At 42.6% G+C, this 132,105-nt stretch overlaps 2 protein-coding genes across 5 annotated transcripts; one reads left to right on the top strand and one right to left on the bottom strand.

Annotated features, from left to right (window-relative positions):
* Positions 1-11,716: 11,716 nt before the first annotated feature.
* On the bottom strand, positions 11,717-65,651 carry LARP4 (La ribonucleoprotein 4). 4 transcript variants are annotated; one of them, XM_056855889.1, is made up of 17 exons: positions 65,593-65,651; positions 59,160-59,265; positions 56,917-57,064; positions 47,438-47,590; positions 45,387-45,462; positions 44,423-44,559; positions 43,629-43,732; positions 42,405-42,515; positions 40,560-40,613; positions 39,202-39,411; positions 37,837-37,940; positions 16,408-16,632; positions 16,006-16,054; positions 15,295-15,453; positions 13,682-13,800; positions 12,345-12,510; positions 11,717-12,123 (listed from the first exon to the last, which is right to left on the bottom strand). In XM_056855889.1, the coding sequence occupies exons 2-17, from the start codon at positions 59,238-59,240 to the stop codon at positions 11,782-11,784; spliced, it is 2,238 nt and encodes a 745-aa protein (XP_056711867.1). In that variant the 5' UTR covers positions 59,241-59,265; positions 65,593-65,651; the 3' UTR covers positions 11,717-11,781. The 4 variants fall into 4 exon arrangements, with proteins under 4 accessions (XP_056711867.1, XP_056711875.1, XP_056711882.1 ...); XM_056855897.1 differs by having other exon boundaries at positions 56,917-57,061; XM_056855904.1 differs by lacking the exon at positions 59,160-59,265 and having other exon boundaries at positions 65,593-65,645.
* Positions 65,652-65,921: 270 nt separating this feature from the next.
* Positions 65,922-124,955, top strand: FAM186A (family with sequence similarity 186 member A). Its single transcript, XM_056848954.1, has 9 exons — positions 65,922-66,096; positions 109,114-109,268; positions 109,829-110,060; positions 112,560-112,736; positions 114,438-115,094; positions 116,466-117,533; positions 117,777-118,005; positions 122,588-122,780; positions 124,758-124,955. Exons 1-9 carry the CDS (start codon positions 65,922-65,924, stop codon positions 124,953-124,955), a joined length of 3,084 nt encoding a protein of 1,027 aa, XP_056704932.1.
* Positions 124,956-132,105: the final 7,150 nt, after the last annotated feature.

The following is a 132,105-nucleotide window of genomic DNA, read 5'->3' as shown; positions in this document are numbered from 1 at the left end:
TTAAGGATATAAAGCTGAAACAATCAGTTGAAACACAAATACACAAAGGTTGAAATACAGGTAGAGAAGCAAGACATTTGAAAAGAAAGAGCAGACCAAAGTTTTGAGTTTTTGGAAATTCAAAATAGAGAATCCAATCTAAGATTTCATGGGCTGGAGGAAGGCTTTGACAGAGACAACCTAGAAGGAAGTTTCAGAGAATTAATTCAAGATTTTATGAAAGTGCAAGGTGACTATCCAGAAATTAACTATACAGAATTAATTCAGCATGTGCCATGATATCCCTAACTTCCTTAGGGATATTTTAGTTAAATTTTTATAGAAAAAGATGAGAGACACAATCTTGACACACCAGAGACAAAATCTGTTGAAAAACAGATTCAGCTCTCCCCAGACCTACCAGCAACTGTTTTAAAGAAAAGAGTTTAAGTTTCTAAAACAGACTCCTAAGAAATGAGATGAGATACTGTTGGTTGTTCTCTTCTATGCTGGAAGTTTTTCTCCTTGTAGGCAAGAGAATAGCAAATAGAGACTAAGCTGATCCGCTGGCGAACAAACTATTAGCACGAGAAAGGTCAAAATGTAAGAGTAGAGAAGGTAAAGGACATCCTACAGAACAAGGAGAAAGAAGAGGAAAAGCTACAGAATCCAATCTCGGAAGAAGCCAAGAAGTTTGCTGATCAAAAAGAACAGTTGGAGAAGGAAGAGGACAAATTGGAGGGAGCAGCTCCATATTAAGCCTTAGATTCAGAATGGAGAAATTAAATATCATTTCACTTAATGTCAGCGGTTTGAATGCAGTGACCAAGCGTAATAAGACCTTCCATGCATTAGAGAAATTAGGCACAAACATTATTTGCCTTCAAGAAACACACATAAAGAAAAACATATGAACATATCTTAATGAAAAAAGAAGCTTGGACAATTATATTTATCCTTGGCAAAGGAAGAAAAAGAGGGGCGGCAATTTATATGAAAAATCCACAAATACAGATATGGGAGGAAGTAAAGGACACAGAGGGAAGGTTTTTGATTTTAAAGATACAGGCATTTGAGGGGAAAGTGTATACCATTACAGTAATTTATGCCCTGAACAATGCTATGAACATATCTTAATGAAAAAGAAGCTTGGACAATTATGTTTATCCTTGGCAAAGGAAGAAAAAGAGGGGCGGCAATTTATGTGAAAAATCCACAAATACAGATATGGGAGGAAGTAAAGGACACAGATGGCAGGTTTTTGATTTTAAAGATACAGGCATTTGAGGGGAAAGTGTATACCATTACAGTAATTTATGCCCTGAACAATGCTACAGAAAAAAAATTGAGCATTTGTTTCAGATGATCTTAGATTTTCAACAAAGCGAAATAATAATCCTATTTCATGAAAAATTGGAACTATTTTTATCAAAATTTAATAATAATAGGTAGAAAAGTTAATGGTAGTTGATGATAAAATTAATTAGGCAACGAAATCTATATCCATACTCATAAGCTAAGAAAGCAATCTTGATTTCTTAACCATGCAAAGTATGTATGGTACTGTAATAGATTTTCTCTTGTTTTTATGATTTGTATTGCCAATTTTCCCTTTATTTCTGTATTCTCTCCCTTTTTTATGAAATGAAAATCAATTTTTAAAAAAGAGAAATAATGATCCTAGGGAATATTAATGAGGTATTGGACCCCAAGTTGTATAGATTTAAAAAACATAAAGGAGGCAAGCTACCAAAGAATGTCTTCAATTATTTGAAATTGCTGCACCTGATAAGACCTTTGGAGAAGCAAGCACCAGAAGACCAAATACTATACCTTCTTTTCGGATAGACAAAATTCTTATTCAAGGATTGATGAGTTAGATATCCAAGAAGTTAATGAACAACTAGAAAGGCATTGAAATTTTTCCAAAAACATTTGCCAATCATAAGGCAGTGGAAGTGACATGGTCATTTGGGAGACAAGGGATTAGAAGATGGAGAATTAATGATAATCTGTTACAAGAGAAGATAGTAAAAAATGTTGGAAAGAACTAATTCTTCACTATAAACAACACTCATGATATCACCAGTGCCCAAATTTTGGGATGCCAGCAAAGCCTTTATGAGGGGCAGATTAATTGTGATAAACACTAGCAAGAGGAAAGAAAGACAAGAAAAACAAAAAGAATTAATAGAGAAGATTAAAAACCTTGAGCAGCTCCATCAAAAAACACACAGGAAAAACATCTTGAAGGAAATGAAAAAGCAGAAAAATATTCTAGACCTATTAGACATGACAAATGAGTTGAAAGTGACTTGACTGCACTTAACACACACACACAAGACACACGGAGGAAATACAAAACAAGATCAAATTTGCAAAGCAGAAGTTCTTTGAGCATGCTAACGACCAGGCAGATATCTTGCATATTGTTTGAGGAAAGAAACAGAGAAAAAGTCAATAATTTGAATCAAGAAAAAACAATAAAACAAGTTATATGGAAAAGGATATAAAAGAAGAATTTCACGCCATCTTTTCTGAATTGTATCAAAGTAAGTCAGCAACAAAAGATGGAATGGAAGACTACGTTAAGATCAAAAGGAGTCTTAACAGAGGAAATGGAGGTATTACTCAAAGTATTTTGATACAAGAAATTACGCAAGTTATTGCATACTTGAAACTAGATAGGGCACTAGGACCAGATGGACTCACAGCAAAGTATTACCGTATAAATGTTTTGAAGAAGAAATAGCTTTGAATCTTCTGAAAGTAATTAATGATATTACCAGAGAAGGAAAGGCTCCAGCATCTTGGCAGGAAGCATATATTTCACTGATATTCAAGGAAGGGTTCAAGAAAAATGGGACCTGTATTACTTATATGCTATGCAAGGCTTGTTTGAACAGCAAGAAAACCGGTCTTTCTTTTTTTAGGATCTAGTATTACATAATCTAGTTATTAGAGAGGATGACTATGTGTAGACATTGACCATTAACACATGGCCGATTTGTCTTGCGATTTCCCCCCCCCCCCCCAATGTAGTGATTTTCCTGGGTCCACACACACGCCATCTCCGGTCTGCACGTCAGATTCACTTCCAGCGCGATTTACCTGCGTGTTTTCCAAACCTCGTCTTATTGCGAAAGTGAATTCTCATTTGCGATCATTCTGGCTGTTTGGTCATGCATAAGCTTCCTGGTCGATATCCCATCATGCCGGCACACCCATCCCATCAGTTGTTGTTTTTTTGGCCCTTCCCTCTGCCCCTCCCAACTTTTGTTGCCGGAAATGAGTGGCCGCCGTTGCCGCCTACCTTTCTCCACAATGCAGCCCTTTTCTCAGTACCCTCATCATGTGTTTTTTGTTGCGATGCTGGTATACCAGTTAACCGGTTCCATGACTAGCTGCCCGACTGTCGGGTCTATCCCTTCCCGTTTCTGTGGTGCCCTCTTCTCCCGACGTTACCATTCAATTAAAGTATTTTATTTACACCAAGCGTTTGAGGTAGGATGGGGGTTGCGTGTCGCTCCTGTATGGTGTAAAGTGGGGACAAGGGGGGGGGGCTTGATCTGCACATTTATCGATCACCATGTTGCTCATTCTCTGGGAAGTTGCCTGCCCGAAGGGCGCCATTTCCTTGCTTTCTTTAAAGGGGGCTTTGGGAGTCAGTCCTCCCCTGTGCGGGGGAAACCAGCAGGGGGGAAAATTACGGATCCTGTCGATTGGTTTGTTGGCATACCGGCATACCAGACTGCCCCCTCCCCCCAAAAAAAATTAGGAAGAAACCAACCACATACAGTCACATGGTGGTGATGTAAATTATGGTGCAACCCACAACCACTCCCTCCATATCCCACATTATCCCCAGGTACCAAATGCATGGGAGCCTCAGGTGGCGCACATAGTGTGGGATGGGAAACGCCATGCATTTAATTTCGAGATCACAGAATAAAATGGTGTGAGATGGGAGAGAGATAAACCAGTGACATCTTGCCCATGCATTAATGGCCATTGTTATATATAAGATACAAGATAAAGGTATAACATAAATACTATGATTACATGGTCAGTATAATAAGGCTGTTAATATATTAGTTTCTGCATGTTAGCTGAATTTATAATGAAATTAAATGTTTCAAGTGCACCCTGGCAAAGTATGTAAGGTTATATTGTAGTGTATTGTAAGTGGTTGTGTTGTATTATGTTGTGAATGTGATATGGTATATATTATTGGTTTATTGTGTATTATTGGTTTATTGTGTAACAAATAGTGTGAGAAAATAAAAACTTCTTATAAAAAAAAGCATCCCAAGGATTTCTTGCTGTACCTTTAATGTAACTCAATGGCCTCAGAATTCAAATTGAACCTCAGCAGCTGAATTATGTAATAAAACCCAAGAGACCCACTGAACTATTCATAACACATAGTTTCATGCTCAGTACAGTGAATACCCTTGATGCAGCAAGATAGAAAAAGTCATCAAGCTCCCAAGAAATCCATATTGGATATGGGGTCACCACTGAAGAGCAGTGCAAAGTATCAATGACAGCTAAGAACTGGATGCAAATACTTATTTTGGTTGAAATTTAGTGTTTACCTGTAACAGGAAGAATTCCAGATTTTTTGAAAATATGGGGTCCTCAAAAAAATTCAGCCTAATTTATCCAAGGGTTGAAAGTATTTAAGAAGTTGGTTGGTGAAGGAGAGAGATCCCCTTTAGTTTCACCATGTTATTGGGTTTTCATGTGTATGCACTACTAGATAGTATCAAACTTAAATTACCTATACGTTCATTGTTTGCCATCCTCTGTTCTTACTGTCACAGGTTCTATTGGACTAAGTTGGACTCTGAAAGGGCCCTACATTAATACATAACACTTATTGTTGAAATGACATCCACTAGCACTCCAATCTAGTATCTTGCAAATCAATTCTTCTCATTTTTTACATTGCCTTGTGACCCAGATCTTGTTTTACTTCCTGATAACCATGCAGTTTCCCCTGCTGTACTTCCATACCATACTCCTAACCTTCTCAGTGAGCCCTTCCCCTAAACCTGACACTCATCCATGTTGCTATTGCCTCATGATCCACTCACCAAGTTTTGGCAACATCCTTGTGATTACCTATTTTCTGCCATCAGGCAGCCCATTCCTGAGGCGTAGGGCTGCGCTGGTGACTGGAGGCAGCGCAGCTGCTCTGCCTCCGAAGGTTTTACCACCCACCCCCACTCTGAGGCTGAAACCATCCCTTTCCCTCAAAAACCCATGCAACTGCGGAAAGTGGATGTTCCTGGGCAAAAAGGCCTTAGGAGGCCACCTAAATGTGGCTCCTCGCCTGGCCCTGCACGGGAACACCCCCAGGGCGGCACATAGAAGTGCGCCATCTGGATGCCGGCACGAGGCTGTGCCAACCTCCCTGAGTGGTGCTGCTGTGGCACCCGGAGAATGACACCCGGGTCCCCCCGCCGGCATCCATGCCACCCTGGGTGGTGTAAGTGGCACAAACACCGGCACAGCCCCTTCCTGGCCTCCTAAGGACTTTCATCCTTTAGGATCAGGAATGGGATGTAAGTCTTCCCCAACTTTGAATTACTTTTCTTTAACCTCCAACTCAGTACAATCTCATGTACAAAAGGTGACCTACTTAAGGAAATCTGGCCCCTACTAAATTTTGCCCAGCACACAGCTATCCAATTTTAAGTGTGTGTTAAGTGCTGTCAAGTCGCTTCCGACTCATGGCGACCCTATGAATGAAAGTCCTCCAAAATGTCCTATCTTTGAAAGCTTTGCTTAGATCTTGCAAACTGAAGGCTGTGGCTTCCTTTATTGAGTCCATCCATCTCTTGTTGGGTCTTCCTCTTTTCCTGCTGCCCTCAACTTTTCCTAGCATGACTGTCTTTTCCAGTGACTCTTGTCGTCTCATTACGTGACCAAAATACGCCTCAGGGTCAGTTCAGGCTTGATTTGATCTATAACCCACTCATTTGTTTTTTTGGCAGTCCACAGAATCCGTAACTCTCCTCCAACACCACATTTCAAAGGAGTCTATTTTCTTCCTATCAGCTTTCTTCACTGTCCAGCTTTCACACCCATACATAGTAATAGGGAATACGATGGCATGAATTAATCTAGTCTTGGTGGCCAGAGTCACATCCTTACACTTCAAAATCTTTTCCAGCTCCTTCATGGCTGCCCTTCCCAGTCTCAATCTCCTTCTGATTTCTTGGCTGCAGTCTCCCTTTTGGTTGATGGTGGAGCCAAGGAATAGAAAGTCTTGAACAATTTCAATTTCCTCATTGTCAACCCTAAAGTTGTGTAATTCTCCTGTAGTCATTACTTTTGTTTTCTTGATGTGCAGCTGTAGTCCTGCTTTGGGACTTTCTCTTTTTACTTTCAGCAGTAGTCGTTTCAAATCTTCTCTATTTTCTGCCAATAATGTGTCATCAGCATATCTCAAATTATTAATGTACCTCCCTCCAATTTTCACTCCACCTTCATCTAAATCTAATCCAGCTTTCCTAATTATATGTTCTGCATATAGATTGAAGAGATAGGGAGATAAAATACATCCTTGTCTGACACCTTTGCCAATTGGAAACCATTCCGTTTCTCCATATTCTGTTCTGTGGCTCTTGTCCAGAGTAGATTGCCCATCAAAACGATCAGATGTAGTGGCATACCCATTTCTCTTAAAACCAGCCATAGCTTTTCATGATCCACACAGTCAAAAGCTTTGCTTAAATCCAATTTTAAGACCAATCCTTAAATAGCAGTTCGAATAGCAGGAAAAGGATGGGCAAGTCTGGTCCTTCATCTACTGCTATATTCCAGTGATACCCCATGTGGTGCCCGGGTGTGCCATGGTGCCCATCCAGTGTTTTTAGGAAGTGGGTGGGGCCAGGTAGAGCTTTTCCCAGCAAGGCCTCTGATTGGCTGTGGAGATTTGTTAAAATGTTGCTTTGGCAGCAGCTGCCAGCAGCTACACCACAGCACAAGGGTCTACACTATGTTAATAAAGTTAAGCTGTGGCAATCATTTTGTGGCTGATTCCGCCTCCTGTATCAGCCATTCTGTGGCTACTATTTTGTTGCTGAGCCCACCATGCTGTCAGAATTCCAAATGTGCCCATAAGCTCAAAAAGGTTTGAGACCCCTGCTATATTCCTCATTTGCATCAACTTTTCTGATAAAGTACAGAACCAACATCTACATTCAGAACCTGTCTTCTTCTTTTAAATACATGTTCAGGCTTAAACATGTATGTCCAGGATGTACTTCTCACCCATCCTCCCATTTTAATCAATAGGTGTAAACAGGTCTGTGTCTGCCAACCCATTTAGCATCTGGACAAAAGGCTGTGTGTCTTTTAAGGTAGATTTTATTATTTCCTTCTAACAGTTATTTCAATTTCCCATAGCACCTTGGCAATGTCAAAAAAAACAAATACAAATACATGTATAATTTTAACAATTAAGCATAAACCTACTTTGCACTATTTTGTTGTTTTAGACATCTTTGACAACAGGAGTAAACCAAACTGACAATGAAGCCAGATATTTGTTATGTTTTCAAATGAGCCCCATCACTTCAAAAAGTGAGACTCTAAATGTCACAGGGAAGTCAAAACTTTCGCAGAATAGCTTGACTTATAAAACAGAAGTCATTTGTGCACTAATCATGTATGTTTGAGAGGGAAGTTTTATACATGACTGAATCTCCATAAAAATAAACATCTCTAGCTATTAAATATAAAATTGTTAAAATTGATACAGGTTAGTCTGAAGACTGTTTTTTTCAGATGCAAGCCATATGATTAGCTCCCACGCCAAATCCTTCTAAATATACATTAATACGCTAATTTGATCTCTTCCCAAGTCTGTGCAGAAGACCCTTTAAAACCCAACCAACATCCAAAAAAAGAAAAAGAAAAATCAAATGTACCATCCTAAAGGAAGCCCACCCTATGTCATATTTATACACACACAAATAAAGAGCATGGTAGACCTTTAAAGATTAATGGCAACAATCATGTTTTAGAAGGAAATATCAACATTTAAAGAAAAAACCAGTTGCATATTTGTTGTAATCAACAATTTACAAAAGTTTAAGCGCCCCCCACCCTGAAGTGCATTTGTTGCATCTTGTCTGTATACAATTTTGCATCTTACAAATTTATAATCTGTACACATGTAGCAGATATTTTAAGCCCGTGTGAATATTCACTTGGGTAACAGTAAAAAGAGTGGATATATTCAGACATTTAGTTGATATTGACGAAGTAGTAAGGCCATAGCTATTTAAACTACAGTAAAGCATTCAGTCATTTAATTGCTACTGATTTACCCCACTTTCAGATTTGTTTTCTTCTGGTCATTTAAGATAGATCTATTTTAACCTACTGCTTTACATTCTGCCATGCTAACTTTAGAGAAAGAAAACAAGCAGGAACGTAAGACTCATGCAAATCAACCATTTCCACTTGATCTCTTCCACACCAAACATACAGTAATGTGGCCCAGAGTTATTTACCAATACCAAGAATGGGGGGGGGGGAAACTCACATTTATAGCTAACGATGAAAATATCTCTCAAAATCACCATCAAATGACAAAGGAAACAAAGTTATTTGTGGTCTTTGCCTTCTTGGCTGTTTTCTAAAAAAATTAAAACATCCAAGTATAAAAGACAAGCATCTCAGGTGATGACTTTGTTAAGGAGAAAATAACCAGGGCCTGGTCAGTTAACAGTGATGTAATATGGATAAACACAATCAGCAGCTCCATCCCTACTGATCCAACATTTAGAATGAAATGTTGGTTTTGGTTAAGTTTACCAGTACAAGCTATACTGGTATATATTTTTACATTCATCCAATGCTGTTTGTAGCAGATGACAATGATTTACAGATAGTCAAGTGTCTCGGTCCATCAACCCTAAGAATGAAGACTTGCCCATTAACACTTATAATGCACAGCTATGCAGAAAGCCGGTGCCATCACATTCTCACAATTAGACAGTGGAATTGCTCCAGCACTGAATTTAGTTCCCAAAATTTTATTCTCCCTTGTTTTCAGAGTGAACCTAGAAGAGAGACCAATGGAAACACAAGGCATTGTGTGAGAATAAGAGCAACAGCCAGCCCTGATATGTTTCTAATGGTACAATGATTGCAGGGAGAGTTATGAGCAAAGACACTGTTTTCTTTATAGCAATTGTATTTACTTGGTTATATTCCCTCTAAACCAAGTTTAGACATCCATGGTAACAGACAATTGAGGAGGAAGAGGGGGGAATAGGATGCTATGCTAGTTAAGCAGACAATTATCAAATACTTGAATTATAGTGAGCCCCCTAGGCAAGTAATTTCACACTGGAAAAAGCTGTTTACACACTTATACACATACATTGCACAAGAACCATTACCTGCTGTGAAAAATGCAGGCATACACATACACATATCCAGGATGTATAATGCATCCCTTCCAAATGTCAAGTGTTTGGCTCACAAAAAAGGCCTGTGAGTTGTATTTGTTTTAACATCCAATAAAGTAAAAGGTATATTTTAAATTTTTCTGACTGAAAATTCCACGCAAACATGGACACATACACAGGGTACACTTGCATTGCCAAGTCACATTTTCACTAATTTCTTCCCCAAAAACTGCATTCTTTCTGAACTGCAACCAAATTTCTCTTTCAGAATTCCAGACATCTATTATAATTCAAAGACATCATTCACTTGCAATGGCACAGTGCATGTCTACCCTAAGTATATCTGCAGCTGTTCAGTATGTTTTGCACCCCAAGTGCAATAATTAAGATTGATGATCCTTAAAAACATTTTCAAATAGTCTTCTTATATTTTGCAGAGTTCTTAACACTTTAAATATTTTTTACCTTTTGGGGGTTATGTCCATTATAAGTAAGCCAAAAAAGTGTGTGTGTTAACCGATATGATCAATGATTTGTGTAATGTTAAAGATTACCAAACCCAGTACAGGTATTTTAAAATTAATAATGATTAATAAGGTGTAAAAAAGAATACTAACTGCATAAGTACACATACACTTCTCAAATCAAAAAAGTGATTGCCAAGCCGAATAATAAGTTAGAGCAATGACAAATCTGACTATACATATACATATATATATAGTCAGATATATCTATATATATAATTTCCTTAAAAAATAGATACGAGTGTTCTCAAAGCCATAGATAGAGAATGCCTACTGAGTAAGAAATTGCCAAGGATTATCTGGCTAAGAAATCAGAAGATGAACATTTTCACAGTTATTTATCTGCCACTGACATTTTAAAGTCATCACTAGCATATACAAATAAGATGTTTGGTGGTATCTCGCGCAGTGGAGTTATCCAGTGTTCACAATTAACTACTTTAGATTTGTATACTTGCTATTAACTGAGGAAATAGACATACTGTTGCAAGCCACTTTGCCCATACACTTTAATACAGAACCTTGAACCCTAGCATGTGAATTTTGGCAGATTAACATGCTGATCTTCTCCTATTCCGTCTCTTACCAACTAGTTACCAGTTTGTAAACCAGATTGCTTGTTAGACAATAATGTTGTTAATCTCAATAACACAAAAGCTATGTAAAAGTCTTCTCCAATGTTCTCCAAAGTAACCTAACCATTTTCACAGTTATCAATTCCAGTAATTAGGGAAACCTACAAGTTACTAAATTTGCTGTTTGAAAAAAATCTCCCCGCTAAAGAAAACCTGATTTCCAGTATAGTATGAAGTGCCTTTGAGCAAAAAGAGCTTTTTCAGTACGCCAATGCAAGCCACTCTGCAGAGGTCAGTCTAGGTTTGATAAACTCAGGCCTCAAGTAGATTTGCCACACTTCTATAGCGTATTCAAGAGTTAAAAGTCCAGGTTCATTAAATGTGGTACCAAGAGAATATTTACTGTGCAGTTTTCACCTTTCCTTATCAGACCTGCATCAGTACTGGAACATTCATTCCAGCTAGATGTGCATAATTCTGTCATAAAGTTGAGGGAAAACACTAAAGCATTGGGGGTGGGGGAGACAATTCAGCCCCTAATTAGAAAAAAAGCAAGATCAAATTAAAACCTTGCTCGCTATTTCTGTTTACTAATCTTGCCGTCTGTATACTCAAAAGTAAAATCATATAGTTTTTAAAAGTCGACCAAAATTAGTAAGAGCAAAGACTACATTTCCAAACACAAAATACTACAGTAGTACATTCAGTTATTATCAGTGACTAAATCATGACAAAACAAGTATGTGGCTACACTCATTCACGCTGACCAAGCATGTCAGTTTCGGGGCTGATTTGTAATGCAAGGCCATTATGGCATACACATCATCCTACAAGCCATTCATTAAATAGATTTTTAAAAGTAATTTATAACTTTTACAGAAACACTTCCCCCCCCCCAAAAATATTATTTTGCCCCTCTTTCTACATTTGAGGAAAATGCTAACGTGTGTATTTGTTCCTCATTTTCAACAAACTAATTCATATCCCCAGAATCTATTTCAGGCAGGAATCCTGCTGCAAATTAAACACAAAAAAATTACAAAAATTATAATCTTTATCACATATTTATATTGATTCAATTCATCCAGCATTTTATATCAGTTAGAGATGAATATTGGGACCCCTTCAAGCTCTCTCTCTCTTTCTCTCACTGCAAACTCTGTGCTCTTGAATCTAGTGTCCACTTTTCCCATATTTCTTTTCTCACAGCTGACCAGTTTTGCCTCCATTGCTCTTTAGTCCATAGTTCTGATTAAATAAAAAGTTTGATCAGTTTTCCTTTGGTGATCGTGGTGGCACATATTGTTCCTTGCCGACACGCCGAGGTGCTCCCTGAGGAGAAGACCTACGTCCACACTGACGTCTCTGTTCCCTGATTTTTCCTGCAGCTCCCTTTGGAGGCCCAGTGCCTCTGAAGACAGCAAAGTCTTTCACCCGCCCTTCAGGTTTTTCACAGGCCTTCTCTCCTGCCTTTTCATGGGTGCCATTATCTTCTGCTTTGGCAGGGGAAGCAACATTGGTACGCAGCTCCCTAAGTGGCTGAACAGGAACAGGAGCTGGCTCTTTTGGGGGTTTCTGGCAGACTTCAGCATAACTGAGCTTGCGGGGTTCCTTTGGGTGCCAAAAGAGAATTATTTTAATGCACAGACACACAAAATAAGAACACTATTCTACAGATTAGCCTTGCACAGAATAGCCCTGTTCTCTTAACTACCCACCTAGGAAACCACATAAATTCCAAGTGAACCCCTATGCTTCCAAGTCCTCCCATAGCACTACTTGGAAGCTAGTATACTTAAAACGTCACATAATCTTTGAAAGGAGAAACCCACCTGTACTGTCACAGTAGGCATTGTGTTTGCATTGGTTATGGATAAAGTGGCATTTGTCCTGGGTGGCTTTACCGCACTGATGGGAGATACAGATGAGGGTGGAGAAGTCTGGCTTGCAGCCTCTTTCTGCAAATGGACTTCTAGCTTGTTATCTGGATGAGTGGCACTAGTAAACACAATGAGAATTTGGTATTACATCCTACTGGGAAAACAGATGAACTTTTTCACAAGTTCCAAAAACAATTATTTTATTGTCAGGCCCTAGTTATTATGAGTAAAGCTGTTGCAATATTTGTCTCCATAAGTCTGAGACCTTAAAGATAACAATCCATGTATGCAGCCCAGTTCCTCCCATATAATCTACTTGCTCTTGGGTTCAGGGTAGGGTTGCCAGTTCTGAGTTGAAAAATACCTGGAGATTTTGGGGGTGGAGCCTAAGGAGGGTGGGGTTTGGGAAGGAGAGGGACTTCTGTGGGGCATAATGCCATAGAGTCCACCTTTCAAAGCAGCCATTTTCTCCAGGTTAACTGATCTTTGTCACCTGGAGATCAGTTGTAATCCCAGCAGGTTACAGCCTGAAGGTTGGCTGCCCTAGTTCAGGAGCACATGTGGTGTACCAGGCAGATACAACAAGAGGCTTGATCAAATTTGAGGATTCTGATTAAAACACTACTATGGCTTTATCCCAAAGGAAATAAACCATGCTGTTACCAGACACGTGAACAGACAACAGCATCTGCAAGTACTTCTTACAAAAAGCACTCCCTTCAGCCAAGGGAGATGAGGTAAGGCACTCTTAGGTCTTCGGGAGCGAGGAACCCATTGGCTCCAGTCTCAGCTCTGGCCATTCCTCATCTACTTCTTGCAGGGAGGCTTGCAGGCTAAAAGGCTCTCTGCTGTTTAAAGCCCCTGCTTGGCTCCTCTCGAACGACCCTTAGGCTGGTAAGAATGGTGAGGACTCTGCCTCCTCGTGGGGTTGCTTCTCTGGAGCAACCATAGGTGCTGCCTTCCCCTGTGTGAGGCAGGAGGAAAACTGAAGAGAGAGGGGCAATTACGGGTAGGAAAGGAAGTGAAAGTTGATCCTGCCTACCCTGACTACAGGAAGGGGAATCACCTGTCTCTCCAGATGCCCTCCTCCTCAGAGTGAGAATTTCTAACGTCTATTACCAATTCTAGTTGGTGTGTTGTCTTTTAACTGGTTATCAGCATGTTCTGTTTTAAATTTGCTATTTCACTGATTTTTTGTTTTTACTGACTGTACTTTGCTCTTCTTTTGCAATACAACGGCCAGTTCCAAGAGGTACTTGAAACCAGAAGCCCCCACCTCCCTCAATTACCTTAATCCAGGAACATCAATCCTACAAAGAGAACTGGCGCTCATGGCAGGTTGAACAGGGTTTTGGCCCTGCTCTTCCTGAGTAGATGCTGGACAACTATTGGTCAACTCTTTGTTTTCCTAAAGAGAATAAAACACAAAACCCAAAGTTATACAACAAGACAGACTTTAAACTATGGCTTCCACAAGTCACTAAAGACACAGGAGAGGCATTTTAGTAGGGAAGTTCTAATCAACAGGAGTACGTGAAGATGGATTACACTGTGTCGCCACAAGCTTATAAAAACAGCCGTAACACAACTGCTCTGACTCAATGCAGAAGTATAACTGCTGCATTAAGGTTATCCCATTCTGACTTTGGTCAAAGAACTCCCCACCTGGGCATTCAGGAGTCCAAGTTCCCTATTAGAATACTGTACCCATGTAATTCGCCTTGAGTCCAAGTGAGAAAGGTGGATTACACAGGAGGACTATAAATAATGTAAATTAAAAAGTAAATAAAAATAAATAAAGCAATTAGGAGCATCGTGTGTCTCACTGCTGGTCCCAGATCAGGGGTTCTGGCCAATTCTTCCTTCTATTGTAGCTCATACACAGACTGGTATGTTCAATCTGTTTAGCTAGACTGAATGCTAACCCCTCTATGGTTATGCAAGACAGAATTTTGAATATACTGTACTCAGACAGAACCTGTCCTTGCTCTTCTGGCTCTATTGATTCATTAGCTCATGCCCTTTTGGAATGCTACTTTCATGAGGAACTTAGATCCCGTTATATCTCTCCCCTTTTAACATATAAATCTAATGCCTCTGTGTCTGACATAATGCCTTTTTTATTAAGCGACAGGGATCCCAAGGCTACATTGTCAGTGGCAAGATTTATTTCAGTCCTCATATCCCTCAAACATTAGATTTAAAATTATGCTGCTCAAGATCAATGAATCAAGGAGCTTCTAAGGGATAAAGGAAAGAAAAGGTATGTTCAATCCCTCACCCCGTACCTTCCTTACTACAGGCTTTACTGAAAAGGGCCCAAGATGCTGCTGCACTCCCCACCATATGGACAGAAGGGCTCGATTGTGCTATATATTTAAGTCATGTCATTGTATATAAAATACAGCACAACTGGCTAACTTTCTCAAAAGGCTTCTGACCACCCTTCCTTTTTGCTTTGGTTAGTTTACTCTACAACAGTTGAATTAGGCACCATCTGGAGTTTTAAGGCTTTTAATTGGGGTTTTACTGTTTAATTTTAGACATTATTATTAATTTTATTGTTGATATTTTGATGTATTTTAAATGATGTTTAACCCTGAGCCTGGGCTTCGCCAGGGCGGGCTATAAATCGTAGAATAAATAAATAAAATAAAAATAAATAAAACAGAAAGATGGTTCTTTTAACTATCTTATTTTGATCATCTGAATGCCCAAGAACAGAAGTGAAATGCATATATAGTTGCTCATTTTGGAGCTAAGTCCCCCATCACAGGTTTCAGATTGTGGAAGCTTCAAGAGACCTACACATTTCTGTCCTGCATAATACTATTTTTTAAAGACATAACTCTTAATTTTGCAGCAGTCTAGAAAGCAAAAGGCAAACACTCATAGTACATACCTTTTCTTTGCTTATTCCTTTAACAATAACTGACATCCTACTCTCCAAAACTGGGTCCTCTTGAGTTTTTACCATGCTACCAGGCAAGGGAGGGAAATTTGAGGCTAGCAAGTCAAACTTTGGTGTCAAAGTCTTGGTTTCAATTGAAGGCTGGGGTCGCTAGAAGAGAAGAGATAACATACTTTACAGAAACAATATACACCTTGCTCCTATGAATCCATAAGCTTCCCCTTGATACACAGACTGGTCAATTTCCTTTTCTTCTTTCATGCAGCAAGCCACACAAATGCAGCATAATGTTAAAATAAATAAATGCTATCAAAATTAATACAATTAGGCTCCAGTAGACTTTAACTGGATCTACAGTATGGTCAACAGAACTCCACTCACATCTTCCCACTTCTGCTGCCCCCTCAGATCAGAGGACCCCTTCAAGCAGTGCTGCTTGCAGTAGGAGGCGGGAATTGGCAAAAATGGTGCCATCACCTTTCACCAGCAAAAAACCCAAGTTCTGGATTCAAATCAATTAACTTTATCCATAACACAAAAACAACATCAGTAGCAGGAAACAAAAAAAAAATTCAGTAGGCCAGCACAAAGGGTTGACGTCCCAAGGCATTGTCTTGGGAAACAATAGATCCTTCTTTGGACCAAATACCATGAGTCCAATGAGTCCAATTACTCCTTGCAGTAAAACCATGAGATACTCACTGAAAGTCTGTCATCGTCTCGTCTCCTCCGACCTCTGAAAACAGTCCTCCTGCAAAGCAGCAAAGTGGCGCTTCAGTGAGCATTCAACATATTGCTATGCTGCCTGATTTTATTGCTGTGATTAAATGTCTACTTCTTATCTTCTTCCAGATTTTTTATCAGGCTTTGCCATGCTTTAGAGAAGAGCTGTAAGCTCAGTGCTAGTGCTCATGCTTGGCATGCAAAGTCTCTAGGTTGAATCCCTGGCATCTCTAGCAAAAAAGGAACTAGAGGCAGCAAGGCTGGGAAGGACTTCTGCCAGACACCCCAAAAGACTGATGCCAGCCAGAGTAGACAATACCAGGCAAGAAAGATCAAATCATATAACTCAAGGTAAGGGCTGTGAGGGCCTGAATCCCTTACCTGCCTCTGCCATAGTCTCCATTTTGCTCTATCTGAGAGATGGGAGAATCCTTCGATAAATAGCTTTGCTCTTGAAGTCCCGATAGTGTATTTGCTTGCCGTTCTGTCTGAAAGTTCCTTGAGGTGGTTCTGTGCAGCTGTCCATCCCCTGACACCACACTGACAGCAGATGTTGCTTCTGCAGCGTGTTCAGAGCTACTTGACAACCGAAAAGGAGGCTTCATGCTGGATATATGAAAAAACATAAGTTTCTATCATCAATATTAAAAAAGCAGAAAAAATGCAAAAGCTTCTAATTATGCTCACATAGTATTACCTGGCAATACTGAAAGATGGTTTGAGCAGGATGTACCTTATAGGAAGGGGGTAGGAATGATATGGTGGTGATTATCTACAACTTTCATGGGTAGTTTTTGGCAATATTATATTTTGCAATATTCTGTAGTTTTTGGCAGATGCACTGGCAGAAGACCATGTGCTCCTTGGTGAATTTAGACAAAGTATTTATTGGCACAAATGAGTTTGTTGCATGTACTAATAAAAACTTTGTCAAAGCAGCTCAAAGTAAGTTTGAAACCAAAGTGTTGTGATTAACTTATTCTGCATCAACAGGAAAAGTTTCAGCTCTCTATTTATTACATATGATGTTGGTTCACAAAAGTCCTCATGTCTTTTGTAGACCAGTGGTTCCTCGAGACCCCTGGAGTTATTGCAAAGACACTGGTACCGTGTTTCCCCGAAAATAAGACATACCCATAAAATAAGCCGTAGCAGCATTTCTAAGCATTTGCTTAACATAAGCCATACCCCGAAAATAAGGCACCCCGGGGCTGGTGTGGAGAAGACCAGGAGGAGCCCAGCTGAGCAGATGCAGTCTCCCGCGGCTGCTTCAAAGGCCTGGCAACCACGCGCCCGGGGCTGGGGTGGAAAAGACCAGGAGGAGCCCAGCTCAGCAGAGGCGGTCTCCCGCAGCTGCTTCAAAGGCTCTGCAACCAGCGCGCCCGGGCCTCTGGGGGCGGGGAAGACAGGAGGAGCCCAGCTGAGCAGATGCAGTCTCCCGCGGCCACTTCAAAGGCCCGGCAACCAGCGCGCCTGGGCCTCTGGGGGCGGGACCGGAAGGGGGTGGTAAGGGGAGAACGGGAGCCGAGAGGGAGGACAGTTCTGATTCCCTCAGAATAAGACATCCCCTGAAAATAAGCCATAGTGTGTCTTCTTGAGGAAAAATAAATATAAGACAGTGTCTTATTTTCGGGGAAACACGGTACTATAACTGCCATCATGTGGGGGTCCTCATTATTTTTTGGTGTTAAAAAGGGATCCTTTGCAAAAAGATTGAGAACCACTATCTTAGGCCAACTACAAAGAGAACAGTGAATGCTTTAAGACCTACATCTCCTGTTGACAAATTATTGGTTGAAGAAAAATGTGGGGACCAACTCTGCTTCCACACTGAGATGATATTCCATGTAGCTTTCATTGCTGCTGTGAATGCACAGACATTTGCAGTAGCAATGGACTACCCAAATGGCAGCTTTCCCTGCTTGCATAAGCCCCCTCTGGTTGTAACTTCACTCCTTCCATGCTAGTAAAGGACTTTCTGGCCTTCCTCCCCCAACACACACACACACACACACACACTAGTAATAGCTACACTGATATCTATATAGTAATAGTGGTGTGGCCCACATCTGCAGATACCTGAATTGGCAGATCAGGCCCACACCAATGCTAAACAGAATTTTCTTCAAACTTGGAGAATTCCCCCAAACTTGAGGAAATCCCCCAATTGGCCCCAAGTGTCTGCTGGGAGTGGACACCGGGAGAGATTCTGGGTCTGGCTGCGGAGGGGAGCACTGCACCAAGGACTGGGGGGAGCAGCCAAGGGCCCTGCTGAAGATGAGAGGAAGCAGACAGGCAAGCACCATGCCTACAATGGGGCCCCAGGCAAGCAGAGTGTCGACGATGGGGGGAGGCGAGCAGAGAGCCAACAATGAGAGGGAGAAGGTGAGATGGGAGCAGAGAGCTGACGATGGAGGAGGGAAGGTAACAGAGTCGACATTAGGGGGAGGTGGGTGAGCAGAGAACCAAAATAAAAGATAGGATAGAAAGTAGATAAAGCTTTAGGGAGGAGAAGAAAAGGTGAAAATTTGGTTGGCTGGTTCTTAAAATTAAGAAAAGGCGGAGTGGCGTATAAAGACGCCTTATGTAAATTCGCATTTTAATAAGATGAATACTGGCAGTATGTAAGCTATTTTACTTATGGATTGTGTCCTTATTTATATTCTGGTCTATGACTGTTTTAAATAAACTTGACAGGTGAAAACGGAAAGGGGGGAGATGGGGAAACAAAAAGAGTGAGTGAGTGGGAAGAGAGGCAGAGAGTGATGGGGATGAGGAGGCAGAAAGAGAGTGATGGGGGCAGAAAGAGAGTCATGTGGTTGGGGAGGCAGAAATAGAGAATGCTGGGGTGTGGGGCAGAGAGTGATAGGCATGGGGGAGAGAATAAAAGAAGGGGAGACGGGATGGAGAGTGAGACAGAGAAGTAGGGGAGTGGGGAGGAAACAAAGGTGGGGGAATGGGATGGCCAATCCCACAAGTTTCTTTCAGGTCCCCACTTGCAGAATTATAAAAATCTATTCCAACAATGTATGTCCTTGAATTTCGCAGATGCACACTTTCATTGTATCTCTACAACAAAAACAGTTATAGACCTTTCTTAAAAATTAAAGCTAGGGATTCTGAGGAAATAATAAATTGTACCATTAAACTGTTTTTTGTTATTATGCTATAGCCGTCCAGCCTGACAATATGACTGGGAAAATGCAGGGGCAAAGCCTGAGGGAATGCAAATGTGCTTATGTGGACCTTGGGAAATGCACAATTTAGGACATCTGGGGATGATGGTGGGCTGAAAGGACGCATTCGGCAATGCTATGGACATCTGAGATAGAATGCTGGTATAGAAGAGACCTTAATCTTATCACCTTTTTCAACATGACAGACTTTAGAGACAGGTGAGCTTGTGCAGATTTTAAACTACAGGCTTTGATTACAACAAGAACGGAAAAGATAAAGCTGGCTTTGTGCCAAGAACGCTCAGCCACCCCTTTTATACATTGATTCTCTTTTTTCTATAACTTTCTCTCATTTATAACTGCTTTGATACTTTTTGCTCTATTATCAAGTGATCCCTTCCTCTGATTAATTAGAACTTGGCTGTAAGCTTTGTGACTTGAAATGCTGCCAGGGGTTTCTGTGTAAAAATTACAAGCAGTTGGATGGCTAAAGGCTTTGCTAAGGATTATAAACTGTTAAAGGTCACAAAACACAACAGTGGCAGAAGATCTATTAGCTAACTAGCCAGAAGAAATATTGGAAAAATAATTTTGAAAACAGCAGGGACAATATCAGACATTGGACTATCGCCATTTTGATTTTCAAAACACAACTAGGGACAAAGAGGAGGAAAATTTATTTTCAGAAGATTCATTAAGCCCAATTAACTAAAATCAACATCTGGACTGTGTTCAAACACTCTCTACACTTTGAACTGTAGAACATTTGGGTCTGAATGGTTGGAGGGTGTGTATTTCACATAATCTTTGGGTTGGAAACATCCACCCCACCCCTTTACATCAACTTTACAAACAGGCCATTTTCCCTTCGGCTTTCTGTTTTTCTTTCCTTTTGTTTTTTTTCCCTTCCATTTTTTGCCTGTCTGATACAGTTTTATTTGGGATTATACTAGATTTTTCTTAACAAGATATTTGGATTTATAATTATAAGAGGATTCACTTCAGAGAAACCTTAAGAAAAACAACTAGTTTCAATATAAGTGACGTAATCACAAGGCTTGGCTGGACGACAACTGAAGCTGAAACTAAAACTCATTTAAATTGGATTAATGTGCTATTTGGTGGACAGATAAGTACAAAACATCTTTTTAAAATCAAAGTTTCCCTTTTCCTTCTCAACAATACTTTTTGACACTCTTTTGATATATTTTATTTTTTTCTGTGCCAAATAAGAAAACAAATAAAGAACATATTTTATACATTAATTCTGAATAATAACCATATTACAATAATATTTTAAAGTTTAGTTATAGTGTTCACTAGTGAAATAACAGACAACCATTATTGGTAAATAGATACTAACCTTTTTACTAGTATTTTTAATAAACTTTTGTATTTTTCTTCGCTCTCTGTTAACTTTTGGTATCTTGGTTCTTTATATATGTATCCTCCTGACAATAATTCAATGTAGATATTGTTGAAATTTTAAGTGGAAGATGGATGGGATGGGTGGGATGAATAGATGGATGGATAGAAAGATGGAGAGAGTGATGGAGAGAGAGATGGAGAGAGAGATGGAGAGATGGAGAGAGAGATGGAGAGAGAGAGAGAGATAAAAAAAATCTTGGAATTTAATTATAAATTATGTTTGTATGTATAGCTGACTAAACAGATGGTGCTCGCTTATAACATTGAAAAGTAGGTTTATGAAAGAGTATATGGCAAAATTGTATAAAATAATCAAACAAAGGAAAAAGAACAGTAAAACTATAATGGCAAACTATATTGGCAGGGACACACCAAAAAGACAGGAAAAGAAATCTGGAAGATGAACAAGATTACCAGAGGGACTGGACAAACTCTCAGAAACATTGACTAAACATACTCAAGTACTTGCTTTTTTATATATAATTTTTATTGCTTTTTTATAATTAAACAAAAAAAGATAAACAAAAATAAAATCATAATACAATACAAACAAAAAAAATACAAAATCACACAGAGAGCACTATTACATCCAGTACAAATACAATATATGTTATCCTTCATAAAGTATATAGTGCCCAAATCTCCACCACCCACCTTTGTGCCCTCCACCCTTGGACTCCCGGAGTGGTGTTATGACAGTATTTAAAAATCTATTATTATAATCATTAAAATCACATTAATCTATAATTCATTAACTATAGCTGTAAAGTCCATTTTTGCCAATTTATCCCAAAATGCAGCGGCCTTTAGCCATATTTTTTTATATTCATCCATATCTTTACCATGTAAAGAATCTGTAAGTTTGGCCATCCGCAAATACATCCATAGCTTTTCTCTCCAATCTTTAATTGAAGGTTTATTTGTTTCCAGTTCTTAGCAATTGTAATTCTAGCTGCAGTAAAATTATATTGGCATATGACTCTATCACCTTTATCTAAATTCTTTTTAGGAATACCCAATAGACAAAAGGCAGGATCTTTTTTTATTTTTGAGTTAATCAAATTATTAGTTTCCTTTAAAACTAATCTCCAAAATCTCTTAATTTTTTTACAACTCCACCAAACATGCATAAATGTACCTATATTCGTTCCGCACTTCCAGCAAAGACCCTCATCCTCTTTTTTCATTTTGCTTAATAATACAGGAGTTATATACCATCTATAAAACATTTTATATAAATTTTCTCTTATTTCATTGGAAATGGTAAATTTAAATTGCTTCTTCCACAAATTTTCCCATACTTCCAGATCTATATTATAACCTAAATATCTCATCCATTACACCATCACTGGTTTAATCCTTTCCTGTTCCAAATTCATTTCTATCAATAATTTATACATCCTTCCTATCAATCCTTTATTCCCCTTAATTAATATAATTTCAAATTTGGATTTGGTATAATTAAACCCCGTTCTGTTATCTTTATTAAATATATCTCTTACTTTATAATACAAAAACCAATCTTTAATTTGAAGCTCTTCTCTAGTTTTTAACATCCAAATCCTATCCTTACATTCTATCATTTCTCTCTATATATTAGTATCCAGATTTAAATGGACTCCCCTTTTCACAAAAGCTTCTATAGGATTAATCCAACCAGGAGTTTTATTTTCCAAGAAACCTTTATATTTCTTCCATATTTGTAATAAACTACTCCTAATAATATGGGAACTGAAATCTTTATTTACTTTCTCCTTTTCATACTATAAATATGCGTGCCACCCAAATAGTAAATTAAATCCCTCTAATTCCAATAATTTTGGATTCTCTAATAGAATCCAGTTTTTTATCCAGGTGAAACAAGCTGCCTGGTAATACATTCTCAAATCTGGTAATCCCAACCCTCCTGTTTCTTTCAATTCCACTAAATTATTGTATGCTATTCTATGTCTTTCTTTGCCCCAGAGAAAATTTAAAATATCTTTCTTCCAATTTTAAATATCTGTGCACCTTTCAGTATTGGTAAATTTTGAAACAAGAAAAGCATCTTAGGTAATAGCATCATTTTAATTACTGAAATTCGTCCCCACAATGATAATGGTATTTTTTCCCAACTTTTTAAATCTTTTACTATTTGTTGCCATTGATTCACATAATTATTCTGAAATAAATTAAGATTTATTATGTGATATCCATATACCTAAATATTTAATTTTATGTTCGATACTAAATCCTGTCTTTTTAGTCAATTTTTGTTGTTGTGAAAGAGTCATATTTTTAACCAATATCTTAGTTTTATTTTTATTAATTTTAAAACCTGAAAGCTGTCCATAAACCTCCATAATCTTATTCCATCTGTCAATTTGCTCAATCGGATCAGTCAAAAAACATACAAGATCATCTGCATATGCTTTAACTTTATAATGATTTCTCCCCAGTCTTACCCCAATTACTTCCTCAGTTTGCCTAATATTTGTTAATAAAAATTCTAATACCAAAATAAACAACAAAGGAGAAAGAGGACATCCTTGTCTCGTTCCCTTCTGGATTTCAATCTGTGGTGACACTATTCCATTTATTAACAAATTAGCAGTTTGGTATGTATATACGCTTTTTATGGCAGTTTTAAAGTTCTTCCCAAAATCCATAAATTGTAATATCTTAATCATAAACTGCCAATTCACATTATCAAACGCTTTTTCCGCATCCAGAAATACCATAGCTAACGGAGTTGTGTCTTGTTCTTCATATTCTAAAAGGTCTACTACCACTCTTACATTCTGACTAATCAATCTTCCTGGTAAAAAATCTGCTTGATCTTCATGTATTATTTGATTTAATACCCTTTTCAATCTAGCTGCTAAAATTGCAACAAATAATTTATAGTCATTATTCAATAATGAAATCGGTCTGTAATTTTTAACTTCCGATGTATCAGTATTCGCTTTCGGTATTAATACTATATTTGCTCGTTTCCAAGTTTCACAAACAAGAATTTATCACATCTAATAAATAAGGGCTTAACTGATCTTTAAATACTTTATAATAAAAAGCAGTAAATCCATCGGGCCCAGGTGATTTATTTATTTTGCTTTTACCTATTACCTCTTGTAATTCTTCCCTAGTTATTGGAGAATCCAGTAATTCCTTGTTATTTTGAGTTATTTTTCCCCAATTTGATTGGGTAAGATATGCATCCATATCGATTTCCGACACCAAATTCTTTCGATATAAATTTGTATAATAATCCACAAATGTTTCTATTATCTCCTCCTTATCTCTTGTAATCTTACCCTTCCTTTTAATTTGAGATATCGGTACTTTTTTCTCTTTGTGTTTGAGTTGCCATGCTAACATTTTACCCGGCTTGTTAGAATGTTCAAAAAATCTTTGTTTGTTAAAAATAATTTTCTGTTCAATTTCATCCAATATTAAAAATTCATATTGATGCTGCCATTTTCTAATCTTATCAAGCTGTTCCCGTTTAGCTGTTTTATCCTGAAGCTTTCTAAGTTGTCGTTCTCCTTGCCTTATTTCATCCAAAATATTTTTTTCTTTACCTCCCTTTCCTTAAACCATCTTGTATTTTGTTGAATTAATACTCCCCTAATCACCACCTTACTGGCATCCCAAACAATATCTTCCCGAACACCCTTACCTATATTTTCGTTAAAATAATTCTGTATGTCCACCTTTAATTTTTCCACTATTTTACTATTTTTTAACAGAAATTCATTTACTATCCAAGGTTTATATCTTCTATCCCCTATTTTAATTTTTACTGTTAGCGCATTATGATCTGATAGTACCTTAGGTAAAATCTCTGGATTCTCTGATTTGTTTGTCAACCCTTTCGAAAGCCATAGCATATCTATCCTGGAGTGTGTAAGATGTGTTGGAGAAAAATAGGAATATCCCTTCTTATTACCATTCCTCAGTCTCCAGACATCAAACATATCCCATTGATCTGTGAGAGCATTAAAAATTCCAGGTAGTTTACCTTCACTTTTTGCTTTTTTCCAGACCTGTCTAACTTAGGTACCATTACCCCATTCAAGTCCCCCATCCATATCATTTTTTCTGTAGCATATTCAGCTAATATTATTGCTAAATTATCATAAAACATTTTTTGATTAGTATTAGGTGCATATATTCCAACCAATAATATCTTCTGTGACCCACTAGTTATTTCCACCAGCAACAATCTTCCTTCCTCGTCTTGGTAAATGATTTTCGGGTCTAATAAAGGTAAATACATAACTATTCCATTAGTTTTTTTCTTTTCATTACATGACGTAAAACGTTTACCCAACCGTGGATATTCCAGTCTAACTATATCCTTCAGAACAATATGCGTTTCCTGTAAACAAATAATGTTAGCTTTAGACTTTTGCAAATGATGAAATATTTTCTTCCTTTTGTTAGGAGAATTCAACCCATTTATGTTCCACGATAAAACCTGTAGCATATCAAAAATCAGTTAGCCAAATGTCAAATCTATATCCTATAAAGCCAAATGTCATCTATATCCCATAGCCTACCCCCTCCCCCCCATATTTCCCCCCACTTCTAATTTGTTTCTGTTCACCCTTCCTTGTCATCTGACAGGGATTCTTCTGCTGGTTCTATTGGTAGGTCTCCACCACCAGTTGCCTCAGATGCCTTTTCTTCTTCCGTAGATTCTTTAGCAGGCAGTCGTCTAGTTGGTTTAGCTGGTTTAAAAAGCTCTGCATCGTATCTTCGCAAGAACTGTTCAGCCTTGTTGGTATCTGTGAACTTGAACCTTTTAGCCTTAAAGGTGAAAGAAATGCCTTGCGGAAATTCCCATCTGAATTGTATTCCATTTAATCTTAAGCGTTCCACAATCTCCATAAAATCCTTCCTTTTTCTCAACAATCTTGCAGGAATTTCTTTCAGTAATCTCAGAGGTTCGTCCTCAACTTTAAGTGGTAACTTATAATGACTGATGAGAATAAGATCACGGTGACTTCTTGAAAAAAGCTGAAGTAAACAGTCCCTTGGTACTTTATTTTTAGTTGCATATGCAGAATTAATTCTGTAAGCCGTCACAATCATCCCTTCCACAACTTCTTTGTCTTCCTGTAGAAATTCTGCCAAAAGTCCTTTCAAATACCCCCGCAAATCTCTTCCTTCAATTTTTTCTCTCAGCCTGCGTATGCGAAGGGAAGATTCCTTGATCTTAAGTTCAAGCATTGCCATTTGGTCTTCTTGCTTCTCGTCTCTCTCTCGCGAGGCCTCTAATGACATCTCCAAGGTGTCTACCTTTTTCTTGATCTCTTTAGTCTCCTGTGTAGTTTTGGAGAGTTTAACTTCCACCTTATCTTGTCTAACAGTCAGGGATGTAATTGTGTCTTGCAAAGCAGCTATTGCAACTGAATTCTGAGAAGTTGGGGCAGTATTTTGACTCAGTTCCTGCTTCATTTATGTGACATCTTGATGGGTCTTAGTTAGCAATTCAAAGACAGAATTAAGTGTCACTTCAGGTTTAGTTTTAGGAACCATCTTTGCAGTTAATGATATGGTTAGCAGTGGTGACATTGTTGTAGATACAGAAGATCTTCGTGGGGGAAGCTGAACCTGTAACTTTGTTTCTTTGAGAAACTCTCTGGCATGCTTCTCCTTTTCTCCCATTGACCTTGAGGACTAAACAGAATCCAACTTGTAATCCACAAAAAGGGAGAAGGGGGGGAGGCAGAGTACTTGTTTTAGTTCATCAGCTTAAAAAAAAGTTAGTTCAGATAAGTCAATCAGTTTGGAGAAAACACATTCACTATGACATATCAGATGTTATATTCCATGTCTGTGTAGTTGTTTTCTTACTCTTTTTCTTATTCTTTTAAGAGTCTTCCAATACTGAAAGTAATTTTTAAGCTGCGTCAGTCCACTGGCAAAAAGCCAAAAGTCACTGAGAGCGTCTTAATGAAGTTATAGATAAATCAAAGTTGTCTTCTTTAGTATCAACTCTGCCAAACACCCCAGTTTTATCTGTAAAGACTTTTTTTTCAAAGTAAAACACTTGCTTTTAAAATCAGAGTCCTCCACCGCGTCTCTCCAGCTTTTCCTTTGAAGATGGCGCTGGCTCTTCGGCAGCACCCGTCAGAGCAACTACCGCCGATTTCTCGGCAGCTATCGCTCAAATGACGGGGCAGCCACTGGCTCCCAAATCAGCATCCCCTCTTTCTCCGAGGGGTGCTGCTTGCCGGTGTTTTTGAGGGCAGATTTATTGCCCTCAGGCAGCTTTCAGCTGGAGCGCGCTCTCCGCGCTACCAGCGGGGGGGGGGGCGCCGTCTGACCCGGGAGTCCTCAAGTACTTGCTAACCAAATAAAAGCATCGGGGGGGGAAAGGATGCTAGATAAAATAAAACAGCTTATACAACAACAACCTTTATTGCTCACTGACAGTCTTAAACATTTACATTGTATAGGAAAACAGTTTTACAAAAACAGCATGATCCCTTAAAGCTTGGTATAAAGTAGAACAATTTATCGAGACAAAGATAAAATAAAACAAGCGAAAGTGAGTACACAAGAAAGAATAAAGAAAGCAGAAGAGGCATCACAAGAAAGAATTATATTTAAAAAGATACAAGAGAATACAAAGAAATTGAGAAGATTAAAGACAGACAGAAAGATTTAGAATTTCATCTAAAAGAACAGGACTCCTGGTCGGAAAAGGGCCGAAAAAAGGTTTGAAACTCTGGAGGTACGAAGCAGAATCATCTGCAATTTAGAGGAGTTGAAGAAGATTTTGGCAAAGTTAACTAACAGCCCACTCATTCCTAAACTCTGAGGCTAAAAGAGCTCAGGAGGCATGCAAGTTGCCGCGGCAGCACCTATGCCACTTGGGCAGCCAAGTCTGGCACGGATGCCGGAGTTGGGATGCTTACGCCAGCCTCTATGGACTGCTGTGGCAGCGTGGTCCGGAGATGCCGGTCCAGCCTCCTGCCAGCTGCCCAACTGCTTGTGCCGTTGTCTTGGGGTGTGTGTGGAGCTGCCAGTAGGCAGCTTCCTAACCTCTTCCAGCCTGGGAATGACCCCCTACGCCTCAGTGGTGCTGAGCCAGTTTTTTGCTTTTCTCTATGGGGCTCCCCCCCATTTATTTATTTTTTAACATTTTGAAAGCCCTTTTTCCTGCTGGCAGCAGCTTCAAACCTCTTTGGAGGCACCTCAGCCACACCGTGCTCGGGTGCCGCTGGGCTCAGGAATGGGCTGTTAGAAGATTGCTTGTGTACGTTTATACAAGAGTATCTGAAAATTCAAGGAGACTTTCCAGATATTGATCAGATATTTATAATATATTCATGGTTTGCTTTGAAAAATAGATTGCCAAAAGACATAGTGGTCAGATTTATATCTAAGAAAACGCAAGACGCAATATTGAACAAGCAAACAGAAACTCCATTTAAAGTGGGAGGGGGAAAAGTGCAGATCTTTCTAGACCTACCTGCTAGCTTGTTAAAGAAGAGGAAGGACTTTGATTTTTTAAAGACAAATCTTACTGAAGAAAGAAATAAAGTACCATTGGCAAGTCCCTTTCGCCTTGGAAGTTGCATTACCCAAAGGTAAAAGAATAATTTACCACATTAGAACTAGCAAAGAGATTAGCAAAAGAACTAGCACTTGTGAATTTGCCCAAAAAATCCAAGAAGGAATCTGAAAAGAAATCTCCAATAAGTTCAACAGAAAACTCACCAAAGATAAGAAGGAAAAACAAGGAATACCTGACAAAGAAGATAATCTGGGCCAAGCAGCAGCACTAGAGTAAAATTGATAAAATGAAGATAGTCTCGATAACTATCAACGGTTTGAACTCTCCCTCTAAATAAACAAAAACATTTAACTTCCTACAAAAACAAAAGGCAGATATATTATGTATCCAAAAAACTCACATAAAGAAAAAAATTCTGAACAACAAGAAATTGGGCAAGTGTATGGGGCTTCAGCAGATAAGAAAAAAGGAGAAGAATTTAACATAAACAAACCACAATTAAATGTATTAGAAGAGTTCAAAGATACTGAAGGAAGATTCATAATACTGAAAATTAAATTACCAGAAAGCAAGACTTATACATTAGCAACAATTTATGGTCCAAATAATGCAAAGGACAAATTTTATGAATTTTTTCCCAAACAATACTGGACTTCCAAGGAGAAATTATGATTTTGGGAGACATGGAGTGATGCAACCAAGAAAGGATAGGTCCAAAAAGGAAGGAAAATGTGGAAAACTCCCTAGGAATGTGTTCAGTTATATGGAGACGCTACAGCTGGATGATGCTTGGAGAATTAAAAACCCGAAGGTTAGAATACTTTATTCTCAGATAGCCACCAAACATATTCAAGGATTGATATGTGCTGAATATCAAAGACTTTAGTTCTTAACCTAGAGAGAGTGAAGATACTCTCGAACACATTTGCAGATCATAATCCACTGGAAGTAATATGGAAACAAAGAACAGGTAGAAGAAGGTGGAGATTGAACAATAATTTATTATTACAGGATGATATAGTAAAAAAATCCAAAAACATCTAGAAGAATTTTTTAGATTAAACAATACGACAGATATTCCCATAGCAACTATTTGGAAACCAGTACAGTAAGGCATACGTAACAACGAATGTAATAGCTATAGCTTAAAAAAAATTATTGAAGCAAGTTTAGAAAATAACGGACAGAATTAAGATATTGGAAGATCCACATAAACATCATCTCGATAAAGCAACTTTAAAGGAAAGGAGATTGAAAAGCTAAGACTTCAACTAGATTTGTATGAAACTGAGGAATTACGGAAGAAATTAAAATTTGCTAAACAAAAGTATTTTGAACAAGTGAATAAACCTGGGAGATATCTAGCACATTGTTAAGGAAAGAGTCTGAAGAATGATAGGAGTGAAGAAAGGAGACCAAATTACTCATCTAGAAGAAGAGATTCAGGAGCACTTCATCCTTTCCCCCCCGAAATTGTACAAAAGCGACTCAACGTATGAAGGAATAGAGGAATACATAAAAGGGATACAAATGGAGAAATTTACATTGGAACACAGGGACATACTGAATCAAACTATTACTGTCCAAGAGATATCACGAGTAATACAGAAAATGAAAAAAGACCAGGCCCAGATGGAAGAAAATCATCTTGGAAGAAAATCTAATATTACCTTGGCAGAAAGTTATTAATGAAAAGAAAGTTATTAATGAAAAAAACAAAGAGAAAATATTGCCACCATCATGGCAAGAAGCAAATATAACACTGATACATAAAGAGGGTAATGATCCAACACTACCACTATAGGATTGTGGTAGTGTTGGATCATTACCCTCTTTATGTATCAGTGTTATATTTGCTTCTTGCCATGATGGTGGCAAAATTTTCTCTTTGTTTTTTTCAAATTTTCAAATTTTAGAACATCTAAAATGTGGTTCAAGAGTCATGAATTGGATACAAGGAATTTATACAAAACAACATACGAAGATTTTAATAAATGGAAGTTTAACGGAAAGATTTCAAACTGGAAAAGGAACACATCAAAGGTGCCCTTTATTGCTGCTTCTATTTATTCTTCCCTTAGAGACTTTCCGTGCAATCCTGAAGGGGGACTGAACCTCCATAGGAGCCGGCGCCCCAGGTGGTACGTTGGTGTACCTCCAGTGCAGGAGCCTGGGTCGGCATGAATGAGGGCATTCCAGAGGTCAAGGCAGTCATTAGTCAGCTTCTTGAGAGCTTTTGGGCTGGGAACGCCCACTTTTCCTGGTGTAAAGTTAAGCCAGCTTAATCTGTGGTGTAGCCCATAGAGCACTATTACAGGGGTTTGACAGTTTCCCTGGCTTCGGCACAGCAATGCTCCCAGGGCCCAGGCGGCTGAGAATGCCGACCAAGTGGCCAGCCGATAGGCTGGGGGCAGAAGGGGGCCAAGCCCTCACAACGCACCTGATAGCGGAGTACCAACCCTCTCATAAACACCAATCCTGCCGCAGAGACCTTCCAGCAGGTAAGGTGCATGTGGCTTGGGATGCTGACCAACAGCCCCCAGCCGTGGGGATTTAGCATGAGCAGATAGGCAAGGCACTCATGGTGGCAGGGAGAGCACTGTGCACAACAGGGCTGGCACTCTGCGCAAAAGCCCACCTAGGAGAGCAAAGTCCACACACTCTGTGGCTGAACTTTCCCACTCAAGTTTCATTTCAGGTACGACAGATGTACAGGCAGGAACTGACGGGGTGCCCGCACCATTTCAGGTAAGGTGGGCAGTGCTCCCCCAAACTACCTTCTCACTCCCTTTCCCTCGACTAGGGTTGGCAGCCCTCAGGGGCCAGGCAGCTCTTGTGCTCATCAGTGACAGGCAGTTGCAAGGGTCCTGGAGCCCACTACGAATACGAAGCCTTTATTGGCATTAGTTATACAACAGCTATATAAATATGATAAAAACAATTTAGAATCATCTCCATAAAATTGACACTAAAACAGGTTTAAATACATTACAGTTACCGTATTTTTCGCTCCATAAGACGCACTTTTTTCCTTCTCAAAAGTGAGGGGAAATGTGGGTGCGTCTTATAGAGCGAATGTGCGCACAGAGCCGGCTGGGCGCGCTGGGAGGCAGCCGGGGAAAGCTGCCTCGCGCCGTTCCAGCGCGCCCAGCCGGCTCTGTGCGCCCGCCCAGCCCGCTCTGTGCGCTTGCTCGCCTCCCAGCTGGGAAGCGGGGGGGGGGGGCTTGGCGCGCCCGCCCGCCTCCTCCCTGCCCGCTCTGAGCGCTTGGCGCGCCTCTCCCGCCCGGCTCCTCCCAGCTCGCTCTGAGCTCTTGGAGCGCCCGCCCGCCTCCTCCCCACCCGCTCTGAGCGCTTGGCGCGCCCCCGCTCCCTGCCCGCGTTTTTAGAGGAGGAAAACAAGATTTTTTCTTGTTTTCCTCCTCTAAAAACTAGGTGCGTCTTATGGAGCGGTGCGTCCTATGGAGCGAAAAATACGGTACTCACTTCACAGCCCTAAAATTACGCCATGAGTTGCACAAGCTTTCATGCACTTTCACGCTCTCTCTGGAGCCCACTGTTATCTTGGTCAAACGGAGGTGGGGGGGAGAATTAAAAATTTTAAATGGGGGGGGGGCTTTTCAGAAGTATTAGTAACCAGTAACATTGTAAGTACTATTTTACCCCATATGCTGTATTTGATTTAATAACTTGATTTAACAATTTGGTCTTCTAGTAATGTTTGATTTTAAAATGATGTTGGTAAGTATTATATAGAAAATTTATGACTTATTATCAGATTGATGTTAGGATTACTGAGATCTATTCATGCTTCCACAGATATACAATGTTATGTTACTGTGTACTGCATAGAACACTGCCTGCTAGCTCTCATTTTTTGTCTGTTAAACTATGGCCATTATTTATTTATTTACTGTACTTCTAGCCTGCCCTCAATCCCGGCAAGCCGGGCTTAGGGCGGTAACAATGAATGATATAGTAAAAACAATAAAACCATATACATCTATACCTAAGCTATTAAAGCCATAATTCATATTATAGCATTAATAATAAAACCAGAAATACAATCAGTTGGCACTAGTTCAGCCATGATTGCCACTGAGAGGCTTAGTTAAACAGTCAATACCCCCCACATAACTAAAAGATAGAAGTGGGGGGAGAGTATGGAGGCCAGCGCAGATGACAACCTGCGGCTTCCCTCAATTGTAGGCCTGGTGGAACAGCACCGTCTTGTAGGTCCTGCGGATATCCTTAAGGTCCCACAGGGCCCTGATGTCACTAGGGAGTGCATTCCACCAGGCCAAGGCCAGGGCCGTAAACCACCACCAAGTTATTTTTCATCGAGCATAATGCTCTTTGGGGGTATACCAGGAGAGGCAGTCCTGAAGGTACGAAGGTGTAAGACCGTGTAAGGCTTTAAAGGTCAAAACCAGCACCTTGAACCTGTCATAGCACTGGCTGTATATGTTCCCGTAGCGGCGTCCCCGTAAGAAGCCTTGCTGCGGCTTCTGTATCACCTGGAGTTTCCTGATCAGTCTCGAGGTCAGCCCTATGTAGAGCTAATTACAGTAATTCAGTATAGAGGTGACCATTGCATGGATCACTGTTGCTAGATTGGGGTGGGAGAGATAAGAGCTCCGTCCCATGGCCAGGGCGGAAACCCAACTAGTATGGGTCCTGGGCTGATGTGTCATCCAGAAAACACTCCAGCTGTTCAACCACTACTCTCTCTCAACTACCTTACCCAGGTATGAATGATTCGATACCAGGCAGTTGATAACAAACACAAAACAAAAAAGGGTTCTTTTCCTAGGTACAGAGTAAGAACAAGGGCAAGATAAGCCCTTGAGAGAAAAAGTCTGAGAACATTAAAAGATGTTCTGCCTGCAAATGTTGGACCTGTTTTCTCTAACACACAATACTGACCCTGCTGCACTGAAACTCAATTCCACACTTTCCAACAGCAGCAACTGAAGGCTTAAGCACCTGATATACAAAGAAATATTACCCAAAGAGTCCTATTCAAAGAGATGTTCCAACTTGGTTAATGCTACAGAATTCTCAAAAGTTTAATTACTACTGCTTGGTTTATAGCAAAATTGTGAAAAGGATTATCTCCCTAAATAGATGTTTGTGGATAATGTTTCACACTATTTCAACACTGGTGTAAATGAATTTCTGAACTGCCATCAAGTTGCTTAATTTGGTAGGGCACTGAAACCAAGTTTAAAATGGCTATTACATAATTACTAAATAATGTTATACAAGCAGACTGCTCAAGATATACACCAGATCTGCATACTTCTGAACCACTGCATTATATCCTGGTATGAGACAGATGAGGAATCTAACATCCTTTAATCATTCCCCCCAGAAAACACCAACCACACTACACCAAATGAAAGAAGGCAAACAAATTCTTGGTTTAAATGCTTAAGCCTCAGTAGACTCACAGGACTCAGCCAGCATTTTAGACATCAAGGTGAAAAACAAACATAAATGGAAAGTCTCGTAATTCCAATTCAGTTAAAATTAAAGCTATTCTTGCCAGGTGCCTCTGTTGCTAAATGTACAGCTTCAAAGTTCATCCTCTGTTAATCATACTGACTTGTGGCCATGAACTTTAGCCTCATCAAATATGTACAGAGGCAGTTGTCATAGAATCTCACAAAAGCAATTATTATGTTAAACTAGTATACATTCGTTTTCAGTAAGTATGAGTTACTCCCATATACAGGAGTTTTTTTTTTTATGAATACCTAGTTACACATCTTTACAGCTATACTAGGACAGAGCCCAATCTGGTGAATGAATGATAGAGGGAGACAAGTGGGAACCCACAACAACGTTCCCCCTCCCCTACGATTTCCTCTTTCGCTTTCCTGAAAGCCCACATAGACTCTCCCCTTTTTCAGCTTCCTTCTCTCCCTCTACAGTTGCCAAACTCCAGGTGGGGCCTGGAGACCTCCTGGAATCACAACGAATCTCCCAGCTACAGAGATTAGTGCCCCCATCAGGGTTGCCAGCTCCAGATTGGGAAATTCCTGGAGTTTTGGGGGTGGAGCACTGGGAAGGTGAGGTTTGGGGAAGGAAGTGACCTCAGCAGGGTATTATGCCATAGAGTCCATCCTCCAAAGCAACCATTTTCTCCAGGGAAACCCTCTAAAGCAGCCATTTTCTCCAGATTATCTTTGTCATGTGGACAGCAGTTGTAATTCTAGGTGATCTCCAGTCCCACCTCAAGGTTGGCAACCCTAGTTCCCCCTGGAGAAAATGACTGCTTTGGAGGGTGGAGTCTATGGCATTATACCCTTCTGAGGTTCCTCTCCTCCTCAAACCCCACTTTCCCTAGGCTCTACCCCCAAATCTTTAAGAATTTCCCAACCTGGAGTTGGCAACCCTATCTCCTTTCCACCAAGCAGCCATTCTATCTGTATCAGCCCCTCGGTTTTAAACTTCCTCCTCCTTGCAGCCTCTACCTAGGATAACTGTGCCCAGTTGTGCAGTGCTGGCCACTGGGCCAGGCCCACTTGCATGATGGGGAACCCTCAAGGATTTGTGGGGTGGTACCTCATTTTCCCCTGTATCCCCCCTCCAATTATTTCCTCTTTTCCTCTTCCTGGCAACCCCCATATTTTCTCCCCTTCCCCTGCCTCATTCTTTCCTTCTCAGCTATTCACCAAACTACCTTTTAACTGCCTCCCATCTGACTATATTTATTATTTATTTACTTCATTTATACCCCACCTTTCTCCATAGTAGGGACTACAGAGCGTATTCTCCTTTCCTCCTTTTTATCCGCAAAACAACCCTTTGTGGTAGGTTAGGCTGAAAGTATATGACTGGTCCAAATCACCCAGTGAACTTCCACAGTAAGATGGGGATTTAAATCTGGGTCTTGCAGACCCTGCTCTGAAGCTCTAACCACTACACTACACTGGCTTTCATTGGGTGGCTGCTGTTGAACCGTAGCAAGCAGCCAGACCTAACTGAGTCATGAAAGTTGGGTGGTATCAAGTCACCCATAGGGAACTGGAGATCTCCCAGAATTACAATATAACTCCAGACAACAGAGATCTGTCCCCCCAGGAGAAAATGGCTGCTTTGGAGGATGGACTCTGTGGCTTTATATTCAGCTGAGGCCTCTCCCCTTCCCAAACCCTGCCCTCCTCAGACTCCACCACAAAATCTCCAGGAATTTCCCAACCTGCAGCTGGCCACATTAAGTCAGACCTGGCCCCAATGAGTACAAAATAGGCCTGGAAAGGACCCTGTCTTCTCCTCCTGCCTTTTTGCTCACAGAAACCTAGCCTAGAATACTGCTGTTGCCTAGCAATGACCACTGAGGGAATCCGTTGCTTAAAGCTACAGGCACTCCTTTGATCATTTTCAGGTTTTGTATACCCTCCAATATTTCACATTTTTCTGATTTGTCCATTTGTAGAAATATCTGTCTTGCCCGTTCACAGCTCTAGTCACTGGATTTAAGTATCCTCAGATTTGGCCGACTTCGCTGTTAGTATATAGATGTCATGTGCCTGTTAGTGGCTAGTTGGGAATAAACTAGTAATTTATTTTTATTGCTATACAGCACAGATTATGTTAGTGCTTCCCATATTCCTTTTAAGCACAGCATGCCCAAAGATACATCTTCTCTGTTTCAAGTGACTACCTGGAATCAATACAAATGAAAATTGTCTTAACAAAATTGAGCTGTAATGCCCTCATAACTGGAACTTTTCCTGTGAAGTGTTTTTGGATTCAAAATAGCAACAGTTCTATTTCTTTCTGAGTGAAACTTTTAAATTTGATGCTGGATGTATTTAGACTGTTCTGATTATTCCTTTTTATGCCAATAAAGGTGATGATTGATTGATTGATATTTCTTTTTCAAAACATTAACACTGAGACCAGCACATTTTGCACTGATAGAAGATTAAAAGCTCTTTGTAGAGGCCAATCCATATTATTTATTTAAAGTATTTCTCTAACACTTTTCCATCCAATTTGGGGTCCCCGTGTTAGGTATTAGCTTGCTTGCTATGACTTTCACCTGCACACCAGCTGCCGTACAGCAGAATGAATATCCTTTTAGCTCTTGGATGTCACTTTGGATTACAAGAGAACATTTCATTTGATAGCACGACTGGTTTCGAGGTACCTTAATGCAGGAGTTTGTTTTTAAAAAATCAGAGCATAAGATGATGGCAAATGAATCCATTTTATATTAGTTCCTAGGCAGGGCGCCAATGCAAATAATTAGGAAACGTGCCAAGATACTTTATATTCTTAATTATTCAACATTTTAGGCATCCTATAAAATTCAAACATACAACTATGAAATGGACCTCTACTGCCTGAGAAGCTTATTCCACCAATAACTGAATGTGACATATGAGACAAGGAAGTATAGCTGTCTAGCAGTGCCCCAAAAGCACAGCTCAGGGTACAGAGCTTACACAGTAGAGCTGGATCACTTACATTTTTATGCAGCACTGGAACAGCAGCACTATAATGGCTGCCGTTACCTTAGCACTGTGGGTAGGTTTGCTTCTAGCTAAGGAGTTTGGATATAATGCCCATTTGCCAGTAATATCAGAATATTATTATCCAACCAGTGGTGAACTGCAATATTGGGGGAGGAGGGAGGAAATGCTAACCTCCTCACAGACGCCATCACTGGCTCTGGAGGTGGCACAGCTTCTGGCCTCTGGACCTGGTGCGTTTCTATGGCTCACCCATCACCACCACCCCTGGGCCCACCATGGCTCCCGGCCTTAGTTCGGCTCCCTGTCCCTCCACCAAACTCCGCCAACAATGGAGGAGGTATGTGCATTGTCTGCGCATGTGTAAATAACTCTTCTTTTTGGGGGATTTCAACCCCAACTGACTGCTTACAGATTTTTCTGTGAAACTGGGGTGTCCCCCAAGTTTGCAGAAGTATTTGTTTTATGTCAGTGCAGCTCCAATCCATGGATTTAAGTAGCCACAGATGAAGCCACACTTGACTGTTAGAACATAAAGTCCACTAACTTGACTGTTAGAAGATACAGTCCACAAAAAACATAAAATCAGGTACTAATGCTGGCAGTTAATTATACACTTGTTTAAATTAACACAGGTTTGGATTGCATGGAGCTGTAGCCCCTAAATTAAGTTGTGCTTGAAAGATACAGTAAAGGAGAGTACAAGCTGTTTTCTATGGAATGTGGAAGCTCCTCTCTAGGAATTAGCTTCAGGGGTTGGGGACTATAGATGCTACCTAAAGTTGTATCCCAAATTTCTCTGAACAGCTAAGTCTTTAGAAGGAGGGGAACAGTTCACTGACCAGATTTTGTGAAAATATTGATAATCTTTAAGAGCAAGATTTGATTCCAGTAGTACCTTAGAGAACAACAAGATTTTCTAGGGTATGAGCTTTCAAAAATCAAAGCATCCTAACTCCTTTTCTTTGCAGTACCCCTCCCACCTTCAGACTGGGATAAAAACGCTATGGGATCTCCATTCCTACTTGTATACCCCATGAATCTTGTTGTCTCTAAGGTGCTTCTGGACTTGAATCTAGCTGTTCTATTGCAGTCCAACACGGCTACCCTCTGAAACGATAATCTTTAAGGCGCTGCAGACATGCAGTTGTGGTGGCCTAAGCCTTCAAAATGCTTTCAGGAATTCCCAAGAATATGTTGCCAAATTTCTTACCGGTTTCTATGGAATGGACGTCCTATACTCAAAGCAGCAGCATTTGCCTTATATGATCCTGGCGAACTGAAGCCATTCACAAATGCACCATTAGGAAAGGGAGCCTGCAGTGGTCACAAAGTGTATCAGAAAACAGTAAGAGCAACCACCCTACTGAAAACAAAGATCAAACACTTGGAATTGTTAGATTAACATATATGCAAGCTCAACACCATGAAAGTATGGAGTTGGAAGCAGAAAAGCATAATTTTTCCTGTTGTCAGAATATTAACCTGTACTGGACAACACTATACAGCTGGAAGCATCTTTCTGATGGAGGTGGACGTTGAGACGGGACCTTCCAGCTCCAGGTGAGAAATGTATAACCAGCCTCAGGAGCTTCACCTCAGAGCAATACTTCCAAAAAAGTCTGGATTTCTTCACAAGTTTCAAAAAACCAATGCAGCTAAAGCAGGGGTGGGGAACCTTTTTCCTGCCAAGGGCCATTTGCACATTTATAACATCATTCGGGGGCCATTCCAGGTGTAGATCTCCTGGTGGGGGGAGAGAGGCTAGGGTTGCCAGGTCTCCAGCCACCAACTGGAGGTTGGCAAACCCAGGGGAGGCCATGCAGGCCATGGTGGGGGGGAGGAGAAGATTTTCACCAATTCCTTCCTCCCATTGCAAGTCAGCCCCCCCCTTCACCCCTACCCCTCTTCTCAGGTGTCAAAAGACCTCTGGGGGGCACAATTTCAGGGACAGAGCAAGCTGAAGCCACAAGGGGCAGGGGCCTTTTCTGTGAGTACCACTTTGCTCATGCTAAATAGGATCCAAGATGCAAACATGTATCAGTGGTCTGGAACTTAAAGACTGCATGCAGATGCTTGGAACAAAGTTGGTATCTCATTTCCCCAGTCTCAAGAAGCATGCAGCAGAATGGTCAAAACACCACCGCCCATTCATTCTATATTACTGGCTGGATGAAGCACAAATTTAGTATTTTATTGCTGTTCCCATACAGGAGATGTAGCCTTGAAAGCCACTTAGTAATAGTAAATATTCATTCTTTGAAACAAAGCAAACCCAAGATAATATTAGCTCTTGTAGGTTATCCGGGCTGTGTAACCGTGGTCTTGGAATTTTCTTTCCTGACGTTTCGCCAGCAGCTGTGGCAGGCATCTTCAGAGTAGTAACACTGAAGGACAGTGTCTCTCAGTGTCAAGTGTGTAGGAAGAGTCAGAGAGGGGTTGGGTTTGAGCTGAGTACTGTCCTGCAGACGTAATGTGCTAATCATTGTCTTGTAAGTATCAAGAACCAATGAACTCTGACCGTGAAAGCCTTCGACAATACCAAGATAATATATTTGAGACAGAAGCAACAACTTACCAAAGGTGTTTCAAAGTAAGGTGCAGGGTTTGGAGACCACGACTGAGGCACAATGCTGTAGATGGAGTACTGCTGAGGACTATATACAGGCTGCACAAACACTGGTGAGGCAAACTGTGCTTGCGTTTGAACAGGCTGAGCATAAACACTGGAATCCAGTACCCGGTAACCATTCTTTGCAAAAAATGTGTTGATGGCTTTTATCCTGGCCTGCAAGAGAAAGCTCAGTTCCAAACTATGCTACATTCACTATGCAAGCTAATATGTGTGTGTGTGTTGGGGAGAGAGTTTGTTTCCACTACAAACTATTACTAGAAAGGAAAATGGGGAAGTTTTGCTACTTATTCTTCATACAACCCCTCCCCATCGGGTTTGCCTGCAGAATATGCTTTGGTACCAATTTGGTACCAATGAGCTTTGGGGTAGATGATAATTCTATTTAAAAGGTAGCTTCATACAAATTTATAATTATTGTGCTGCTGTGGCAGAGTCCTGAAGCTCATTAAGTCCACCCACAGACACATCCAAAACAATCTCGTACTGCAGGCAAATCAAAATCCCAATGCAAGTCTTTCTCCCAGTGTATACTGCATTGAACAATTAAAAAGCAAATTCAATTTGTGACGACTGGGCTATATCCAACAATGTAATTCTGCAGATCTAAGATTACTACCTCCCACTCAACTCCCAGTCCATGGGGGCCTCCTGAGATTTTGTTCCTGGGGTCAGCAGATCCTTAGGAACACCAAAGGGGATAAAGTGGGAGTCTGCAGTGAGAAGGGAGACCCAGCAGAAAACATCACCCCTCTACTGAAAATGTATAAGCTATTAGGTCTTCAGAAAGGGGGGCTGGCTTCAATACTTCTGCAACCACAGCTGGATTCTTCACCAGCTCATTTGACAACACATCACAGATGAAATTATATTTGAACTAGCAACCTACGGGGAAAATTCTCAGCATCACTGTTACTTGGAACAACTGGGACACCAAAACAGACATTACATTTCTGATCCCTAAAACTGCTTGAAATCTGGAATATCGCACAGGTCCCCCTTGTTTTCTCCCATCCTTGTTCCAAAGTGTGATACTGCAACTGCATCTGTGCTTACTGTAGTTAAGACTGACCAGGGAAGCCTCTAAGCTATATTTTGTCATCTGCACCATCAAAGGAGGTGGTGGAGAATTCATATGAAAAAGAGGAGACAATCAGCACATGAGCCCGTGACAAGGAGCTCCTAACAAGTTTCCAGTTTAAACAGTTGAGACATCAGGACATGACATCAACATTTGTGTTAAGATTACAGCTGAACCTCGTTATTTAATGCTAGCACATCCTTTAAAGTCTGAGAATACTTACCATTATTGGCTTGCCCTGAAAGGTTTTAACTTCTTCACGTAAGTATTTAAATGCCTGCACACATACATTAAAAAAAATTAACTGAGATCCATTTTGACAGAACTGCACTTCAAAGACATTAACAGAACAGAGAGAACAATTAATCTAAATTCATGTTGCACTACTACATTTTTAGGAAGAAATCTGGGCTCTATTTTACTTTAGAAATAGTTAGAGCCTTGACATATAAAGTGCTGCTGTAAGACAGACCCATTCTGTCAAAGCCCATGACAAAAGGGGCTGGTGGTAATTTTTAAAGAGAGATGCACCTTCCTTTTGTTCAATTTTCTGAATGACAGTGCAACTCCAGTTGCTGCCCATTGTGCTGTTACACAGAAAAACTGTAGCATTAACTGTACCAGCAACTGCCACAGGTTAGGCTACAACGTTTAAATGGTAGGCAGTATTTCCAGTCTAAAACAGGCAGTTTCTAACAAAATAGTCCCCGTAAAATTAAAATTTGAGACATTTCACTTTCAAGACTATAACAGCAGTATGTACTACAACAAAGGGATCAACTGTCAAGCTAAAAAAACCTCAAGAGCTAACACTTTTTCTTCAACCTGCTGGGTCAGCTGGACTGAACACTCCCACACCACAGAAGTCAACTAGATGGGTAAAACTACCACCTAGGGAGAACATGCCTGAAAAAGGAAACAGCAAAGGTACTTCCTACATATCTGCTCTTGATTCACATTGAGTGTTTGCCTCTTTTGCTGTGCAACCTGCCCCCTCCTTCCAGAAGAGCTATCATTTCCCATGTTTTAGATTCAAGTCCAGTAGTATCTTAGAGATCAATAACATGTACAGGGTATAGGGTTGCAAAAGCCAAAGCTCCCTTCATCAGAGCTTTGACTCTCAAAAGTTTATACTCTGAAAATCTTGTTGTTCTCTAAGGTGCTACTGGACTCAAATCTAGTTCTACTGCAGACCAACAAGGCTACCCTCTGAAAGTATTATCTGTATGTGTTTGACCACACCCAACTTTCTGGCTGTATGTATAAATTCTGTTTTTTCATGTTCCCTGTAAGGGACAGGTACTCAAGACTGCTTTAGCACCTTCAGCCCTTGGGGACATGGCAAGGCTATGTTTGTAAAAAAGTAAAGGGAGTCCGTTGTGCAAGCACCAAGTCATTACTGGCCCATGGGGTGATGTCACATCACAACGGTTACTAGGCAGACTATGTTTATAAGGTGGTTTGCCATTGCCTTCCCCAGCCATCTACACTTTACCCCCAGCAAACTGGGTATTCATTTTATCGGCCTCAGAAGGATGGAAGGCTGAGTCAATCTTGAGCCGACTACCTGAAATCGACTTCCATGAGGATCAAACTCAGGTTGTGAACAGAGCTTTGACTGCAGTACTACAGCTTACCACTCTGCGCTATAGGGCTCCTACTATGTTTGTAAGATACAATAAATACAGCTCTGCTTGTAAGAACTTAGGCAGTCATACAATAGATGTTATACAAATGTACTGGCTCCAAAAGTACCACTGCACAAACAGAAGGCTCTTCATAACCACCTTCCCCCCCTTCATTCCTTTGCAGACACTGATTTCCATGGATTGCCTTTCACAACATAGTCCTTCACATTGCATCCCAGTCTGTTCCCAAGGTTCCTTCAGGACTCAGGAGCAGCTTTCCAAGGTGGTGTGAAGGGCTGCAAAACAGAGTGGAGGGGAGAACCATGCTGCTCATAGAACCTCACCTACAGTTATTTTAGATCCTATCCTATGAGGTCCTGAAAATAAACAGCATAAAATGAAAGCACTGTAAAATGCAGAACACCATATTATACTCTTACCTGCTGTGCATCAGTATCTGACTGGAATGTAATGTACCAGCTGTTGTTATGAGCAAACTCACAACTTATCACTTTGGGGCAGCTTTCATTTTTAAACAGTGCCTTCACTTCCTGGAGCAAAAATATGAAGACTATTTTAGTGAACAATTGCTGTAAATAAACCAGGAATCCAAACCCTAAATTTCCAATCACCTCTGACATTTTCTATCAATACAAATGCCTCCCATTTTAATATTTGGGTCCAAAACAAGAGAGAATGAGTGCATGAGTTTATACACACATTACTGTGAGTACATTTATCATTATTTTTACATTTAATCTCTTTTCCTGTAGGAAAGCTGAATTAGACACATCCATTTCCTATGTTCGTGATAGCAGATCATTTATCTCCCAACTCAGTAAATAACAGTCCAGTTGAGAAACTTCACATTACTTCCAAATGAGATAATACTAGCATATTTTATCTTACATCAGTGCCACTATGTGATAAACTAAACCAAACTATCCTCCTGGAAAGCAGAGAAAGATTGCTCCAAGATAATTCCATATTCACAGCTAACAAGGTATTACCAAAATGCCATCTTAACAACTAGCCAAATTAGCTTATCATTTCTTTGTAAAAAAAACCATTGTATGAATAATTCCTTAAATACATGATGGGGATAGATTCTTTTTTTAAATGTGAAAATATCATTGCTAAATATGTTTATGTCTCCTTGGATGAAACTGGATTATTAAGACAAACAAAAGGTATGCAAACAACTATAATACACATAACAGCTTAGATCTTAACCATGTTTTCTTCTGGCAAGGCGCATTTCACTAGTGGAAAATGGAGAGGTAATTCTCACCAATTCCCCTTTTCCAATGTATTTCCCACTGCCCTCCTCTCATCATTCTGGAGGTCTGACCCCCATAACCACAAGAAGTTGAAGTAGAAAGACTGTTAAGTGTGGTTCTATGAATGCCACTCTGCTCACACTACTATGTGATGTAGGACATATATGTGTCTTGAATGAATTAAAAACTGGTGCGGCCAGCTCTCCAAAAGCCTCTATTCAATTGATACATTAACACTAACACAATAATGTTACCATCACATTTTAAAACATAGCTTTAATTCTGATACATGATCAATCATTTCATATCTTGATGATTTTCATGCAACATAAGGATCCTCTTCAAGTGACCAAATTTACAGCAAGCTTCAGGATGCGTCTTTACCTCTATGGGTGTTGTTTCAGGAATCTCACGGAGAATCACTATGCATCTTTTGTGGTTTGGCCTAACTTTTTCTCCTCGTTCATCTACTTGGACCATAGGAGAAGCTAATTTTTTTTTAAATGCAAAGGATAATGTTTTAGTTGCTGGGAATAGATACAATACTAAGACGAACAACACACAACACATCCCTTCTGACCAATTCTGTTTAACTTCTACTCATTCTCATGTTAACCTCTCTAGTTCTGGTAAAACAGATTAAATGAGTGGCAACTGTAACCAACAAAGGTATTGCTCCAGACACACCCACTGGTGTGTAATTTCTAAAACACATCTATTGCAGAAGTGAATGGGTGTCCCATTTCAATAAGAAAGAGCTCAAAATGGACAAGTCTGCTTAAGAAATGGAACAAATCAAGTTGAAACCCAACATAGCACCTAATTTCGTTTCAAGGGCACAGAGGACTTAAAAAAAAATTCTAAGATGTTTTACCAAATTATTCTGATATGGGCATGCATTCATTGTTTCAAGGTACAAAATAGCAAAATAATGTAAAAAAAACTCTACTAGTAAAAAAGGGATATTTTTCAATACCCTAATCTGAGGGAAAGCAGTTAAAACACTAATGCAGATTTAATGTCAAGTTTATATGGTTCATTTGACTAAACAAGAAACTACTTTCTGTACGATCAAGAGCTTCAGAACTATACAAAGGTTTGATTCACATAAAACAGAGATGACGACTACACACTAAAGCAATTACATCTGTATAGCTACTGAAAAGATTTAGACGCACATCTCAGTACTTCCACAATAAGATTCACATTGGTTGTCAGTTTCTTAATTCCTTCCATGTTGGCGATTGTCCATATTGGAATAAATTGATCACTGTCCATTTGAGACATCAAGTAAAGATCCTTGGATAGATTCTCACTAGGAGTAAACGAACAAAAGCAACTCAGAGAACTTTCAGACTATAAAGAACATTCTCAAGCAATTATACACTTGAAGAAATTCTACACATGGTGAAACCAATAGTATTATGAGAAGCAGCAATTTCACACACTTTTAGGACTGTACCCTAAATATTAAGAATCACGTGTTTTGTTATTTTGACTGTGCTACAGCATATTGAACTTCCTGGGGCCAAGCACAGAGATTGGATACAGCACAAGGACATCATGAGGACCATACATCCATTGCTGATCTTCCTTACTTTCCCTTCCTTCTGGCATGTATTTCTGACCCCAGCCAGACAAATTTATACTTGGGATTGCAGGATGATACCCACATGGGTTGGGAGGCAAAATTGCTTCCTTTTTTCATCACTAGAGTTCTACTCCTGCAAAAGGCAGGCGGGAGCGGTTATTTCCCCCCTCCTCGTCCCCGGGGCAGCCTCCCTACCTTTTTGGCTCTCTCTCCATGCAGGTCCCACAAACCCAGGAATAAGCTTCCCTAGGGTCAGAAATGGCTGCTAGGAGACTGAAATATTGGAAATTATGAGCACCTCCTATTGCCAGATCACAGGATACATCCCTATGATACCAGTTTCCTTCTGAAGTCGTGACAGAGCCAGGAAACAGAGTGCCAATCCACTTCTATCACCATTTGTCGGTATCAGAAATTAGTGGAATACATTTTGTGCTAGACTTTTGGATTGAACATGATCCCTTACACAAAACCCTTACAGCAAGTTGAGCAGCTATATAAAAACAAAACAGATGTTGCTCAAGGTGCCAAATGAATAAGCAGTACTATACCGTGAGAAGCAGAACTCTAGTTGTTTCTTCAAACATTCTTTCAGGTCTTCTGGAGAAATTATAGGGCTGCCTTCACCTGAGAAAGATAATCATGTTTCTATTACCAATACATTCAAAATATGACTACAACTGAGCCGACCACTTCCTCCCCAATCAACACAGTAATACACAAGTTTGATAAGATCATGGAGCACGATGAAATAGACTTCTAGATTGCTTTACCAATAAATAATTTGTTATCAGTTTAGAACTCCTCCAAATCTGACAAATACAGATTTCAAAGCTTATTCCAGGCTTGCAAATAATGTTGATAATTCATAGTCCAACTGCCCTCATATATCAATGTAAATCCTTTTATACATACCAAAAACCTGGAAAGAGAGAAAATAACCCACTCTCTTCTGATTTACAGAATTGCTGGTAATGGGGGGGGGGGGGACTCTTCCTTGATGTTTACAAGCCTGACATAAAATGAGTTTATTTCATACTGAATATTACACCTAAAAGGCATGCCTCATTATCCGCAAGAAAGGAAAACTGTATATCATGATAATCATATAGTGCATTCATGAACAGGGCCAACACACACAAAGTGGCATGGGTGAGCTAGTTCCATTCCTACTGCATGTAGAAACAACACCTATGCACAGTCAAGCTGTATACACATAGCCCCATGCCCATGATGGGGGGCACAATTACTCTGCATCACAGGAAGAAAGCCTACATGTGAATTCAGCAAACATGCATAGGATGGGAAGCTGCTGCTGTCTCTCCTCATGTGGGCCTTGACCATGGATATGCTGAGTGTATACCATATTAGTGGCAAGGGGCTGAAGAGAAGATTGGATTGTCCAACGATAACAGTGAACCTAAGACAACCAACTCACAGCTCAGACTATGAACCAGAAAAGTAACAAAATTACTAACATTGTACCCTACAGAGAGGGGATATAGTGATCCTGGAAAAGCTCTGCTAAAGTGGTGGGTTTTAAGGTGGCACTGAAAAAGGAGGTGGAAATATATAAGGACTATGAGGCTCAAAGGAGCCCCGTGGCGCAGAGTGGTAAGCTGCAGTATTGCAGTCCAAACTCTGCTCATGACCTGAGTTCAATCCCAACGGAAGTTGGTTTCAGGTAGCCGGCTCAAGGTCGACTCAGCCTTCCATCCTTCCGAGGTCGGTAACATGAGTACCCAGTTTGCTGGGGGTAAAGGGAAGATGACTGGGGAAGGCACTGGCAAACCACCCCGCAAACAAAGTCTGCCTAGTAAACGTCGGGATGTGACGTCACCCCATGGGTCAGGAATGACCCGGTGCTTGCACAGGGGACCTTTACCTTTATGAGGCTCAAAGGAAGGTAGCTATTAGCATACAATAGTATGCAGTACATGAATAGTTTGAATGTAAGGGCCCACTTATACTTTCAGATCCTTTTTAAAATAATGAAAACAAAGGGGCAAGTCTTGGCATACTATTTCTCCTCTCTAATTTTACAGATGCAGCTCCCCCCTCCCTCGAAAGAAAAAGTAGAGAAAGCAACCTAAGAAAGTCAGCAAGGTCACCATCACAGGGACATACAATATTGTAGGACACTAATCAGGAAATTAACCACAATTCACGTCCATTTAGAAAATCTCCCTTAGAACCTTAGATACTTAGTGCTTCCTTTCTAGGTTCCCTAAGACATTGTTTCACTGTTAACTGTGCTTTGATCACACTTTCAAAATGTATGCCTGTGTGCTATCTCCAAGCTGCTCTTTATCAGTTCTACTGGACATGCAAGGAAAAGGCTTACTGCTGGACCCTAGAAGCATGTATGTGAAAGGAAACCAGCTTTTAGTAGTTTTCTTGATAATTCCCAAAATAATGAGCTTGGTTTTTAAAAAGACTTTAATAAATAAATAGCTGGAATTGGAATGGGGGAAGATAAGATGTGAAATGCGGGACTTATAGACCTAAAGGATAAAGCGTAACTTGAACATCCAGCACAAACATGTACATTGCCTCCGGAATTTTTAATACTGAAGCTGTCACAGTGTAGGCTAGATCTCACCAGGAACTTCATAGAGTTGGTAGCCAAGATCCTCTGGTGCCAAGACCATTCCATTAGCTACGGATTCCTCAACATTGGAACTGTTTGATGGTTCACAAGATGAATACATTGCTTCATACTGCTTAGAACCATCGTCTGCAACTTCAGTATTACCTAGCACAAATGTAATCAACAAAAAACAGGTTGCAAACACTGAAAAGGTATATCCTTTCATACTAACAAGCAATGCCTCATTATGCTGACTGTAACCAAGTAAAGTATGACAAGGCTGTTTGTTTACCCATTATGTCTCTCTCCATCCACCCAGTTCAGTTATCTTAAGTTTGGATTTACAACAGCGGTTATAACCACAAGCATAGATTTTTACATATTTCCTACCCCACGGACTCAAAGCATGTTACTCAATATGCATTTATGCATTACATGGCTTTTTAAAAAATATACAGACAGCTTTGAACTACTATCTAGGTTACACAACACACTTCAATTAATAGTAGAATTCTTGGCCTAATAAGAATTCTGACCTCTAAAAAGGGTTCATCTTTGCGAATTACCAACATTGAAAATAAATCCAGTTTTAATACTTCATTTTCTCTTCTATGATGAGGATCCTATGATGTGCAAAACTTACATATCTCTGTTCTAGCATTTCCATTTTAACATAAGATTAGTGGCTTGTTTACCACAAACAAGTGCACAACATTTTTGCTCCTTTGCAGAGGTATGTTTTGGTTTCCACACATAATCTGATGGAGTTTATAAAACAATCACATTATTTGCACAAGATTACTAATAAACCCAACTAGATGACTTATCCTCAATTGACAGAAAACATTAACTATTACAATCAAGGTTGACAAGGAAAGGTTTGTTAGGCCTTGCTATATTGAGAACACATGAAGCTGCCTTATACTGAATCAGACCCTCAGTCCATCAAAGTCAGTATTGTCTACTCAGACTGGCAGCGTCTCTCCAGGGTCTCAGGAAGAGGTCATTCACATCACCTACTTGCCTAGTCCCTTTAACTGGAGATGCCAGGGATTGAACCTGGGATCTTCTGCACGCCAAGCAGATGCTCTACCATGGAGCCTCTAAGGAAATGAACACTAACTTTCATTTCAGCCTCTATTTATCTGGTAATCCCCAGTGCCTTTCTTGTGAGTCTAATATTAAATTTCTTCATGATATTTCTATTAAGCACTATCAATGAGTCAAACCCAAATTTTAAAATTACAAGAAAAAAATTAGTGAAACTAACCACTGCAGAGTATAGAATAGCTTTTGGATTTTTGTTTTGCTTTAAATTAACAAGAGTTCACTAGGTTGTATGAAAAATAATGCTTTGGTTACAAAGAGCAAAGGGAGGTTGGCAGCTACTGAGATAATATCTGTTCACACTTTTAATGACTTTTAAGCTTATTATGAATTCAATAAAGTAAACTGTCTAGATCTGAAGTTACAACAAAGATTTTAGAGTAGCCTCACATATACACAAAACCTATTTGTCATAGTTTGAGCTACCCAAGCATTTCACCGACAGGAGGATTTTGATTTGCGAATGGCAATGTCTTGTCCCCCCCATGCTGATCCTGGGGGTCCCTTGTCCCTCAGGAGCACTATTTTGGATTGCAGTGGGAGGGGAAAGGCAAGAAAATCAAATTCTGTGGATGGAAATGCTATGGGTGACCCAAGTGAGGCAAGGTTTTTCTCTATGAAAAGTACAAGCAAGAAACTGTGTACACAAAATGTTCAAAGCTCCAGCACTGCCTTCAGTTATAAATGTCTTTGGGAAACCGCTCAGTCTTTTCATACCATAACACCCAGGGCATTAGCAAGTTTCCAGGTGCACACAGGTGAATATATTACCAACATGAGAAGCAATGCTAAAAAGATACTGTATATTCTTATGATAAATATCTAACCTCAGATAGATTCCATTATGCTTACTAGATACTGATTAATGCATAAATCCTAAGGTACTCTAACAGTAAGAAGAATTTAGTGCCTCATAAACGAAGCTGCAATAAAATTGCCAAAAAACTAAGAAACCAGTTTACCAAAGTCAGAATGCTAAAATCAGCAGATACCCATGTCAACAACTATCCATGCTATACAAAACAATCCAGAGAGATGCACATGCAGAATCACCGTGTACATATCTGTTTGGAGAGATGCTTTTTTTAGCAGCTGCCCCCACAGAACTCCAAACCAGTTACCTGAATTTATTACAGCATAAAAAAGCAGCTTTAGTATTATCACGAGTGCTTTTTAAAAGGGAAACACAAGAAAAAAATACTATATAAGTACCAGCAGTTTTCCTTTGAACAGCTCTCATACCAAATTTCCAAATTACTTACACAGCTGTTCGCAGATCTGGAAAAACGGGGAAGAGGAAATCTCAGTACTGTGTACTGGCCTCTCAATTACAACAGTTAGCAATAGAAAATTTTAAAAAACACAGCAAGGTGCAATTGAAGAGTGCAAAACTTTTTATATTCTCCCAGAAAATTAGAGTTTGAATGCTTGAAACTGTTAAAATCATAGATGAACCTAAAACAACTGCTCCAAAAGGTATTTTGTCTGACAGCAAATAGAACCACAAAAGCAAAAATAAGAGCAGCCAATAAAAGCATCCTAGCCTTTCCCTCCAAAGTAGATAAATTACATGTAGCAGAGAAAGCTCTTTCCAGGAACTGGATTTATCCCTGCAGTTCTACATACCTCACAACTTTAAGTGTGGGAGACCTGACAGGCACTCAAATCAAACCTCTTAACAATTTAATTTGTATTTAAAACATTTCTATCCTACATCATCTCCTCAGACTCAAGGTGGCTAACAATGCAACATTAGATTGTTGTGCAATTAACAAGGTTAAAAAATGCCCAGATTAAATAAAGGCACACAATTTTTAAATGCACAATTTAGAGATTAAAATATGCACACAATTGCAAGGCACACAATTAAATTTGCATAACTGAAGACACAGAATTAAAAATCTCAAGAGTAAACACACAAATTAGACACACTATAAATTACGTTAATTTTTTAATTTATATCCTGCTTGCCCCATGGTGCAGAGTGTTAAACTGAAGTACTGCAGTCAAAAGCTCTGCTCACAACCTGAGTTCAATCCCAACGGAAGTTGGTTTCAGGTAGCCGGCTCAAGGTTGACTCAGCCTTCCATCCTTCTGAGGTCAGTCAAATGAGGACCCAGCTTGCTGGGGGTAAAGGGAAGATGACTGGGGAAGGCACTGGCAAACCACCCCGTAAACAAAGTCTGCCTAGAAAATGTCAGGATGTGACATCACCCCATGGGTCAGGAATGATCTGGTGCTTGCACAGGGGACTTTTACCTTTTTACCTTCCCCCCCCCCCCAGCAACGCTGGGCTCGGGGCGGCTCATAGCATATTAATACATAACAGTACCAATAATATTATGCACTCACAGAATTAAAAAAGAATGCAACTGAATATGCTGAAAAAATGTATCATCCACTAAATTTCCTCTAGAATAAAATGATCTTATGTGTAGGAGTGTCTCCCTCCTTTTCTTTCCCCTACGACCTCCTCTAACACACACCCCTATTGGACTCTAGATCAGCTGCAGGTGCTCAAAACCCTGGAAAAGTATGCTTACCTTTAAAAGTAATTTCAAACACTCATTTGTGGACAAACAGCTGGAATCTTAAGAATCCAGAATTTTTTAAAGCTTTCAAAATGACTGCCATATGCTCATAATTCAAAAAGACTGACTCATAGTTTCTTAATCCTAGCCTCACAGTTGATCACACAAGCTAACTGGGGGGACTTGGTGAACAATTCAACTAACCTGAGTCAACCTGTAGTTTAACTTTCACAATGGCGTTTTGAAAATGTACAAATCTAAATCCACCACACCCCTTACCTTTTCTAGAGGGCAAATGCCCTCTCCAGATTTAAGGCAAAATAGACTTACTTAACCAGGATTTAACTAGTTACAGAGGGTGGCAGGAACTCAAGCTCCAGAAGGTGTGGGGAGAAAGATTATACCACGTGACAGTCTACACCCCACTGTTTATCCACAGTTTTGCCAGTGCAGATTTAACACTTGATATTGCTTAAGGGTGCCCAAATATTTTAACAACAAAATAAAGTGAAGCAGGCAATATTTGTAACGACCCTGGGGGTCCTCATATCCAGGTATAGCAAACCCTTAGCAGAGACGTGGGGCAGAACATATTCCAGTGCTTTATTTTTCCATAGAAAAACTATATTTCTAAAGATTTATTGTTTCATAAACATAATGGACGACATTGCTAATAAAAAAACCAAGGCAAGCTTGGCAGCTGGAATTATGTTATGAAGAGTAACAATGAAACTGAAATGCCCAAGAAACTTCCATGGAAGATAATTTAATTCTGTTTAAATATAAGGGGATAACCACACCCCAAGCATAGCATACCCTGGGCGCGCTAAAATGAGTATGTCAGCAGTTTTTGATGCCTTTGGTTTTTCTCTTAAATCTCAGCAACATACATGCTATATTGTCTTTAAATGTTTAGAAGTGGTGTTCCAATAAAAATCATTTCCACATAAACCTGTGAATTTATTCAAACATTGAAACTATGCTTGTTTTATTTTCTTCCTTATCGAAGACTCCAGTTCAAAAACTTGCTGCTATTGAGAAGGGGGGGGGATATAAGTCAAAAATATTAACAAAATAAATAAATTAGGACAAAATTAACACAGTGTGTTTTAATTTTTCTAAAAAAAATATTCTAAATTTTTTCTAAAAAAATAATTATAATAAGGATCCTAAATCAGATACTTTTTAGGGCATTTGAAAATTTTCCAATTTTTCTGGAACAACCATATTGCTGACCCTTACCTTCGGAGTCTAAACTGTCCCTGTCACTCACTGTCAATGTTCTGATCACCCTCTAGATTTCTAAAATACAACCCCAAGCAACTATTTGGCTACCAACATCTAACCCATTAAAAAGAAATCTCTATATAAATAGCTTTAATGTCCTTCAAAATCCAAACTTTCCCCCTGTAACTGGATTCTAAACTTGGTAATAAGAGCATTTTTAAACCCCACAACTAAAAATGAAAACACATTAGAACAGTTGCCGAGGACTTAACAGCAGAATATTCAGAGAAGAGGATCCTGATTGATAGGATGTTTAAAAGAACTGTGCCCTATCCACAGTGGGATTGGCTGATGAATAATAGATTACACAATTTATTGTAGCAACCTGGGTATGCAAGCCTCAGCCAAGGCAATGGTGCTTGTTTCGTAATGTCTGACACAGGTGTTGGAAATTATGCTCATGTTGCAGCTTTACATGTCCCCAGATGCATTTATGATGAAAGCCATGCATAGTGACACTGTGGACTTAATATGCTGTGATGGAATTTCATTGTTTGAGGTTTGAGTATGGATTCCCAGAACCATCTACTTAATGTTAATTTGGAAATCCTCCTCCGCCTAATAGTTGGGTACAACATAAACAAAGCACATAATTTTCTGAACAAAAGATTCCATGAAAATAGATCCGCCAGTAATTAGCAGGTTCAAGAAGTTCTGTGACATCTCTCATGGGTGCTGTTGCTTCAAACATAAAGGTGGTCAAGATCATTCCTGAGAACCTGAAGGACTGAGTTCATCTTCAGCATGAAGGTCAGGGCTGTCCTCAGAACAAGGTCTTCCTTACAGAATGTGCTGAGCCCTAGGCAGACAGATAGTGCCTCCAGTTCAGAGATTATATCAAGAGGCCGCCACAACATGGAAAAGAATTTTAAGTCATCTTTAATTAATGACACAACCCAGACAAGTTTATTTAATTTATTTATTCATTATATTTTTATCCTGAACTCCTGACCAAAGCCAGGCTCAGGACGGCTGACAACATAGAATTACAATTAAAATAATAAATATAATATAAATAATTAAAACATTAAATTATCAATAAACAATTATGGCACCCTGATCATGGCTGATGGTGTCATTTCCAAGTTCATAGAAACCATGTGGACCCAAGCATGGGGAGTCACAAGGTGTTAAAGGATGGGCATAAGAGGGTTAGGAAAAAACAAGCAGGGAAAACGGAAAAGAGGGGAGAGAGGTGTAAGGGAAAACAAGAAAAAGGGGAGAGGAAGAGGGGGAGGAGGGGCAAAAAGAGGCAAGCTAAGAAAACCGTTGCTGTTCTCAACCATAAGCCTGGCGAAACATCTCCCTCTTGAAGGCTTGCGGAACTGAGCTAGGTCTTGCAACGCCCTGCTCTCATTTGACAGAGTGTTCCACCAGGCAGGGGCCAAGGCCAAAGAAGCCCTGGCCCTGGCTGAGGACAGCCAGATAGGTTTTGGGCCAGGGATCACCAGGAGATTGTTATTTGCAGAGTGCAATGTTCTTTGGGGGGCATAATGGGAGAGGCGGTACTGGAGATACAACGGTCCCAGACCATTTAAGGCATTAAAGGTCAATACCAACACCTTGAACCTGATCTGGTACTTGACCTGGAGCCAGTACAGGTGTTATATGTGCCTTCCATGGGGCCCCCCTAAGGACCCAGGCCACTGCATTCTGGACCAGTTGGGAGTTTCCAGATCATGTTCAGGGTTAGCCCTGCATTAAGCAAATTTCAATAATCTAATCTGGAGGTTACCATTGTGTGGATCACTGTGGCTAGGTTGGTGCAGGACATGTATGGAACCAGTTGCCAGGGTTGGTAGAGATGGTAGAACACTGCCCTGGCAGTTCAACCAGATGTGTAAAAGTTAGTAAGACCACATGAAACCATGAGGGCAGAAAATCTACGATCACCAGAGGGTATACCCCTTAAGAAACAGAGTAACTTCTACTAGCTCCAGAGAACTTGCTAGAACAGCTGCTAGTCTGAGCAGAGTGCTTGCACTGACGCACTGCTCTGCTTCTGTTTACATTAGGAGTACACGTCATATCAAGCCTCCAAGACTATCATATGATTTCCTCCACACAAATGTTGGAAGGTTATGATGGTGCTGAAGTGCAGAGATAGTATAACAGGGAGATAGAATCATTTGGACACCCTCCTCTAAAGAATCCAAATTTAAATAGGAGGGATGGTATGCATTAGATCCAGAAGGCATGGTGACTTCAAGAAAAACTATTTCTGCACATAAGCACAAGTACCACATTCAAAAACATTTGACTGATGAGTATGCAGGAAGGCAAAAATATCCCATTGTGAAGATTTAAATCAGTATGCATCTGCTGGTCAAGCTCTGGCTTCTATGTCCATTCCCTTTGTGACAGGTATTGTTGAGTGAGCCAGTCCACTTGGGCATTGTTGAACCCCTGTATTCTCAGGTTGGGGAGTAAAGGTATGTTCATTGCAACAGAAGTACTGCTTCTCATTGAAGGACTCCTGGTATTGTACCACCCTGGCAGTAGACACATGCTTTTCTTGTCACACTGCCAGTCCTGTTAAAGGCGCATGTCTTTCAAAGTATGGAAAAAGCAAGGCTAGCCTGAAGATCATTAACTTAAGTCAGTTGTAGCTATGACTTTCCTCATCCCAGTTTGCATGATCGTAAACAGATTTCCCACAGGCATCCCTAGTGATTTGCATGTTAAGATGAGGCTTGAAAAAACATCTCTTGGACAATCACCAACTAGACTGTCTCCAATGGAACAAGATTAGGATCCAGATTACGTGCCTCCAGGTGATGCCATTCTGATAAAATAGAAGTCCTCATTTTAACTTCTTGGCATGGTGTCACCCCCAAAACTGACAGAAGGCATCAAGAACCCTGCAGATGAATCAGAAACACTTATGCCGCTTATCTCACCAACCTCTTTTTGCACTCAGAAATTTCCCACACCTTGCCTATTACATGCACATGCATGCATATACAACCCAAAGGGTTGTAAGCACTGAGTTAGAAGTATGGAGCTTTTCTGTTTGTTGATCAGGTTCTTTAACTTCTCAAGCACTGGGCCACCACCACTACCTCTCATCAAGTATCTGCTGGATAGATCTCAGTAGCAGGTCATCAAGGTAAGAGACCGGAAATAAGGCAGCATATGAACCTGATGAAGACTTTTGGCATGAAAGCCAGAGAAAACAGTAAGCTCAGTGAATTGGCACAAGTGTGTCTCTTTATGCCAAAATTGTTCCATTGTGAAGCTCTTCTATCGAATGCCTAGGAGCTTCAGATCCAACATTGCTCTCCAATTCCCATTGTTCTTGGGGACTGCAAAGAATATGAAAAACTTCAAAAATAGTCCTTTGTGTTATATCAGTAATGCTATTACATTCATTGAGAGATTGTAAGATGTAAATTTTTAGCCCAAGAAACATTAACCTGTGCAAGATTTAAATGCTCATTGTCTTGGATTCTCTTTATGTACACAGAAACAGTAACCATTAGCTTCAACATGACATCTATTCTAAGACAGAATAGTTTTCTTTTATATTTTAAAGTATAACATATAATCAGAAATAATTAACCTGTTGAGTTTAATATAACTAGCTCCTAGATGTACCTTTCAGAACGCATGCCATTTTCCCCAAAAGCAGCTAATTTATTTGTACCCCTTAAATCCACCAGCATCATCAGTAGCAGGAAAAGAATTTTTCTTCTCTTAAGAGTTCTCTGCCAACATCTTTGTGTCAATATCTTCTAGCCAATGCATTATTTACAAAGTATCATTATCTGAAGAACAATTCAACAGACTACTTCGGTTGCAAATGGCCCTCAGATCTCATAATCTTTTTGGTCACAGGGTCAAGTGTTCACTAAAGTGCAGAAATGGTGAGAAAAAGCTCAAGACAAAAGGTGAGAAAAAGAAAACAAGAACAAAAAAAGGAAGAAACTGAGCAAGTATTCATTTCTGCAAATTTAGCAACTTGTTTCCCTCTTAGCGCGATACCTGGTCATCATTGGGCCTTTGTACCTTTAGCAAGAAGCAATATAAAACACCTCCCATTCAAGACCGCCAGGGCCCTGCCTGTATATCTACAGTAACTCAGAATCAGAACCCTCCCTTTCTACCTAGAAGAGTTGGTTTTTATATGACGACTTTCTCTACCACTTAAAGGAGACTCAAACCGGCTTACAATCACCTTCCCTTCTCCCCACAACAGACACACTGTGAGGTAGGTGGAGAGCTCTAACAGAGCTGTAACTTGCCCAAGATCACCCAGCTGGCTTCGTGTGTAGGAGTGGGGAAACAAATCCAGTTCACCAGATTAGCCTCCACCACTCATGTGGAGGAGTAGGGAATCAAACCCGCTTCTCCAGATCAGAATCCACCGCTTCAAACCACCGCTCTTAACCACTACACCATACTGGTTCTCCTACCCTACCTTTCTACCTTCTGAAGCTGCCTATTACCTTATATATTTGTTCATTGCTACTTACTATCAGCATTCAGTTGCTGGAATCCACAGTCCTAACTAAACAAGGGATTAAGCCACTGTTAACATTTCAAAGTACAGTCTTGACGTCTTACCCTCTGTACAACTTCCTGGCACAGCTGCTGCCTCTTGCCATGAATGCTCAGTGCTATTAGTTCCCGGGGCAACTTCTGAGTTTCCCTGCATGCCTTCCTGCCATACTTTTGCATTAGGATTTAAGCTGGCCCCTTTCGATGTTACCTGCTGAGGAAACAGAAGGTGTATTAGCAAACTAAGATTTAAGAACATTTCAGAAAACTTCTACTGCTGAACTACTGGAGAACACCTCCTCTCTACAATTCAGATTGACAGCCAGTTTTTGTCTATGATAAATGTTTCGTCAACTGGCATTCATGGGTAATGTGGTTTTGCTAATTAACCAAATGTGCCAGATACTTAAGCTTATTACTCTGCCCTACCTCCTGCTCCAAAGAAGCCACAACAACCAAACCCTACCCCACTGGGAATACCATGGAACCTTCCTCTTCCCCCTAGCCATGTCAGGAACCTTCCTCTTCCCCCTAGCCATGGAGTTGTCCAAGGGAGCAAGTATCTAGCAACCCATGAGTCCTTGGGCAGAGATGCCACCCAACAGCTCAAATCAGGCTGAGAGGGAAGAAGATACCCAAAGATGACAGGCTTTCAGAAGCCTAGCAACAGCCAAAGGCATCAAGCAGCTGGCTAGCTGGACCGTGTGTGTGTGTGTGTCTGTGTGACGACACATGCACACTTGAAGGTGCAGGGATATGGAAGTGGGTGGAAGTAGCTTGCCCTCCTGGTGATGCCAGTTAACTGAGTGTCCCAGATATTCAGGTGCTGAATAAAACGCTTTTGCCGTGTTTGTTATTAGGTGAAAGCAAAAAAGATTCAGTGCTGTCCTTCTGAAATATCTCTATTTGAAGTACTGCTCCTCTCTCAATTACAAAAGAAATCATATAAAAACAATCAGCTATTGCAACAGCATGATGCTCCTATAAATAAGGAAAGCAGCTTGACAAGGTATACTAGCAGATTTAACTCCTATTAAGATTCTACTACTAACTATATTTTGGAGGAAGTCTGCTTTTTGGAACTTTGCAAGAATAAGCACTTGCTACAAATTGTGATGAACTAGCATTTGGATAAAATGTACAGACAGAATGCTTTTCTCCTTAGTAATGGAAGCAGCCACATTTCTTAACGCTATCACTCCCAATCCCCACATTATCAATTTCCATGCTAGTTTTCATTGCAGCTTGTATCAAGGACTTTTGAAGTATCTTGAGGTTTGTGAAATACATTGTTTGGAGATGGGCAAAAACAGGCAAAGATGTTATCTGGAATGTTTTCTGAATTTCTGTAAAAGTTTTACTCATCCTTATGCAGTTGGCCTGTTTCAGAATCCACTCCAATGTGCTAAGATAGCATATGGTTGAGGCTAAAGCTTTTCAAAGGTTTAGCCAGGTTCTCAGTTTTTCAGGAGAAACTGCAGAAGTGGTAAATGATCCTAATAATCAACTTAACAGAACAAACCTGAAACCCACAGAAGTTAGCAATTTCTGCAGCATCTCTAAGACTGCTTTTCGTTTCAGTAGTAGTACCTCCAAGTCAGCATTTGAATTAAGCCATGATATGCAAAGATGCCTTGACATTGATGTCATATATCACAATATCACCAGAAATCTGATCTAAACTCTTTAAAATGGGAAAAACTACATATATAAAAAGGGACAATTGTACATGTTTTGAGGATGCTAGAAGTTTATTTTCCACAGCTACCACCTGTCAAGGAGGCTGAGCGAAGACATATTTCTAAATAAACACATAAATGCCAGCCCTGTTCAGTCACCTGATGAAATAATGTCAAGTTCTGGACAAGTAAGCTTTCCCTTTTAACAGGATTCATTGAACACACCAATGAAAAATTAAACACAGATTACCCTGCAGACATGTTATATGGGGCAATATCAATGAACACAAATAACTTGAGGAAGGCTGTATGGGAACCTAAAGATTTCACTTGCAGTTTTCCAACTTTTGTGACTTTACCAATAAACTATTCTACCACTCAGGTTAGGAACCTGCAAATATTATTTATTATTAAAAGAGTTCCCAAGCACCCAATTGCTTGCATATCTAAACATCTGCTGCTGGAATATAAGAATTGGACCTTGGTTCTTGAGACATTTTCACAGTCCTGTGAAAAATCTAAGAACCTATTCTCTCAAATAAAGATTTCTCTGAACAACAGAAGTACACCCACAGCAATAAATACAAGCCTTTTATTAGGACAGTGTAATAATACTGAACAAGCACTGACCATCTTGCCACAGAGGAGCAGAGGCCAGAGAATAATGAAGCAGAATTTCCAGAGTTTAGCCTTCTGGAGTCTCTCTAGCATCAAGGAGTGGCTTTAGTACCATACCCTGTCCATAGAACAGAAAAAAATAAGACATAAGGAAGTAATCTGGCCGCATATACTTCTGCCCCCACTAAGATCTAAACATTAGTATAGTTTCATATGGTCAGCTAACCATCTGCAGCATTTCTTCTAAAGCATTCAAATTCTGCTACAGTTACAAACCAGTTTCTCCCCATAAGCTTTATCAGGCATTATAAAACTGCACAGTATCTTCAGAATCAAGGCAACATTGTCCCATAACAGCAATACAGAGGAACATGTGAAGTAACACCACAGATTTCCCTTACAGAACTTCTGGGGGAAGAATTTGCTGTCCTAGTTCTGCCATAAGAAACGGGGAGAAGCAATTAACTAAAAGATATATTAACAGGATAACTGACCTGCCAAAAACCACTCTGTAATACCAGAATGGCAACCAGTCCACCTTTTTCATCTGTATTCTCAAGCAGCCCTACAACTGGGTATGGAGCACATTTATTCACTGCTTTATCTGTGTTTACTATTCCCTCCCACTATGTCTTTTTAAGGTTTTCACTTCTCCACAACCCTACATTTATCAGGCATTGCTAATGATAATCTGGTTGTATTCAGATATCCCAACAAGGCTGTTTGTTCATAAAAGGCACATATGCAGCTTGGCATGCTCACAAACGTCCCTCCACTCACTTTTGAAACACAATTGAAAGCTTCTTGATTTGGAAAGCTTCAATCAAATGGCAGTTTGCAGTGGAATCCAAATATTAATGTGAGTTTTCTGGGAAATTTTTATTTGGGAAATTTCCCCTTCAAAATTAAATAACATTATCAAAATAAAGCAGATATATTACGTACAAGCACTGGGGTTTGTTCTTTTCCATGGATAAATCTGGTTTGGAAAATTTTCTGCCCCACATTAGGGCATCTTGCCAAACTGGAGTTTGTTTCTTCTCCAAGAACCAGGTGAGGAAGAAACCAACTCCAGTTTGCCCAGAAACTATCATTCAGATCTTACAGCAAATTAGTGAAGTACATTCTATTTTTTCCATTTTTGTGACCTGCCCTAGTCTTTCAGAGGACTGACATCTTTTGTTTGTACTTTCGTAGCTGCAGCGAATACTGCGTATACTTTTTAAACCCAAGAACAACGTTTGCTCAGAGGGGAAATCGCTGCACTTATGTTAATAGGATAGAGATGTAGTAGCATTTTACTTCTGAATGTTTTACACATTCTGCCCAATAGTTTCTGCAGACGTATTGTGTTCATCGTTAATGGCCAGGGATATCCTAAAGAGGAACATGCTAAGAGATTAAAACTGGACAGCTTTAACTCTTACAACAATACTGGCTTACTGCACATCATATATTTTGAAGTGTGAATCCAAAAATCTCATCTTGTATTTTTTTAGAATCAAAACATAATTAAATCCCTAGGGCTAGCAATACCAGCAATATTTTCACAAGGAAAAAGGTAAGCCTTTTGGGGTTTAGTATTATTCAGAATAAACCTATTCCTATTACAGTGAACAAATCTAATATAAACCTTCCCCAAGGTACAAGCAAGCCCAGGCAGCCTAGTAAGTATCTGTGGTTATCTCTCTCTCTACCTCATACCAGTTATCTCTCTCTACCTCATACCACTTCTTATTAGTTTTGAGCAGATTACTAAAATATAAAAACTAGAGTACATCTGATCAGCTGCAAAAATCAGTAACAGGGGCATAAAATTTCGCAACTGAAAGAGACTGCCAGCTATAAGAACTTCAAACATAGTCGCTTTGTTTAATGCAAAGTTTCTAAAGCAAATGTGGGGAAAGACTGCCATGATGCCATTTGGGGGGATTCAACCAGGTATAGTTTCTCAATACCAACAATACCCAGAGAGGAAAGGCAAAAAATAGTTTTATTAAATCAAGTATGTTTACATCAACTTCTTGTTTTGGCTGCAAAGCCAATTCCCACCTGTGAAAATCCTGTGTAAATCTGAAAATCGTAACTGGTTGTTGCCCAGTTGTGCTTCAGTTTTAACCAGTGAAGTCTTACATGAAACAGTGTTCAGCAGCTCTGGATGAAAGTCATAGAATGCGTTGCACAAAGCTGTCATTCAATAAAAACCTTTTTAAAAATGGTCTTATAGCAGAACCTTTCATTTTACAGAGTTTGACAAGTTACAATAATTATCTCTACTTTAACACTGCTACAGATACAAAGCAATGCTCAATACTAACATAATCCTCAAATCTTTCAGCCATACTTGTGCTGCTTGTGAGAATTTATTAATAAGAATAAGGTATTAATAAGCAGAACATTAAATGCATTAGTCCTCTTTTGTAAAGTGACCAGATCTCACCTTATGAGACTACATTAATCAAGAACATGTCCCAGGACAGATGATTCCACAAAAGGAACATCCAGGAGAATGGTTTGAATGTCATTCTAATTACAAGGTATCATCCAAAAATCTCTCCCTTATAATAAGCAGCCTGTTGAGAATTACACCTCAAACATGATCAAAATCACTTTCAGGGGGAGACCCTGACAACATTAGTATGATCTAAATAAAATGTAATGTGTTTACTACCACTTTCCTACTTCAGCTCACCCATGCCAATGGTTTGCTTGCCACCTGGCCAATGGAACAATAATGGACATTGCTGCACTTAAAAGATGCTTTTGGGGGAAGCTTCTGGAACCACACATACTGAACCAGTATCCACAATGCCAATCTGTCTGCTACTATTCCAAACAAACTAGCCAAACCAACAGGTGTGGCAGAAAAAAATAGCATCACAAAACCCCTGCACAAGCTAATACACCTTGTGATTAAAATGTGATTTTGTTAAGTAAAGCTACTGATGGTGGACACTGAATCAAAGTTGACAGACGTGTTTGGAGGACCCCTTCATTAAGAAGGAAGGTTAAACAATATTACTGTTTTAATTACTTGTTATGAGTCACTGTGGAAATCTATTTGAGTGGGGAAAATATGATTAAAATGTTTTGAATAAAGTACATAAATAACCTCAAGTGTTTTCTGTGCTCTTGAAGGAAAAGCCATATATAATCATGATCAGTGAAAGATCAAATTAACATTGCTAGCCTGTCAAGGCCAACTCTGTTCAGTGTCAGGTTAACTATGGCATACAATAAAATCAATTGGCGGAAAATAAGAGGATCTGGCCCTGAGTGACAGACCACCCAGGAACCATCCGAAAGCTGTTTATGGGCACCATAGAGTAAGAGGAGGGCATAAAATGAAATACGAAGGTTTAGCTTTCTGCACACAAAGATTTAATGTTACACACCTCTTAAAAAAAAACCTTCACATTAATTGCCACTGTGAAGAAGGCATTAAGTAACTGTGTGGAAGCTACTTCCATCAAACAAAATGGCTGTTACCGGCATAGGATTATCTTTTAATTTTGCGATATGTTCCAAAGGGCACCCTATCAAATGTGTGTGTTTTATGTGCTGTCAGGTTGCTTCTGACTTACCACGAACCTATGAATTAATGACCTCCAAAACATCCTATCATTAACAGCCTTGATTAGGTCTTGCAAACTGAAGGCCATGGCTTCATTTAATGAGTCAACCCATCTCATGGATTAACTCAATAAAGGAAACCACAGACTTTAGTTTGGAAGCCATGTGTTTCCCTATTCCATGGTATTATAGGGAGGACTATACATTTCTTTAAATGTACATAATAGGTTCAATGTGTACTTTATCTACAGCAATCTAGTCCTAACTTGTGACTTTGCCCAGGTTCTACTAAGAGGAATACAGGCTATTGCAGGGCACTATGACCATAGCTATAACAAGACTGTCATACTGCTGATTGTACTATGCCAATAAAGGTATTTGAAATTTGAATAACAAGAGTGTCCTTGTTTCTTTAAACATCTGTTCAGCAAAAATCTAATACTTCTTTAACAAAACAAAACAAAAACCTGATAGCCATGTTGCTGTAATTCAGGTTGTGCCACCAGACTCCAAATTAGCCTGTCCAAATCACCACTTTCATCAGTGTACATTCAACTAAGCTATTTCCAGTACAACAGAGATATGGTACGAAATGGTTCAGTGCAATAGAACAATCTACTGATTTATGAACATACCTGTGACCAGGCAATTTCTCACAAAATTATAATCCAGAGAGCTCTACTGAATAATGCGTCAATTGCACACATTTGGAATTGACCTGCTATTTCCAGCAGCTTTTCTCCCAACAAATGCCCATCAGAACTGGCTTTAAACCCTGGCCACATGTTTATTGTATCCACCTTGCACTGCTCCAGAAAAAAGTTATAACATGTTAACAGTACAATCCCTTGCAGTGTTACTCCAATGTAAACCAACTGAAACAGATGGGTTCTGACTGCTGTTAACTCTTCATAGGATTGCACTGTATTCTTGCAATTTGTAGACTTGCAAAAGAATTTTAATATTAATAAATGACTCATGACAGACAAGCACACTATTTTTCCAACAGAAGAATTTAAACAAGAATAAAGTTCCACCTCTCAGACTCCTCACTCCCTTTCATTATAGCTTGTTGCTCCAGCCTTATTGTCATTGAACATAATAACATTACTTTATTGCTAAGAGTACTACTTCATTGTTGTGATTCACTTCAGATCATAGTAACTTTAATTAGTCCCTATTCTTCAAATCATGTATGTGTATCTGCCACATAACTCCACCTAATAATGAGAACACTAAGGTAAACTTCACATACTTTCCGATGCTTTGCAAAATATCAAATGAAGTAAAACTGACAAAAGTGAATCAATAAAAGGCTGCATTGATGCACAAGCTGGCCATGATAACTGCCCTGCTACTAAATAGTGATAATAAAAGTCCTAGCAGTATAACACAAAAGATACATTGTTACACAGCATAAAAGTAGGTCCCAACGACATCAATTTAGCCAGGCCATCAACTTTTAAAGAGACATTTGTTCCTTCCCATATACTATTTTAGATTATGAGGGTGCAATTTTAATAATTGCGAGCCTATGCACACTTAGCAAATCCACTGGGACATATTTCCAAAGGAACAGGCAAAAGTCTGATTGGAAACTCAAAGAAATAATTATACAATGTAACATATGTTCTTCTAATTTAAGTACCCTGTTTATATTTTGACCAGAAAAACATATAGGAACCATAATCAAAGTTCACCTAAAAAGTTATTTAAAATTTTGACTTTACAGAGCATGAAAGCTCTGCCATATGTTAGTTTACAGACATATTGTATTTTACAATGTTTTGTTCAGTTTGAACAATTAACATTACTGCAATAATCCCCTTCAGTAAAACCTCTGAACAAGACAAGAAAACAGGAGTATTCAGTGTCACAAATAACTTAGAATGCAGAAATTACACTTGTCTTGGTTATAAGTGTGTTGTCTTTATCAGCACAATTAAACCAGTTCCAAGTTGCTTACTTTGTTAGCTTGACATTTCTACAATAAGAACAATACTCTGGAATCTACCCAAAGCATTAGCTAGGAAAGAAAAAGAAAGCCAGTCAGTCAGCTGATTATCTTGAATTTATTTAACGTGTGGTTTAAATCGCAAGAGGGAGAAGAGTTCTCCCTGACTGGGGGTGGGGGGAGAGAGAGAGAAGAAGGAAAGGGGAAGACACGATGGTATAAAATGGTTGGAGTGATTTCCTTCCTCCCCAGCGCGGGCCTCAGTCGGTGTGTAACCTTCACACGTGTCCGGCCTTGTTCCACGCAGCAGCCACCAGAGCAACTTTGGCAAAAGGTCATTGCAGTATTTCAAGGCCTCTCTTCACCTCGCTTCCCCGGCACGGCAAAAGTGCACACAGACGGAAACTTACCAGACACACGGCTACTCACATAAAACGCTTTTTAACGCAGCCCCTCCACCAGGTCCCCTAGGCCCGGCTCGCTTTCCCCATCGCAACGCACGCTGCCAGGGCCCGAGGCTTCCCGTCACCCACACGCGCACCCGAGCCTCACAAGGAAGGACTCGACGGAGACTGGCTGCCCTTGGTGGCCACACGGAGCCAGCCAGCCAGCCAGCCAGCCCAGCCCACCCCCCTTGTGGGGCGGCCTCCCTCACCACTGACCCCCGTCCCCCGCACCCCTCAGCCGCCACATTACCCGCCCAGACGGCCGCGTGATCGCGTCGCCCTCAAGCCGCTCCAGCCGGCAAACGCCTCTCCCTGCGCCCCACCATGAAAGTTTCCATTTAAGCGGGGGGGGGGGGGAGAAATAATTTCATCCCAGTGGATTTGCTGTGTCAGTCCCATCCCCCCCCTTCACCCAGCGCGCGCCGCCAGAGCAGTCACGTGGCTCAACCCCTCCCCCCCCTCGCTCCCTTACCTCCACGAAGAGCAGCATCTTCTCTCGCCAGCCTCCCACCCGCGACTGTGACCCTCCCGAGTGACCCAACCCCGGCAGGGTCTCCCCCCCCCCCCCCGGGGACCTCCTTCTCCTCCCCCAGCCAGCAGCGAACGCCCGACTTCACTCCAGCCGCGCGAGGACACTGAGGCTCCGCCCCTCCGTTCTTCCTCCTCCTCCTCCCCCTCCTCCCCCTCCTCCCCCTCCTCCCCCCTCCGGCCTCTCTCCTGCCGCCGCTACTATTGCACCGTCCGCCACCAGGGACAAGCCCCCTTGGTCCAACCCTCCTCCTCTTCCGGGGCAAGCCGTAGATGCGCTTCCGGGCCACGAGCACGCTGACTAGCCTCGGAAAGCGTGTGGCAGAGAAAAGCCGGCCCCAACCGGCCGGGGCTAATGGCGGCGGCGCTAGCAGTTGCGGGCGGGGGACGGACCATTCCTTGAAGGAGGGGGCGGTGTCCGATCGCGACACTCGGAAAGGACCATTCCGTGAAGGAGGGGGCAGGCTGTGGGTGACTGTCGTTTGAAGAACCGAACAGAACACCAGCGGCACTTCAGGGACTTACAACACCTGTTCTAGCCGCGAGCTTTCGCGAATCAGAGCTCATTTCTTCTGGGCACAGGAGAAAGAATTGGGAAGGGAGCGTGAGACTGCTTGTTTTACAAGACATGAGTGTCTCTTGCTTTGGCCAGTTTCTGATGGTAGCCGTGTTGGTCAGAGACGAGTTATCTGATAAAGGGAGTTTTGACTCGCAAAAGCTTATACCCCAAAATCTTGTTGGTCTCTTAAGGTGCTACTGGAGTAGAATCCAGCTATTCTTTAAGCATTTACCTTTTGCATCTTTACTGGGACCTAAAATGTTCATTGGGGCTTTCTCAGGGTTGCCAACCTCCAGGTAATTGTAAAAAAAGCAGCACGAGGGCTCACAACAAATTTTTTGTTTCAAAGTTCTATATGATATTCAATGATAAACCAAACGTCATTACTGCATGTAAAATTACAATTTAGTAACAGAACCAAGGTAAGTATTTCTCTCATACACTTTAACAAGCCAAGGAATAAAAAATTAATTAACAGAACCAAGGTAAGTATTACTCTCATACACCTTGACAACTTAATGAGTAAATCAGTCAGTCATATAAGTGATAGTAAAGTAAAATAGTCTTAAGGACCACCAACTTGTGGTTTATGTGCAAATCTCCATTCCACAACGATTCTTTGTGAAGAGCCAAGAAGAGCCAAGACGATACCTCCGGCTAGGTATTCGTTTCGCGTAAGCTTCTTCAGTTGATTTTCAGTTTTGATTTTGTTAGCACTTTCTAGTTAAAATGATAACATTATTTAGTGATGATTATATTAGTAATTAAATTATTAATTAAATTATTAAATTATTACATATCAACGCTTACGCGAAACGAATACCTAGCCGGAGGTATCGTCTTGGCTCTTCTTGGCTCTTCACAAAGAATCGTTGTGGAATGGAGATTTGCACATAAACCACAAGTTGGTGGTCCTTAAGACTATTTTACTTTACTATCACTTATATGACGGACTGATTTACTCATTAAGTTGTCAAGGTGTATGAGAGTAATACTTACCTTGGTTCTGTTAATTAATTTTTTATTCCTTGGCTTGTTAAAGTGTATGAGAGAAATACTTACCTTGGTTCTGTTACTAAATTGTAATTTTACATGCAGTAATGACGTTTGGTTTATCATTGAATATCATATAGAACTTTGAAACAAAAAATTTGTTGTGAGCCCTCGTGCTGCTTTTTTTACAACTACGTTATTATCAGCACAGGTATTGTGTTTGTTGAGATTGTCTAAACTAAACCTCCAGGTAATAGCAGAAGATCTCCTGCTAGTACAACTGATCTCCAGCTGATAGAGATCAGTTCACCTGGAGAAAACGGCCACTTTGGCATTGAAGACCCTCCCCAAACCCTGCCCTCCTCAGGCTCCGCCCCAAAAAAATTCCTGCCGGTGGCGAAGAGGGACCTGGCAACCCTAGGCTTTCTCTGAAGTAAGTCTGCATCATATCACCACCTTTGGAAGAAGAGTTGGGGATAGTTTTCGTGTATCTGATGCAGAACACTAAAACTAAGGACATTGATTGCCCATGGACAATACATGATTGCCAATAGAGAATGCATGATTGCCCATAGGGAATAATGGAGACCTTGCTTGCCCATAGGGAATAATGAACACCATGTTTACCCATAGGGAATAATGGAAAGCACCTTTTGCCATAGGAAAATAATGGAGAGCACACTTGTCCATAGGCAATAATGGAGACCTTGCTTACCCATAGGGAATAATGAACACCATGTTTACCCATAGGGAATAATGGAAAGCACCTTTTGCCATAGGAAAATAATGGCGAGCACACTTGTCCATAGGGAATAATGGAGATCACTCTTGCCCTTAGGGAGTAATGGAAACCACACTTGCCCATATGGAATAATGACCAATAGAGAATGCATGCTTGCCCATAGGGAATAATGGAAAGCACCTTTGGCCATAGAAAAATAATGGAGAGCACACTTGTCCATAGGGAATAATGGAGACCTTGCTTACCCATAGGGAATAATAGAGACCACGCTTGCCCATACGGAATAATGGAGACCAATAGAGAATGCATGATTGCCCATAGAGAATAATGGGGACCTTGCTTGCCCATAGGGAATAATGGACACCACGCTTGCCCATAGAGGGTGGCTTCCAACATATGAATACAATGTAAAAATATGATGCCGTGTAAATATATATGAATATCACTATTAAAATATACAATAAAGCCTAAAACAAAGCCCAGCTTAAACAAAGATGGCATCAAATTAATAACTGGCTCCTATGAAATGTCCTCATAAGAAAAGTCATGCTGGATCAGACCAAGGCCCATCAAGTTCAGCAGTCTATTTACACAATGGCCAACCAGGTACCTCTAGGAAGCCCACAAACAAGATGCAGCAGCATCCTCACAAAGGAGGTTGGACAAGATGGAGTCAGAGAAGCCAATACCTCCAGGAGGCCCACCAGTACAGGGCCAGGAAAAGGCAACACCAACAGGGTGGAGACAGGTGAAAAAAATAAAAGGACAAGATGGGAAGGGAAAGCAGGGAGGGGAAAAAAGGAGGCCAACAATCCATGTAACTGTCCTCAGCTATATGCATGGCAGAACATCTCTGCCTTGCATGCCCTGTGGAACTGAGCTAGGTCCTGCAGGAAACAGGTCTCATTCGACAGAGCGTTCCCCAAGGCTGGGGCAAGGGACTACCAGCAAGTTATTTTCAGCTGAGTGCAATGCTCTCAGGGGTGTACCAAGAGAGGTAGTCCCACAGATACAATGGTCTCAGACTGTTTAAGGCTTTAAAGATAAGTACCAAAACCTTGAACCTGATCCAGTACTCAGTCTTGAGCCAGTGCAGCTGGCAGAGCAAACGTTGTATGTGTGCTCTTAAAGGAGTCCCCATAAGGACCCACGTCGCTGTAAGGACACAGCTGGGCTGGAAGAAGGAGCAGGGGACGGAGCTGCTGGCAGATTTGTTGCTAAGTGAGGAGGGCCTATTTGCCTGTGGTTGATTGCTGGCCCCACCCTCTGATGTTGAAAGGTGGGGGCTGTGAGCCTTTGAATTCCAAGGCTCCTCCTTGCCAGAGGCAGAGCTTACTCAGCTGGGCTGGGAGAAGGAGCAGGGGACGGAGCTGCTGGCAGATTTGTTGCTAAGTGAGGAGGGCCTATTTGCCTGTGGTTGATTGCTGGCCCCACCCTCTGATGTTGAAAGGTGGGGGCTGTGAGCCTTTGAATTCCAAGGCTCCTCCTTGCCAGAGGCAGAGCTTACTCAGCTGGGCTGGGAGAAGGAGCAGGGGACAGAGCTGCTTGTGAGGTGAGTGTCAGTTATGCCTTTCCTAAATTGCTGGGGAGCATTAACTGAAGTTGCTGTGTGAGAGGACAGTGTGTGAGGGAGAGGGGGTGCTTGGAGCCTGCTGGAGAGGAGTTTTTCATTGGTTCTGTGTGTGTTTTTTGTCTAGTTTTTTGTTGAGTGAGGAGGGCCTGTTTGCCTGGGGTTGATTGCTGGCCCTGCCCTCTGCTGTTGAGATGTGGGGGCTGTAAGCCTTTGAATTGCAAGGCTCCACCTCGCCATAGGCATGAGCCTTTGGCGTGAGCCAAAAGGCAAGAGCTCAAGGGCTCTTGCCCTAGGGATTGGGCCTGGGTACCCTATAAGTAGTTAAGAAGTTTTTACATTGTTGTGCTTGTTACCCCTTTTGGATTAGGTAGACTTTTGGTAAGGTTTGTAAGTTTCAAGTTAGATCAACACACCAAGATATTTCTATGGTGAGGGAGTCCACTTGGAAGGTGATGATGAATGCTCACCATTCCCAGTCACCTGCAGAGAGTGTGCCATGTTTGTTTTCCACCCTGAGGGCAAGATGGACTTGTCAAAAGTGTAAGTTGATAGGGCTCCTAAAAGGACAAAGTTCTGAGCCTGGAGGTAAGGATTACTACTCTCCATGAGATCAAGGAAGGGCAGGATTTCATTAACAGAAGCCTTGATACCCTGCAAAAGGAAGGGGAGACCAATCAACGGGACAACATTGTGGTTGACTGCCTTAACGAGACTCCTCAGAGCAGTACAGCACCCCAAAAGCGTCAAGCAAGACGGTACTCAGTGCCATTAGAACTCAAGAATCAATTCCAAGCCCTCATGGTGGCGGCAGAGATGGAACCACTGCCAGCGGAAGAATCACAAACACTTGGAAGATAAAGGGAGGCGGACAGGGGGATATGAAGAAATGGCACTGGAAGGGAAAGGGAAGTATTGGTCATAGGTGACTCCCTGCTGAGGGATATGGAATGTCTTGTGTCCTGGCCTGACCTTATTGCCCGAGAGATGTGTTGCTTGCTATAGGAGTGAAAATTAAAGATATTATAGACTGGATGCCAAAACCAGTCAAACCTACAGATCCTTACCCATTTGTGATGGTCCATGTAGGAACCAATGACACAGCCATGAACATAATTGAAAACATTAAGGCTCTCGGAAGGAAGCTGAAGGGAATTGGGGCACAGGTGGTGTTCTCTTTGATCCCTCTTGTGAGAGGAAGGGGAATGCAATGGGAACAGAAGATAATGGGAGTGAACCACAGGCTGCTTTGGTGATGTCGGCAGCGGCAATTTGGATTCAGGGACCACGGGGTAGGTTTTCTGGATGATGACCTACTAGCATGCGATGGACTTCACCTATCAAGGTCAGGGATGAATATGTTTGGCGGAAACCTGGAGAGATTCATCAGGAGGGCTTCAAACTGACACCACAAGGGGAAGGAGATGACTAACAGGGATGTAATGGCAGGAGCGCAAACAGCAGAGGCCAACCTGGGAGGGCTGGGTCTAATGGAGATGAAGGTGGAATCCGATTGGGGCAGCAACGTGAAACTGAGGAATTGAAAGGATGGTCTTACTGCAAGACCAGCCTTTCTGTTTTGCATTGCCACCTCAGCCAGATTCAGTGGAATCTGATTGGGGCGGCAAGGACCTGAAAGATCGGGCTTGGTCAGAGTGAGCCTAGCCAGCAGGAAAGTGAGGGTGGAGGGGGACGAGGGAGAAAATATGGTGGCGGGGCCATAGAAGTCCCAAATAATGCCAAATCAGCATTATTTGGGGTCTGGTTTTCTCAGCTCCCGTTTTTGCCACAGTTTTTTTGTTTGTTTTTTGTGCTGGTAACCCCTTCCCCTGAAAAATATCGAAAAAGCATTTTTTTGGGGGGGGATGTTCAGCATATTGATATGCACACCCCTAGTCAGTAGAGGAGGTGGAGTGGTGCTGTATGTGAGGAGAGGATTTGCTTGCTTGTCAGGAAATACTGGAGGAGGAGGGTGAAAGTTCAGTGGTAAGTTTCTGGGTGAGGATAAAGGAAGGAAGGATGAACAGTATTGTGGTTGGAGTCTGCTACAGCCCTTTGACCAGGGTGAGGAGGTGGATGCTGCCATCCTTGAACAGTTTGACAGGGTTTCAAATACCTTTATTGGCATAGTACAATCTGCAGTATATAAAAGGATAAAAGTTAGAGTAAAATAAAATTAAAATAAATCATTCCTTAATGTTGTGATTCTACTTCCTAGTAGATTCGCATGTTTTTGGTTATCTCAGGATCCTTATCAGCTAATAGTTTGTAAAGTATTTTCGTATTATTTGGTGAGAAGTTCAAAACTATGGGTTTTATTAGGTTTTCTCTTGGGGAATCATAAAGATGGCAGTCCAAAAGAATATGAGACAGGGAGTCAGGACATCCTGCACCACATCCGCAGACCCTTTCAGCGTAAGGTGTTTTCAGGAATCTGCCACGAAGGATCGCTGAAGGCAAAGAAAGGGTATCCAAACAACATGACCTGGTAGTTATGGGTGACTTCAACTTCTCTGATGTGTGCTGGGAGACAAACTCTGCAAAGCGTCCACTGTCACGAAAGTGCCTGCCCTGCCTGGCTGACAACTTCCTTCATCATATGGTAGAGGAAGCTACAAGGGGCCAGGGACGTAGATCTTCCAATTTCTTGGGGGCGGGCTGGGCCAGAGTCATTGCTATGACATCATAGGGAGGGGCCTCTGTTGCCACTATCTATGGAGGCAGGGCCATGGAGGATTTAGGGAGGGACTCCCCAGAAATTAGAGGAGGGGACTTCCCAGAAATTTAGGGGGGCTTCACAAATGATCTTCAAATGCAACTTTAACTTTTAATTAACAATGCGAACTGTTCCTTTATTTACATTTTTTAAATTACAGTAAGATCAAATATCCTCCTAATCCCCTATTACCCCTTCTGCTGCTCCCACAAGCATCTTCTACTATATCCTACCTATCCTTCCCAATTTCCCTTCACCTTCCTTCCTCAATAGTTGGCATGTGTTGGTATGATTAGTGGTCAACCTATACAGATTGCGTCATCTAGGTACAACTCACTTGTTAATATATAACAATTTAAAGTACCCTTTACTTAAATGACACTGGATGTGTTTGTTCTAATTGAGGTTCTTTGAATGAACTCATTAGCTATAACACTGAGATCAATTTCCTGAGAGATCTGTTTATGTCCATGAAGAAGAGCCATGTGATTGAGCATTGCCTGTCTCATGCTTGACCATAGAAAAGTCTTTATTCTATGAAGGCATGAGAATGGGCTTTCTGAGGCACAGGAGGAAACAGGTACGGTATGGGCTATTCTGATAAGCTTAGCTAATTCTAGTAGTAGCAGTTGCAGACATTTTCTTTGTCTCCACTGAATAGATCAATCACATCACAAAGAGCTAAAAGTTTGACTTTCCCTTTCAATATCCAAAAAAATATCTCGATGAATCTGTAGTCGGGCAGCATCCAAGTCAGTTTTGTAAAAGTTTAGAATGTATGTACTATCATCCTCTCCTACAGCAAACGTTTCAATTTTGCTCGTGTTGGGACACATTTGAGGAAAAGCAATTGTGCTGTCGATCTTATCAATTACTTCATAAAATAAATCCTTAGGAGATTGAAACTGATGAAGATCACATCCGGCATCAACATGTCGTGCAGGTTTTCTGCACCTAGGAACAGTAGGACTGTCTGTGACCAGAACTGTCCAAAGTTGTTCTGCAGTTGCTTTGTATTCTCCTTTGCAGAAGCAAGAAGAAGCCAGCATGGTATGGTGGTTAAGAGCAGTGATTTGGAGTGGTGGACTGTAATCTGGAGAACCTGGTTTGATTCCCCACTCCTCCACATTGCGGTGAGAATTTTTATATTAGATTTAGTTTGGCTTAAGAAGAACCATCTTTATATCTCAATATTTTAACCTGTAGTTTAGGATCCACATGAAGCTAGCTGACCCCAGCTTTTCCACTAGGCTCCTGACCTTAGAGGGTAACAGGAGATTGCATTTTTTAGGAGTTGATTAATCAAAGCACATTAGGTGCCTGAAATTATGTTCAAGGATAGGAAGGTCATTTAGATCGGCAACAAATTATCTGCATAGATTGAGGGGGGATTTGCTTATGTACACAGGCTGACATAAGTGGGCAGTTGTCAGAAACCTCTGGAGCTGAGTAACTTGGTGAGAACAGGATATTTCCAAACAAGATTAAGCCATAATTTGCAGAAAACCCTTCCTAAAGAATTTGCAAGGGAGGTGTCAGGTTGGGACCCTCTTTTAACGGACCAGCCTATAAAAGAGCCTCCAAGATGCCAGCCTTTGGTCCTTCTCAGGGAGAGACCATCTCTGTCTCTTCCTTGGAACGACCCAGAGCGCTCTGTAACTGGTTGTCTGTTGGTGTGACAATTATGTGTGGGTTTCTTAATTTCTGTCTTATATATTTACCCAAGTATTGTTTTATTCTTTGCTTTATATTCTCTTGTAAGTACAATAAACTGCATGTTTTACTGTTACATGTCTGATGTGATGTTTAAAGAGTACCTGTGTAAAAGGTCTGTCTTTCCTATCAAATCCTCTGGGCTTTGCTTCTGGTAAGTAAGCAAGCAGAGAACTCCAATTACAAAGAACCCAGAGGGGGGAAGTGAAAATTCCCCCCACACACATGAGCAGCGGATTTTAATCTGGTGAACCAGGTTGGTTTCCCCACTCCTCCACATGAAGTCAGCTGGGTGACCTTGGGCTAGTCACAGCTCTCTTAGAGCTCTCTCAGCCCCACCTACCTCGCAGGGTGTCTGTTGTGGGGAAGGGAAGGTGATTGTAAGCTGGTTTGTGTTGGGTATTAGAGAGCGAGCTTTGTTACATGTCAGACAGTTAATGACCAAATGGCCAGTTTGTAGTGGCCATTGCAATCGTGCTTGAGGGTCACGTATACAACTATTTTGCATGTTCAACTGCTTTCAATTTCTTTGTTAGAACTGAAAGCAGTTGACCACCCTTCTTTTTCTTTTTGCTTGACTGCTGAACAGGCAGGATGGAGAGAGGCTCTCCTTTTGCTAAGGGTGCCTACTCGTAAGTAAGCTTAGTGCCTTGCCAAAGGTTTTGGCAAGTATAAGAAACATAGAATGTAGACAGATATTATTTGTTTTGTATCCCAGTGATTTTTTCCCTACCCTGAGTTAGAGTAAAGATTGTTTTACTTCAAGACAAATGCGTCTTGCCTCTTTTGTGCGTGTGTCTGATCTCAATTCTCATAGTTCAAGAGGAACGATCCAATCCCTCTAATTTGGTAGCAGAAAATTAAATATCGGGGTTCCCTTTACAGGAACTGGGGCCCCGATTCCCCAATAAGTGGTAGCTGAGTATGGTTGGTTTTTATTTTGGCTATTGAGATAGGATCACACCGCACCTTTTTTTTGCTTTTGGGATCTTCACTGGAGACGAAAGGATTTAACAAACGCCCAGAGGGAATTTTTCCTGTGACGGAGCCAGCAGCCTGGTCTGCAAAGGACGGCAGGAAACACAACCCCGCGCTTGAATCCTGTGAGGAAGAAAGCAGCCCTGAGCCGCTGGAATGAGCAACGATAAGGAAAGTATGAATTCAAAAGGGCCCCAATCCGTTTCTGTCCCCCATATCACCCAAGCCTCCTTTCCAGTATGGAAGAGAATGGTGGAAAATGCTTTAACAGCAATTGGGGTGAATCACGTTTTGAATGAAGACCCGCCAGCTGACACAGATAGAGAAGCCCTTAAGAAATTTAAAATTGCAGATGCCCAGGCAATGAATTTGATTGCCAACGCAATTAATCCGGAAGAGACAGCGATAATTTTGAATAATGATACCGCCAGGAAAATGCTAAATGCACTCAATGAGAAATTTGGAACTGTGTCCAAGACCCAGAAAATGATTTTAAAAACTAGACTGTATGCAAATAGAATGTCTGGAGATATGACCCTCTTGCAACACCTTAAGAAAATGCAAGATATGGAATCAGAATTGAAGGCTGTAGGAGGGGAAATCGGTGAAGAGGAGTTTCTCGTACTATTTCTGGGAAGTTTGCATTCTAAATATAACGCTGAAAAAAGGAATCTTTTGGGTAGAGAGGACTTAACCCTTACTAAGCTGGTGACTGCACTTAAACAGTTTGACGCAGACAGGAGCCAAGAGAGGGAATTATCTCGTGGAGTGTCTATACTGCGTGTAAATGACAAATCAACAATCAGATGCTTCTCATGTGGAAAGCATGGTCACCGGTCGTTTCAATGTGAGAAACGTGAAACAAAGGGAGAAATTCCCCCCCCCTCTCGCCGGGAAGAAAAGCCCGCCAAATCCTCACAAAGGGAGAGGGATGGAAATGGGAGGCAACAGCCCCAATCATCCACAAGAGGGAGTCCAAGCCAAGGGAAGCCCAGATGGCACAATCACCAGCCAAAGGCTTATCTAGTCTCGAATAAAGCTTCAACCAAAGATTATTTAAAGCGTGTAAATACATTTGTTCTGGACAGCGGTGCAGATGTACATGTGTCTGGCTTGAGATCAGCTTTTGACTTTCTAGAGCCTTGTGATGAAACATTAGTTATGGCTTGTGGAGAAAGATTTCTATGCAGTCAGAAAGGAGAAGTTTCTATTGCAATTCAAAGCTATTGTGGAAATGTAATGCATTTAACCTTACAAGACGTATTCCTAATGCCTAATTCAGATGAAAATTTATTGTCCGTGAATAAACTAGTGGATGCAGACTTTGAAGTGTCTATAAAAAAGGACAAATGTCGCTTATTTGATTCTGAAGGGAGAGAATACCCAGTGCTATCAGTAGGCTCACACTATTGCCTGGAGAATGTTGCAAGTCAATTGGAGGAATATGCTTGTAGTGATTTTGAGAGCAATGTTGATTCTGATGAAAGTGATTTTGATGGAAATGAGGATAATGTTGAGGAAGAATCAAAGTGCCTAGTTGTTTTTAATAAAGGATTGACAGAGCAGAAGGCTGCAGATTGTAACCACAAGGACTGTTTGTACCAATGGCACGTGAAACTAGCTCATAAAAACTTTAAGTCAGTGAAGCAACTGCTGATTGATTGTGGAATGCCAGTTAAGGAATGCTTTAAGGACAAAGAACGTTGTGAAGTGTGTCTCAGAGGAAAGGGAACAGCGCCTAAGCACGTGCAGAGGCCAAGCAGTGTTAAGGCAGAGATTTTGGAAGAGGTGCACTCAGACTTGATTGGCCCACTCAAGCCTTCAGCAGGAGGGGCAAAATATGTTCTGCATTTCATAGACAGCGCTTCAAGATTTGCATATGTGTATTTGTTGAAATCAAAGACTGAAGTAGCTGAAAAATTTAAAGCTTATGTTGCCCTGATGAAGAATAAACATGACAGAGGAATAAAGTTATTGTACACTGACAGAGGGACTGAGTACCTTAATAAAGAAATGAAAGAAATTCTTGAATCTGAAGGAATAGAGCATGCAACCTCAGTTGCATATACCCCTAGGAACAATGGGTTGTCAGAAAGGTTTAACAGAACTCTGATGGAAAGTGCAAGATGCTTAATGCTACAGGCAGGCTTGCCTTACCCCTGCTGGGGAGAATGTGTAAATACAGCAGCTTACCTTTACAACAGGACAATTTCAAGTGCTATCAACATGACTCCATATGAAAGATGGAATGGCAGGAAGCCTAGTCTGAAACACTTGAAAGCATTTGGATCTCGTGTGTTTGCATACATCCCAAAGGAGAAAAGGGGAAAAATGGATCCTACTACAGAACTTGGAATTCTTGTGGGATACCATCCTTTCTCAAAAGGGTACAGGATAATGGACATTAAGACTTACAATTTACAAATATTGAATGCAGTATATATAGATGAAAGAAATGTTATTAATAATCAACAAATTAATAACTTTGATGATCCAGAGGTTTGTGAAGAGGAAACCATAGAGATTCCATTTACAGCATGGGATTGCAATCCACCTGCTCCTGCGGAACAGCAAGAGACTGCAGATTCAAAAGGGGTTGATCCCGGTGCTGATGGAACAGCGGAACCCTCTCAGACCTTAAGGAGATCTACAAGGACTACAAAAGGAATACCAGCAGAGAAACTGAGTCTTTTCACTAGAATTGACAGCCACGTGGAACCCTCAAGTTGGGACGAACTGCAAAAGTTGCCCGATGGGGAGCGGTCAAGATGGCTGAAGGCAATTCAAGAAGAATTAGACTCACTGCAGAAGAATAATACCTGGAAACTAACCAAACTCCCACCAAACAAGAAGACTGTGGGATGTAAATGGGTGTTCAAGGTCAAGAAAAATTTGGATGGAACTGTTGACAAATACAAAGCAAGACTAGTTGCAAAAGGATTTACCCAGAAGTATGGAACTGACTACACAGAAACCTACGCACCTGTGATTAGTCACACGGCTATAAGGACTTTGCTGAGTATAGCCGCCTCCAGGAATAAAGTGGTACTGCAACTCGACGTCAAAACAGCTTTCCTGAATGGCGAATTATCAGAAGAAATATACATGGAACTTCCACCAGGATTAAAGGACTGTGATACTAAAAATCAAGTTTGTAAACTTGAAAAGACTTTATATGGGCTCAAACAGTCAGCAAGAGCATGGAACCACAAACTAACCTCATTATTGAAAGCTCAAGGTTTTGAACAAGGAAATATAGAGAAATGCTTATTCAGAAGGAAGAAGGATGATGGATGGGACTTTGTTTTGGCCTTTGTAGACGATCTTCTGATTTGTTCTGACACTGAAGAAGCTGCAAAAGAAATTGCAAACAAACTGAATGAATCAGTAGAAGTGAAACTACTTGGAGAAGTAAAGAACTATCTTGGAATGGAGATTGAAAGAAACCAAGACAATGGATTTTCAATCAATCAAAGGAACAAGATACTGGAATTTCTGCAATTCATGAATATGAAGGAGTGCAAGACCAAGGACACTCCACTTGACCCTTCATATATGGATCTAGACTGAGGTGAACTATTGCCTAACAATCACAAATACAGAGAAGCTATTGGAAAACTTCTATACTTGAGCAACGTTAGTAGACCGGATATAAGTGCAGCAGTTGGAATCCTAAGTAGAAGGACCAGCACACCTGCAGAACATGATTGGAATGCAATCAAACACCTCACACAATACTTAAAGAAAACTATTGATTTGAAGTTGAAGATAACTCCAAATACTGAGCTGAAACTGATAGGATACATGGATGCTAGTCTAGGTGGTACTAGAACAGACAGCAAATCTACAAGTGGATATCTGTTCTACTTTGGAGAAAACCTAATCTCCTGGACCAGCTAGAAACAGCAAGTTGTGTCAACATCTTCAACTGAAGCAGAATGCATAGCAGCCAAGTGCGCATGTACAGAGCTGGAAGAGATAATTGAACTGCTACGCGACTTTGGATTAGATGAACTGACACCTGCTACAATGTTTGAGGACAATCAATCGTGTATAGCACTACTGAATGGCGAGAACTCTAAGAAAGGGAAGAAACTTCTTCGACTCAAAATGGACTCAGTAAAGGACAAACAAGAAAGAGGTCTGTGAAAGTAAAGAGATGGTGGCCGATATCCTGACGAAGCCACTGCCCAGACAACAGTTTGAATACTTACGTGATGCATTGTGTTTATATGTCTGAATGTAACTAAACCTCGAAAAGGGGATTGTTGGGTATTAGAGAGCGAGCTTTGTTACATGTCAGACAGTTAAGGGGTTAATATTGTAACTGACCAAATGGCCAGTTTGTAGTGGCCATTGCAATCGTGCTTGAGGGTCACGTATACAACTATTTTGCATGTTCAACTGCTTTCGATTTCTTTGTTAGAACTGAAAGCAGTTGACCACCCTTCTTTTTCTTTTTCTTTTTGCTTGACTGCTGAACAGGCAGGATGGAGAGAGGCTCTCCTTTTGCTAAGGGTGCCTACTCGTAAGTAAGCTTAGTGCCTTGCCAAAGGTTTTGGCAAGTATAGGCAACATAGAATGTAGACAGATATTATTTGTTTTGTATCCCAGTGATTTTTTCCCTACCCTGAGTTAGAGTAAAGATTGTTTTACTTCAAGACAAATGCGTCTTGCCTCTTTTGTGCGTGTGTGTGATCTCAATTCTCATAGTTCAAGAGGAACGATCCAATCCCTCTAATTTGGTAGCAGAAAATTAAATATCGGGGTTCCCTTTACAGGAACTGGGGCCCCGATTCCCCAATAGTTTGATTCTTCCTTAAGTGGTAGAGAAAAGTCGGCATATCAAAAACCTTCTCCTCTTGATGGAACTGTAGATTACCTTTTTGAAGAGATGTTTAATGTGTCCAAACGACCCAGCACAAGCCACAATAACTGTAGCATGAAGTTAAGTAGCAAATCTCAACAAGCTTTGTGCATATCCATCTGCATTTGCCCCAGGATCTCCTCTCTCTCCAGAAGATTCCATGCCGGCCATAATTAGACAAGGAATAGAGAATAAAACTGCTGCTATCATACTGCCCTTGTACAAATCTATAGTGAGACCACACTTGGAATACTGTGTACAGTTCTGGTCACCACACCTAAAAAAAGATATTGCACAGCTTGAGAAGGTGCAGAAAAAAGCAGCCAAAATGATCAGGGGACTAGAGCAACTGCCCTATGAGGAGCGGTTAAAATGCTTAGGGCTGTTTAGTTTGGAAAGAAGGTGATTAAGGGGAGTCATGATAGAGGTCTCTAATTATGCATGGTATGGAGAGAGTGGACAGGGAGAAGCTTTTCTCTGCAGTATCAGGAGCATGCTTAATATATTAGTATTGTGGAACACATGCAGGATGCTATTGCAGTCATCTTGTTTGTGGGCTTCCTAGAACTTGTTGACCACTGTGTGAACAGACTGCTGGATTTGATGGGCCTTGGCCTAATCCAGCATGGCTTTTCTTTTGTTCTTATGATACATTCTCAAAGAACTCTTCCTCACTGGCAGTCTTTAAGCAGAAGCTGGACAAGAACTTGTCAGGGATGCTCTAGGCTGATCCTGCATTAAGCAGGGGGTTGGACTAGATGGCCTGTATGGCCCCTTCCAACTCTATGATTCTGTGATTCTAACTGAATCAACTCCCTATAATTTGAAGCTTCTAACTGTAAGAAAGCTGCTCTAACAGTCCACCTAGCGGGGCAAAAGTGTCTTAGAATTATGTTCTCTGCCTGCTGAAAGTATTTAAACAAAGCAAGACATTTTGGTAAAGTTTTCACAAAGGTGATCATGTCAGATAACTCAGGAAATTTCTACACACAGTAACATTTTCTGACACATCATGTACCACTAAGTTCACAACATATGCAAAACAATGAACATACAATGCTCTTGGCTCCTTAGTCTTTACAAGAGCCTGTACTCCACTAAGATGTCCAGCAACATTTGCTGCTCCATCATAGCATTGACCACGGCATCTGACAAGAGAAAGATCAAAGCAACAGGGTACATCTTTCAAAATAGAAAAGAGAATTTTAGCAGTGGTGGATTCAGTTTCATAACATCCAAAAAATAATTCCTCCAGAAACATATCCCATGTCGCAATGCGGAAGCAAAATGAAACCTGTTCTCGTGTGGTGATATCTGTGGTCTCATCAACAATTACATTGCAGTAAACTGCTGCTTTAATCTCTCTCACTAATGTACTTAGAACACCGTGAGCCATGATCTGAAGCATTTCATTCACAATGGTAGGTGAAATCCATTTGTAGTACAATTGTACAATTCAACCATGATTTTAGCTGTGGAACATCTGCAGCACATAGCAGCAAGAGCTGTTTCTAACTGAATCAACTCCCTATAATTTGAAGCCACTGTCAAACCAATTAAATGGCAAATTAATCAAAGAATAAAATGTAATGCACACCTATTGTCTTCTTACTCAAGCTTTGGAGATGACTTCCTTGCGTCAGTCTGACGTGGCCATGAATAGTCTTTATATTCCTTCCACTAAGTTATGTTGTAATTAGTCTCAAACAGCACCAGGCAGATGAATCTGAACCCCAATTTGGGTATCAGAGCTATCAGTATTCTAACAAGAAGGAAACATGGTAGGCGATCCAAGAAACGAATGAGGATGAACAGAGAACTCTATGATGAGCTAATGGAGAAAAAGGAAATGTTCAAGAAATGGAGGCAAGAACATACCTCTAAAGAAGAGAGGCTAAAACTCACAGTGAGCTGAAGCTGGCCAGGGAGGCTCACTACAACAAGAAAAGCTTCTTAGGAGATATGAGGAGCAAATGTAAAATAAGAGGTAATAGGCTCTCTGTTGGGTGAAAATGGAGAATCTGACAGAGGAAAGAGAGAAAGCAGAAAGGCTCCATGCCTATTTTGCCTCCATTTTTTTTCTCTGAAAAAGAGAACAGGCTCATCTAGAGATGGTAGAAGGCAAGGTACAGTGTCCGGGCTGCTGGTTGACATGGACAGAGAGGTAGTTGAGAAGTACTTGGCTGCATTGGATGAGTACAAATCCCCTGGGTAAGATGGTATGCATCTGAGAGTGCTCAAAGAACTTTCTAGAGAGCTTGCAGAGCCTTTGTCCACCCTCTTGGAAGATGGGAGACATGCCACAAGACTGGAGGAGGGCAAATGTTAACCTAATTTTCAAAAAAGAGGAGGGGTGACCCAGAAAACTACAGGCCAGTGTCATCTGTCCCAGGAAAGATACTGGAGCAGATTTTCAGTTCAATTCAGTTTTAATTGCATATGGCCAATGGCTGTTACAAAAAAATAAAACACCACAGATTTTGAAGGAATCAATCTGCACACATCTGAAGGACAACTTGGTGACCCAGGGAAGCCAGCACAGATTTGTCCCCAACAGGTCCTGCCAGACCAACCTCATTTCCTTCTTTGATCAAGTGACAAGCATACTGGATCAAGGGAATGTTGTGGATGTTGTTTACTTGGATTTCAGTAAAGCTTTTGACAGGGTTCCCCATGATGTTCTGATGGGTAAACCAGAGGACTGTGGACTGGACTCTAGGCTAGTTAGGTGGATAGGGAACTGGTTGGAAAATCACGCTCAAAGAGTAGTTGTTGATGGCATTTCATTTGAATGGAGGGAGGTGTCCAGTGGAGTGCCACAGGGCTTGGTTCTGGGCCTGGTAATTTTCAATATTTTTATAAATGATCTGCATAAGGGTGTGGAGGGACTACTCATTAAATCTGCAGATGACACTAAATTGGGAGGAGCAGTGAACACCCCAGAAGATAGAGATAGAATTCAACAAGATCTGAACACACTGGAAAACTGGATCAATGTGAACAAGATGCAATTCAACAAGGATAGGTGTCAAGTTCTACTTCTGGATAACAAAAATAGGGATCATGCATACTGGATGGGGGATACACTTCTGGGTAGCAGTGTGTGTGAACAAGATCTTGGGGTACTGGTAGATCATAAGCTAAATATGAGCAGCCAGTGTGATGCAGTAACAAAAAAGCTGATGCAATCTTGGGGTGTATTAACAGAGGCATAACATCCAAATTGCAGGATGTCACAGTCCTGCTGTACACTGCATTGGTCAGGCTGCACCTGGAGTACTGAGTGCAGTTCAGGAGGCTTCACTTCAAAAAGGATGTGGACAGAATGGAGCAGGTGCAGAGGAGAGCGACGAGGATGATCAGGGGCCTGGAGACCAAGCGCTATGAGGAAAGTCTGAGGGACCTGGGAATGTTTAGAGAAGAGGAGGTTGAGAGGGTACATGATTGCTCTCTTTAAGTATTTGAAGGGCTGTTAGTTAGAGGAGGGCAGGAAGGTGTTCCTGTTAGCAGCAGAGGATAGGGCTCGCAATAATGGGTTTAAATTATGGGTGGAAAGGTTCCATGATAGATATTAGGGAAACAATTTTTTACAGTAAGAGTTGTTTAACAGTGGAATTAGCTTCCTAGGGAGGTGGTGAGCTCCCCCTCACTGGCAAACTTTAAGCAGAGGCTAGACAAACACTTGTCAGGGATGCTCTATACCTGTGTTGGCGAACCTATGGCACATGTGCTGTACCCGGCACGCCGAGCCTTCTCTGTGGGCACGCGGGGAGCCATTGCATCTGCCTAGGGCTGTGCCGTGTTGCCATGGTGAGGGCGCTGAGGGCGGTGCTCTTTCTCCCCATGCTCCCCATGCCTGCGCTGGCGCCCTCTCTCTCCTTGCACCGGGGCAATCCCCTCCCTCTTTCTCAGCTGAGCTGCTGTGGCAGCTCAGATGTTTGTCGGGGCCGCTGGCCTCTCTGGCTGTGCCCCACCTGTCTCCACCTCGGACGGAGCGCCTTGCCACGCCCCTCCCTCTCTCTCAGTTGAGCTGCGACGGCCACGAGGAGGATTCGCACCTGGGCCCTGGGGGGGCGGAGGGAGGGGCTGAGATGGGCCAGGCCGGAGGGAGGGGTGCTCCGGGGACCTTCGCCCCACCCTCCACATGGCCCGGGCCTCCTTTGGGGGGGGTCTGCTTTGCAGGGGATTTTGGCTCTTTCGGGGGGAAGGAGGGGAGCGGCCACAAAATGGCTGCCGCGGAAGATGGCGGCCGAGGGTGGGGGTAAGGTTGGGGGTCCGGCCCGGGCCACGTGCAGTGGCGGGTCTTCCGCAGTGGGGGGCGGCGGCTCGTTTGGCTTCTTAGTTTAAGCCGTATGTTAGTTGCCTTTTTCCCCTGTGGAAGAACTCAGGGCCGCCCTGCGACGGGGGATAAAACAATGATAGGAAGCAAAATACAGGCAATGGTAGTAAAGTAACAGTCGTGGAGGGAGAGGGCCATATCCGTGGCTACTGGTCCAAATAGATCAGGGGTGGGGAACCTTTTTTTTGCCAAGAGCCATTTGGATAACTTGGACATTATTCGGGGGCCATACAAAATTTATTTATATAAAACAAAAAGTGATCAGCAGTGCAATGTTATGCAGGTCTACTCTAAATCCTTCTCAAGTCCAGTCAGCAGGGCCTACTCATTGAAAAGTGTCAGTAGGATCTTAACCTATTGGCAACCTACCCATTTTGGCCCAGAGAAACTATAAAGTACATTTTGTTTATTGCGAAATTTTACATGCTGCCTGGAACTTGACTGGGATGGCCCAGCCCAGCCTGATCTCTTCAGATCTCAAAAGCTAAGCAAGGTCGGCCCTGGTTAGTACTTGGATATGAGACCACCAAGGAATACCAGAGTCGTTATGCAGAAAAAGGCAATGGCAACCCACCTCTGTTCATTTCTTGCCCGAGCCAGCAATGCCTTGGATTGAACTTAGAAGGGTACAGATTGGGGAGGGGCACAGAGTACACAGAGAGATGTGCACGTTTGGTAGTCCATCCTGCACCTGGGACCTTCTGCGTGGCAAACAGAGGCTCTACCCCTGATCCACAGCCCCTCCCAAGCAGATGCTCTCCCCCTGATCCATAGCCCCTGCCAAGGACATGCTCAGCCCCTCCCAAGCAGATGCTCTCCCCCTGATCCACAGCCCCTCCCAAGCAGATGCTCTCCCCTTGATCCACAGCTCCTGCCAAGCAGATGCTCTCCCCCTGATCCACAGCCCCTCCCAAGCAGATGCTCTCCCCCTGATCCACAGCCCCTCCCAAGCAGATGCTCTCCCCCTGATCCACAGCCCCTCCCAAGGAGATGCTCTCCCCCTGATCCACAGCCCCTGCCAAGGAGATGCTCTCCCCCTGATCCACAGCCCCTCCCAAGCAGATGCTCTCCCCCTGATCCACAGCCCCTCCCAAGCAGATGCTCTCCTCCTGATCCACAGTTTCAAGCTGGAGGTTCCCCACCCCTGAAATAGATACTGGTCCCGATGTAGACCTGTTCTCTCCAGGATCAGAGGAGCCAGGCCCATTATGTTAGGTGCTGTGGAGCAGAGGCAGGATGAATGCTGCTGCAGTCTTGCTTGCTTGGGGGCTTCCTGGAGGCACCTGGTTGGCCACTGTGTGAACAGACTGCCGGAATGGATGGGCCTTGGTCTGATCCGGCAGGGCCTTTCTTATGTTACAATGCTGTGATGGAGGCTTTTTTGTCACATGACATAAGACCAGAAAAAGTGGTTTTAATTACTAGTGATGGGGCACCTTCTATGGTGGGGGCAACATCTGGTTTCATACAGTTCTTTGTTAAAGAAATAAAAACATCAAGTCATTCAGTTCCATTGTATTATACATCAAGAAGCTCTTTGTGCCAGGGACAGCAGCAAAAAATTTGACGATGTCCTCAACGATGTCACAAAAATGGTGAATTACATCATGGCTCGTGCTCTGAATTGTCGACAGTTTCAAGCACTTCTTGAGGAGGTTCAGGCACAGTATAATTGTTTACTTATGTACAATAATGTCCGGTGGCTGAGCAGAGGACGAGTCCTGGAGAGATGCACGCCAAATGCAAACTTTTGCCTTTCAATAAAAAGTTGTATCATTGAAAGCTCTGCTATTGTGCTTTTCTTTTAAGGCAAAATATGTGAATGTATGAGTTGTTTTTTCTAAACTAAAACCTCAGTATTCAGGTTAAATTGCCGTGTTGGCACTTGGCGATAAATAAGTGGGTTTTGGGTTGCAGTTTGGGCACTCGGTCTCTAAAAGGTTCGCAATCACTGCTCTAGACTGATCCTGCATTTACCAGGGGGTTGGATTAGCTGGCTTTTATGTCCTAACTCTATGATTCGGGACTAGTTGAGGCTTCCGGAGCAGCCTCAAGGGAAGCCCTGTGTAGAGTGAGTTACAGTAGACCAGTCTAGAGGTGACCGTTGCATGGATCTCTGTGGCTAGGTCAGTACAGGACAGATAAGGAATAATCTGTTGGGCTTGGTGGAGGTGAAAAAATGCTGACCAAGCTGTATTTGTGACCTGGGCCTCCAGTGTCAAGGAGGCATCCAGTGTCACTCTCAGACTCCTGACAAAGGAAGCCAGTACCAGCTGTACCCCATCAAGAGTGGGGAGTTGAATTTCCCAACCCGAGCCTTCCTGGCCCAGCCTCAGGACCTCCGTCTTTGAGTGGTTCAATTTCAGGTGGCCCTGTTTCAATCATCCAGCCACAGCCTCCAGACACCTGGTCAGCTGTTCTGGGGCAATGGCCAGCTATCCATCCATCAACAGATACAGCTGGGTGTCATCTGCATATTGATGGCAACTCAGTCCGAAGCTCCTGACTAGCTGGGTGAGGGGGCGCATATAGATGTTAAAAAGCATTGGGGAGAAAATCACCCTGTGTGGGACTCCACACACCAACAGGTGTTGAGTCAAGGTCCTCCCCCACAAACACCATGCTCTGTCCCCGATCTTGGAGAAATGCGATCAGCCATTGAAGGGCAGTGCCACGCACGCCAATGTTGGTGAGGTGGTGGATATCAGATCATGGTCGGCCGTATCATTTCATTTCATTAACCTTTATTGGCATACCAAAGACAGAGATAGAAAAAACAACAACAAAATACCTCCAAAGGGCAATACATATAAGTTACGGTCGGGTTAATAAAACTTTTCTTGTTCTTTAAGAACTCCTGTAAGAAATTCAGCCACGGTAGCAGTAATTTTGGGATCATGGTCACTCAAAAGAAATTTGCATTTCACTTCATTACTCCTGTATGTCTTGTACTGGAGCAAAGTAGATAGCAGTTTATCCCGCAGAGTCACATAGAAGGGGCAATCTAAAAGGATGTGGTCAATTGTATCTAACAAGTTTAAACCGCATGTGCATAGGCGTTCATGTCTAGGGATCTGGAGGTATCGGCCTAAGAGCATCCTTAGATGGGAATGCATTAACCCTAGCTAATAGAAAAGCGCGGCGTTGAGAAGGTATCTCTAGGTTATCTAGATACCTAGCCATTTTACCCGATCCATTATTAAGGCCTAGGGCCGCCGGAGAGCAGATGGGGGGAAGAGCTGGGTTAAAATTCTGCAATTCTACATCAAGGAGACGTTGCTTGATTCTTTTAAAGATGTAAGATTCATTGGCCAGAGCAAGATTATCTAAATCAATTCCAATTTGACAGAGTCTAGATCTAATCAATATGTCCCATGAGAAATAATGAAGTTCACTTTTCAAGAAATATAAAAGGGAACTTGGCTCAGTTTGAAAATATAATTTGAGCCAATATCTTATTGTTTGAATCCAGGCTTTGGTGGCAATCAAGTTTTGCCCAGTTTCATAACAAATTGTGAAATATGAGACACATTTAGGTATCCCCAATATTTGTCTAAGAAATATGGCTTGGATGTTCTCCACTTCTTGATTAAGAGTTCCAAGCCATAAGGGAACTCCAAACAGAAGTTGGGGGAATATTTTCAAATTCAGGATTTTTATCACTGCAGGAACACACTGATTCCCCTTCGCGTAGAAAAACTGCTTGAGTTGATTTAAGGAAATCCTGGTGGCTTTAATAGTATTTTGTCGATGTATAGACCAATTGAGATTATAGTTATAAGTAATTCCCAAATACTTATAGCTTTTAACTTGTTCAATTGAATCCTTCCCAATGTGCCATTTGTATGGTCGGCCGTATCAAATGCTCCTGTGGGTCTAACAACAGCAGCACTGACCCGCCTTGATCCAGATTTTACGGAGCTCGTCTGTGAGAGTGACCAGCACCATCTCTGTCCCATGGCCAGGCCAAAAGCTGGACTGGAAAAGAACACCACACTTGCTCTATGGGCAAGCATGGTCTCCATTATTCGCTATAATGGTTTTATTCATTATTCGCAAGTGTGGTTTCCATTTCGCATGCGGCCCAGGGGCCATAGTTTGGACAAGCTTGGGTTAAACAGTCTTCATTTGACTATTAAATTTTCTTATACATCTAACTTTAACCACATCGCTTTTTTGACACTTTTGTTTATGTTCATGAAAGATCGTTGTGAGTAAGACCTTATACTAAACCAACAGATGAGAACTAATTATTTCATTACACTAGTTGTCATCCACCCTGGCTTATTAGGAATCTTCCTTATAGCTCCTTCTTATGTATCAAACAGATTACCACATCCGATTTAGTGTATGACGTGGAAGCTGAGAATCTGGTTCATAAGTTTCAACAAAGTGGATACCCCATCAGAGTAGTTACATCAGCCAGAAAACGTGCTAGTTGCAAACCAAGGAAAGATTTATTTATCAAACATTCTACCTCTACACAGGATAGCTCTATCTTTTTTCATTACAATTTGCTCCTTTGGCCTTGCAGATCAAAAATATCATCCTTAGATATTGGCATTTGTTAAATTCCATGCCATCTTGTGACACCAAGCCTGTTATTGGATTCACAAAATCTCAGTCCATTAAAGATCTTTTGGTATGTGCTGACTTAAAAACTGCTAGTGTCACACCTACTTTGAAAGGCCATTACAAATGTCATGGATGCACCTGTTGTTCGCAGGCAATTCAGACCAAAACTTTAATTCATCCCTTTACTAAAAGGGCCTTTACTTTAAGTCATTTTTCTAACTGCTCATCATTTAACGTGGTTTAATGCTTCAGTGGACACGGTTGGTGCAGACCAGGCTCCTGTCAGCAGTGAGAGCTCGCCCACCCACAGGCCAGTCCACCGGGGAGAATTGAGTCCGAGCCGCCCCACCCCTGGTTTCCAGGGGTGGGCCAAGCAGAGTCCCCTGACAGTCAGGAGTTGGAGGGGGGAATCGCAAAGTCCCAACCCCGTGGAGCTGACCGGCAGCATGCCGGCCCATACAAGGCTTATCTGTCAAATGAGGACTGCCCTCGAAGTGCTGCTTAAGAAGGACTTTCCTGCCTTCCAGGGCCTGCCCCCACAGGGATGCAGCAACTTCCTGGCACACCCCATTGGTAAGCCTCCTAGTTGGATTCCACAGATGCCAGGGAGAGATGGGCGGGGCTTTCGAGAGCAACAGAGTCAACAGGAAGGAGAGTGTGCATGGGACTCTATGGGGTGCACCAGGTAACTTTCCGCCCCCCAAAGTGAGTGTTCCTTGGCCAAACAGGCTTAGGAATTCTCATAGCCCAAGAAACACTCCGGGGAACGCCCCTTCAGCCGCTGCCAGCCACTTCTGCACCTCTCGGCCGCCGGCGTGGCCCTTGTGCCGCTGCCCCCGTGCCTTCCCCCCTGCCGCCTGCCATTGCCAGCCTAACTCCACTTTTGCCAGCATCCAGCCCTCTCCAGATGGCGCAAGTGCCACTTGCACTGGCATAAGGCCCTGTGCGCCTCCTAACCACATTCAGCCCCCAACCTCAGGAATAGGCTGTCAATGGACCACTGATCTGGTCCAGCAGAATTTTTCTTATGTTCTTGTTCAGGCCCAGAGGTTAATACAGAGGCTCTAAATTCCCATGCCCCCTCCCCCCATTAAAGAGTTCTTGTCTTTGACAACCATGTTTGTGCCTCTCTGTCAGAGAGGGTGGGAAGGTGGGTTGATTGATTGGCGATGGGACTCTCACAGGCCACCTCCAACATTTGGTGCTGCAGGATGTCTGCAAAGTTCTTCCCCGCCTTTGAAGGTTCCAAGGCGGCATGGTTGCACGCAGATGGTCCAGTGGCTCATCAGGTTGAGCGAACATCACCCTCCCCTCGACATGCGCGGATGGTGAGCCAAGCTCCTGGGCTGCAAGCCAGGAGCAGGGCGACTGCCGTCTCAGCCTACCAAGGGAGAGAATTCTGTGGAGAATGGAGTGCATAGCGATGTGTCCTTGCAGTGGGCCCACCCGTGCCATGTGAAGGGGTCACCGAGACAGTGCATTCCCGTTAGGTGCTTCCTGGTCTGCAGGCACGCTCACAAGGCGACTGCAATGCTGCAGTCCATCCCCCAGCCTCTCACAGCTTGGCACACCACCCAGCAAGCCCTGGGGTGATTTGCATACGGTGGCAGTCTGTCATCCAGAGCCCACAACTGTCCCATCAGGCTACCGGCTGGCCAGGGAGGGGGTTCCCACGTCCAACCATCTCTGGCCAGATCCTTGTGGCAGCTGGTGGTGGTCAGACAAGGAAGGGAGGGCTCATCTGGGGTCCTGCAGCCATTTGAGCTTGGACATCCCACTGGAGCAGGGTCCACAGGCCGTACATGGGCACATTAACAGCCATCTGATCAGATGAGCCCTGGTGGTGGGATGCTTTTAGCCAAGCACCAATTGAAACGAGGGCGCACTTCAACCAACCACCCCAACACACAAGCTATCATAGCGCTGCACGTCCGAGCTTGGATGCTGCCAGATCTCTCCCCCCTCTTCAGGGGGGCTCCATTTTACTGTGCAAAGACAGAACACAACAAGGGAAGCAGAAGTGAGAAGGATGCTGCTTTGTGGTTGGGGGGAAGGGCGAGGATCTGGAGCCAGCATTGCCAGCCCCTTTGAACACAGGCACAACACTGTCCGGCCAAAGGCCGATGAAGTAACACAGATGTTGCAGCCACTGCAGGGTGTCATTGGGGGGGCCAATGGGGCCATATGAGACAGGCAAAACCCCCACACATGCTCAATGCCACTTCGGCAAATATCCTATCCTCCAGACACCCCCCTATAGGGGCTCTGTCTGCCGATAGGCCCCATCTCAGATGGTTACACCCCTTAATCAGCATATGGACACGGGTGAGCTTCTAGCCAGTCCTGATAGCCCCTAGAAGCCCAGAGCGAACTGGAAACAGGGCAACTACATAAGGCAGAGTGTTCCCTTGCCAGACTGGACATCAATGGGGCCAGATAGATGGCTGCCCTATTTGGCCCCAATGTTGTTCTGTGGCCACTCTGCAGCTCCCCCTCCAAGTCCTCTCCTCACATACCCTGGAGGGCCCTTGGCCAACCCCTACTGCCCACCCTCCTTGACTTGTCCAGGCAGGGTCTGGCCCACCCTTCTGCTTCCTTTGAATAAGCATGCACTTCTCCCGGCCTTCAGTGCTCTCCCCTTGGCCCTGCGGTGTGAGGGGGGGGGGCTGACCCAGCAGCTACTCAGCATAGTCCCTCCTCAGCCCCGCTGCAGGATCCCTGCAACCCCCTGGTGAGCAACTGCCTCCACAGCGGCCCGGGCACGTCCTCCTCCCCCTCTGACCCGGCACAGTCATGATGGGCATCCGCCTGTCTGTTATTTTGTTCTTTATGCCATTTTTCTGGATTTTGCTGTGGCCAAATATTTGATGACTTATGATCCAATATTTCCAGAGCAAGCAGATATTTGTAATTCCAAGTAGTAGTTTGTAACTCCAAACAATTCCAAATAGTCTAGGTAATGTCTTCCAGAACCAGCAGATGGCAGCAAAGGTGTAGGGGAAGTCAACAATTCTTTATTATATATAATTTTTTTAACAATGTTACCTATTTGTTTTTATTTTTTTATTGTTTATATCATTGTTAAACTATGTGATTAATAATTTTGGAAAAATAATAAAAAAATTATTTTTAAAAAAAGAACACCAAGTAGAGTTGCCAGGTCTAATCCTGATTATTGCTGCTAGTTAGTAGACAGGTGGGGGTGATGGTGGGGGAGTAGGGTTGCCAACCTCCAGGTACTAGCTGGAAATCTCCTGCTTAAATCATTGTCTTGCTCCTTTCTCTCAGCCCAGAGAGACGCCAACCAATGGTGACAGAGTTTTACCTCAGACCTCAATGTTCTTTAATAACACAGAACTGGAGAATTTAGGAAGAAATTGCTTCTTTCAGGCACGAAATACTCCTGCTCAAAATAAGATAGCTTATTAGTTACTAATACATCAAATCAATTTATTTTTCCCTCTTCGTTATTGTGCCAAAATTATTTGCCAGTCTTTATATAGTTCCTAAATAGCTTTCCCAGCTAGGCTCACTATCTGAGCCATCCAATACAGTTCATGAACATCAATTCCAAATCAGTAGTTATTTTCCATAATCATGTTGTCAGCTCTTGACCCAAAGAACCAGAAATCACCACAGAGACAGTTAGAATCCAAGCAGATGGCTTTTACTGGTCAAATAGGCAATACAGTGCATATAGGATAAGATGACAGCTATGAGGGTCTTGCTCGTTAGTTGGCAATATAAAGCTTGAAATTGGTGGGAGATTACAGAACACACAAAGCATAAACAGAGCACACTTTCCCAGGGGTAGCGTTCCCAGGCTTTGGTATGTGAAGCTGTCCTTGAAGTCTGGACGGTTCAGCAAAGGAACAGAGGCAACAGAGAAACCGAGATAACAGCCTGACATCCTGCTCCCCTTAAGGCCCCCTCCCATCCTGCAAGGGGGCTGGTCTGTCTGGGTAGGCAATGTGAAAGGCGTTGATGAGCTTGGGGGCGGAGACATCTCGTGCGCGAACCCACTCGTCATAGGCAGGGGGGAAGTGTTTCCAGCGAACTAGGTATTGTAAAATTCCATGGTGAATACGGGAGTCCAGGACCTTGGAGACCTCGAAATGTTCTTCCCCCCCCCACCATTATGGGCTGTTCGGGAGGCAGTTCTGGATGCCATTGCGGAGAAGCAATATGGGGTTTCAGGAGGCTGATGTGGAAAACGGGGTTCACACGTCTTAAGGTTTTGGGGAGAGATAGTTCCACCGTGACAGGATTTATGATGCGAGTGATGGGAAATGGGCCAATGTACTTAGCGTTGAGTTTATGGCACGGGCGGGTGGAACGCAGATTCTTGGTGGATAGGTATACCAGGTTACCTACTTGTGGGTCCCCACCGGGGGACCGATGCTTATCGGCTTGTGCTTTGTATAAGCGCTTGGCTCGAGTAAGATTGCTAATCAGCCAGGGCCATGTAGTGCGGAGGGTGTGTGCCCAAGAGGCAATGTCGGCATCCCCCTCCCCTTCCACAGCCTCTACAGGGGGGATAGGACCAAAGTCCTGTCCATATATTGCATAAAACGGGCTGAAACCAGTGGATTGATGTACAGCATTATTGTAAGCATATTCTGCAAAAGGTAACAGTTCTACCCAGTTATCTTGGTGGTAATTGACATAACAGCGCAAATAACATTCAAGTACAGCATTAACACGTTCGGTCTGGCCATCCGTTTGGGGATGGTATGCACTAGACAATCCTTGCTCCACCCACACCAATTTGAGAAAAGCTTTCCAAAACTTTGCAACAAAGCTACTGCCGCGGTCGCAAATTATTTTGCGCGGAAACGAATGTAGTCTAAAGACATGTGACACGAAGAGGCGGGCCAATTTCTGAGCGGAGGGGATCTCTGCGCATGGAACCAAATGTATTTGCTTAGAAAATAAGTCAGTGATAACCCATAGTACAGTTTTTCCCCCGCTGAGAGGGAGATCCGTCATAAAATCCATAGCAATCACTTCCCAGGGTTTGGAGGGTATTTCAAGCGGTTGCAGTAGTCCTGGGGGTTTGCCTTGAGATCGTTTGACTGTGGCGCAAATAGGACAGCTGCGAATAAAAGAGTCAATATCAGAACGCATTCCCCCCCACCAAAACTGTCTGCGCAACAGGTGAAGGGTCTTTAGAAACCCAAAGTGCCCTGCGGTTTTCATTCCATGGGCCAAGTGTAAGACGTCTTTTCGGAGCGCTTTGGGTACATACAATTTTGAGTCTTTGTACCAAGAGCCCCCTTGTTCAACAACACCAGGAGGCAGGGTTTGATCAGAATGTTCCATAAGGCAGTGTTCCCGCAGGGACTTTAAGAAAGAATCGGAGACGGGAACCCCCCCCCTCGTTCAAAGTAGTAGTAGGAGCAGGTAGGGGGGTTGGAGAGGGGGAAACGCTTACGTGTTGCGGTGCGTAGACTTCAGGCGGCTGGGCGGCCGGTTGAGTTGGAGGAGTCGGAGCTGGAGCCGGAGCCATCGCGGTGTTCCGTTGAGGAGGCAGGAGAGCAGCCGGTAGGGTTGGAGGGGTTTGCTCGCTGGTGACTGTGTGTTGTCGCTGGGGTAGCGTTTGGGATCGGGTTTGTACAGCCAATACGGGCAGGGCTTCTCTTTGTGCGGGCGTAAATAAAGAGTCTGTTGGCCGATCGAGTTTTGCCGGGTATTGAGGCAATCGGGAGAGAGCATCCGCGAGAACGTTTTGTTTTCCTGGGACATGCTTCAGGACAAAACGAAACTGAGCAAAGAATTCCGCCCAACGTTGTTGTTTTGCGGATAATTTATGGGTTCCTGTGAGGGCGGCCAGATTCTTGTGATCGGTCCAAACTTCGAAGGGGACTTTGGACCCTTCTAGGAATTGTCGCCAAAGAGTGAGAGCATGGTGAACAGCTGAGGCTTCTTTCTCCCAAATAGGCCAGTTCAATTGGGAGTGCGCAAACTTCTTAGAGAAATAAGCGCAAGGATGAAGGAGACCATTAGGTCCTTTTTGCAGCAGCCCCCCCCCCCATAGCTACGTCGGAGGCATCGACTTGCACAATGAACATTCGATTAGGGTCTGGGTGCCGTAGCACCGGTTCTGATGTGAAAAGGCGTTTGAGAGCTACAAAGGCGGCTTGGCATTGATCAGTCCACAGTATTTTAGCGAAGGGCAATGTGGCAGAGTTTTCTTTACCTTTGGTTTTTAGAAGGTCGGTGATGGGCAGTGCTATTTGGGCGAAGTTTGGAATAAATCCGCGGTAGAAATTAGCAAAGCCCAGGAATTGTTGTACTTGCTTGCGGTTGGAGGGAGGTGCCCATTCGAGGACGGAACGGACCTTGTCCGGGTCCATGCTAAGGCCATGGTGGGAGATTATGTATCCCAAGAAAGTTATTTTGCTCTGGTGAAATTCGCATTTAGCCAGCTTTGCGAAGAGTTGGTGGTTGCGTAGGCGGCGCAGAACTTCTCGGACCAATGTGACATGCTCGTCCATGGTTTTTGAATAAATGAGAATGTCGTCTAAATAAACCACTACTCCACGGTATAGCAAATAATGAAGGATGTCATTAATGAGTTGCATGAAGACCCCCGGGGCCCCTTTTAACCCGAAGGGCATCACAAGGAATTCAAACATTCCAAAGCAGCTAGAGAAGGCAGTGAGGGGTTCGTCCCCCTCTCGGATGCGGACGCGGTAGTAGGCTTCTACCAGGTCCAATTTAGAAAAAATACGTCCTTCTTGTAGTTGTCCCAAGATATCTGAAATTAGTGGTATAGGATAGGCGTTGGTTTGAGTAACTGCATTGAGTTTGCGGAAGTCAATGCAGAGGCGTAGGTCGCCCTCCTTTTTTCGGACAAAAAACGCGGGGGCTGAGTTGGGAGCATTCGATGGGCGAATGAACCCTCTGGCAAGGTTTTTGTCCAAAAAGTCTCGAAGCACAGTGCGCTCGGAAGTGCTCATTGGGTAGATTTTACTTTTGGTTAATGTGCAGTCCTTCACCACTTCAATTGCACAGTCAGTAGCCCGGTGAGGGGGTAAGGCATCACATTCTTTAATGTTAAAGACATCCGCGAAGTCTTGGTATATTTCAGGGAGGGCTGATGTTGATGGGACCTCGGAGAGTAATGCCGAAGCGGGTGGAGACAGCACCGCAACTTGCTGTCGGTGCTGATCGCATTTAGGGTTGTCAAAGGAGATTGTGTTCGTGTCCCAATCGATACTGGGACAATGACCTTTAATCCAGTTAATTCCCAGGACCACCTCGAATCGAATAGGGGCTATGGTAAAGTCGATTTGTTCCCAGTGGGAGCCAATTCCCATCGCCACCCCTATAGTGCGATGATCAACTGGACCCCCTTTGAAATGGCTCCCATCCATTTGGGCAAATTGGACGGGGGCTGGTAAAGCCTCGGACTCGACTTTGAGTGCTGCGAATGTGGCTGCGCTTATGAGAGTGCGACTGCAACCAGAGTCAATAAGTGCTTTAACGGGTAGTTGGGGGCCACCTTCGTGATGTTGTAGAATGGGGTCTACATAAACGGTGGTTTCTACTTCCTTTACTTTGGTGGGAGCTGTCGGTTTAGCAGGAGAATCTGCAGAGGTCTGTGGAGACGCTCCACTCACCACAGACCGGAGCCGTTTTTTGACAAATCAAGGGGAGATTCCAGGTTTAAAGCCGGAGAAGTCCATGGGTTCTCTTCGTCCGAAGAGGGAAAGTTGTCCCCCAATGGGGCACTTGTAATCCGAGACCCGGCTGGGTCAGTTGATGCAGGCAGGACGGATGAGTCTCCAGCGTGAAGTGCAGAGGGCGTGGGTCTTCCCGGCGCTGCGCTGCGGGTGGCCGCGGTGCCTCTGCGTTGCGGTCGTCCCCTAGCTCGAGTTGCTGTGCTGGGACGAAAGGGTTCAGGGCGGTACGGGCAGACCGCTGCAAAGTGGCCCTGTTCCCCACAAATGAGGCAGGCACCCCTTTGGAATCGGGTTTCGCGCTCCTGGGGTGGACGCGTCGGCTTCCATATAGCGGGGGGTGGTGCCTTGGGCTGGGGTTTTTGGGCGCTTTTCTCCTTGTGTTTTTGGCGGACAAGGGAAATAAAGCGCCGGCAGCTTTCTACTTCTTCGGCTAATAGAATCCAATCCTCGAGAGTGTCGGGATCGCCCCGCATGTACGACCAGTTCAGGACGTCAGGGTGTAAGGCTTCCCTGAAATGGTGAATTAGGGTGGCCTCGGGCCAGCCCACAATTTTGCTCGCCAGTCTCTGGAATTCATCGGCAAACTCTCGGACTGGAGTAGAGCCCTGTCTTAGTTGTAGCAGCTCCGCTTTGGCCCGTTCCCCCAGAAAGGGGTCCTCAAACCTCCTACGTAAAGCAGTCATGAAATTGTTGAGGGAACGGATAGAGCGGGATTGGGTGTCGAATTGGAGGACCATCCAGTCGGCCGCTTTGCCTGTCAGAAGGGAAGCTACGTAGCGCACCCGGCTGTCCTCGGTAGGGAACAATTGTCCCTGTTCTCGCATATAACTGTCCACCTGATGCAAGAAACAGGGTAGGGCTTCAAGAGATCCATCATACGTAGTTTTCAACTTGAGCTGTTTCCAAGGGCCGGGTATGGGTTGACCCAGTTGCACAGGCTGACCCGGTGGCACAGGTGCTCCGGGTGCAGGTAGAACGGGAGCTCCGGGAGGTGGAGGTGGTGCAGGAGGTTGGACTGGTCCCCCCGACCCGGTATTGGGACGGGCTGTGCTTGGGCTATCAGGGCTTGCTGCAACTGCCTGTTGTCCTGCAGCATTTGTTCCATTAGCTGTTGGAGTTGATCGACGCGGTCGGACAACTCTCGATTTTGGGCTCGTAACAGGTGAACATCCTCTCCTGGGCCGCCGGTACGATGAGGTTTACTTGTCCGGAAACTCGTGGCCCATTGAGAACTGTCCCCATATAGGTCCTCGTCAGCAGACTCTCCGGAGTCTTGGCGTCGGTCTGCAAGGCGGCGTGCGCGTTGGGTCGTGCGCGACGGGACAAACACCGGGGGAAAAGACAGACCTAACGGAGGGCCGCTCTTTACAGTGTCCTTAGGGCGACCGCCGGTCCGCGCACGATCCACAGCCAATTGTAACTCCTTATCCCTTGCGGCTTGGGCTTCGGCCGCCGCCTTAGCCGCTTCAGCAGCTTCTTTATCTGCGAGAACCTTTCGGGCTTCGAGTTTCAGAGCTTCAATTGCGGTAACGTGCGGTAAAAGTTCTGTTTCCAGGAGTGAGCGTATGGGGTCGGGTTCCCCGCCCAGCAATGGTTGTAACCGAACCGCGATAGCGGGTGCGTCGGCCCCAAACGTCGAGGCCAAACATTGGGCCAAGGTGGCTACCGTAGTATCCTTTGTACAATCCGCAAAGAGGAGGGCCGTATGGACAGCGACCCGCTTGGCTTCAGCTTGACAACTAGCTGCATCGGGTATCAGGGAAAGACCTGAGGCTCCTGCCATGATACCTTTTCCCAGGGTAGTAGGGGCCGTGAATGGGAGAGACTCACGGGCAATAAGTTCATCCAATAATCCGGTTAGTACCTGTAAGTCCTCAGTTGCCAGCTGGGCATCATCCAGCAACTGATCAAAATCCTGGAGATCTAAACGAGTATTAGTATCATCCGAGGTTAACATCCAGAGAACTTTCACTAGAGATTGCCACTGTGTCTGTACTAGTCCCTCCAAGCGGCAAGCCTCTAGAGTAGTCCTAAAAAGTTCAGCGACTATGTCCTGTAGAAGGGTAGGATCCCCACATGAGGACTCCAGGGTTCCAGGAAGTAGTAGTCCCGGTTCACTCGGAGAGCGACCTCCTAGCTCCTATCCGAGTGGCAGGCGAACCCTCCAGGGCTCTAGCCTGACTAGGGGATCGTTGAAGAAGAGTTGTAGGGATAGCTGTCATAATGTCAGCTCTTGACCCAAAGAACCAGAAATCACCACAGAGACAGTTAGAATCCAAGCAGATGGCTTTTACTGGTCAAATAGGCAATACAGTGCATATAGGATAAGATGACAGCTATGAGGGTCTTGCTCGTTAGTTGGCAATATAAAGCTTGAAATTGGCGGGAGATTACAGAACACACAAAGCATAAACAGAGCACACTTTCCCAGGGGTAGCGTTCCCAGACTTTGGTATGTGAAGCTGTCCTTGAAGTCTGGACGGTTCAGCAAAGGAACAGAGGCAACAGAGAAACCGAGATAACAGCCTGACACATGTATTCTAAGTTTTAGTCTGAAGTTTATAATAACACAGATGTCCAGCAGTTATAGTTTACAAGTTTTAAATCTCCTTTTTCCCGTGGAAACAATTCCAAGCTTGTTGAAATGGGGGCTACCATTTGTTCTTTTATCTAAGTCCAGACTGTCTCCAATTAGAATCTTTTGGAATGCCACTAACAAGGAGTAGCTAAGAAAAGTAGCTTAAAAATAAGCGTAGAGTCCAATGCTATTTCAAGCTATAAGTTAAAAATTTATAACAAGCTGATAATGTTCTTGAAATCTAGTGATTTATTATACTGGCTAATTTAAACAAGCTTATGTATTTGAGATCACCTCTGGTAATTATTTGCATAGTCTTCAGAGCATTAATTTGTTCAGAATTATCACATGAAGCAAGTTCCATGCAATTCCCGCTGTAATTAAATAGACAGGCAGGCAGGCAGACTTGAAAAGCTAGCTTACTGATCCAGCCGCATTGCTTCTCCCCATTCAGTCCAGATGTTATCTGCAGTTCAGAGTCAGAAGCTCAGAGAAATAAACTTCTGCTCTTTGCCGCACTGTGTGTCAGGAGCCCCTCTTTAATTAGAGGAGGGTTTTTGGGTTATTATCAACCCAACCTGGTTGCTCAGACCCATGAAATGGGGGTAGCTTGAGAGCTCCTCTTCAAAGGAGCACTTATAGTCAGTCACCGTCTTGCCTCATCTTAACTAGGTTTCTTTAGGATCCTCTGGAGGTGGATGCCCACAAGGCATGTGATAGAATAGAATTCTATAGGATGGCTAGGTAATTAGGAAGATTCACAGTAGCTGTTGATAGCTGGGCACGGGTGACTGATTTCCTCTCATCATCATATCTTATAAATTAAGATAGAGTTCTGCTGCCTGAATTGACAAGGTCATTTAGATATGCAACAGTCCCATCAGAATTTAATACTGAAAGTTCGGAGTTAATATTTACACTGAGGTAGCTGTGTCACAGTATAAGCAAAAAGGATTCTTATTCCACCTTAAAGAATAACAGTTTTATTGAAGAGTAAGCTTTCATGGGCTACAGCCCACTTCAGGAAATGATACTTCAACTGACAAAGTGTTTGTGCAGTCAAGCCACAGCTGACTTATGGTGACTCCGTAGGGTTTACAAGGCAAGAGGCATTCAGAGGTGGTTTGCCATTGCTTGCCTCCGTGTGAGCTGAGAGAGAGTTCTGAGAGAACTGTGACTGGCCCAAGGTCAGCCAGCAGGCTTCATGTGGAGGAGTGGAGAACTGAACCTAGTTTGACAGATTAGAGTGCCGCTCTTAACCACTACACCACGCTTCAATATGCTTCAATAAATCTTTGAAGGGGGGGGGGGCAAAGCACCTCAGGAAGTGATGCAAGGCTTACGCTGGCGTAAGTGCCACTTGCTGGGTACCCAAGGTTGGGTGAAAGGAAAATATATATAAGTCTATGTATAAATACAAGAACCTATTATACCAGATGTCTGAGTAATTGAGAATAGAATTTACAACATATACACATTCCTGGTTGGGTTTGAACTATTTGTATTTATTAATGTATTTCTGTAAATGTGTGCAGGTTTACAAAGGGTTTTAATTAACCACTGATGAAGGCCCCATAGGCCGAAACGTGTTTGGTATGTGGTTTTAGTTATCAACCTCAGGAAATGCCATTGTGCTATTTTAATGCTTTTAAATAATTTTAACTTTTATATAGCGCTTCTAATAAATTATACTTTCAGTATTTATACATAGACATATATATTTTCCTTTCACCCAACCTTGGGTACCCAGCTTTTGTTTTTAGGTTGGGTTTTATTCCCCTCCTTTTTTCTTCCACGTAAGTGCCACTTGCACCATCTAAACTGGCACGGACACTGGCGGTAGAGCAGCACAGGAGGACGAGGCAGGGGCAGTGGCGCAGTCCCCGTGGCAGTGCAGTTCCAGTACAGGGACCTTCGCCGGCGGAAAAGGGAGTATTCCTTGGGTGGGGGGAAAAGAATTCAGATTCCTGAGGGCTTTCGGGGCGGGAACACCCACTTTCCCCAGCATAAAGTTATGCCTATTGAAATTATGACTTAGCTCATAGAGGCCTAGTATAGGTGTTTTCCCAATTTACCCCCCTTGGTGCAGCCATGCCCCCAGGGCCTATGACAGCCCCAAATGGCCAGCCAGTGGGCCGGGGCCAGAAGAGGGCCAAGCCCCCACGGCGACGCCCAGTTGCAGGGCAACAGCCCCCTCATAAGCACTGGTCCTGCTGCACATGCCTTCTGGCAAGGAAGACACACGCATCTCGGGACGTTGGTCCATCAGCTCCCTGCCATGGGGACTTAGAGCCCTCACCAGAGGGTGGCCAGTTCCCCCGGCCTCTGCTGCATTTGTTCGGGGCAGGATGGGGGCGGAGCCAGCTTCCTTCTCCTTTGCCTAGTTCTGACTCTCCCCTCCCCAATGCTCTCTCTGGCCCCTAGTGGCCGCCTGCCACACTGACTGCCGGGTCCCCAGCTCTGCTCCCTCCACTTTGGTGCGGCGGCGGTGGTGTCTGGCTCCCAATAATTTTATTTTTTATCCTTCCATACTGGAGCTGGAGAAAGAAAGGCTCAGTGCTGTATGGATAATGGAAAGAATCCAGACAGCACTCACACAATATATATATTAAAGTACTAATTTATAAGGTGAAAGAAGGTGCAAAAGTGAACAATATATACAACAAGGTAACAACAAGATACACATATAGATATCAATAGCAGTCCAGCAGAAAAAACAAATTCAATATATAAATAAATAAATATCCTGGGAGTCAGGTAAGTCAATGTCAATTCCTGAGTATCCTGAGTGACAGGTAAGTCAATTTTTATACTCAAATATAGACTTCTTTATGTGTTGTAGATTGCTGGAAAGCGGAGTCCCAGGAACAACCAAGTCAGACGGGACTAAAAAGGGACTAAACATGACGGGGGCAAAACATGAGTCCAAGTGCCCATGTATTAATGACCATTGTGTAGCCACCAGTGCAATCTGAGAGCCAGGGCAGAGCAAATCCTCTGTGGGGACAGCAGCTGTATTGGCTCAGGCTGATACGCATAAATTAAAAACATTTTTTTTTGTTTTCGAGAGACATTAATTTTCCAGTGTTTCACCTAAAAAATTTAATCACCAAAAGGTTGTTGTTTACCCATTAATGTTTTATATCTTTGTCATTCTGAACTACAGGTATTACCTCAAATATTCCTTGAATACAGGAAAAAGAAAAAAAATTTCTTCAGTGGTCCCAAATGCCAATTTTCCCCACTCATCTGCCCCTGGCAAATCTTGAAATGGTCCCATGAAAGCCTGGATTGCTTCATTTGAAAACATATCAATAGCTGTGGGATTATCCTGGTGCTGGGCATGATGATTTGCCATTTTTACCCATAGCACAAAATACATGTGTGGGCGGCTGCCTGTGGCAATGTGCGTTTTAAGTATTGCCAATTTCTTTATATCAAAAGACCCTGTACTGGGCCATTGCAATGTTTCTTCACAGGCTTTAGTGAGCTGGGGCCATTCCACCTTGCACAGAGAGATGAGGGTTTTAAGTCTTAGACCCCTAAGCAATTCATCAGAGCCCCTCTTGGGGTCATATCTGTTTACCATAATTTCTAAACAGGAGGCTGCAACCAGCTTGTTGCTTTTATTTCCTCCCATGTTTCTTTATACACACACACACACTCACACAATAAAGAGAGGTGGAGAAGACACAAGGGGCTTCGTTGGAAGCACGAGAGAGGGGTAAAACCCTTTCGCTCAGCTTTCCCTTCTAGGATGTAAAGGGTATCTTCCTTCCATCCCCTTACTTTCCATACAGTAATTGCGGAACGACCTTGCTTTTAAATAACTGGATTGATAAGAAAACTACCCTTTGTATTATAGAATCTCAGGATGGATCCCACAATCCGTAATGCAGAACACTTAGTAACTGTGAGAAAAATGTCCAGTCCCCCTCTACCCCCCACCAGAAATCCAAGTGTCATTTTTAAAAACAATTTCCCGAAACGGAGCTTTTTAAAAGGAACGGGGTGGGGGGGGAGAGAGAGAGAGAGAGAAGCACAAGCATCATTTTAAAACCCATGTCTGCTCAGAAAGAACTCTGGGTGTGAGACAAAAATCAGGACACATTTGAGTCCCTGCCTCTTGAAACGCTGCTTTGTAATTGGCTTTAGTGCTTACTGTGAGAAAAACATCACACACACACGGCTCCCCTGTCCTGCGCTTTGGGTTATGCATGATGAGGATGGTTTGATCTCAGGAGAGACAGAAGAATTGGATTTTAACAGCATTGGCAAGACCTGGACATTGCGAGGGCTCGGAGCGAGTTCATCTCTGAAGGACAGAAAACTCATGCATAACTCCAAGGAATAACTGAGTCAGTCCGGGGGCGAACATGAGTCAAAGTACCCATGCATAGAAGACTTTAGTAAAACCTACCTGTTAGAAAGAGGGAAGTACTTTGATGTAGACTGATATTACAGGGGCTAAAGGGTCTTTTTAAAGAAAGTGTGTGTATTCTAATTATAAAGGGCATGACAGACAGAGGGTCTGAACTTTTGACTGTAGACAAATACTACATTCCAAATGGTTATAAAATTAACATACATAATGCTTGTGGTGCAACATTTTCACTGGCTTCCAATTTGTTATTGGGCCAATTTTTAAAACGTGTTGATTTTGACCTTAAAAGTACTAAGTGGTCCAATAACAAATTGGGTACTTTAAGAATTTCCAGGGTACTTTAAGATTTCCTTCTCAGGGTACTTTAAGAATTTCCCAGGGTACTTTAAGAATTTCCTTCTCACATATGAACCTATGCAGAGTTTAAAATCTTCCTCTGAGGCTCTGTGCCTCTGTTGTCATTTGAAGTGCAGTGGTTGTTTATATGAAACAGGGCCTTTTCAGTAGATGCCCTGAAATTATGGTACAGTCTTCGGGGGAGGGTGTCTGTCCGAGAACTTGAGTCCCAGCTCCACCCTCCTTTATGCACCCCACCCTCCTCCTCACCATAAGCCTACTTTGACTCTTTGCTAACCATTTTACAGATAAGATTACTCATAGAGGCTCCAATTTATAAGCTACTATAGATGCAATAGGGTAATCTAGAAGTATTCACGGTGATTGCCTGTGTCAAACAATAATGAACTATCTGAACAGTCAGGATGAAGAAGATGGTTTTAAAAACCCTGCCTGATCTTAGGGTCTCCTACAGATACCATCTCGAGATGAAATTTAAGGGATTCTCCCTGTAAAACACTGCTTGATATCATACCTGGGTGATATCATAAAAAAGCTATAATAATGATACCGTAATAAAGTTATAATAGCTCAAAAGAGGAAATAGTTGCCTGAATTTCTCTAAGCAGTTTATCAGTGGCCGTAGACAAGAACTGAAACTGATTAAAAACAAACAAACACACCCTGCAACAAGCAGGTGCTATGGACAGTTTCCCACATAAAACTAAAGTATCTGTTTAACAGTAGGGTAGCATTTGTAGGCATATGTAGGCACTGAGATTTTAAATCCAGAAGAAGGTTAGTGCAAAACCAGCATATATTTATTAATTAGGAAATATTAATCACTTGGCATTCTTTTCATAAAAGAAAAATAATATTTTTTAAAGTTGAATAAAAGTAAAAATTATTTGTCCCTGAATATGGAAGAAAGACCATCACCCCCACTCCTGATGATATGAACCAATTAAAAGGCAGGTCTTTTGTAAATCCAATCAGGGAAGCTTATGCGAATAGGTTTCTATTCCTTGTGCTAATGAAGCAGTAATTGGATATCTAGTTTTCATCTAGATGAATTAACATCTATGTGGAGAAAATATGAGGGAAGACAAGCAAATCCTTCTTAGAAAGGCATGATCACGGGAAACATGTGACTGATACAGAATACCTATAAAGCAGGCTAATTTTATTTAATCCACAAAACGGAGTTTGGGCTTTTAAAAATGACAGAATGTTGAGCTTTTGACAAGCCATAGCTACAGGGTTGCCAGCTCTGGTTTGGGAAATACCTGGAGATTTTGGGGGTGGAAACTGGGGAGGATGGGGAAGCGAGGGACTTCAGCGAGGTACAAAGCTATAGAGTCCACCCTCCATAGTAACCATTTTCTCCAGGGGAATTTATCTCTGTAGTCTGGAGATCAATTGCAATACCAGAAGATTTCCAGGCCCCACCAGGAGGTTGGCAACCCTATATAGCTATAATGGTCAATATCAGTCCAGTTCATAACTGAATCAAGTTTGTGTTTTCAGTGTACTTCCTTTATCGATGAATTTCTACTGTTCTGTTCAGCAGGGACTAAAAAGACAGGCAGAGGAATCAATAATGTAGGGATGAAATTAAAGGAATTATCTTAGAGGCTCTAGTAGCATCTGAAGGGAGGAGATCAGTTGAGTTTGCAGATGACACCAAATTATTTAGGGTGGTTAAAACAAAATCAGACTGTGAAAAGCTCCAAAAGGATCTCTAAAAACTGGAAGAATGGGCATTAAAATGGCAAATGAGATTCAATGTGAGCAAGTGTAAAATGATGCATTTGGGGGCAAAAAATCCCAACTTCACATATACACTGATGGGATCTGTGCTGGCAGCAACAGACTAAGAAAGGGATCTTGGGGTGGTAGTGGATCACTTGATGAAAATGTCAACCCAGTGTGCGGCTGCTGTGAAAAAGGCAAATTCCATGCTGGCCATAATTAGACGAGGAATAGAGAAAAATATCATACTGCTGATATCATACTGCCCTTGTACAAATCTATGGTGAGACCACACTTGGAATACTGTGTACAGTTCTGGTCACCTAAAAAAGGATATTGCAGAGCTTGAGAAGGTGCAGAAAAAAGCAACCAAAATGATCAGGGGACTACAGCAACTGCCCTTTGAGGAACGGTTAAAACGCTTAGGGCTGTTTAACTTGGAAAGAAGACCGTTAAGGGGAGACATGATAGAGGTCTATAAAATTATGCATGGTATGGAGAGAGTGGACAGGGAGAAGCTTTTCTCCCTCTCTCTGATAATACTACAATGCAGGGTCATCTGCTGAAGCTGGAGGATGAGAGATTCAAAACAGATAAAAGGAAGTATTTCTTCACACAACGCATAGTTACATTGTGGAATTCCCTGCCCCAGGATGTGGTGATGGCTGCCAACTTGGAAGGCTATAAGAGGGGAGTGGACATGTTCATGGAGGAGAGGGGTATTCATGGCTGCTAGTAAAAATGGATACTAGTCATGTTGCATACCTATTCTCTCCAGGATCAGAGGAGCATGTCTATTATATTAGGTGCTGTGGAACACAGGCAGAACAATGCTGCTGCAGTTGTCTTGGTTGTGGGCTTCCTAGAGGCACCTGGTTGGCCACTGTGTGAACAGACTGCTGGACTTGATGGGCCTTGGTCTGATCCAGCAGGGCCTTTCTTATGTTCTTATGAGTGAGACCAAGCCAGTCATAGTACCTGGGTGAGTAAGCAGCAGCAGCTCATTGCAGATCAATGAGATGGACAGGAGGAAAGAATCAACCAATGGGATCCATCAGAGGGCACAGTTATAGCAATAAGGGAAAGTTAGTACCTCCCAACCCATTGCACAATAAGTAGACAGAGAACTAACTGAGACAGCATGGGTGAGAAAGAGGACCAGGATGTGGTTGGCAGAAACAACTACAGCAACAAAGTATCTGGTTTCTTTTAGCAGTTGTAGGGTTTTTGTAGGGTGATCACTGATGACTTGACAGCATGCTGAACTTTAGAAGCCAGATGTGAACTGCGCTGACAAGTCTTTGCTAACTGTTGCTACTCAAAACATATCAGCAGGCATAGCTTACGATGTGGGAGACAACAACAACTGAACAGTAGCTCCAAATCTATGACAATTACTGATTTACCTCAGAGTTCGTGCTGCCATTGCTGGGGAAACTGAATTTACTCCTGATGACAATCTATATGAAGGTTTTCTGCCACTTGGCTCCTCCTGTATATGGGACTGTTAGTGGCTGGAGATCTCCCGCTATTACAGCTGATCTCCAGCCGATAGAGATTAGTTCACCAGGAGAAAATGGACGCTTTGGCAATTGGACTCTATGGCACTGAAGTCCCCCCCCCTCTCCAAACCCTGCCCTCCTCAGGCTCCGCGCCAAAAATCTCCAGGTATTTTCTAAACTGGGGCTGGCAATCCTAGCTTTGACTCATGAAAACATATATCTTGGAAATATCTGTTGGTCTCTAGGCTGCTATTGGACTCAAATTTTGTCCTACCGCTATGATTGACTGAGTTATTACTCACAGTTCAGATGACCTCATTTGTCACAATCTATTTAAGCACAATCTCTGTGTAGTAGAACTACTATTTTCCCCTGCAGACAGGAAGAGGGGCTTTCCTCCCAGCATAACCTATCTTTCTATCTGGCCACACCTTCCCACCATTTCTCAACCATTCCTAGCCCCATCTTGGCTTCTGCACAAAGCTCCTGTGACATCTTTCCACCCTTATGTAGTCCCTCATCATTTTTACCCTCATTTTTACCCTCATTTTTACCTTCATCATTACAAAACAGGAATTTCTCAACCTAAAAAAAAAAAAGCAAAGTAATTGCTTCACACCAATTAGCCACAATTGAAATAGCAGAGGTCATCTATTGTTCTCATATCTGCTTTATGGTCACAGGTACGTTGGTTTTGTAGGCGCATAGTCCATAGATGCTCATATTATTACTTGCTCCAAACATAATTAAATGGGAGGGGGTTTGATGCTTCGCATATGTGACATCAGATACTGCCCATCCACAATGTACTACCACATTTGCATGGGCAGGAACTTCAAGACATCAATGGAAGCAGGTGTAACACAATATCAGCCATGTACTAAACTTGTTTTCATAAGAAAGTGAAAGAAATACCCAACAGAAGTGTGAAAAGGTCCTCGTGTTGATGGTCTCCTAGCAGGAGACATGGTCAGCAGGACTACTGTGTCTGTCTTCTGTGAAATGTCAGCTGAATATAGTTTGGCAGTTTCTGAGTATGCTTCATTTAATTTTAACTAGTTCTTACATTATTCCAAGGAGTTCTTACATTCAGATGTTGGACAAGAAAACAAAACCTCAATATTAACAGCACCATATGTTTCCAGATCACTATCTTGCTGTTCTGGTTAATACCGTTGTGAAGGCTTATGCCAACTGCTAGTTTAAAGCATGGCAACCCATTTCAGCTGGACTCTGGCTGAGGTATACAATGGAGTAATCCACTTATTTCCTTTTATCCCTTAGAAGCTCCTTGATCAATTGATCTTGAGCAGCATATATCTAGTGTTGGAGGGATATAAGGATTGAAACAAACTTGCCACTGACAATGTAGCCTTGGGGTCCCTATCGCTTAGTAAAAAAGGCTTTATGTCAGTCACAGAGGCATTGGATTTGTATATTAAAAGGGGGGAAATATAGTGCGATCGAAGTTCCTCGTAAAAGTGGCATTCCAAAAGGGCATGGGCTAAAGAGTCAATAGAGCCAGAAGAGCAAGGGCAGATCCGGTCTGAGTATGGTATATTCAGAATTCTGCCCTGCATTACCATAGAAGGGTTAGCATTCAATCTAGCCAAGCAAAAGCTTTATAGAGACGAGGGGTTGTCAGATAATATGTATAGGCAGGCAGACCACGTGGAGGGGGTATTCCAAAGAACTGGGATGAACAGACGCGACGAGCACGGATAATCCACTTCTTAATTGTTTAAGCACTACCCTGCTCTGCCTATTTGGGGCACTGATGCATTCTAGGGACCTCTCGTATTGTGGCTTGTAGAGCTTGTAGAACGATCAGTTTCAGTTCCTTGGGACTTGTTTTTATGCAAATGTCTGTTGACTGTCCAGTGATGTCATGGATTAGAAGCTATAGAATGGCAGCTATGACATCAACGAAAGAAACAGAATCTGCTCATCTCCTAGTGATGATATTCTGTTTAACAGCAGGAAAACGCCTAACTTTTTGAAAAACAAGTCTTCCCTTTCCCCCCTCAACAATCTGACAGAGAACTAGTCACTTTATCAGGCTTACCCTCTGCTACAGTCATGAATATCCAAAAATTTGTTGCATGGGACAAGCTGCCAACCCTACATCCTAAGACAGATGCCCAAGACTCTTCATCTTCTTCATCAAAAACAGGAAGCATACAGGAAGAACAACCTGAAATCTTCCAAAAAGCCAAGGACACAGAATCCACAGACGATATGAGCTTTGTCCCCATCGTCGAAGTCCCTCATTCCGTGAAGAATATACTGAATAAAATTGACACAGCTCAGTTGGAAAGAGCAAAGAAGGTATATAGTGAAACTGAGCACATGCATGGGGGAGTTATATAGTGGGGAGGCCAAGTATGCAGAGTTTCCACCATGGGTTCCACCATGAACCCATGTTGAATAACTTATACATAAAGCAGAGTTCTTCTCACATACAGAATACATACAAATATCTCTGATGTCTGAGGAAAAGAAAAGGTAATTAAAAATGGCCAGGATGGGGAGATGGGAGGCCTATGTAGGCAACTGTTTAAAATTCCAGATATTAGATTCTTCTAGTGGTTTGTTATTTACATTTTTAGCCTTCGCTCTCTCTAGGACTCAGACAAAAAAATCATATCATAGTAAGATAGAACTAAAGTGTTTCTTAGTATACCATATCCTTAAAGATTAACAAGCTCTTGCCATTAAAACTGTGACCAAGCAAGACTTTCCAGCAGCAGCTCTTCCAAGAAATGTTCAGGCTCAGGCTTTAGTGATCCTTAAAGGGGAGGGAGTTGTACAACTGAGGAGTAGTCTGTTTCCTAGAACAATTCTGTATAAGCTTTCCCTTTGCAGCTGTCTGAATTCCATCCTCACAGGACATTTCCAAGAAGCTTCATCACATTCAGAACAAAGTGCATCGGGCATATGAACACTACAAAAAGGATGATGGGTTTGATCCAGTCCTAGAAAAGGAGTACCTCCACACAGCTACATGGGAAGAGAAGAGCCGGCGGTCTAATTTATTGGATGAAATCGCTGATTCACTGGATCAGAGTGCTTTCAAAGAAAAGGAATTACAGACGGTGCTGGAATCATTAAAAGCTTGGAGTATGTTCCATTGGATGATAAGGGGGTATGATTAGCAATGTGTAAGTTAGTTAAGTGCCATCAAGTCACTTCTAACTCATGGTGACCCTATGAATCAATGTCCTCCAAAACGTCCTGTCATTAACAGCCTTGCTCATGTCTTGCAAACTGAAGGCCATGGCTTCCTCCATAGAGTCAATCCATATCATGCTGGGTTTTCCTCTTTCCGTGCTGCCTTTTCCTAGTGATTAGTAATATGCAGCTGAAAATCTGCTAATCAAAATGTGACCCTAACCATGTTCATTTGTAAATATAGTAAATGCTCTGTATCTAAACAAAATTATTTCTGACATTCAGAAGCAGTAGGAAACCTATGGTTGTTTCCACATTAGAACAGTCCTCTGCTGCTCAGTCATTTCTTTTCATTGATCATTTCTAAGGGGAATTGATACTGGGTGCTCTACAGGGTACTATATATCTATTAGAATACAACAATGTCCATCTTAACAGGCAAGATTCTATACATTTATAGTCCAGCATAGTCTGGTATAAGAAAAACCTTTTTCTCCCTGTAATTTTTTTCCATTACTTTTTTACAGCCTAATTAATTACTTCCTGCTCTCCAAGGCTGGAGGTTAACTATTAGTTCTTGTTTTAAAAAGGTAAAGGTCCCCTGCGCAAGCACCGGGTCATTCCTGACCCATGGGGTGATGTCACATCCTGACGTTTACTAGGCAGACTTTGTTTACAGGCTGCTTTGCCAGTGCCTTCCCCAGTCATCTTCCCTTTACCCCCAGCAAGCTGAGCACTCATTTTACCGACCTCGGAAGGATGGAAGGCTGAGTCAACCTTGAACCAGCTACGTGAAACCAACTTCCGTCAGGATCGAACTCAGCTCATGAGCAGAGCTTGGACTGCAGTACTGCAGCTTACCACCCTGTGCCACGGGGCTCCTTGTTTTTGTTTGGGGAGGATTAAATTAAATACTGCTTTTCACTTTGTAGGCAAAGCCACTGCATACTCATATTTTATTTTAAAATTATTTTAAAATTATCCTAATCAAACATTTGACTATGATGAGATTTGTGGTCTCCTGACTCTTAACTATATTCATTTCAGACTTGCGATGAAAAGTCCAGGAACTATTATACTGAAAATGTATGCCTGAATACTTGAAATGTTTAACCTGTTCTAACCTGTTACCATTAATTACCCACCAAGGGTGGCATATCCTAATGATGAACCAATAATATTCTGATTCACTTCAGATGTTGTATTCTTGCTGTCTCACAAGGTGTTCTTTATTTTGGAGCTCTTCAGAGAAAACCTTAACTATCAGTGCAATGCTAAGGATATTTTCCTGGGATCAAGTCCCACTGGGTGAGGAGAATTCTGAGCAGACCTGCTTAGGATGGTACTGCAAGCTACAGCCAGCCAGTGTGGTATACTGGATGGAGTGCTGGACTAGTATCTGGAAGATCCAGGTTCAAATCCCCATTCTGCCATGAAACGTGCTTGGTGACCTTGGGCCAGTCACATATGTTCAGCCAAATCAGCGTGGTGTAATGGTTAAGAGCAGTGGTTTGGAATGGTAGACTCTAATCTGGAGAACTGGGTTTGTTTCCCCACTCCTACACACGAAGCCTGCTGGGTGACCTTGGGCTAAACACAGCTCTCTTAGAACTCTCTCAGCCCCACCTACCTCACAAGGTGCCTGTTGTGGGGAGGGGAAGGGAAGGTGATTATAAGCTGATTTGATTCTCCTTAAAAAGGTAGAGAAAATCAGCATATTAAAACCAACTCTTCTTCTAACCTAGCTCACTGAGTTGCTGTAAGAATACAGTACAGAAGAGAAAATATATGCTATCCTGAACTTCTTGGAGGAACCATGCAACATAATTTGCTAGAGAGACAAGAGATCCTTTTAAGTGAAACTGTTCTTTAAGACATATATGGGAAGAAAGTGCCATTAGTCTTAGAAAGTAGAAGCATGGGTTTCCCAGAAATGTAAGAGGCTGAGAAAACTAGACAAGAGGTCTCCCAACCTCCAAGCATTTTTAAAAATTTAATTGAAAGGCATGTAGGCACCCAATTCAAATCAGGCCTACAGTGTGCAGGGAGGGGAGTTTAAGAGTTCTCTCTTCCATTTTCCTAACTTGAAAGGCTCTATTTACTCCACTGGAGTAAGAGTATGGTATCTGTATCCATATGGTTCCTTAATGGGGCAGATAGCAATTCATCTAGGGTCACTGTAGGCTGGGAAAATGGCACAAGACTTGACATCCCACCCCCTTCTGCAGTGCATCAGATAACTGGATTTCAAAATTTGCTGGGAGCTTCAGACCTGGAACTCCCAGTGCCTCATCTGTTTTGATCATAAAAGATGTTCTGAGAACTATTTGATCACTTCAATCTCTGTTTCACCAGGATAACCATATTTGTTAAAAAAAAAAAAGACATAGTGTGCTTGCTACATAATAAACACTTCCTTTTCATCTAATTTTGGTTTTAAAATCCCAGGTGACATGATGAAAACAATTGAACTTCAAGAAAAAGTCATTATCAGCGAAGACTGGATTGAAGAGGCAGAAAAGAAGCTCCTGAAACACTTTCATGCCGTCCAAAAAAACATTTTGCATCTGATCAAGATGTGTTACCCAATCTTACAAGAGAGAGAGAGGATGAGACGAAAGTCAGGTATGTAACCATGAACAAGAGGCTGGAGGCAAAAGAGTTTGTGCCACCTGCAAACCGTGGCTTCCTGGTAGGAAAAATCCAGTTGCAGATAAAATAATAAGCTTTTGGAAAGTCAGGCTAAGGAGGCCTTTCTCCTGGGCAATTAGTGCAGTATCAGAATTTATGAAACAGCAGGCAGGCCTTGGTAAGGGAATATGGTCAATCGTTAGGAAAGGAGCAAGCCTTATTTAGTTTCTGTATATCCTGATCATATTTTAAAGTACTACTCATTTTACTGTCAGTGCAATACTGCCAGCTCTGTGCCCTTCCTAATAATTTATGATTTGGGGGACCCTACTACTGAGAAGTTTTTTGCCATCACCAATTATATATTTCGGATCTTTTGAAGTATACTGGGAACCTTTTCTCCCAACCTTCTAGTCTGATCAGCTCATACTCCCTCAGGGAATAGAGAAGTATAATTGCTACAAAACTGGGGAGGATCTTTTAGAGTTTTCTTGCTTTATAAGGAGGCTTACTTGTGACAATCCCTGGTCCAGTAGCTCTTTACTTCCCAACTAAGGATGTATCTGCACAACAAGGATTTTCCAGTTTCCTTCCATTTTCACTGTGAATTCAGAAGCATTTGCAGCAGCAATGGAACCCCCGCATGGTATTTCCCCCTGCTTTCTGGTGCTACCAGAGGGCTTAAAAAAACCCCAACAGTAATTGACATATCAATATAGTTTTAAAGTACAGCAATATGCCAATCAATGATATTAAGCTATAGTGATATGTCAACTACCAAATGTCATTGACACAATGCTGCAGCTTAAAAATCAGTGATTGGCATGTCACTATTGCTTATCCTTATAGCAATATGTTATTTATCTTTTTTTCTTTTCTTTTTTGGAAAACTGAAAAAAAAAGCTGTCCAGTGGCTTGGGGAAGAATGGCAGCAGTGAAGGACTGAGTAGAGATGTGAAGGCCTGGAAAAACGAAGGGGGTGGCAAGTCCCCCTTTTTCTGTGGACTTTTCCCTGTTTTTTTCAATGAAAAATTGGGAAATTTGGGGGAGTACTGGAAAAATCCTCTTATGAAATATCTCTGAAAAAAACCCACCTTGTCTGACAAAGCATTTAACCCATTCCAAGTGTATGGAATAAAAAAGTCTGAGGATTTTTTCTATTTTCCATCAACATTTTCTAGATTTTTTTTAAAAATGTAAATAGTTTTCGCAACATGCTATAATGTGTTTCATTATAGCACATTGTTTAAAAGTTCTATTTTTTCAATGTTAAAAATTCAATGTTATAAAATTTAGTATTATAAAATTTAGTCCTACCAATTATGACTGTAAAATTTTCTGCCCAAATAATATATTTCCTTTTGCATAGTGCAGAATGTGTTCTCTACTTTAAACTTTATTTTTTCCTACCTTCTCAGATGTCAAAAATTAAAGATATATGTGTGATAGTAGCATGGGGGTGCAGCAGTTTGCATTTCTTTCTCAAGTAATGGGTACTTGAAATTTTTCTTATAGAAAGTGAAGATATATACTTTTAAATTCCAAAGATATGCTAATAGTACAATTTTATATTCTAAGTTGTAAAGTATGCATTTTATATATAGTTTAATCAGTAAAAGTTTAGATTTGATAACAAAACAAGTACTACATATATTTCCACTTCTCCCAAAATCTAATTTTCTCTCATTGTCACAGCTGTCAGAGTTGGCATATTTAAAGCCTGGAGAGACAAAGTGGCAGCGAAGCCTGACTTAGCAGAGCCCTTGACAGCAGCGCAGATGGTAGAAGATGAAGTCCTTACTTACGCTCGTACTAACGAAGTTACCGAAATGATACTGGAACTTGCCGATCTTTCATTCTTCAACAAAGGAGAGGTTAATGCTATCAGATATATTGCAGCCTTGGTGGCAAACCTGACAAAAGCCTTTGGACTTCTCACTAGGCAGTGCCGCAGCCTAAAAATCAAGTTGGAAGTGGGAGCAGAAGACAGAAGGCAAGACCCTAAAGTTACAAGCCTGCAGAGGGAATTGCGAATGATCATAGAGAAGAAGGCAGCATTGGAACTCCAAATCCACAACGCTGAAGAAAGATGCAAGGTACTCCTCACCACCAATGAAGCTATGCAAAGGGAGCTGCAGAGTGCACATGAGAGAGCACAGATGAAAAAACCCTTCAGCAGGTCTTCTTTAAGCAAGGTTCCTGAAGAGAAAGCAAAGCCGGAAGCGGATGATCAAAAAGATGTGAGCAAGACAAAACCTGTAAAACAACTTCAACCATCAGCTATGCCTGGTATGGAAACGGAAGAACCTTCAAGCTTGGAGACGAGGAAGCTGAAATATGAGTCAGAAGATGGTGACACTAAAAAGCTGGAATCAGTTGTTTCCCCAACACAATTTCAGACCCCCCTTACTCAGGATAGCCAAATTAAGAGGGTCATGAAGGTTCAAGAGAAGGAGACAACACCACAGAAAGAACCACAAAAGTCAACAGAAGAAACAGCCCCTCTTGAAAAAAAATCATATTTGGAGTTTCCTATAGAAAAATTACAAAAATCCCAATTAGCAACAGCCACAATTGTCACAGATAGCAATTTATCCCAGTCATCTGGAACAGGTTTTCAAGACAGCATTCAGGAAATAACTTCTGAAAGGGAATCATCACCACAGTCTTTAGCAGAAAGTGTCCCCACCCCCAAAACCAAAGAGGACATCAAGTTGTCTGCAGATAAACTATTGCCAATACCTCCGACAGAGAAAGCTCAACCTTCAAGCATCCTGTGGGATGGGCAACCTCCTGAACAAAAGCTGTCACTAAAACAATCAGTGGAGAAGGTTGTACATGCCATCAGATCCCAAAAGCGTGTTAAATTCCTACAAGAAATGTCAGCTCAGACACCCTTGACAGCTCCAGATAGCGGTGAGAAGTTGGATACAGAATTTCCAGAGGGAAGTCCATCCCAAAAATCCTTAATGGGAATAGCTGAAGACATCGAATCTGAGAGTCAGGATGCTGGCAAGATGCAGATACAGAAGCAGCAAGTTGGCAGTTTCATAGAAAAAAAAGAAATTAAGGACCCTAGAAGTATACTGGTGGAGAGCCCAACAGACATCAGTGAAAGAGGAGCTGAGAAAAGAAGGCAGGCAAAGATTATAAGTGATGTCATCCATGACTTAGGTATACAGCTGCAAGAGATTGCTAGGGAGAAAGGTGGTGTGATAGACGAAAAGACTATCAAAGAACTTTTTGGGGTATTAGACATAACCTCTGAAGAGGATACATCAGGACATACACCTGGAAGCCTCCCTGCAGACAAGCTTACCAAAGCACCCATACTAAAAAGGCTTGAACTGTATGCTTCTGCAAGTGAACAATTATCTAAATCTAGAGAAAGCATTGATGAAGCATCCTCTGGCCAGGACATGAAGTCTGCATTGCAAGAGTTTCAGGCATCCATCCTAGCTTGCATAGAGGACAAACTGGAGAAGCTAAAGAAGTTTTCCTCAGACAGCTTGAAGGAATCTAAGAAATCTAAACCTACCAACCCACAAGTCCAACATCTCTATCAGGAAATAGATAGAAAACTGGATGAATGCTTCTCTGCGATGAAACACAAATACAGAGGTGCCATAATAAGGCGGAGGATCTCAAGCCAAGGGAGTGAGGAAAAGGAAAAGGAAACTAAACTTCAGTCTCCCTTTGACTCTCCCTCTGTGTCATCCCAAGAATCCTCAGTCAGTTCTCTGAGTCTTCCTGAAGAAGGAGGAGAACAACCCATGGCCCCCAAACACCGCAAGCTATCAAAGCAGCGCCTGGAACAATTGAGAAAAGTCCAAGCAGCATCGCAGGATCAACAAAAGCAGCAAAGGAAGAGAGAAGGCTCATCCAAGTATCCCCATCCCAAGGAGGAAAAGCTGTTTCACCTACCTGAAGTGGTTCTGTGGGTCCAGGATGAGAAAAGTCAAGGAAAAGAGCTTCAACAGACTGAGACGCAGAGTTCACTGGAGTCAGAATCAGAACAGGGGCATTGTCTCCTGCGCCTACAAGAGCGGCTGGAGTGGGAAAAAGAGAGGCTGCAGGAGGAACAATTGCGGCTGCAGGAGGAACGCCTGAGGCTGGACGAGGAAGTGCAAAGCCTGGAGCACTGGCAGCACTTATTTGAGATGCAGCAGGAACAGTGGGAACAGCAGCAGCACCAGCAGCAGGAGCAAGAGTGGCACTGGAATGCCCAGCTTGAGCACTGGCAGCAGCTGAAGCAGGACCACGAAGCGCAGCAGCAATACTGGTGGCTGCAGGAGAAGCAACACCAGGAGCGGCTGCACCAAATGCAGGAGGAGCTGCAGAAAATGCAACAGCAGTACGAGGAGCAACTCTTGCTACAGAAGGAGCAGACAGAAGAAAAGGGGCGCTGGGAGCAGTTGCATGCCTGGCGCAAGGAGCAGCTGCAGGCCTGGCAGGAGGAGGAGGAGGAGCAGGAGAAGCAGCGAAGCCAGTGGGAACAGCAGCTGGCAGACCATGAGAAGCAGCTCAGGGCCTGGCAGCAAGAAAAGGCAGTGCAGGAGGTGCAGTACAAGAACTGGCAGGAGGAGCAGCAGCAGCAGCTGCAAGAACAGGAGCGCCTCTGGAAGCAACGTTGTCAACAACTGCAGCAGCGTTGGCGGCAGCAGGTGCAACGGCATCAGATCCAGCAGAGCAAGCGACAGACCCAGCAGCAGAAGGTGCAGGAGAGGCAGAGGCAGATACAGAATGAAGAGAAGATCCTGGCTCCCAAGCTCAAAATGCTGAGGACCAGAGGTCAGGGGGAGTTGGCCAAGGAGGTACAACGGCAGGAATTCAGGGAATCTTCACCCATCAAACTGGAGCCTCCAACCCACAAAGTTCTACTAGTTCCTACTGCCCACACGGATGATCTCCTTCCTGCTACCCGCAAAGCTGGCCCACTTCCTACTACCCCTCAGCTTAGCCCTGAACCTAGTGGTATATATTTAGATTCCTTTGACCTAGACAGCACTTTGTTTCCTAAACTGTTTCCCTCAGATGATGGTTTTCCTGCCCCTAGCATCACTGAGAAGCGTTACTCACTAAATGTGGAAGCTCAGAGGAAAAACCTGGAGCTGCTGGAAGAAGCTAACCAGAAGACTGGACTTGCCTCAGACGTGTATATCAAAGCCAAAGACATAATTACTCAAGTGTTACACAGCAATGTGGAAAGGCTTGCCTTGCTCTTCCAGAAATACATCGCTTTCCGTCGCCTCCAGGCAATCAGGTAAGAAAAAAGTAACGTATTAATCTCCTGTGAACCAGAGCATCCTGGAAGCACACCACCCAGGCACTTATTTTTAATGCACTGCTACCAGATTAAATTGATGGACTATGATGGAAGGGATTTAAAACCATCCAGTGAGATTTTGCCAAATTACACTACAGTTATCATCTGCAAAGGAATGCATCCTGAACTCTGTTGTGTTAACTTTTTGATCAGTTTGAATGTTTTCCCCCTATAAAATATAAGAAATACTATTAAGTACTAAGTAGAATTATGAAAAGGAAAGTGGCTCCCTGGGCTTACCCACAAAGTGGAAAGTTCTAGAACTGGTCTCTTTTATTTCCCTGACAGCACTGGAATATAATGATGTAAGAGATAATATTATACCATAATAGCGATATGCTAACTTATAGAACTTCCCCTCTTCCCTCCAGTAATACCTTCTGATCTCAGGAAAGTTGATTCCTTGGTTTGCAGAACCTGCAAAGAATAACAGAAACATTGGTTGCACCTAGGAACAGAACAAAATTTCACCAATGGAACACTGAGAGAAGAGCCAGGAAGGATATAATGAGTTGGGAAATTCCTGGAGATTTGGTGGTGGAGCTTGGGGAGAGCATGGTTTGGAGTGGGACCTCAGTGGGTTATAATGCCATAAACACCACCTTCCAAAACAGCCATTTTCCAGTGGAACTGATCACTTGTAATTCAGAGAGGTGTCCAGGCCCCGCCTGGAGATTGGCAACTCTACACTGACTTCAAGGGCTGTTACTCTACAGTGGTCCCATAATCTTGGGGGTCAATTTTTCAGGGGCAGAAGGTACTATTGGTGAAAGAAGAAAGCAGGGAAGAGCCATAACCAGGATGGATCTGCTGATGGATCTCTGGATTCAACCCATATCTATTTATTTTTTAAATATACAAGCAGAGCAATTTAGGAATGACAACTACTAAAGCAGGCAGCACAACAACTTACTTATTTCAGATAATTATGCCCACCTTTCTCCCTGAAAAGAGGTCCAAGGTGGATTACAAAATAATAGCTGCCTAAACATACAAAAATGAGCCCCATGGCGCAGAGTGGTAAGATGCAGTACTGCAGTTCAAGCTCTGCTCACAACCTGAGTTCAATCCCAACGGGAGTCAGTTTCAGGTAGCTAGCTCAAGGTTGACTCAGCCTTCCATCCTTCCGAGGTCGGTAAAATGAGGACCCAGCTTGCTGGGGGTAAAGGGAAGATGACTGGGGAAGGCACTGGCAAACCACCCCATAAACACAGTCTGCCTCGTAAACTTCGGGATGTGATGTCATCCCATGGGTCAGGAATGAACCCGTGCTTGCACAGGGGACCTTTACCTTTTTAAACATACAAAAAACAACTTTAAAAATCCACAAACCACTTAACCAAACAGCAAAGGAGAGTGCATATTACATGCGTTCACGTGTAACAAAAGCCTAATAATTGCTCTTCTTAGAGAAAGCAGCTTCAGGAGACAACAACTTGGAAAGCAAAGGTTGTCAGGGAGGAGTGCTTAACCATTTTCCTGTCCATCACTTCTCTTTTCCTAATGGTCTTCCATATGGTGTTTCCTCCTGCAGGGTTTCCTACAGTTGTTGTATTTATTTTTTCTTCAAGGAAAAGGCAGTCATTGTGCTTACCCCCTTTTGTGACAATACATCTTTTTTTACTAAAAAAGTAAAGTAGTACTACACGTGACATGAATTTTTTAAGATATAGAATTTTGAACTGAACTGAACTGCTTGAAACTAAGCAACACCCAAAGGAACCAGCATTACGGTCTGAACCCACAAACACTTAGTCAGAAATCTATCCCACTGATTTCAGTGGGATTTGATTTCTAGTGAGTATACTTAGGATGGGAGCCTTGATGGCAGCCTGTTTAGCCTCATAAATAAATAGAATTCTTTACTGCTGTCTCCATAGAGAACTCATTACAAAACTGTCAACTAAGGCCTTTTCCACACAGTAACACTTCCCCATGGAAGTCTCAGTGTTGGGGCCACTGCCAATGCAATGGAGCAGCAACAAGCCTTCCAGATGGCAGCTTTCCCCACATTTTCCCTCCCCTAGTCCCCATGGCAGCCACACACACACACACCCCACACACATACTTCCCAATGTTTTTGAAAAAGGGGTAACGGACACACCAATATAACAATATATCAATATGCCAACACAGGAAACTGTGTGGATGGGACTGGGAAAATCCAAATTTCCTAACGTACATGGCAGCCAGCCTAGCTTTACTGTGATCTATCAAAAAGCATTGATCTGGAAAGACTGCAGAAAAGTCAAAAAAATCCAGGTGGTGCACAGATGCAGCCAAAACTATGGGGAAGAAAGGGGGGCACTTCCCAACAGCATCGAACCCACAGCAAATCACTGTGAGGGTTCCCAACCTTCCTGTGCAAACTCCATAAAATCACTTGCTCAGACTGTCATGCAGAAACAAGGAACTTTATTGGAAGCTTCAGGTAGTACAGGCCTTACACTGGTAAAGTTGCAAGTGAATACGGTTTCATAAAGACAGAATTATAACCCCTACAGGGAAGCAGATGTCAAACGTATGTTATGGGAATCTACGAGATAATTGTGCATGGTACAAAACATCAAAGAACTCAGAGCTTGTTAGTACTATCTACCCACCAAGGCCACAGTGGTGGAAGGGAGTCAGTGAGAGCAAGGGAGGGACGTGGGAAGAGGGAAGAGACATTCCAACCTGGGGCCCGTCAGACGCTGCGCCTGAACCAAGGAAAGTCAAGAGGCCTGGACTGCTTTTACGAGTCCAGGGAGGGGGGGGGGAAACATACACGGCAAAGGCCTACCCAAAGCAAGGTGTACAGACCCTCACATTCTGCCCCCCTTAAGGCCCCCCTCCCCCGAGTCCGGGCGGACGAGGCTTGTCCGGATAGGCAGAGTGAAACTCTCGAACCAGGCGGGGAGCCGCCACATGGGGAGCAGCCACCCACTCATCCTGGGCGGACCCCAGGTGCTTCCAGCAGACCAAATAGAACAGTTTTCCCTTTTTCAGCTTAGAGTCCAACACTTTAGAAACTTCAAGATGCGATTCCCCTCCCACTACTGTAGGAACTTCGGACTTAGGGAGGGGGTGGAACTGAGGGGCAGCGACGTACGGTTTAAGTAGGCTGATGTGGAACACCGGATGCACCCCTCGAAGAGACTTGGGAAGTTCCAACTCTACCGTGACGTCATTGATCACCCGGGTGATGGGGAAAGGACCTACATACTTGTCACTAAGCTTTTTGCAAGGCCGAAGTGAACGTAGGTTCTTTGTGGAAAGGTAAACCTGCCCTCCTACCTTGAGTTCCCACCCCGGAGACCGATGTTTATCAGCCTGGTCTTTGTACTTGCGCTTGGCCCTTTCCAGGTTTTTCTGCAGCCAGGGCCAAGTGGTCTGCACTACTTGTACCCAATCCTGGACCTCCTGCACCCCTTCAAGTTCAGGAGTGATGTTAGGAGAACCAAAGGGCCCAAAGTCCTTTCCATAAACCACGTGAAAAGGACTGAAACCTGTGGAGGAATGGGGGGCATTATTGTAGGCATATTCAGCAAAAGGCAGTAGGTCTACCCAATCGTCCTGGTGGTAATTGACATAACACCTTAGATAGCATTCTACTACAGCATTGACACGTTCGGTCTGACCATCGGTCTGGGGGTGGTAGGCCGAAGAGAGTCCTTGCTCTTCCACCCCCATGACTTTCAGGAAAGCCCTCCAGAATTTGGCTACGAACTGGGCCCCTCTGTCGGAGAGGACCTTCCTCGGGATCGAATGATGCTTCACCACGTGATTAATAAACAGTTTAGCCAACTTCTGGGCCGATGGTAGCCCCGCACAAGGAACAAAATGAACCTGTTTAGAGAATAAGTCTGTTATCACCCACAGTACAGTTTTTCCCCGACTTGGGGGCAAATCCGTGATAAAATCCATGGCGATCACTTCCCAGGGCATGGTTGGGGTCTCCAGAGGCTTTAAGAGTCCCCTTCTCGTATGCGGACTCGGTGGTAAGCCTCCACCAAGTCCAATTTGGTGAAGATTCGGCCCTCTTTCAATTGTGCGAGAAGGTCTGGAATGAGAGGGAACAAATGTATCACGAGATCTGAACCAGAGTTCCCATCTGGACTATTATGATGGATGAGGAAAGTCTGAGATTCTCTAACAGTGAAACAAAACGGAGAATCTATTGATTACCTCTTGAACTATTTCCTTTGGAACAAAACTAATAAATCAGTTAAAACTGTGCACCAGTGGTGGGGAGAGGGAACAGACCCATCACTCTCCAAGCAGTTAAAAGCAGCTCTCCATCCCTCCTCCAGTGCTGCTGTAACCACTTTCTTCTCCTTCCCTTTAAAGCTACCACAGCAGCTTCTCTCCTCTTTGTCTGATCAGAAGGGGGAAATGGCATACAATTGTGATGTATTTTTAAAAATTACGTGCCAGTTAAATCACTACACTTTAATTGTTTTAAACTTTATTTTCAGCAACAGAAGCATTTATTCAGTGTTGTCACTCTTACTCCCAACTCCCCCATCTCAATTTGCAGGCAAATCTTAACTGCACAGTTAGATGCTGCCAAAGATGACAAGGATGGTGCTAAAGTGCAAAAATTGTACAGATTTGTGGAGAGGTTGGATGCTTACCAGGTAAAGGTTCTGGAGAACTGGAGAACTGGCCAGAGGGCTGTGGAGAAGAAGCGTCAGCACAACATTGAAAATATGATTGATCTGTTTGCTCAGGTAAGCTTTTGGGGTGAATTCATATCTCCAAGCAGGTGTATGTGTTAGTTTGACTTTAGTTTCACTAAAGTAAAACTGCAGAGTAACCTTTCCACTCCTGAACCATATTATGAAGCAGAAGTCACTGTGTAAGCTGACACCAGAGAGACGTTTGGTCAATAATTGGTTGTTATGATTTCATTAATCTCTCTCTCTCTCTCTCTCTCTCTCTCACACACACACACACACACACAGCTGCCTTATATTGAATCAGACCATTGGTCCATCAAGGTCAGTACTATAAACTCAGAGTGGCAGTAGCTCTTCAGGGTTTCAGGCCAAGGTCTTCCACATCTACTACCTGGTCCTTTCAACTGGAGATGCCAGGGATTGAACATGGGACCTTCTGCATGCCACTGTAATCCCCCATCGATTATATGGAATTCCAGTGTGGATTCAGGCTTTTAACAAGGAGGTTGAAAGATTTAACTCAGTTTTTTTACATCGCATTCTTGGTATTCCCAATTCAGTTGGCTACCTCACACTATGTGCCGAATTGGGTCTTCATCTTTTGGAAACTAGAGCCTGGCTTTTGACCATTAGATACTGGCTGCACCTCCATTTCCAAATTCCTTCCAACAGTCCCATAGCCAGTCTACTTACTGACCCATATACTTCTAAATGGTCTCATTTGATATTACAAAAAATCCACTCCATAGGTATTGATTTGGAGGCCATGGCCAACTCTGGAGAAACCCACATCCTCCGGGTGATTTGAAGGAGGATCTGGGATATTGAACAACAAATAATAATTGCTGGAGCAAACAAGACCTGTTCACCATGTGCTTTTGGCCTCACTTACACACAGATGGTCTTGGCCCAGTATTTTTCAAATTTAGTTTTCCCCCAGCAGCATAGGGCCTTCATGTTGGCCAGGCTGAATATATTTCCTTCACCTATGGTTAGTGGCAGATATAAGAAAGTACCACACGAGAAAAGGTTTTGTAGTTGTCATCTTAAAGAACCTGACTCTGTCCATCATATCCTCTTGTGTTGTCCATTTTTTACTCATCAGCGTTTACAATTAATTAACCCTCACCTCCAAGTTCCAAAAACTTCAGCAGACAAGAGTATCAAATTGTTACTGATGGATAAATCCCCGGAAGTTACCAAGCATGTCGCTGAATTTCTTGCAATTGTCATAAAGACAAAGAGAGAGAGAGAGATGGTTTAGGGCAAGAATGACGACCATAGAGATGTAATAAAAGTTAAATGTGGAAGAGCTTCTGCTTTGCATGCAAAGCAGAAGCTCTTCCACATTTAACTCTATTACATTTTTATCCCATCTTGCCTCCAAAGAGCGCAGGACAGCATGCATGATCTTCCCTATATCTGATTAGATCAGCTGGCCTCCCCTCCCTTCTCCCCTTCCTTGCTCCTTCCCTCTCTTGTTCCTTTCTCCCCTTCCGCTTGATTCTTTTATTCCACCTGACTCTACCCTCTGGGAGACCCAGGAATTTTCGAATAACCGCTGGTCTCCAGGTCCATCTTTGACCACCCTCACCACCGAGGGCTCTTCTCTTTCTATTATTTGTAGATAGGGTGCCATTTTATTGGGTTAAACTGGAAATAATGGTTTTAAATTTAATGTTTTAATTTTATATTTATATTTATATTGAATTGTAAATTATTGTTGGAAGCCCCCTTGAGCCTGACTTGGCTGGGGGAGAGCGGGGTATAAATGGAATTTTTAAAAAAACTATAACCCTGTGAGGTAAGCTGGGCCTGCTATGAACTCTTAGTCTAAGGTAACCCCATGAACTTGGTGGCTGAACAGGGATTTGAAACTGGCTGTCTCTAGTCCTAGGATGACATTCTAATGGTTACACTACACTGATTTTTATACTGGCCCCCACTCCACCTGATGGTTCCTCTCTAGGCCTGGACAATTAATTAAGTTAGGCAAGTAACAGCTCTTTCTCTCTGCCATTCTTCCAGCTTCGCCTGAGCTACCAACTCCAGCTCAGCACCCCCTGCCCTCTGATGACCAAAGCAGCAGGAATCCCAAAGGAGACCCACCCCATGCCTCACATTGGACCTGTTTACATGAGACCCAAAGTATACCGAAGCCCCCTGTTTGCTGTGAAGAAACCTATTGCATTCTCAGCTATCATCAGGTACAGGTACCGGAAATAGGGACAATCAATGGGTACAGTATAACTGGAAATAGGGACAATCAATGGGTCTTTAACTAATCAAAAAAAGAAGCACATCCCTTTCTTTAATCTCATAATTATAATTAATTCAAGTTGAAAAATTAAGGACACTTGTTAATATTCAGGAGCATTTGGAACTGGCCATTATCCTAGTACCTGGCTGTCTGGTTTAGAGTTCAAAAAAGAGAAGAAGAAAATAATAAAGCAGTGACAAGGAGGTAAATGGCAAAAATGTTCTCCAATCAGCACAGCCATACAGAGATCTTTCTGCTAATAAGGGCAGTGCTGAGAGCTCTGTCTTCCAAAGTACATCAATCACATTGCTGGCTCACTGGCTTGGAGAAAGGTTTTGATTTGTTTCAGTTTACATGAAACGATTCCTCCCAGCCAGCTAGGTACAAAAGTAAATATTTTGCTGTATATGCTGGCATACAGACAGGCAGTGGTGCTAAGAGATGGAGACAGTTGAAGGGCAGCATCTGCCATTAGCCAGAGGAAGGCAAACATTTGCTTACATAAATCAGCATAAAGATAGCCAGTCCAGCAGACTGAGGAAGAAGAAGAAGAGTTGGTTTTTATATGCCAACTTTCTCTACCACTTAAGGGAGACTCAAACCGGCTTACAATCACCTTCCCTTCCCGTCCCCACAGCAGACACCCTGTGAGGTGGGTGGGGCTGAGAGAGCTCTAACAGAGCTGTAACTTGCCCAAGGTCACCCAGCTGGCTTCGTGTGTAGGAATGGGGAAACCAATCCAGTTCACCAGATTAGCCTCCGCCGCTCACGTGGAGGAGTGGAGAATCAAACCTGGTTCTCCAGATCAGAGTCCACCGCTCCAAACCACCGCTCTTAACCACCACACCACGCTGGTGTGTGGATAAATGTAGAAGATGTAGACAAATTCCACACTGTGTCTACCACATGCTATCCGAATTTAAATATTCTAGTTGGTTAAACCATATAGCCTATCTGCTGGCTAGATTAAATGTTCTCCCTTTTGCCATGCTGCATGGGAGATATAATAAAGTCCCCTTTGCAGACAGGGTATGTCCATGTGGGGAGGGTAAAATTGAATCAGTCCCCCGCGTCTTAATCAACTGTCCTCTGTATGCTGGAGGTCATTTTCAATTACAAGACCCAATCTTTGCAGACAGAGAATGGCTACCTGTAAGCATCAAGGCCTCCCTCCTTATGAACACGCAGGATCCACTAATAATTGATGTGGTGGCAAGATTTTTACTGAGGGCAATTAAAGTGCGTGAAAGCTTGTGCAACTCATTAGGCAATTTTAGGGCTGTGAAGTGAGTAACTTCTAACGCACTTAAACCTGTTTTAGTATTAATTTTATGGAGGTGGTTCTAAACTGTTTTTATCATGTTTATATAGATGCTAGTGTTTGTATAACTAATGCCAATAAAGGCTTCATATTCGCAAATTCCATGCTGCCAGAGGAAAGGGCAGTGTATGTGTTGACAGAGTAATTAACACACCAAAGGTGCACAACCTGATTAAAGTGTAGATAAAGCTTTATTCAGGAACTAACATTCATTCTCTCTCTCTCTCTCTCTCTCTCTCACACACACACACACACATATATTATACATTAGGGCCAAGGAATGGATCATTTGTAACCGACCAAAAACGCTGGAAGAAGCTATGGCGGGCGTAGAGCTGCTTCTGAGCCCCATGTGAAGCTGAGAAGTAGCGTCGGGTGCCTGAGCAGAGCTACTAGTGGGCCTTGGCTCCACATGGGGCCTGGAGATGGTGGTGGGCTAGCATGTTAAGTAAGGGAGAGGGGAGGGGGAGTCTTTTTGTTGAAAAATGGTGGGAGGCCTGAAGTGGTCCGAATCATGCTGAATATTTTCGGCATGATTTGGGGATCCACTTTTCGATTCGGTTTAAATTTGTTGCCATTTTTTCGGTGTGTGTGGGGGGTAACCTGAAAAATATTTTAAAAGGTATTTTCCAGGGTTTTTTCCCGTTTGGCTTTAGCCAAATGCACACCCTTAATCCCAATCTAATTTTGCCATCAATTTCAACCCTGCACACACACTATGTGTCCGATTCATACTTCAAATGTATTTGTGGTGGTGATTAATTAGAATAGGACAAAACACTTATTCTCCAACCCCAATTAATCCCACTACCAGGTCAATTTGTTTCAGTTGGCATAGCATAATGCAGGGGTGGGGAACCTTTTTTCTGCCAAGGGTAATTTGGATATTTATAACATTATTCGCGGAACATACAAAATTATCAACTTAAAAATTAGCGTACTATATTTGGTCAAACGTTTAGCCAAGAGGCACGACTGGAGATGGCTGCGAGTGTCTGCCACATAGAGCGACTCGCTTTTGAGCTCTGCCATCCCCAGCTGGGCACAAGAGATTCAGGCAGGGCAGCAAACACAAGACAGAGTGAGCGACAAGCTGCTCGGGGCTTGTAGGCAAAGGAGCCCGGTCCGGTAACACCCCGATCTGGCACTTTCCCGCCCTATGCGTCTTTTGCAGGACTTAGAGGGGAAAGAACCAGAAAGGAGAGGGGGTACGACCAAACCCTAATAGGCAGCTGCCCAGATGACCCCCCCGGTGCGGGCAAGCAGGCAGGCATCCAACCGGTGGTGCACTCGCCCACCTGGTGATACAGGATGGTCTGTTGCACCAGCCGGGCGTAGCCATCCAGCCACGTGCCAGAGTTGCTCCTGCTCCGCATGGTCAGGGCTGGATTCTACAGCTGGCTCCTGCTACCTCTGCCTGCAGGGATGAAATAAAGACACACTGGCTAAGAACTCTCCCCCACACACACAAATTCTGGCCCTGCCCCCTTTAACCCCTCCATTGCCGCCACTTCCACCCCAAGCCCTCATGTAGTACAGAGGGAATACTTTTCTCCACAGCCCAGGTGGGAAAGGGTTAACACAGTTTCTTGGGCGGTCCTAGAAGCTCCATAGCTAATTACTCTTCTGCAAGGGGGAAAGAAAGTTCCTTTTCTCGGAAAAACAAACTTACATCCGCCTTGAATACAGGCTATTTCTATCCGTGGGAGGGGGCAGATCGCCAGTCTTAGATCCTTCTGAGCTAGAGATCTGCCAGGACCCACAAAAGGCCAGACCAAATGATTTTGCAGGCCTTATATGGCCCCCGGGCCTGACGTTCCCCACCCCTGGCATAATGGCTAGAGCATCAGACTAGGACCTGGAGCAACTGGGTTCAAATCCCCCTTCTGCCATGGAAGCTCACCGGCTGACCTTGGGACCATCACAATCCCTCAAGCCTAACCTATTTTACAGGGTTGTTGTTGTGACAACAGGGGGAGGAAAGGAGAATGGATGTGATAAACTGCTTTAGGCTGCCACAAAGGAGAAAAGAATGGTTTTTTTTAACATTGGTCTAAGCTCTTTAAAAATTACAGTATCCTGAACTGACTAAGAGGGGGGTGGGAGTGGGATTAGGGCCATTTCTTGATCCTATTCTTTTTCTCCAGGATAAGTGTTTGAGAAAAACCTTCAAGCCAATTTCACCCGAACCCCATTTTCTTTCCTTCTTTTCCTGACTGCCCTCAACGTTCCATGGCTCATAGAGGACAACGAGCATGCTCTGTGCTCACTAGGCTGTTGAGGAGGGTCCTTTTTATAATTTACAAATAAATGTTTTTCTGCATATCAAGAAAGTCTCTTGGGTATGCAGGGACCCATTCCTTGTCTATGGGGGCTCCATGCTGTGCTGATAAGCATGGAGCCATCAAGTTCACTTTTCGAAAAAATGATTTATGAAATGTATGTGCTGCTGTTTTGTCAAACAGGCCTCAAGGGTAGCTCCCAACAATAAATTCAACACAATATATTAAAACCAACCCAACGGATAATTTATTTTATTTGCTATATTTATAGATTGCTTTTCGGCGGTAATGACTCCCAATGTGGTTTACAATAAAAGCAAATTAAAACAAATCAAAATTTTAAACAATTATGATCATAAAATACATCAGTTGCAGAAGAAGGCTCCGGAGAGAAGCAGCCCTCCCCACAAAACCTATTACATGTGCCAGCTGCTGATGCCTTCTTACTTTAATAGGCGTACAGCAGCCCTTTTCAACATGATTCAGTCACTCTGACCCTCACATAGCAAGAGAATGCACGACATGCAGTCCTCTCAATACATGCATTCAGTAGTTTGTGCGAATAGGGCAACACATTCTTTTCCAGCTTTGATTTTTTTTTGCCATCAAATCACATCTGACTTATGGCAACTCTATAGGGTTTTCAAGGCAAGAGATGTTCAGAGGTGGTTTGCCATTGCCTGCCTCCGCGTCATGACCCTGGTATTCCTTGGAGGTCTCCCATCCAAATACTTGCAAGGGTCAAATCTGTTTAGCTTGTGAGATCTGACGAGATCAGGCAGAGTTGGGAAATTCCTGGGGATTTGGGGGTTGCGCCTGGGGAGGACAGGGTCTGGGGAGGAGAGGGTTCTCAGTATAGTATAATAATACAGAGTCTACCTTCCAAAGCAGCCATTTTCTCCAGGGGAACTGATCTATGTAATCTGGAGATCAGTTGTTATTCTGGGAGATCCCCAAGCCCAACCTGGAGGTTGGCAACCTTACCTCAGGACCAGACTCTTCTTTAGGTCCAGATGAGTAAATTCCATGGGATTGCTTGGGTTCTTTGGAGGTCTACACTACATGTTACATGCAAATAGCCAAATGGTCATTTTGGAATAGGTAAATCTGGAGACAATCAAAAACAGAAAAGCAAAAGGGGAAAGGGGGTGTTTAACTGCCTGCTTTAACTTTTTCCTGCCTGCCATTTCCATGCTCTAAACTGCCTTCCTCAGCAGAACATAGACACATCGGGGGTGGGGAGAAATGGGTTTCATGCACCTCCTCCCCAAGGCAGTGGTTCACTGTGAAGCATTTTTTCTTCCCTTGGAGTATAACAGGATTTTCTTTACTCAACAGAGATCAGGGCAGTGAACAGATAGAATCACTGTGGCAGACAGGTATCACAGAATTGAGTGTCCCGGTCGGACCTAAAACACCAGTGTCCCTGCTGTGGTCTGAGGCTCATGGCTTCCCAGATATCCCTAGATTATTGGAATTAGACATCACCTCCCTTAGGAACAAACCCCTACAAGAAATAAAGACACGGTAAGTGGCTTTAGATTATTTGAATCAAGATGATGCCATCTGGTCCTATGATCAAATAAGACAATTACTGAAGTCAGTGTAATTTTTCTGTTATGAATGAATGAATGAAAGAAGTATGGTACATGGTGGAGGAGCCATCCTCCTACTTTTCCTTTTATGCCTCTGTGAGGACCTGTAATTTGGCCTATAGAACTATGTTTGTGTGTGTACATGTGAATAGGGTTGCCAACTGCCTGGAGAAAAAGGTCTTGTACCTTTAATAAAGGTTTGATGGGATGTTATTTACCAGGTGACATTATTTACTTCCATTACACAAAAAGCTTCAGCTACTTATTTCCACACAAGGGATGGGACATTTTTTCCATGTCTGTTGGTGAAGAAAAAAACATGTGAAGAAGAAAATAACATTAAAAATGCTATAATGGGGCATAAAAAATTAGAGGTTACTAAATCATTTTTTTCTAGCACAGCTATAACCAATCCCCTTTTCCTCCACTCAGAAACTGCCCAAGACCTTTTGGTGCCTGAGGTAAAAAATTCAAATAATATCCTCTCATATAAAGATAAAATATAATAATACAATAAGTGATGGGCATTTTGCTGCCCCAAAGTCTGCCCTTTGAAGCACACTGTCTCAACCTGTTTAATGATAAGACCAGTACTGCCTTTTCCTTCCATCTGTGTGGTAAAAAATGAAGGCTGTGTAAGTTAGCACACCCTCTAGCAGAGTGTTGTGCAATAATGTTCCTCTTCTTGCGTCAGCTACATCAAAGTTAGCTTTTGTGGGCAAGTTTGAGGATAAGACTCTAGAGAGCTGAGGTTTTCTAGCCCTTACTTTCACTTTAGAGTCTCTTTTGTCTGAACATTTTCCAATTTAGCAAGGAACAACAAATACTCAATTTTTTTACCTAAGGGACAGTTTGGGTTTCCCCGGGTGAGTTTCCAATTGTTTCTGAGCAGTGAGATACAGGAGTCCTGCTGGAGGAAAAAAATGTTGGCAATCCTAATTACATAGTAGCAAGGAAAGCAAAAATTCTGCTTTGTCCCCCAGAATAACCTCAGCTTCAGGCTTCTTTGCTACTAGAACTCCTGACCCAGTATATCATAGAAAAAAGGTTGGACGGCCTTCAGGGAGGATAAGCAGCCTGCTAAAATTCACAGATTCTTTTTGTTAAGTCCGCGTGGGAAGGATTCACGAGATCAGAGACGGAGTTCATCAACACAGCTTTATTTGATTTCAGCACAGAACTTACCCACTGAACGTGCCCTGCTTATATGCCCCCCTGGCCGCCTGCGGCCACTCCCCCCCTGATCCGTGATAGGGGGGGAATACCCTCTCGGTGACCAATGGGACATGCTGGCTTAGGGCCGATAGGATCTGTTTGCTTAGCCAATAGGGCGAGCAGGGTTTAGGATCCTTCGTGCGGTACTCAAGCTCCTAAGTCTCCCCTTGCTTACTATCCTACTAAATACATACACAACACTTTTAAATTACAACGTGCCATTTTAATTATTTTCCCCCAAGAACTTTAGTCGGAAACCAAATGCTTGTATGGAAACAGCATTCTAATCCCAGAGCATGTTTTGAAGGCCTGTGATGCAGCAGTTCTGTTGAAACTGTGTATCAAAAAACAAAAATATGAGGGATTTCCCCAACAACATCAGCAGTCTGAACAGTCTTTTGCTGGATTAGTAGAGGATCAAGCCATACACAATGCTGGTGACTTGTATTACTAATTAGCAACCCTACATGGCTGCTTTAAATATATAGGAAATGTGGAAGGAAGGTGTTTAACCCTTTTCCCCCATTGCCTCCGCAAGTTGCAGTTACTGTCACCGGAAGGGGATGTATGGGGAGGTGCCAATACGCATGGAGAAAAATGTGCCATCCCTGCAATAGCAGCTTCATGTGTGGAAATGGGCAGGTGAAGCTTTTCATAGCATGGAGGTAAATAACACCACCTTAGGGGAAGGGCTGTATCTTAG

The sequence above is a fragment of the Euleptes europaea genome, chromosome 1 (genome assembly GCF_029931775.1).
Source record: "Euleptes europaea isolate rEulEur1 chromosome 1, rEulEur1.hap1, whole genome shotgun sequence".
Lineage (NCBI taxonomy): Eukaryota > Metazoa > Chordata > Lepidosauria > Squamata > Sphaerodactylidae > Euleptes > Euleptes europaea.
This window is presented reverse-complemented; position numbering and strand designations above follow the sequence as displayed.

Coding starts and splice junctions, on each gene's coding strand:
- LARP4 (XM_056855889.1), bottom strand. CDS start 59,240: ATGCTAGAGAGACTCCAGAAGGCTAAACTCTGGAAATTCTGCTTCATT. Junction 15,454..16,005: donor GAGACGATGACAGACTTTCA/GTGAGTATCTCA, acceptor CTTCTCTTCTAG/CGACCCCAGCCTTCAATTGA. Junction 12,511..13,681: donor ATTGATGTTCCTGGATTAAG/GTAATTGAGGGA, acceptor TGTGTTTACTAG/TGCCACTCATCCAGATAACA.
- FAM186A (XM_056848954.1), top strand. CDS start 65,922: ATGCGCTTCCGGGCCACGAGCACGCTGACTAGCCTCGGAAAGCGTGTG. Junction 112,737..114,437: donor GAGGATGAGACGAAAGTCAG/GTATGTAACCAT, acceptor TCATTGTCACAG/CTGTCAGAGTTGGCATATTT. Junction 115,095..116,465: donor GAAATATGAGTCAGAAGATG/GTGACACTAAAA, acceptor TGTCATCCCAAG/AATCCTCAGTCAGTTCTCTG.